This window comes from Pinus tabuliformis, chromosome 4_2 (assembly GCF_031772625.1).
Source record: "Pinus tabuliformis cultivar Carrire ecotype Pingquan chromosome 4_2, CPIR1, whole genome shotgun sequence".
NCBI lineage: Eukaryota > Viridiplantae > Streptophyta > Pinopsida > Pinales > Pinaceae > Pinus > Pinus tabuliformis.
Window position 1 is genome coordinate 905,410,873 of NC_142304.1, and position 144,179 is coordinate 905,555,051.

The following is a 144,179-nucleotide window of genomic DNA, read 5'->3' on the forward strand; positions in this document are numbered from 1 at the left end:
GTCACTCCATAAACAACTTAAATTCATAATCTTATGAAAAATTATCTCCACCTGATTCCTAAGTAAAAATACAAAACTACTACCAATTAAACTGACTCCTTTGAAAAATCTATATATTGGAAGTTCAAGATTCAGCAGACCTACCACGAAAGTCTTAATAATTCAGAGGTAAGCTTTCACTATAAGCCCAACAGTCCTTTAACAGTTAGAGTACTGCAAATCAAGAGGTTTCATGTCTATTATCATCGCTTCTTCAAGGCTTTGAAGAATCGAAGTCTTTACGGGCATTCGGTGAGAATTTTTAGAGTCGACTTCACATGTCAGCGAAGCTTAGGATAGCTGAGATCAGATATAAGCTCATTCTTTCGACCTAAAATTCAGTAAGATAAATACCATCCTTGTGAATAAGTTCATTCTCAATTTTACCCGGACGCAATGATTAGAAATAAATTCAGTCTTTGGAGCCCGGAAATACTTATTTGAAGCTTAAATTGATACTCCCTTGCGACAAAATATTGAATTTCCTAAAGTCGTCGAGTTTTCGTATTTCATGTTAAATTTCTATGATTGGAACAAAGCATTTTGTTATGGCATTAAATCTTTTGCTTGCAGGTAACTTTGTCTAAACTTAAGTATTCTTTAAGCAATTGATAAGAGCTCGAGTTTGATTGGATGAAGGCTAAATTTCCTATATGGCAGCAGGCTTTCCGTATTACGAAAAAATATTGAGGGCGTTTTCACAATGGATTTTGGAAAAATTATGTGGACATGCTACCTTCTTCTGTTGGTGGCTCTGCAGACCTATACAACCTACACAGAAGCAGCCCCTCCAAATGCACGAATCACATCTGTCCCTGGCTACAACGGTAGCCTTCCTTCAGATCATTATGCAGGGTAGGGATAATCTTCATCTATATTTATTATGATTCTCAGCTAGTTTGAAGTCCATTGAAGTTAAAATTCCCTGACGGATTTGCCTTTCTGTACAATTATTGTATTGTGTTTACAATGATGTTATTTATTTATTTATATTTGTTCTGTGCAGCTATATAAAGATAGATGAGACTAGTGGAAAGTACCTCTATTACTATTTTGTTACATCAGAAAGAAATGCAACGACAGATCCTGTTGTTCTTTGGCTGAACGGCGGTCCTGGTGCCTCAAGTTTTGATGGCTTCATATACGAACATGGTTAGTTAAGATTCAACTCTCGAGTTTCGCTGGTTTCGTATACGAACATGGTTAGTTAAGGTTGGGCATTACTAAGTCTATTTCAGATTGTCTGAATATTTGGGAATCAGATCGATATGGGCGCGGTTAATTTTTTGACTGGGTCGAATCGATTTAAGTTTAGGGATTAAAGTTCAACTTTCTAAATTGACAATTTGTTTATAATTTTGCATGTGTAAACTATCTAAGTTAAGGATTTAAATTTCCTACATACTCGATAAATCTACGAGTAGATCTAAGGATTTATTTGGATTATTTTTCTCTGAAAAAAAAGGATTTATTCAGATTATTACCGTGAATGTAAACTATGTAAATTCAGATAAATTATATTGAAATAAAAAATTAAAATTTCCTACATACTAGATAAATCTACGAGTAGATCTAAGGATTTTTTTGGATTTTTTTTCTCTTAAAAAAAAAGGATTTATTCAGATTATTACCGTGAATGTAAACTATGTAAATTCAGATAAATTATATTGAAATAAAAAATTAAAATTATTCAAATAATTAGAAAGTAGACTTTGTATCCCTTTCGAGGAAAATGATTGTTATCTACTTACAGGAACATGCGACTAACATAAAGATAAGAAATATCATATAATAACTACATGCTTATACATTTTTTTCTTTTCCCACCCAAATGGTTCATAGATCACCCAAATGATTCAGAATGCCTCATTAACAGTAATATCCTGCACGTGCAGGTCCTTTTAACTTTGAAGCCGGAGAGAATGGAAGTTTGCCGAGACTAAAACTGAATCGATACTCTTGGTCAAAGGTATTTTCAGTGATGTTTTTATATGGATGAGGTTATTATCTGTACGGATATTTTTTTTTCTAGTGACTTTTTTTAGTTGATTCATTCATTTAAAAAAATTGATCGATGTCTACGGGTCGAGGAGGTAAGTCCCATGAGGTTACCTCGATCGTGGATAGCTTTGATAATGAAGAGTTAAGTCCCCAGAAGTTTATGGCTCAACTTCAGCGTTCAGTTAAAAAAAATAAAAATGTAGAAATATAGTTTAATAATTAAAGAAGAGAATATTGTTGGAAGAATCATCGAAATTTTATGGAATCCATAATTTCTATCATGGGGATCTTAATTACTGGTTTGGAAAGTTTATTAGCATCTGCAAGTTTTGGTGTAACAGCAAACTTCCACATGGTATCATAGCCTGGACCCAGGTTCAATTTCCAGAGTTGTTTAAGGGAGGTGTTGAAAGAATCACCACACTTCTATAGAATCCGTAATTTCCACCCTTTAGATCATAGTTACTCATTTGGAAAGTTTACCAACACCAAGAATTTTGGTGTAATGAAAACCTCTTCAGGGTATCAGAGGCTCGACCCAGGGTCCATTCGCTGGGTTTGAGAGGGGGTCCACTCTTTGAGTGCCAGGTAGTGTTCAACGACCAAGAGTTGTGGAACTTATGTAACAAGGAAATGGCTAAATTTTCTGTTCAATCGAATTACAAGTCAAATTCTAACGATTACATTATTCTTTTATAATCCCAGGTATCAAATATTATCTATCTGGATTCGCCATGTGGAGTTGGTTATTCATATTCTGAAAACGCGAGTGATTATATTACTGGTGATGTGCAGACAGCTTCAGATACTCATCATTTTCTTTTGAAGGTCTTCATATTTTCCTTGAAAATCAATTATATTACTATTTTCAGATTCACCGGTGTTCGAGTTTTTTGATTGAAGTATATTTCGTAATTCTGCAGACACCATGTAGTTTTGTACATATGTAGATATCTTATTGCTCATTTCATTTCATTTATGTTCAAGCAGTGGTTTGAAGAATATCAAGAGTTCAGTTCAAATCAGTTCTACATTACGGGAGAATCATATGCAGGAATCTATGTTCCAACTCTAGCGTCAGAAGTGGTTAAGGGTACGGCAACATGGTTTTGTTTCAAAAGACATTAGATACAGGTTTATAATAGATGAAACCTTCACTCACGTTTTGTGCCTTCTATGATTTTGTTAATTTACAGGAATTCAAGCTGGGATAAAACCGGTTTTGAATTTTAAGGTAAATTGGTTTGGATTATTTAGCATTGAAATTGCTAACAATCTTTTAGTCTATGTATGTTCTATAAAAGTTAGGCTAATTTGTTTTTACTGGATGCTGAGTTTTCAGGGTTATGCAATAGGAAATGGGTTGGTTGGAGAGCCAAGATTTGATGACAATGTGCGTGTACCTTTTGCTCATGGAATGGGGCTTATATCGGAAGATCAATATCAAGTAATTTCTCTCCTAATTTTTTTATTTTCTTTTTAAGTAACATTTTATTAAATATTTTATTTTATTTTTGTTTTTTTTCATAATTTTTAAAATATTAAATCATTTAAAAATTAATACTTAATGTTTAAACATTAATACTTAGTTTTATATTTTTATAAATTATTTTGAATAACATTGTGTAAATTAGTGAATATTTTTTATTCCATAATTAGTGCAAGTTGTCTCTACCAATATTGAATATCTAATTACATCAACCGCAATAATTCAAAAAAAATAAGAAGACCATTTTTATTGGTTATTTTTCAAAGAAATTGGATTTCAGAAATTTCCATTCACACAAATTGCTTAACGTAATTAATGTAGGGTTAGATTATGAAGAAATTTAATAAACAAGTAATAAAGCACTCAGAAAATAAATAGCAGAAATATGTCCAAACTACACATGGCGGAAAAGGAATGAGATACTTTCCTGTAGTCTCACATTCTCATGAATTTTCTCATATTAAATAATGTTTATGATACATATAAATACATGAGCAAGTTGTCTCAAGATAGTGCGTCTATATTGAACGAACTTGGTTGAGATACATTCTCAACAAAACACTAATCTACCAGAACTAGTTGGAGAGAATATCTCATCCTAACTAAACTCCCTAGTTTCAGGAACTAACTCCTAATTCTCAATATTTGATTTATTTAATTCTAATTTTGGCTTTATAATTATTTTATTATGAGAGCTAGTCTAGCATTCCACCCCTCAATGGTCAATCCAAAATAAGAACAAGGAACTCTCTTTCAAGTTCTCAAGTTTCCTCAAAAAAAATTTGCGTGATGAAACCGCCAAAGTTAGACGCTGAAGAAACTGCAATATGAAGAGACCATGAGTGAGCTGCATGTCTCATTCATCTCTGAATGTCGTTTGACAACTCTATTACGTGCTAAGCTACAAAAGGATCCAACTGTCCTTTGCTTGAAATGAGCATCGTGTGTCCACTCAAAGAATTTGATGAATGCCCACTCGCATATTTGTTTGTCCACTCACAAAATTTGATGAACGCCCATTGGCGAATCTGCTAATGTTGATCTCCCACTTGCAGGTGACTATTACTTTTGCTGTGTTTGAAAAATGCGCACTGCTGAATTTGTTGTCGATCACTTACATGCGAATTTGTTGATGCTCACTTTCTCATGAAAATACCCACTCGCTCCTTTGTTGATGTTGTCAAGTCTTTCACTCTCACAACCACTCTCAATTTCATTGACATTTTCCCCCCTTTATCGGTTGAAAGGAGAGACAATTATTTTCACTTGATTTCTAAACTCCCCCCCTTTAGGTGTAGGAGAGCTTTAGTGGTGTACTCCCCCGTTCAACTGCACGAGAGTACCATTTTCATTTTTACCGTTGGCTGCAATATGTGTGAGAAAATGCGATTGTAAAACTTATACAATCTTCTGACCGTGGATGACCATTCCGAGGGATGAATCCATGAATAATTTATCTTCAATCTTGTTGATTGTTGTTTTCTGTTGCATTGTGCTCATGAATGATTTGACTTGCCACAATGGTGATAAGGATGGAGATCAAAAAACACATCTTCGAGATGACTGGTTCTTTAACAATGAAGACAATTTGGTTTGACTGCAACTTCATTGTGCGTGCATGTCTGTTTGTCTGCAACTTCAGTTTGTGTGTATTTCTGTTTGTCTTCAACTTTCTCAGAACTAGCCATTGTGATTTGTGCAAGAATCCTTGCACTGTCAAATTGAATGGGCCTTGAATAATCTGGGATATGCAAGTTGGCATCATCTTTGACATATCCTAAGCCTCGTCAATTTCTGTTACTTTGGATTTCTTCTCATGGCTTGATGATTTGTTTGGAAGAAAGTTGAACTCGATCACATACCACTTCAACACTTGAAGTTGGTTGGATCAGTGACTTGGAATCATCAGCTATATTTGTATTGTTCATAGACTTGGAAGCATCACACTTCTCTAGCAACTTAGTTCTTTGTAGTTGCGATTCTAGTTGAAGGAACTCAATCATTTCATGTTCATGTTGAAGATGCACTTGAATATCAACAAGAGTTGTTTTGCTGATATTCACCATGTCGCGAGCTCATGATAAAATCAAATTGTTAAGAATTTGGGACAGTTGAATGTGTGTCATCATGTTAGCTTGCTCACTTTGAATTCAGGCTCGCTTGTACTGTTGCTTATGGTTGATGATTTAAACACTTGCTAGAGTTTTATAACATGGTTGCTTGAAATCTTGATTTCATGCTTGCTTGATGACGATCGCTTTTCTTGAATGCTTCACGGACACTTTGCGAATGCTTCAATCAACTTCACATTGGCTCGTTTGTTGTAGATGTCACGCTTTGAACTTTTGCACTTGATTTTGACACGCTCGCTTGCTTGGAACACACGTTAGCTTGCTTTGTTGTTTGAATGACACGCTCCCTTGATTTATTTCTTATTGCACTTGCGTTAAACACTGGCTTGATTTGATGCTCACTTAAAGAATAGAATACTAGAATTCACACTTTTTTTATGATGATTGCTTGCTAGATGGCTTGCTTGAACTTGCTTGATTGATTACTAACACTTTGTGCTTTCTTGAATGTACTCACTGAATGTGCTAAGCTTTTAAAAAAGGAAGGGTGTCGAACACTGTCGAAAATTCACTCAAGAGACAAATGACAAGTTCAATCTTGATGACCCAGTTGAAGACTTACTTGACTTAATGTATTCACCTTAACAATTCAAATTCTGGTGTGAGTTACAACAGAGAATGCACCCATACAATTCAGTTAAAAAATGTTTATCTACAAGTGATACAAAAAGTGTTGATGATGTTGATGTCGTCTTAGCTTGAAATGCTTGATTTTATAGCATCCTTAACTTGATTCCTCTGATTACATGATGTGAAATGTGCTTTCTTGGAAGATCATCTTATCAAGTTGATGATATGACACTTTGTGCTTGTGCACTTAAACTTGATTACAAGAGCTTGATTAAGCGTTCTTATACTTAAGCTTGCTTATGTGCATGTAGTTGTTTAAGCATAATACAAGGATGACATTTTGGTAATCTGAACACAAGCCATCCACACGCATTCATTACACACGTGTACCTAAGATCCCATTATTCAATTTCAGGTGGATCTAGGACACAAGCACCACAAAAATTATGATTTTATTAATTACTTGAATACATCATTCTTCAATGCCACAACTTTGTCATGGAAACTTCTCAATGAGAATGTCACACTTGCAAAATTTGGAAGAAAATTGTCTTCAAAAGTTGCCTCCACTGACTCAATCGCTTTCTTCAACAAAATATTAAAATGAATTCCGTAACAAATACACCTTATCACTCCATTACAAGGAAATAAGTCCTTACTTTATAAAATTCCCACTTGTCACTCCACACTAAAAAAAATGCACACTTATCTCTCCACTTTTAAAAATTTCACCTTTCCTTAAAATTCACTTATCACTCCAAATACAAAAAATCACTTCTGACTTCATTATTATAAGTGAAACTTTCCATTATGTTTCCACTAAAGCCACACCCCTCACAATTTATATAAAATGTATGCAGGTCACTTTAAAAAGTGAGTGGTTGTGACTTGTTGAAAAGTCACTTCCATTAAAATAATGTTTATGAATGCACTTTAAAAAAAATGAATTGAAGTTTCAATTTTAAAACTTTATGCATCAAAAATCAAATTTAGAGCCATACTTATAAACATACAGGTTCAACGTTCTCACTTGCACATTCCACATGGAGGGCAACGGAAATGGGTTTCATGTAGGCTATACTTGGCTCAACGATATTTCGGCAATGCTTTAATCCAGTCCTCCTCCACGCAGGTTTCAGAAGGTGCAGAAGCTACAAATGCCAGGCTCATTTAGAAGCTAAAGGCATTTCTTTCTTTAGCTACTCCTCGCAATTGCTAAGTACTCCAGTTCTTTTCTGCTTCACAGTTGGGCAAGACAGTGCCTTCTACTACGTTCTAGCTAATGCTACTTAGCTCAATATATTTTTCTTCCTCCCTCATTGCATGCTTGTTGTCCACTGTAGCCTTTTCTCACAATGTTGCCTTCTCGCTAAGGCAGCCTCCAAGGTTCACAGTGCCCATGGCTCACACTGCCTTTATCACAGAATTCTATGTGATTTTTGGTGCCTTCAATGGCTTATAAACTAACAAAAGGAGGCTTACAATACAAAAGTCAAGATTTCAATCCTATGGATTTTGTCACACCACCGCATTGCATAGTATTAGAAATCTGAGCATAGGGAAACAGGTTCTACCAAGGGCTTAAACCGAATGAGAAATATCCAGTAGTTACCCAATTTATGAATGAAGCATAGTTTAACTTAATGGTCACACCATAAATATATTTCCCAACCTTAAGACATAATTAAAACCTTAACAAATACATTGGCGCAAGATTCTCAAACAAATACTCAGAGTTTCTTGGCCTGTTCAAGTGATCGGGCATGCCCAAAGTGAAAGAAATCATAAATTCCATCCGCATAGACCCTGATGGGTTTCTCAGTCCACTCGCCCTTTGGGATCTAGAGATGGGTGCGATTTGAATCTCACTAGCGGATAGTAGACGACCCAATGTATGTAGGGCTATGAAGTCTTTTGTGCAATCAGGCCCAAAAGGAGCCGACGGTGGTACTGTCGACCTCGTGACTTACGTAAAGGGTGGCTCCATGAATGCCTTACACCAAGAATGGCTTGAGGGTTTCAATATGAAATCGAAGTGCTAGCCATGGGCTCATGTGAAAGAGGCATACACCTGGATGTATGAGACCAAGTGTTTTAAGTGGAAGAGCTAGCAAGTGGAGATATTCCCATGGAGTGACCCAATGAATGTTATCAAAATTTATTGAGTAACTATGCCATACATCGGCCTGGTATCTTGTGTGAAGACTGCAGTGCCTAGCCGAAAAGAATGACGTGCAGGAAGAGTTGGACTCAACAAAAAATCCCCAGAATTGTTTATGAAGTGTACTAAATACAGTGAGTGATAGAAAGAACCGAGGGTTCCAGGATGGTGGATGAACAAGTCAAAGTTGAGGCTTTGCAGATGCTGAACATATGCCAAATCCTCCCTAGTTTGATCATCTTCGATCTCGACTACACTCTTTTTCACTGCATAACTAAACATGTAGAGCACAAGTTCTTCTCATCAATGGCAGCTCTGTGCAAGGATATTTATAGTGACACCAAGCCAACAAACATATAATTAACACAACTGATTGGGAGGAGAATTCTGTGGATCTTTTTGTTGGCTTTCACAAGAAAATATCGATGCAATTTCTCTATCAACGACTTGTGAGTCGGTCGATTGGATTTCATGCACAATTCTCCAAATGGTCTCTAGACTATGTCTTGGTCAATCTTCCATTCTTCCACATCCAATTCACGATGACTTTGATTGCCAGATTAGTCTCTGCATACACATTCTAACATGCCCTTGTGATTTATTCAAGAAAGTATGGCTACAGTATTTTCGGGGGAGATTTATGAATATTTTTTATGACAAACAGATCCAAGAAACAGAAGAGAGCAAAGCCAAAGCTCAAGTCTTGCACCCATATCTTGATGACTTGATCGATTTTTGTGGGCTTCACTGATCTGGTATATGAAAAAGCATATGTTACAGGTGACAATAATAAACTGCACAAAGAATATGCTGCAAAATCTTTGCCTAGAATTGGCGGGCGATGTTAAACCAAAAAAATGTTAGGATTCAACAACAAGGTTAAATGTACAAAACTACAAAATTATTTAGGAGCATGATCATTTTTTTATAGCCAAAAGTCAAGACAACACACATCCTTCCACGGATGTGACTTGGATCAACCATAAAGCTTCCATTCACCTCAAACTATATCTATCGACCATGTTGATTTCACTTGTCCGGACGAATAGGCCACGTTTGTTTATATGAATTCCAAAATGAGACTTTTGGGTGACAATCAAAGGTGGAAGATGGATGAGACTCCCAGTGTGTGAAGATTTGAACTTTGACCCATTGTAGATTCGCTGACCCGTTACAGATTCCACATGACTAACTAGGCCGCATTGCATCAACTCAATGCTACACAGTCAACTTTGGATTCTTTTCACTCTTCCTAGTTAGCTCTCGTCTTTACCACAAGTCCTTGACTATACGCGGGTCCAACAACACTAGTATCTCCAACTACCAAAACACTCCACAGACTTCATGATTCACAACGAGTGCTTAAAAACTTTGCAATAATACTAATATAAGATAACACAACTCAGTACATAGAGGCTTACTTAGTTCCATGCACTAATGAGATATTTTAACCTTTCTCTGATACCAATTGAATAAATTTAATAAACAAGTAATAAAGCAATCCAAAAATAAATAGAAGAAATATACCCAAACTAGACATGGCAGAAAAGGCATGAGAGACTTTCCTCTAGTCTCACATTCTCATGAATTTCCTCATATTAAATCATTTTTATGATTCATATAAATACATGAGTAAGTTGTCTGAAGATAGTGCGCCTATCTTGAACAAAATTGGTTGAGATACATTCTCAACAAAACACTAATCTAGGAGAACTAGCTGGAAAGAATCTCTCATCCTAACAAAACTCCCTAGTTTGACGAACTAACTCCTAATTCTCATGATTTGATTTACTTAATTATAATTTTGGATTTATAATTGTTTTATTATGAGAGTGGGGCTAACACATTCATTACTTGCATTGGAGCATGTTATTTGTTGTCCATCATAACCTAAGGGTTCATCGTGCTCATTGTGGTGTTATGAACTAGAATGGCATGAAATTGCTTGAAATTACCTAGCTAGAGAGTTTACATCAAGTGTATATAGAATGTGTTTTCCACCTTGTACTTCTTTTTCATCTTCATCATAATGTACACGAGATAATGCACCTCCCTCTGCAATAGATTTATCTACTTTTCCAACCAAAGCTTTTTCTTTCTAGTACTAAACATCCCTACTAAAGATATACTTCTTGGATGGAATTATAGAGTCAATATGCATTAGACTTCTCACTATATCAAATAAAGATACAGTTCTCACTTTTGTGATCTAACTTATTTCTCAACTATTTAGGAAAATGTACATAAGAAGCACACCAAAGAATTGTTACCACTCCAAGCTTTTTCAGGAACTCCATCTCTCTTTAGTGAGTCTTATGTTAAGAATATAAAAAACAAAAGTAACTCCTTTTCCCAATATTCGTCTCGTAGATGTTTTCTTGAAAATATAATTACTACTTGTCTCATTTGTGATCATTTTGATGTAAAGGACTTTGTTACTATTCTCTAGGAGTTGTTTAGATCTAGTCAATTCGTAGATTGGTGTGTCGTTGAGATATTATGTGTGAAAGACAATTTCCCTATATTGAGACAACACTTCATCTATATATGTAATATTATTTGACCAATGTAATTTAGTGTGCATTATTGAATTTTAAGTTGGTACAAGAGTGAGTCTCATATAAATAATAAAGATTTATTTTATTTTTTGACATCATTTTGAGGGCATTGATGTTTCCACTATTACGAGGCTATATTTGTTGTTGGAACTTATGCGTAGGCCAAGTTTGCTGACTCGAAATTCCTACTAGAAATTTCTGCTTGCGTATGTCAAATCTACTTCACTACATAATCGATATGGTTTGTGTAAATTGATAGACAATGCTTTGATATGACCAACTCACAATTGAGAGATTGTGTATGTAAATATGTGTTTGGCATTGTTCTATGTGACGAGAGCCCAAGGATAGGTTTGTGAAAGATAGGAATCGACCGTGTTATGTTGCTGAAAAGGTGAGGCATGTTGGATACTTTTATAGTGAGATCGTGGATCTATTTGTTGTAAGTTATGTGCTCTAGAGAAGAGCTAATAGTGAGTGATTGGTGTGGCTATTGATTGTTGATCCAATATGTGCGTTATTGCGTGCTCTGGAGAAGAGCCTATAGTGACTCATTGGTGTGGCTGCCGATTGGTGAGCCGACTTGTGCTTGGAGTAGACTGAGTGTTGGTAAGGTTTTTGGAAAACTACTCTAAAAAGCAACGTTAAATAAGATGACAACACGTATACTTGTGGTACACAAGTAAATCAAGCAAGTAGACTTTTTTTACAGGTTGTGGATTTTGTCTATAGGCTGAAGGACATGGGTTAAATGAAGTTTTCAGTGGGAGTACAAATCAGACCATTCCGCAACACATAAGATAATTAAAGCACTTAATGAAGGGTTGGTGAATAATTATGGTCAAACATTTATTCTGCAATTATTACTTACACTCCTCAACATCTGCAAGTTCAAAAAATCATTTATTCCGTACAATCGCCCATAATGTCTTAATACTCTGACTTTCTCATAAATTATTATGTTGAAATGTATTTTTTAATATACACATGAAGAATTATTTAGTTTAGTCGAGGGTGTGAGGTCAAGAGGAGAAAACCGTAGAGAAAATTTTGGTGGGTGCATGAAAACAAACAGTCACTACTCCACAACCCCTAGTGAAGTGTAAATAGTCATAAGAACTTTAGCGGAACCTCCATGTGAATGTACTTCATGCATTAGGAATTATATTCCAAAATTTTGTTTTTTTGCTCCAAACTTTTACTCTGTTCTACTATGCATCAGTTTTTTTGTGTTTTAAGCTCCTATCTAGTTGTGATTTGATCTCAACAACTCAACTATTGAGGGAGAGACTCCTCTACTATGCTCCTAATATTTCACATCGTATTAGAGTAGGTGACACTATGTTAGTTTAAAAATAAGTGCATTTAGTGGGAGTTAAAAATTGTTTTGAAGGGACATCTTTTTGAAGCCTATTTAGCAATGGAGAGGGTTTTTTTACTCTCAGAAATGGAAGCATCAAGAAAAAGCTTGTTTAATCCTCAAATACCTCATTTTAATGGGAAACATTATGATTATTGGGCTATTACAATGAAGGCTCTCTTTTCTTCCCAAGATATTTGGGATTTGGTAGAGAATGGTTTCCAAGAACCAGGAGACGCAACATCATATAATGCTTTAACGTAAGCATAAAGGTATTTGTTGAGGGATAACAGGAAGAATGATGAAAAATCAATCTTTTACATATTTCAAGTAATTCTTTAAAGTATTTTCCTAAGGATTACAATGTCAAGAGAGTCGAAGCAACCACGAGACACCCTTTTAGATAGCCTACCAAGGCATCGTAAAAGTGAAGACAACAAAGCTACAAATGCTAAGCAGAGATTTTGAGACAATTTGTATGAAAGAGTCTGAGGATGTAGACTCATCTTCTATGCATGTAATTGTACTAGTTACTCAAATAAAGTCTCTTGGTGAGACATTTGATGAAAGGAGAATAATTCAGAACGTTTTGAGAAGTCTGCAGGTAAGGTTTCATGCCACTTTGTTATAGCGGCTACAACCACCCTCCAAAATTTTTCCTTAGATTCATTTTGGTGCCTCCTGACCAACTTTTCACAACACCTAGTCTTGGTTCATCGAGTACACAAGCTTCAGTGTTTTTCTTACATCAAGGCAGCCTGTCGATGAAATCTTGACACATTTCCCTCACAAGTTGTTCATTTAGACTTGGTCCAACTGCAGGTTGAGCAGGTCCCCCATGAAATTGTGCAATTCTAGAGGGCAACCAACCTTCCCTCTAGCATTGTGCAATTCTTTCTAGTAGCTCGTTGGGCTGTAGAACTATGTAATCCCACTAATGGGGCATCACCCAGAAAATTGTGCTATCCTTCATAGCAGGGTTGTTCAGCCAGGAATTGTGCAATCCTAGGCAGCAGTCAGTTAACCTGCCCATAAATTGCACAAATCTCCTGGGCAACCAGCCCAACTCTCATCCAAAAATGCACATTTCCTCCCAGCAGTTGAGCAGCCTCATGCATGAGTAGTTGGGTTGACCAGTTCCACCCAAGACCAGGGAAACTTGACTTGCATGCATGGTTTTCTTTTGCTGGAATAGAAAAAGGCAACATGCAAAAATAATCCCTTGATTGAGTGAGCTATGTTTAGCAGCTGGAGGTTACATGCAAAGTTAGTTAGAAGCTTTCCTCCAAGTGTCACTTTTTCCTAGATTTGTGTCACACGTGTCATGAGATCAAAATTATTTATTCGACGCATTAGAGCTCATTCTTTCACATCGATCTTGGAGCTTTGACATCCCACAGCACATCGAAGACTCTTTGACACATCTAACTCACCTATTCACGGGGTAGGTGGCCTCAACTTGTCTTTTTCAACATTTTTGTCGCTTTTTTGTGTTTTCGCTTGTGTGGGTGTTGTTTGATTTATTTCTTTGAATGCTTGCTATATTTTACATGCATACTAGCTTGTACTAGCACCATTTCAGTATTCATTGCTATCTCATTACTGTCACATGCATGAAACTAATTTGCACGAATGGTCATCAATTCGACGACTCGCTTCACCCACATGCATGCTGATCTGTTAACTAAATCTTTCATTCAATTTTTGCATGCACGATCAATCACTTCTGCTTTCAGTTAGCATCGCAACACATTCAATTTCACATTTTCTTTTAGTTTCCCATCGGCGAGTCTTGCTAACCTTGGCCCGGACTCTGTCTTCACCTAGAAAACATTGCGTAATCCGAAGATGAAAGGCCCTATATTCCTCTCCAGAAATGCACATTTCTACCCAGGAAATGTCCTCCAAGTTTGTTTTTCACATTTCTGAGGGACAATGACTGTTGGCCGAGAAAATTGCACAATGTAGTCCCAGAGCCTGCAGTCATTCCCAACTGGAATTGCGCATTGCACAATCCCAGCAGTCACTAGTCAGCCTTGATTGCACATTGTGAACATCCAGTAGCCAGCCAGCCTCCTGAGATAGTCCAAATTTATTTTTTCGCAATTATGCCAACCAGTCTCCCAGCCTCCCAGAAGAAATTGCGCAATCTTGCCTATCAATTCCCAGGTATGTGTTATGTCATTCCCCGAATTTTCTTTGGTTTTTACTGACAGATTTCTTGGCATGCATGTTGCTTTGTCTCCATATCTTTCAGGTGTTCATCTACCTCTTAGAAGTACATGATCAGTGGCCCCCAAGAGAGTGGGATCAAAGGATAGTGATGGAAGTGCAACTGGAGCAGTAGTTGAACAGGTGTCCGCATGTCTACTGATCTAGGAAGATACCAAGTTGCTTCTAGACAAGGACATCAAGCTGAAATGGAAAGACTTAAATGAAGCATTTAGAGGCTCTTTTGAGGAATACCTCAAAGATCGGCAGGTGCATGTGAACATTCACAAGTTCGGCTTGTACCAGAATGCATGCAGATACCCCACAGTCCCATGCACAGACATGATACACTGGAGCATCTCTCACACTAATCCCGAGACGATGACTTTGAGTAGTGTCAATGAGACAAATCTTGCAACCTTCTGGGCACAATATTATGATGACATGTATCGGATGTCAAAGCTCATGACTATCATGGAGACTCCCTTTAGCTTACCCAGCAGTAGTGATAACTCCAGAGACATTCTGAAGAACTCGGTAAAGGAGTCGTCTAGATTCAGGATGACAGCCAACTAGATCTAAAAGACAAATATATTGCAAAATTCGTAGCAATACTTGGTCTTATTTCCATGTCAATTGTATGGCCAAGAAAGCAAGGAAACCTTCCGACAGAGTAGGGTGATCGCGCTGGACCAACTGGCCAGAGAAGGAAAACCATGTAACTTGTCCAACATGTTGGCTCATCAGCTGAAGGAACAGGTAAGAAAGGCTCAACTATCACCTGGAGGTATGCAAATAGAGATCTACATGTCCTTCTACATCCTAGATTCAATCTGTGTCCGACAAGAGTTCCCGGGCTTGGAGTGGACATGGTCACTGATGAAGACTGTTGTGAATGCATATTGTAAGTTGTTGTCCGAATGGAGCTATAGAGGAGTTATCACACGACTCTCCGATCATTTTGTCACCCCAGTTTACAAGATGATATTCGAACAGGATCCACCATGCATGTCGAAGGAAGAAATGGAGGCACTGTTAGACATTACTGATTGGTATGCCTCAAGGTTTGACACCTTTAGATGAATGTTCAGCACGAAGAAGCCTCCGCAGTTTCTATTGATGTTTTCCTTGGATATACTTGTCATGTACGAAGTAGCATATCACATCTCGATAGGATCGATAGCTAGACAACACCGGAAGAAGAAGGCACCTTGACCCGCTCTTTTGTTGTGGATTGGGTTGTATGAGATCCAGAGTTTCAAGAAAGTATATGCCGAAGAAAAATAGATGAAGAAGTACCCATTCAACCTCCAAAGTTACAATCTGTATCACCCACATTGCATTATGAAATATCACTACATGAGAGTACAGTTCAACTGGATCCACAAGGCATTTCATTGGGTCGAGGAGGATCCATGGAGGTATTGCTACAGTTTCTCCAGACCCAATGAACAATTCAGCTTCGTTATGGAGCGGTTAGCGAAGCAACATGAAGCAACATCCCAGAGAATGCCAGCACCAACACCTGTAGTAGAAGAGGAAAACATACTAGTGTGTAACAAGGACAAGAGGAAGATAGGCGATCGCATGGAGGAAGAGGAAAGCTGCAAGTTTTGAAGAGATCCATTGGTTGAGAAAGAAGCTATGGCTATAGAGGTGAAGAGGCAACAACGCGACAGGTGAATTTCACAAAGGCAAAGGGAGAAGAGAATAATGGAGGAAACATAGAAGGAGTTGCATGAGTTGAAGATGCAACTCCAAAAGGAGAAAGAGTTGTGCAAACAGGAGAGGGAAGTGCAGTAGCAACAGGTACAACATGGTGGGAAACATATGAAAATAGATGAAATAGTTCCTGTACAGGTAGTGGATTCATCAAAAGAGCTAGCATTAGGTAGATAGGGTGAACCGTCACAGGAGCATGACTTCGCTCATGAGATAGAGCAAGCATTTCAACGGTTGGATATGAACATGGAGCACAATGATTTGGAAAAGGAAACCGACCTCATGCCTGACCACCAAGAGGTCGACTTAGCAGCTTTATGGCATCCAGATTATGAGTAAGTCTCAAGTGACAAAGGAGGCTCTTAGATCCTTGGAGATCAGCCAGAAGGGGAGATGCACAACATTTCATTCGATGAGTCTCAACATAGAGTTGTGCAGTCTCGCAAAGTGTCAACTCCAGAGGATCATACATCTCCTGTGCAAGTTGAGGAATGAGTGATCATGTCTAACATGTGCAAACATCTAGTAGCCTTGGCTGATGAAACCATAGTGTATGCCAAAACGACTAGCTCAAGTGTTCACTGTTTGATAACTGAGAACGAGTGAAGGGCTAAGGAACTTCAGACGACCAAGCAAGGAGGAGAGTTAGTGATAGGGTCCACCTGGACTGAATTGAAGAAGTCAATACTAGATGAAGTATTGTACCTTGATACAGTTATGTGAGCGTTGTACTCCAAGTTTGGCACTGTGCATAATGCAGTCATCCATCTCAACGTATGGCAGCAACGATGTGATAGAAGAACACATATCTTGACAAACTTGCATGCTGATATCAGTCTTTCAGGTTAATCACATCACTAGGATTTGGTCGATGTTTCAAACCATCTAATGTGGTTCATCCTTAGGACAAGGTGAGATACAAGGTAATACCGATTCACTTGCCTAATATGGTGAAGGCTAGTGTAGTCGAGTTGAAGGCACGTATCTGGAGTGAGATCTGGAGCTATGAAGAGCTCTCGCAGCTCATCACTCGTATGCAAACTTCCCATGCACGTGTATTCAAGAGTATGGATTTTGTGGTGCGCACACATCCGATCCCATCTATTGGGACTCTCACCTAGGCAAAGACAAAGGCAGGGTCTGAGTATAGCTTGAATCGTACTTCGACGAGTTGATGTGCATTACCACCAACCTAGACTTTCCCATCAGTGCAGACATCATGCCCAAGTATGTTGCTGGTCTGGCCGCATTGAAGACAATCATGCACATGCTTACATATGAGTTGGATAGGGGAGCCCGAGTAGTGTAGCCGGATTCTATGGAGGCAAGAGTTAAGTTCCAGAAAGATCTCACCTTGGAGCACACAGACACCATCAAGGACTACCAATCTTGGCATTAGTATGTTACTGTTGATTAGCACAAGGATGTTGAGGAATTGGTCTTCCATGGTTGTCTAAGTCATAGTGATGTCTAGCATGGCTTGCTCAAGCCATTTCTCTGACATGGGTACATGTGCATTGTAATGTAATGTCTTGTCAAGTGTAAGTCAAGTGTCGATAGTTGGATGTAACAGTCATAGAGTAGATGAAGAGTCATGAGGGTAGATGAACTGTCACAAAGGGAAATATGAAGGGCCACACCAAACTTTGCTATAAATAGTCCCTCATAACTCATTGTATGGCCTTTTGGTCAGCCAAGCTTCTGATAACACTATCTTGGATAGATCTTGGACAGTATTGTAATGAGCCTTGGCTTCTCCACTGTGTAGATCCAGTACATCTCTTTAGAGGAGCAAGTAGTTGTGGTTATACTGTTCTGCTATCCGAACTAGTGGTTGGACATGGATGTATTGTATGACTGGATCTTACACTTCTTAATATAACAAGATCTAGCATGTTTCATGCATATGTTGTATTGTATTGTATTCTATCTGGTTTACTCTAAATGATATATGTATTTGTTTGCTTACACATGCATGTTTAGACTATTTTGTATAAGTATGTATGAATCTTTCCAAAATGTGCTATTGGTTTAACCATCACTTTCGATTGCTTGCTAACTTGCCTTCCATGTTGTGATGCATATTCACTCGGGTGTTCCTTTCTTAACTGCATGCTATCATGGTTTCCAAGGGGCACACATATCTCAACCCCTGTGTGTTATAACCTCTCATGCACCTTCCTTGGCTCACTACAACTGTCACACATTTGCTACCAACAAAGTTATCTTACCTGCCTCTGTCCGACATCGCGGTCAAAGCATTACCTTACGACACACTACTGGTACTCCTAAACCAAATGGTTTACGGTCTAATTAGGACTTCTTACCGGGGAGATCCCCTGACATGTTGGTGGGTCGAGCACTGTCAACATCTCTAGTGCTAGAAGGGGACCAGATGACAAGCTGTATCCTCTCATCCTATTTTGAACCTTTGCATATTTATCATGGATTCTTGTACTCTTCTCCCTGCATGAGGTTTTTCGAATCATGAATATGTCACCATCATGAGGGAGTTTTTCGATCACTTGTCCACTTACACGTATGATGGTGAAGGCGAAGTGGCCTAGCCTGAGTTCCTACATGACTTTCTTTCCATGCTTCATGAGGAAGATGGGTGTTCTGGTGAACATGCCAACTTTCCTGTTGTATACACACTTTGCGAATCTCCACTTCGGTGGCTGTGTAGCCTATCGGCTGAGAGCATGCACTCACTTGAGCACTTCTGTGATATCATTAAAGACACTTTCTGTTGGAGAGGTAAATCCCCTCTACGGATAGAGGTGATCCCTACTAGCCCAGAACGGGTCTAGCAACAATCAGTCAATGCTACTATGCAAGTTCCTAATTGCAAGTAAAAGGTAGGCAATGGACACCTACTTGGATTCCAACGCTATTGTTTGATGAAGAGATGCCGCTCTCGCTCCTTCGCTCTGGCCGGTCACGATCCTCCACGATCTCCGCGGATAGACACCTGCACACACGAAGAGAAAGACAAACACAAGCGTGAAATCTAATAAAAGCAATTATACATCAGTCAGAAAGGACGTAATTCACATTAACCATTACAAAGACAAATGAGAATGGAACCATAATAGTAGTCATCTATTATTAATCAATAACAGAGAAGAGTACAACCAAATGTTCTGACGTCGAATCCTTCTCAAGAGGGTCCAGCCAGCAAGTCTCTTAAGCATTCACCCTTAGAGATAGATCTCCCAAGACAAGAACTCTCTCTCACACAAGCAACACTTCACAACCTTCCTTAAGCTATCTAGCAATTCCACACTTATCACACCAACTACCTACTAGTAGCAGCAATCTGAGCACTATAAACTCCACACAATCCAAACTAGCTGCTCATGGCAATGGTAGAGGTTTAAATAGGAGAAGGAGTCTCCATGAATGGTGGGAGGATGAGCTTATCTTCAAGGAAGGTGGTTTCAAATGACGAACAGACATGCCATAGAAGGGAGGGCGATACTCACAAGGCCAACAACCAGGTCTGGAGTTATCTGGAAGGCTGGCTGTTAGAACAAATTCGCCCAAACTGGATCAGCGCGGGTGTATAACTGGACTGGAGCGCTGACAGCGCATCTTAATAACGGAGCAGGCTGTGTCAGCGCGGCTTAATACAAGCATGTGGTGCGCTGGCTCATGAAATTCGACCAGCGCGGAAAACCCGTGTGCTTCCGCGCTGGCAGCGCATCAGTTGCACTATCATCCGCCAGTCAGCGCGGTTATTTTAAAAACAGTCGCGCTGATCAAATAAACTTTGGCAAAGTGGGTCATTTGGCCAGATTAGGGAGCAGGAGCATGATTAATTGGAATTCATGGCACAGTAGGGAGACTGACAGGGAGACAGTGACAAATTACTGTGTAACAGATGCCCCCTAAAGCATGAAGCCCGAGAGAGTGGGAGGGGTGAAATGCTTTACCAACTCGCTAAACTGGAACACCACCAGGAAGGACCTGCATGTACAACTGATATCTCAATTACATGTAGTCTAGGCATGGGCGCAGCCATCCAAAAGACATATGAAGAAGGTCTATGGTATGGACGCAGCCACCCAGCTGAAGAGACCATGATGATAATAAGGTATGGTCGCAGCCATCCTAAAAGACTCAGGTATGGGCGCAGCCATCCATCAATGAGTCATGTAATAATAATCCACAAAATCGCAACCTGGTTTGCAACAGACAAAAACCAGGGTCTTGCGCTCCATCCCGATCCGAACAAAGTACAAGTTCAAGCATGTGAATACATGAGCTGAAGTCGAACATGCATGAACATCGTCTGATTACCAGTCAGTGATGAAAATTGTTAACAGACGCGAGAGGTACCACCAATAATGACAATGGTCCTCAAGGTACTTATAGGTACAATCCGCGGCGTGTGAATCAATGAGCTAGTGTCGAACACCCGCAGAATCATTCGATCGGAGGCCAATGATGAAAACCTCGCGTCGAACACGAAGAACCTGCCATTGAGGCATGCAGGCTCTAAGGCACCTGAAGGGAGTCTCTAGGTCACTTTCCTGGATAATGAGCTGAAGTCGACAGGAAGTAACCTTGATCGAAGGTGGGCCATAATGTTTCCCACATCATCGACACGAGACAGAGGAAAACATTTTGTGTGAGACATCAGAGGGAGGTTGTAGGCTTGCAGGGGTCAACTTCTCTTGAACATATCGGCGGCACGACAACGGATTTGGCAGTATTTGACATCAAATGAGCAGAGGTCATGGTGACAAGGCAACGAGCAGATGAGAGGTCAAAACAGGATAACCCAAACCCACGGAGGCTAGTGTGAAGCAAGATGAGAAATCCCCACCCAAACACGAATGCAGACGGGTGCCATGTTCAAGAGCGACATACTGCCGACACGACTATTATTGCAGTTCCATTTTCCCCACCATTTCTGGCAGGTACCCCGATTATCTTTGGATGACAAGCTTGACGGGGATAACATATGCTTGGAAAGCATCATTTTGACGGTGTCCGATGTCATGAGATTTCAACGAGCCTGACAAAGGAGGAGCTTGGCGTCTTTTCCTGTTTAGAGATTCTGAAAAGACAGCGAAAAAGAAAACTCCAGGGGGGTCCTTTTTCGTAAAGTTGTGTCTCGCAAGCCCGAAAAAGTATAAAACAATGCCCGAAAGAACCGCCCGACCAAGATGATCGAGGAGTACTTTTCGAAAGTAGTGACTTCGACCCGAAAAAGTAGAAAAGTGGTCAGAAGTACGTCGCTTTGGAGCCAATAACGAGTGTAAAACGACAAACACCCGACAATCTTTTTAACTTAAACGGTCGAAAATAGAGCTTTAAAGCGACCGCCTCTCGTTCCTTTTAACGATTCAAGAGGGAACCCGGCAATCTTTTCTTAGTTTACGTCGGAAAAGAGCTTGAAGACGACGTTTCTTTGGGACCAAGTGCATATAGAACTGTCACACTTCTTCCGGTTACGAGGACCTGCACAAGAAAACCACCCACGTAAACCTGTTCGACATGTTAAAAAACATAGTAAAACACATAGCAAAGCGACATTGGCATAAAATACATGGCAAACATAACCACATTTATGAAAAATTATAATGAATTATGAATTTTTTTACCATAAATAGGGGGGTAAAAGAAATTTTTTACCATTGTTACCATTTTGAGCCGTGGAGAACGTTGTGGAGTTGTGAGGTTGACGGAGCGAATTCCATCCCGTGCGGACACCATTCATCTGGCAGCTTGTTCCAGGTAGGTTCTCCTCCCCTTGTACTTCATTTTGAGTCATTTTTGGAGCAATTCCACGGTGGGAAGTGGCCATTTGGGCAAGTTTTTTGAGCTCTAATGCGCTCTCGGTCAGCCCGGATTTCCTCATCGGGTCCGCGCTGATCGATTAATTTTACACACACCACCACCCGGGTTAGCGTGGAAAACACGTGTGCTTCCGTGCCGACCCAAGGAAAAAAAAACTGGGGTGCCATTATCAGCGTGACTGTTTTAAAAACAGTCGCGCTGATGACGTGAAATCTGATTTTTAAAAAATTGAACGTACAAACTTCAACGGTCAGGGTCCTAATATTTTTCTATGGTCTTGCAGGACACAATGGCATTTGTTTGGCAAGAGAGAGCTCACGATAACGAAGATATAGCTACTTATGCCAATGTGGAGTGCCGAAATGAAATGCGGGCATGCGGGTTTCTTAAATTTTTCCTCACTCCGTGCCTGAGAGCGCAACCTGATCTCCTTGAGCTCTTAATCAGAGCTTGGAACCCAGTTGACTGAAAATTCACAATCCGTGGCCAAGACATCAAGTTTGATTCCACGGATATTTATTTTTTGACTGGATTGTCACGCCGGGGCGAGATGCCCATCCTAGAGGGGCAACGGCCCAGTGGCGAGACCCTTGACATGCTCATGGCTCGAGTGTGCCCACGGGCACATAAAACATGGAGTGGGAAGGTGGGTATTCCGACGGTGGATGACATCGTCCTTCACACCATACTCTTCATGGTGACTCGGGCAGCGGGCTCTTTGGCCAATCATGAGGCTTCAAAGACCCATCTACTACTGGCTCTCGAGTGTTTACAGCCTACCATTTTTAACTGGGCAGCAGCAGTAACGACCAGGATGAAGAGGCAACTGTCGACGCGGAGAGTCGAAGCAGTTTTCTTATGGGTCGCTCTTACTTCCGCTCATGCTGGAGCGGGTGCCAGCCCTACAGCTACAGGACATGGTTGTGGATCCACCCAGAGGTCCCCGGGAGACGAGGGCCAGTCGATGGGGCCATGTCATGCCGCGCGGAGGTGGCGGCCGCCCAGTGGCTTGGGGTGTGTATTTTCGAGAGTGGCTGGATCGGCAGGTCATTTTCGTAGAGGACTGGCCATATGCCGGTATGGACTTCCGCGGTGATCCCGACATGCCACTGCCCACGGGAGAGCATTGGGACGATGGAGGTATGACACTTGATCTCTTTTTAATGTTTTTTAATGTTTTTGATTTTTCATGTACATGTCTTGATAAATGTTATGGTGTGCAGATGTGGGACCCGTGAGACCCATTGGTCTAGCCCCAGAGGCACGGAGAGAGGGGCAAGGTGCTGGAGTCCTGGCCCTGGCTCCTCCGGGAGTCGATACGACGGAGACTGTGGCACACAACCTCGAGGGTTTACTGGCAGGGGTGCCAGATTACCAGGGGATCGAGGAGGTCCCCATAGCTTCTCAGATCCACACAGTGGGGGTGGAACCCAGGATGCACCGCCTTTTGAGGCGGGTGGCACGGGCAGCTGTATGCTACAGAGAGCATAACCCAGCTCAGTAGTCATCTAGGTTTTATTTCCACTGATGTTTTTGAGAGACATATGTCTCAGATGTACTGAGGACACCGGCTTTACTTTAGACATATACACTTATTTTTTGAGTGCCTTGGTGCGCCGCGATATATATATATATATATATATATATATATACTGTTTTTGGATGGATCTTTTCACATGTGATGATGTTTTTTATATGCTATGCAAATGTCTAATACAAATGTAATCTAATGTATCAGTTGCACAACAGACGACCCATGTATTTTAATTTTTTATGCAAGCTTAAAAGCACACATGCAGACACACATGCAAACTATGCTTGGAAATTTTTTTCATTTATATACATATGCTTATTCTATGGTCTTATTATGCTTTCTATGTCTTCTTGTATGATGTTCATCTGTTTCGCAAATCCCTGTCTAACACATGATTCGCCAATGCATCAGTTAACGTGTGTAATCGTCTCGGAATATGTTGATATGTGATGTAATCAAAATTCCTTTCTAACAATCTTACACGTAGATACAACCTTAGAATGCATTGGTCCCTGACGGAATATCGCCCGTTGAGTTGATGGACGACAAGCTGAGAGTCCAGGTTCACCACCATTGCATGAATGCCGAGATCAACTGCTTCGGCCAGTAACTCAATTACAACGCTGTATTCGGCAACATTGTTAGTGGTATGACCCAAGCACACGCCTTGAAGGTCTAGCAACTCTCCGTGAGGATCATAGATCACCCACGCCGCCGAAGACAAATTGCAAGTACTACGGCAGGTGCCATCAGCGAAACCAACATAAGGTGCACTAGACATCTGCACAAGAAGCAGAAAACACAATAAGAGGCAAACACGCCTTCACACCAAAGCAAAACGTGAAATCATGCACACATAACACACTAAAACACGCGTATGTACAAGCTAGGTGCACGAAATCATGCATAGTATTTTTTCAAATAAAGCCTGTTGCGGGGCTTGTCGAGAGGGTTTCCTTCGTAATCAATCAACTCATATGTGCCCTTCTGCTAAACTCTCTTCACGATATAGGGGCCTAGCCACATGGATTCGAGTTTGCCTGCCCCTAGCTTATCCTTAGCCTGATCATAGAGCAGTACTAGATCTCCCTCAACAAAGGAACGAGGTTGAATGGTATTGTCGAAATGAGCCTTAACCCTTTTCTTCTGCGCTTCAATAGCTAGAGAAGCTAAGCGACGGGTCTCGTCTAGCCGCTCTAGATAAAGAAGCCGTTCCTCCATCGGAGTGGTGTTGGGAAGCAACTCGATAGCTAACTTTAACGAAGGAATCTCACATTCAATAGGAAGGGTGGCCTCCAGTCCATAAACTAGCTGAAAAGGAGTGAAACCGGTGGCGTCCTTCACAGAGGTCCGGTAGGCCCACAAGGCAGGGAACAACATCAGATGCCAATTAGACTTGTGTGCACCAATGGTACGTTGGAGCATTGTGATCAAAACTTTGTTCACAGCTTCAACTTGACCGTTGGATTGAGGGTAGTACGGCGTCGAACTATCTTGACGCAAGCCTAGTTGGGTCGTTAGTTCCGTCATCATGTGATTACGGAAATGTTTTCCGTGATCCGTGACGATAGCCTAAGGGACTCTGAATCGAGTAATGACATGATTAAACAAAAACTGCGCCGTTGTGTAACCGTCTTCGTTCAATGTAGGCATCGCTTTGGCCCATTTGGTGAAATAATCCACGGCAACGATGATATACCCATGCCCCCCGGCCGAACGAGGGTTACAGGACGTATAATCGATGCCCCATTTGGCAAATGGACCTACGGTAACAATAGGGTGTAGTGGTGTAGGAGTTGCACGCATTTTCCGGTGGTAAACCTGGCATTCATGGCATGCACTGATAGCAAGGATGCAATCCTTGAAGATAGAAGGCCAGAAATAACCAGCACGGAGAATTTTCTGGGCGGTAGCATATCCGGACATGTGGCCGCCACAAGCACCAGAGTGGCAGTCATTCAACACCCGCTCAGCCTCCTCGAGAGTCAAACATCGGTGGAGAACAGAATCAGCGCCGAGGCGGTACAGGGTATCGCCAAGAATGCGATAGGGTTGAGATTGGTGACGAATCCACCGTCGAGCGTCTTTCGATACATTGGGACGGAAGGAAGACGTCTGCAAATATACTATGATGTCCCCATACCATGGGTCGAGGGTGCTGATGAGAAACAATGTTTCATCCGGAATATGCTCCTCCGAACGAGATGGTGCAGAATGAGATGGCAAGGAACAGAGCAATTCAGCAAAGACCAGAGACTTCTTAGACTTGGCCGCAGTAAATTCCAAGTCGAACTCTTGCAGGATTACGATCCATTTCGAGTATTTGCCCCCCAGTAGTTGACGCGACAATATGTAGGTCATTGGGTTGCAGTTAGAAATCACAGTCGTTGTGCGCAACAGGATATAGTGCCGGAAACGTTGGATGGCGCAAACAGCGGCCAATGCCAACTTTTCAACATACGCGTAGCGAGTTTCTGTATCCAAAAGGTTGCGACTAAGGTAATAGATAATGTGCTCATTGCCGTCATCATCATCCTGCACGAGAACCATGCCGATGGTGGTGTTAGCGATAGCTAAATAGAGAGTATAATCACGGTGCTAGTTCGGGGGTCTTAAGAGTGGAGCCGAGACAAGGAGGTCCTTGAGTCGCTCGAAAGACTCCTGGGCGATAGCATCTCAACGAAAGGGTGTGTCTCACTTTAATAACCGTGTGAAACCCTTAGCCACCTCGGCATAATTCGGAATGAATCGTCTAACGAAATTAGCTTTGCCCTGCAAGCTCTGCAATTGCTGCAACGAGACAGGGGGAGGAAGATTCAGGATGGCCTCGACTTTGAGGGGATCCAGATAGATGCCTTCTCGGGAGACGATGAACCCGAGCAGTCAGCCTGATTCTACGCAGAAGACACACTTATGCGGATTGAGTCGAATACGGTAGTGTCGACAGTGGAGAAAAAATTCGCGAAGATGAGTGGGATGGTCCTGACGCTTGACTGAATGAGCTGGGAGGTCATCCAGGTATGGTTGTACAATGTGACGAATATCATGAAAGGCATAAGACATTGCACGTTGGAAAGTGGCGCCGACATTCTTGAGACCGAAAGGGAGCTTCTTATAAGCGAAGGTGCCCCAAGGACAGATAAAAGCCGTCTTATGCTGGTCCGCGGGTGCAATGTTGATCTGGTTATAGCCAGAGAAGTCGTCCATAAACGAGTAAATTTCACTTCCTGCGCATTCATCAATAAGCTGATCGATGAAGGGCGCAGGGAAGTTATCCTTCGGACAGGCACGATTGATATCGTGGTAGTCAACACAGACCCGGATAGTACCCTGCCTTTTATTCACAGGGACTATATTAGACACCCAATCCATAAGGGGAATGGGGTAAATGAAACCGGCTTTAAGAAGCTTTTTGACTTCGGCCTTGATGGCAGCAGCCTTTCGAGGGTGCACTGGGCGTAAGCGTTGACGCACAGGCTTAGCCCCTAGGTACGTCGGTATTTCATGCACAACGATACTGGGGTTGATGCTGGGCATTTCCTCATAGGACCACGCGAAGACATCACGGAATTTGCGAAATAGAGCAGTGTAAAGTTGAACCTCCTTAGGAGTACAGGTGACTCCTATGTAAATGTATTCAACAATCCCTGGTTTGACAGAGATGTCGATAGGTTGGGTTTGCATGATGTTACCGATATTGCCCTCAGAAGACACTTGATACAGTTGAATAGGTGTTTGGAGGGGCGGGGATGGGACACACGAAGCAAACCGCTCGAGACATGCGACCATTTCCGGATGGGGAGGGAGAAACGAAGAGCGATGGTGGTGATCTGACCAAGGGAGCTCTTCGAGAGATATAGTCTCTATGATGGCTTCATCAGAAGGAAATATTTCCTTCAATGGATCCGAAGTAGCCTCGTCTCCTAGCCAAGGGAAATGATCATATGAATTGGGAACCCTGCTCGGGTGAGCAGGTTCAACAGGGGGAGCCGATGCAGCGACAATCTTGACGTATTTGAGCTCGGGAGGACTCAACGGCATCATATCACCCCAAGAGTCTTCCTGATTAGCGAGAGGAAGAACCCACGGATTAGAACGTACTGAGATCATGTTGATAGGGGTGAGATTCAGAGGCGGGAGGGGAAAGACTCCCATTAAGGCGGGATCTTTGAAAATTCCAGCACCCACGCTCTCTAATGACTTAGAGTTATGCTCCACCAATGGCACATTACCTTCAGAAGAAGCGAAAAAGGAGAGCTGGTCCACCGTGACAATCTTCCCCTGGTGAGGGAAACGAATGACATGGAACAGGGAGGAAGCAACGGCTTGCATGGCGTATGTCCAGCTATTTCCAAGGAGGACATTGTAGGTGAGATTGGTGTCAACAACTTTGACCTCCACTTCTACCGTCTTCCCTTCTAAAGAGATGGGCAAGCGTTGGAGGATACCGTAAGGATGAGATTCTCTTCCATCGAAGGCTTCTAACGTCGTAGGAGACTGACTCAAAGTAGGAGAACCGATAGCCTTCCAGCAAGCAACAGACATGATGCAGGTTGAGGCACCTTCATCAATAACTGTACGATGAATCATTTTGCTATTGATGATGACCTGTATAAGGAAAGCGACTTGGTGAGGCAGTCTCTGTGTAAAACCCTTGAGATCAAAAGAAATCAAATCTGAATCTGCCGGGTCGATGCCACCAATAGCTGATAGTAAGGACTTCCTCTGGGAGGGGCAGCTCTGGAGGAATTCTAACGCGGACATAGCAGACGAAGCCTGAGCTAAGTCCTCAACAATGCTATAATGCTGGGCAGCACGAGCATTAGGGTTGTAAGACGACTTCCTGAGTACACCTTTTGGAGGGGGTCGGGGGATCATCTCAGTGCTGGTCTGTTCGATGTGGAGAGGACTAGAACTGGAGGGAGGAGCGCTAGAGGGAACCTCCGGCTCTTTCCCGGCATGAGATGAATAGTCTTTTGCTCGAGTTGAAACATGGATGGGAATCGTTCCAGCCATGAACACTTGAGAACTGAACGAGGAAGAGGGTTGAGACGGGTCTGCCACCATTTGAGTCTGCTGGGAAGGGAAAGGCTCTTTAAGCACAGCGGGAGATCCAGGAGCACCTTTCAAAAGTTGACTAACTTCGGACCGCCTCAAGCAGTCCTTAGTTTAGTGATCCTCATCACAGATGAGACAAGGATACTTAGGTTTTCGTTTAGCTCCTTCCTCCGAGGGAGGCTTAGGGGGATCCTGCTTGGGCTGTCTAGATTTATCTTTAGCTTTCCCTTTCTTTTTCCCTTTTGAGGATTTATCCGCCGCGGTGGACTGAACGGCGTTTACCTCGGAGGTACTCCCAGAATTAGATTGACCCTGAGAAGCATTTCCATTAGAAACGTTCTGTTTTTGCTTCCCAGGGTTCACGGTCGATTTCTTCGATGACGAGTTTACAGAGCTAATGACTCCATCAACAGATGGTTTTGGCGGAGCCTTGGACTGTCCAGTCCTCGGGGCGTCTGGCAAATAATCATATAAAGTACCCGACCGAGAGTACACTAAGTCGAGGTACTGAGCACGTGCGATCGCTTGCTCTTCAGTTACACAAGCTCCCATGGCGATGTCCCGCGCAATTGCAGGGACAAAGGAAGTCATGAACCAATCGGTCAGGAGTTGATCAGGAATCCAGAATTTGATCAAGCGACGACACCTTCTCCATTCATGTATATGATCAGATATGTGCGTAGCCGTATCCTATTTGAGAGACGTGAGGAGATGTGTCCCTGTCTCGTACCGAATGGGTAACTGAAAATGAGTTAAGAACGCCATAGCCAGCGAGTTGAAATCTTGAAAGGTGCCGCGATTCAGCTCAATATATCACTTAGCAGCTGAACCGGTGAGAGTTCTCTGAAAGAGGCGGAGCCGGATAGAGTCATCAAGCCATGAGTTCGATGAACACCAGAGGTGATAGGTCATGACGTGGGCTTGAGGATCTTCACCAGCTTTGCCATCAAATTTTGGGCAATCACCGGGTATTTTAGTTGGAACTGGTGGCCAATATGGATTATGCAGAATGGGATCATTTGTCAACTTGGACACATCCGGAAGTTCCAACGTCGCTAAGAAAGGCAACTAAGGGTTAAAGGAAATTTGTGGCTGCAGATTCGAGGCAGTACTAGGGTTCCAACCAGGTGGTGGTTGCCCCCATGGACTCTGTCCAGATGGACCCGGACCAAAAGGGCCTGGCCCATAGGGACCTTGCCCGTAGGGGTTCTATCCATACAGATTTTGGCCATATGCGGACAATTGTCCCTGGGTCTACCCCCCAGCACCCCATGTATTAGCAATTTGACCTGCAGGTGCAGCATACTGATAATTTTGGTAAGGAGTGACCTTCATCTGTTGATAATTTTGATAAGGGGTAAACTGAGTTTGCCCCTGGGGTTGCTGGTAGCCATACATTTGCTGAGCTCCATACTGAGCCTGATAAGAAGGCTGCACTTGGTAAGAAGGTTGGGGTCGTGGCCTGCCTTGCATTTGATAACCTATTTGAGTCTGGGGCCTAGGATAATGTCCTTAAACTGGTTGGGCTTGGATCATCTGGCTGGAAGGTTGGCCTGGTTGGGTTTGGGATGGGCCTGTTTGCCCAAAAGGACGTACTTGTTGGGTGCCAGGTTGTCCGTGAACCACCAAGGATTGCCCTTGCGGAGTAGATGGCCGAGCAGGCTGGACGGCTGGTTGACTTTGAGGTTGGCTAGCTTGTCCAGATGGATGATTAGGGTAGACAGTGGGTTGGCCTTGCTGCATAGAAGGCTGGCCCACTTGCCTGGAAGGGTGCACTGGCTGAGCAGTGGGTTGGCCCTGCTGTATGTAGGGTTGCCCCCCTTGCCCAGGAGGATGCATGGATTGAGGAGTGGGTTGGCCCTGTTGTACGTAGGGTTGCCCCCCTTGCCCAGAAGGATGACCAGACTGAGCAGTAGGTTGGCTCTGCTGTACGTAGGGCTGCCCCCCTTGCCCAAGAGGATACCCCTGTTGGACTGCTGGTTGACCTTGAAGATTATAAGCTTGCCCAGCTTGTCCAGAGGGGTAACTCTGCTGGAGACCAGGTTGGCCTTGTTGGATGTAAGGCTGTCCTGGTTGTCCAAACGGGTAACCTTGCTGGGTGCCAGGTTGCCCTGGATAGCCAGAAGGTTGACTTTGATAAGAAAACGACGGACCACCAACGGCCGAAGGTTGTCCCGGATAGGGTTGTCCTTGCGGGCCCCCAGATTGTCCTGGGTAAGACTGGCCATAAAGTGGTTTCCCTTGGGGGGCTTGCACATAAGGTGGATGGCCTTGATTAGGTGGTCCTTGAGGCTGCCCAGGGATTACTTGGCCCCCATGAAAAGAATGAGTACTAGCGTCCCAAGTAATTGATAACAGTACTGAGACTTCAACAAAATGTTGAAGAGGCGCGGATTGTGCGAACTGAAGGTACTGACCCGTAGAATCATAATAAAAGAGTGGACCTTGGAAATTTGGGTCCACAATGGGTTGCCCTTGGGCATCATACGGCCCCCCTCCTGGAATAGGACCAGAATAGGGTTGAGCACTTTGTGCAGGGTCGACGGCTCCAGATGAAAGTTTCGGCTGGCCATTACTCACTTGACTGTGAGAAGGATCAGCACCATTGTTCGTAGATGAAGATGCTGTCACGGCACTGACGACCAGAGTCGAGTATGCTACACAAACAGTTGGATTCGTGGGAACCGAGGTAACAGGTGTAGTATGGGGTTGTGAAACAAAGGGTTCCGTGGTGGCAATGACATGAGGATCCCATATAGTCGTAGCAGGATTCCTGGCAGCTATTCTATCCCTCATCGACTGATATCGTGGGGGGAGTGGAGAAGTAGCTGGAATGGGGGTGTCAATATTCGACACCACAGGTGTCTCACCTGCGCTGGGAGTTGTCTCATCCATGTGGGAAGTAGACATCGGAGATGACATACCAGGAGGGGTGACAGGAATATCGTCCTCGTCAGGCTCCCAGATAGGGTTCCAATCTTCTTCGTAATCCTTGTCGCCCGGGGCTCGTACATTGATAGGCTGGATACTCGGGATAACATGAAGAGTATTGCTTACAACTGGTACCTCAGGAGCAACAAAATATGGAGAACCTTGATCACTTGGACTGGGAGTTGACGGGTCAGCCAGGATGACAAAACCCCACACAAAACCTAAAGGAAAACTAACGATAAAGACCCTACTCAAGCTAACGCACACAAGATCTAACCAGGTAGTGTTATCATGGCCGAATAAATTTTTAAGACACAGGAACTAAACTTGACCTTTTCATGTTTCAAGAGTCGAGAAAAGGACGAAAAGATGACTCTAGTCTCCTTCGAATGTTTAATGAGCACGAAGTGACAAGACGCTCACTGGCACCTTTTCTTTTAGGGAGTCCGAAAAGGATCAAAAGTGACTGCTCTGGAGACTCTAGGCAAAGGGTTTACCAAGTAATCCGTAAAACTGCTTATACACCTTGGCAATCGTATGAGAACCAAGGACTTTCCGTACTGCAGTCAATCTTCCCGAATGCTGTGTTCGGTGCGTTACGGTTCACAAGGCGGCAGACTCGGCTTCCTATGGATCAAGGATAAAAGCCTAGTGGGGTCTCCCTATATACGCGACGGTACGTGGGAGCACAATCCGTGTTAGACCACTATCGAGTCACAGAAGGAGGAATCACCCAACCGTAATGTGAAACAATAGTGACTATGTTTAAAGACGCCGGAACACGTCTCTAACCTAGACCTCTAGATGTTTGCATTAAGTTCCAATGCGTTTTTAGGTTTATTCAGTTTATTTTATGGTTGATCTTGAATTTAAGTTTCAGTTTCAGGCCTTATCGTGTGATCTCTCACAATTACCTAGATGCAAACTATATGCCAAAGAACACCATTTCGTTCGATGAATTCTAACTATGAAAGGGTTAAGAGTTTTCAATCAAACAAAATGAACTCAAACAATCAAACAATCTAATGCAGCTAATGGCAAAGAAATGAGACTTTTCTTTTGAGAACACAAATCAATGAAATGCTCTTTTTCCCATTTAACTATTGAATGCAAAAGATATTAGTTTGATTTCTTTTTCAATGGCACAATGCATTTAAAATGAATTTTGAGAGACAGCAACACCGAGTAAAGAGAAACAAAATCACTCAATGAAAAACACAACAAGCGTGAAAAGAGCCAGTTGAACCCAAGCAATTGTAATCCGTGTCTGGGTAGCGAAAAGTAATCGAAACAATCCAAAGACCGGTTCGATGACAATCACCTAAACAACCAAGCAAAGAAAGCAAAAGAGGAAGGTTTTCGCAAAAGCAAAGGCAAGTAGCAACGAATCTTTGTGAACGAGTGATAAAACAAAATCAATCCAGCGAAAACGGGACGATAACACTAGGTCATCGGACACAAAACAGGATTCGCCCGACAAGACTTCGCAAGCGAATGCTTTATAGTTCAAACAATGAAAACCAAGTCATAAACCAGGTGGAAAAAGTAGGGGACAGTCAAACCAACAGGCTCAGGAAGCAAATTTGAAACAAATTGAATTCTACAGGATCAGCGCGGGTAACACTCAGCAACAATGCGCTGACCAGAAGTCACGCGTAGCAACAAAGCGCTGTCAGCAACAACATGGCTTAGTCGCACTGGTTCATTTTTCAGAATCGTCGCGACTGTTAAGTGTACAAGCACGATGACCACGGAGTCAAAGAAACAGCTATGCGCTGTCAGCGCGACTGTTTTGATATAAACCGCGCTGAGGCTAAAAAACAAGCACAAACAAGCCAAAAGCTCCCAAACCAAGGCAATAACTCTTTAAACAATTAAGTCACCTCCCAGATTGAACCAGGAAGGTTAAAAGCAGAGGACTAACCCCTGATCTTTGAAAAGAGAGGAACAATCAAACTCAAAACAAGAATGAACAAAAAGAGACAAAGGCCAGCTCCCCAGCGGAGTCGCCAAATTGTTGGAGAGGTAAATCCCCTCTACGGATAGAGGCGATCCCTACTAGCCCAGAACGGGTCTAGCAACAATCAGTCAATGCTACTATGCAAGTTCCTAATTGCAAGTAAAAGGTAGGCAATGGACACCTACTTGGATTCCAACGCTATTGTTTGATGAAGAGATGTCGCTCTCGCTCCTTCGCTCTGGCCGGTCACGATCCTCCACGATCTCCGCGGATAGACACCTGCACACACGAAGAGAAAGACAAACACAAGCGTGAAATCTAATAAAAGCAATTATACATCAGTCAGAAAGGACGTAATTCACATTAACCATTACAAAGACAAATGAGAATGGAACCATAATAGTAGTCATCTATTATTAATCAATAACAGAGAAGAGTACAACCAAATGTTCTGACGTCGAATCCTTCTCAAGAGGGTCCAGCCAGCAAGTCTCTTAAGCATTCAGCCTTAGAGATAGATCTCCTAAGACAAGAACTCTCTCTCACACAAGAAACACTTCACAACCTTCCTTAAGCTATCTAGCAATTCCACACTTATCACACCAACTACCTACTAGTAGCAGCAATCTGAGCACTATAAACTCCACACAATCCAAACTAGCTGCTCATGGTAATGGTAGAGGTTTAAATAGGAGAAGGAGTCTCCATGAATGGTGGGAGGATGAGCTTATCTTCAAGGAAGGTGGTTTCAAATGACGAACAGACATGCCATAGAAGGGAGGGCGATACTCACAAGGCCAACAACCAGGTCTGGAGTTATCTGGAAGGCTGGCTGTTAGAACAAATTCGCCCAAACTGGATCAGCGCGGGTGTATAACTGGACTGGAGTGCTGACAGCGCATCTTAATAACGGAGCAGGCTATGTCAGCGCGGCTTAATACAAGCATGTGGTGCGTTGTCTCATGAAATTTGACCAGCACGGAAAACCCGTGTGCTTCCGCGCTGGCAGTGCATCAGTTGCACTATCATCCGCCAGTCAGTGCGGTTATTTTAAAAACAGTCGTGCTGATCAAATAAACTTTGGCAAAGTGGGTCATTTGGCCAGATTAGGGAGCAGGAGCATGATTAATTGGAATTCGTGGCACAGTAGGGAGACTGACAGGGAGACAGTGACAAATTATTGTGTAACACTTTCTATCATTTTGATATAGACCATCTTGACCAAAAATTGTTACAAGAATGGAAGACTCCACATGAATCAATTATGGATTTTTGGTAGCGCTTCTATTGTTTCTTAGAAAACTAGTATCTTTTCAATTGACTAGCCCTCTAGGTTTGGAAGCTACCCTAGAAACAATAGTTTAAAGCAATTTGTCATTTCTTCTATGTATAATAGACAAGAGAAAAACAAAGGAACCAACTTGGATCTTCCGCTTAACTCCTTGCTTGATCTCTCTCCCCCTTGACAGAGCTTGCAACTCCTCTCTGTACTTGTCCCACTTGGAGAGTACTTGTAGAAACACAGTAACAAAGAACCGTCAAAGTATCTTGATCTATTATATCATAAGAATTACAGAATCAGAAATGTAATGAACATACAATGGCATTCATAAACAATAACATTCACAATTGCACAGTTATATGGAAGAAAACTCAAAGAACTTTATTAAATAGAAGGGAGAATTACAACCCAATTGTCTGATCCAGCATCATCCTCCCAGCATCAAAGCCCTCTTCACCTCATGAAAAGCAAGATCACACCAATAATACAATGCTCTTTCTCAAATACAAACTATCAGCACTTCCTTGCAAATTACAAAATTCCAGCCTCCAGATCTCTCAGATGAGGGATCCATTTATAGATGTGTGCAAGGTTGTGAGTCATCTCTAGGGTTTTGATTAGTGTCATTCCACTTGTTGTATTTGGTTCCACTTGGAGATTTCTTGGATCTCTTACTCATCCCTGGGCGAATTCAGAGAGGCAAGTGAAATGGGAGAAGTTTCTAGAAGATTCCATGAGCATCCACTTAACAAACTGTCTTGGAAATTTGTCCATCCTCGCACATTTCACCCTACAGAAGGCCTCATCAGTACACATCACACCTGGCTAGTGTAGAAGTCATTATGCATCGCACCCTCATAGAAGAGCAGTCAGTATGGTCCAGTTTAGGCCAATTCTGGATGGTTTTTCAGGTGGAAATTTTGGGGAATGATGTAATCAGTTGACCATGATCTTTTAGTGTATGAAACAACTCTTTTAGGGGTTAAAGAGCCCTAGTTTACTGACATATAAGATTGGGGTTGAAGTGCCCAAATATGTCTATAATAGTTGCCCCCTAAAGCATGAAGTCGTAAGTCTTTGATGTTGGATGAAATGCTTTATCATGAGGATCTGAGGTTTCGAAACTGGAAGGTGACCTATATAAGATACAATACAATACATCATCATAATATAATTTTCATGATCTAGTTTAGGCGAGCATTCCCATGCTCAACTTTATAAATTCATTTCATGCAAATAGAAAAGATAGTCGTCTGCATATGCAAACTAGTGATTCTTCAAATGTAGATTCATCATCCCTGGCTCAGATGACCCTCTGTGCAGCTTCTGTGTACATTTTATGTCTTTATATCTCTGAATATATCATAGCCCGGATGGATGAAACTAGATCGAGGGTCTTAAAAGTCATTCAATCTTCACCCGATGTACAATTCAATCCATGTGAAGATGTGTTCTGAAGTCGAACATGGAAATACATCGCCTGATTAGCAACCAATAATGTGAGTTGTTAACAAACATGAGAGGAATCACCGATAATGATAATGACCCTCAAGGTACTACAGTACAATTCACGTGGTGTGAATATATGATCCGATGTCAGACACCATGCAAAAAATTTCGGTTGAAGGCCATTTATGTTAACCTGTTGCCGGAAGTGAGAAACTTGCCACTGAGGCATGCAAGCTTCAAAGTACTGAAAGGGGTGTTTCTAAGTCAACTTCTTGGATAATGAGCTGATGTCGACAAGAAGTGGCCCATCATAGGAGGGCCTTAATGTATCCCACATCTACGACATGAAACGAAGCAAATTATTTTCTGGAAGTGAAAATGATCTAACGACACAAGGTTCAGGAATGGCAGTCATGAAAAATGGAGGGTGAAGGTATTGCAGTGGATGAGGCATTAACTGGATGGTGGTTTTTCAACTAAATGACTTCTCTTGAACATATCGGCGACACTGAGATGGATTAGTAGCATTAACCCCAACAGATGGATGGTGTGGAATACCAATGGTGAAATGACTGGTGAACAGAATAACCCAACCCGACTCAATCAAGGCGATGGAGTGAAAGTGTCATGTTCAAGAGTGACCCGCTACCATAAAATTCTTCAAGTTTTCTTCCCATTTTCCCCAGTCATTTCTAACCAGTACCTCCTTATTTTTGTCAAGCTTGAGGAGGATAACATATGTTTGTTCTATAATTTTCCCTTCGAGCAAACTTGTCACTATTTTTTAACGAGTCTAAAGACAGTGAAACTTGATCTTGTTTAGGTGGACAAGTTTGTCGCTATTTGTTTGAACGAGTTTAATGACAAAGACAAATCGGTCCTTTTCATGTTTAGAGAGTTTGAAAAGGGACAAAAAGGGAACTCTGTCTCGCCTTGGGTGGACGAGTTTGTCGTTATTGTTTTAATGAGTTTAACAACAAGGATAACTCGGTCCTTTTCATGTTTAGAGAGTTTGAAAAGGAACAAAAAGGAAACTCCAGTAGTGCTTTTTCCTAGGATAATCCCTTAAGTCTGAAAAAGGATAAAATAATACAAAAGGGATTACTTTTCGATCACTTTATCGAGCTGAAAAAGACAAGCACTCAAATTGTTTTGTGAGATAATCCCTTAGGTCCGAAAAAAGATAAAAATGTACAGGAGGGATGGCTTCTCGATTACTTTAACAAGCCGGAAAGGCCAACTTCTCAACAATATTTTCATATTTAACGAGTCTGAAAAGAGTGTAGAGGAGATTCATTTTTGAGGAACGAGTGGTGTCTAGGGTAGCAACTAGTTCCGGGTAAGCTTGGAACTTCTCAAAACATGGTGATGTGAAGAGGTTGGCTAACAAAACCACTCATTGCAGTTGTTCCTAAAAAAGGGGTAAACAATCAAGTGGAAGCGTATGATCGGAAAAAAGAATGGAGGTGATGGTAGGAACACAACCAAGGCTCAAAAGGCTGATAGCATGGAAATCACAAAGGTTATTTACCAAAGGTGGGTTAAATTTTTAACAAGCTTGAACCGTGGGGAACTATGCTCAGTGGTAGGATTAATTTTCAACAATCTTGAACCATGCAATAACATATGCTCAGTTTTTTAGTTTTCTTTTTATACAAGTTAAATTTACAAAACTAAAAAAACTAGGAAAGACAAAACTAAAAAGCTGGCAAAACTAAAAAACTAAGGAACTACTGAGGTTAGGTAGGATGGTTTCGTCTGCAGAATAGACAAAACACTTCCTTTGCTTCATCCGCAGGATAGACGAAGGTGAATGGTGTGTTAAACCAATCACCTAACCTAAGAAGCTAAAAAGCTAAAAAGCTAAAAAGATAAAAAAGATAAAAAATGAAATTGAAAAAGATTTGCATGCCCCCAGCATGATGAAAAGGAGAGTCTCCTGTAACCATTTGGAAACTTCTGTGGTTACGTAGGATTGTTTCGTCCACGAAGTAGACAAAACACTTCCTTGGCTTCATCCACCAAATAGACAAAGGTGAATGGTGTGTCAGACCAATCACATAACCAACAGGGAAACTCATATGGTAGGATGGTTTCATCCACAGAATAGACAAAACACTTCCTTGGCCTCATCCAGAGAATGGACAAAGGTGAATGGTGTTTCAGACAACTCACATAACCTACAAAGAAACTTATCTTTTCATTTGGGTTCGTCCGCAAAATAGACAAGGTGCATGCCCCCTAAGCTTTGTTACATCCACCAAACTACTTGCGGTAATTAGGTGGATTAAAAGAAGGTTCGAGTGACACTATTGATATACAAGGACCTCTTAGGGATGATGATCGACTTGGAGCTATGCTTGAACCGAGAAATGAAAGCTGGTCAACAATGAAAATTTTTCCTTCATGCGGGAAACACATCATTCAGAAGAGTGTTGAAATGATAGCCTCCATGTTATAAACATAGTCACATCCAAGGAGTAAATTGTAATCTAACTGTCTTGGTACTACCATCACGTTCAGGTGAACAGTTTTCCGTCCCAAAGTTATTGGTAACTTAGGAAGGATCCCTAATAATCGACTGGTTCCTCTGTTAAAGCCTGAAAAATTTTGTGTAACAGGCATAAGCGATGGAAAACCAAGCGCTTTCCAAGCAGTTGAGGAAAGGATACTCACTGATGCACCTTCATCTATGATAGTGCCTGACATGATCATTTTGTAAACTTGTACTATGATCTGGAAAGGTACATTAGAAGGAAGGCAAGATCTTGCTAGTCGATTCCAATCAAAGGAAGTGACTAGACTACTTGGAGGGGGTACCAAATAAATGTGAGAAATAATCTCTTGAGTCGCGAGAACTGGGGAATTCTCTTCTTGTTGTGAAGGAATGAATGGATTGCCCCCAAGTTCATCGGACTCTGAAGTAACAAAAAGAATTTGAACAGTATCGTTCTTACTCTCTTCGGGAAGGGTATGATCTTCTGAACGTAAAACTGGGTAAACTGTCACCTTGACCTGTTGACTTTCGTTGGGTATAGACTCAGAAGGTTCACTTTCAGTAATAGGTGTTTCAACCGACGGTTGATTTATGTCAGTTGGATTTTCAACTAGTAAAGGACTTGGGGAGAGTTTCCTGTATCCCGATGGAATTTGTTGCGGTGAGGTAGGACGGTTATGCAAGACTCTTTTGGCTTCATCCAAAAAAGGACAAAAAGGGTATGGTCCCCTTCACATAATCTACATGGAATATTGACCTTTTCTTTCTGTCCATGAAGTTCACTATTACTAGTTGATGGTGTGCTGTCAACATGATCACCAGAGGTTGATGACACTTGATGGTGCGAACGGGGAGACACAAGGACAATCTCGATGAAAATGGTCTCCTTTACAAATTACGCAAGGAAATTTGGGTTTAGGAGATTTAATGTGTGGATTTTCACTAGATGATTCATGGTTTCCCCCTTGCTGAATCGGCTTCTTTTTCTTCTTCTCCTTCCATTTCTTCTTCTTCTCAGCCACCTGGTTACTAGCATCGCTATTTTCACCAAGCAAAGAGGAAGAAGGGGAAGGAGAAACAAATGAAGAAGAAGGTGAAGGGTCAACTTCAGTATCAACTAGATGTTGATTCGATTGCGGAGGAATCATGGTATTTTGAACCACAGAGATTAAGAAAAGCCATACTGGTAGGCCAATTGTAATTCCCGGAAGGGACAATGTGGCCATATATGGAGCACCAACATTTCCCCAAGAAGAAAATGGACTAGGATTCCCCTCAAAAGGAATTCCTTGATTGATGGACTCCATTATCTCAACCTAAGATCAAAGAAGGAACAGGGCCCTTTATACCATAAAAATTGATCTGGTTTTAGTTATGAAGATGCAATACATACCTTTTGTAATAGTGGTACACCATGTAGATCAAAATATTGCTCCATCTAAAGTATCCAATTTACCGGATCCTTGCCATCAAACTTCCTCATCTCGCTTTTTCTTGATTTTAGGAGCTCGATCTTCAAACAACTGTAACTTTGTACTTTCGGATCTTTAAGTTTTGAAATTACGACCTGCAGTAGCCCTCTACGTCCTATTTCCAATGCCACCAGTCTAATTGAATTTAGATTCTCCAAGAAAGAGTTATCCACAATCTCCCAAGATGACCTGATTATATACCTTTTCAGATGAGCGAACTTGTATGAAATGCCACATTTCACTGTTTTGACCTTAAGATCTGAAAAATATACACAGGAAACTACAGTCCATCATATTTCTGTAACTTCTTACAAAATTTCAATCTAACGCTCAAAATAAAAGTTATGACTATTTTCCCCAGGTGATCTGTTTGGAATGTAATTCAGGAGTCTGCAAAAATATTGACTTCCTCAGATAATATCTCCGCAAATATTGTGCAAAAAGCTCTGAAACTCGGACCTGAGGTTCAGTGCGATTTCATCTCACTGGGTTTTTTTTTGTAGCATCTATGATATCACAAAAAAAAATTATAGCACAAATGCCACGATGACCTGTTTGGAGCAGCAAAACCCTAGAATCCAAAGCTCTAATACCAAATGTTATGAAACCAGCTCACAAAAAGATAGAAAAGATAGATCAATGCCTTAGAAATAAGCCTCTTCGAGGGGGAAAACTCCTTTACATTACACAAATGAATAATTATTGGACGATACAAATGAAAATACCTCCTTTCTATATATAGGAGTCTAAGGGGTCATAATGTAATCAGAGCCCACATAACATTTATAATGTAACGACACAATAATAACAATAGTGGGCTTCTATGGGGCACAATAGTAACAATATGGGGACTACATGGGTACAACAATATAATAATGGGGTTGTAGTAATAAGAATAAGGGGTTACACTAGTAGTATAGGGGCCTAACAACCAAGAAAGGACGATAGTTGGTGACAGTGTCCGCTCGAGCTGAAGTAAAGAAGGCAATACTAGATGAAGTAATATCCCTTAAAAAGTTATGTGACTGTTGTACTCCATGTTTGGAACCATGCATAAGGTAGTCATCCATCTCAACAGAAAGTAGTGGCAATGTGCTAGAAGAGCACATATCTCGATGAAATTTCATGATGATGTTGATTAAATGCAAACATGGACAATGAGATACAAGGGAGCCCCGCTTCACTTACCTAAGATGATGAAGGGCAGTGCGGTTGAGTTGAAGGCATGTATGTGGAGTCAAATCTGGAACTATGAAGAGTTGCTACCTCTCAACAATGGTATACAAGGTTCGCATGCAAGTGTATTCAAGAGTATGCATGTTATGGTGCACACACATGTGATCTCATCTATTGGGACTCTCACCCAGGTGAAGACAAAGGCATAGGTCCGACTAGAGCTTGACTCATACTTCGACGAGTTGATGCGCATTGCCACCAGCCCAGACTTGCCCATGAGTGCAGACATCATTTAGATGTATGTTGTTTCTCCAACTGCGTTGAATACAATGATGCACATGCTTATAGACAAGTTGTATAGAGGAACCTTAGCAGTGTACCCAGATGCTATGGAGGCAAGATTCAGGTCCCATAAATATGTCACCTTGGAGCACACATACACCATCAAGGACTATGTATATTGGCATCAGTATGTTATTGTTGATCAACGCAAGGGTGTTGAGGAGTTTGTCTTCCATGGTTGTCTAAGTCATAGTGATGTCTAGCATGGATTGCTCAAGCCATTTCTCTCACATGGGTACATGTGCATTGTAATGTAATGTCTTTTCAAGTGTAATTCAAGTGTCGATAGTTGGATGTAATAGTCATAGAGTAGATGAAGAGTCATGAGTGTATATGAATTGTCATAAAGACGAATGTCAAGGGCCACCCCACCCTTTTCTATAAATAGTCCCTCATAACTCATTATATGGGGTTTTGGTGAGTGCAGCTTCCGATAATACAATCTTGGAGAGAGCTTGGACAGTATTGTAATGAGCCTTGGCTTCTCCACTGTGTAGAGTTAGTACCTGTCTTTGGAGGAGCAGGCAGTTGTGACTATAACGTTACGCTATCGAAACTAGTGGTTGGACATGGATGTATTGTATGATTGGAACTTACACTTCTAAATATAAGAAGAGACAACATATTTCATGCATATGTTGTATTATATTCTATGCTATCTAGTTTACTCTAAATGACATATGTATTTGTTTGCTTATGCATGCATCTATAGACTATTTTGTATATGTATGAATTTTTTCAAAATGTGTTTTTGGTTTAACCATCACTTTGGATTGCTTGTTAACTTGACTTCCATGTTGTGATGCATCTTCGCTCGTGTGTTCCCTTCTTAACTGTGTGCTATCATAGGTTCCCAAGGGGCAAATTTATCTCAACCACCGTGTGTTAGAACCTCTCATGCACCTTCCTTGGCTCACTGCATTTGTCATGCCCTTGCTACCAACAGAGTTATCTGACTTGCCCCTATGTGAAATTGTCATCAAGGCATTACCGTACGACCCATTGTTGGGAGTCCTACACCAAATGGTCTGAGGTCTAATTGGGACTTCTTACCGGGGAGATCCCCTGACATGTTGGCAGATCCACCACCGTCAACACACTATTGTGGCCATAGAAGAGACAAAGGACCTCTCACAATTTTCAGTGGATGAGCTTCATGTATCATTGATTTCTCATGAACATAGACTAAATAGATTAACAAACTCCTCATTAGAGCATGCCTTCAAGACACAAGTTTTATTTGGTCAAGGTAGAGGCAAAGGAAGATCAAATGCTATAGGAAGAGGAAGAACCCCACATAGATGTGGAAGAGGCAACCCTTCAAACTCAAGTGGAAGGGGAAACAATCAAAATTCAATTCAACGCCCAAGCCAAAACCGAGCACAAGGTCAGAGGTATGATAAATCTCAAGTTCAATGTCATTATTGTAAGAAGTATGGTCATTATGCAAATGAATGTGGAAAGAAGAAACATGACATAAGTAACAAACCAAGTGAAATTTTCAAAAAGGAAAATCAAAACCAAGATAGCACATTTTTAGCTTGTAATGTAACACAAGAAAAGCAAAGTGATGTACAGTTTCTAGATTCAGGGTGCAAGAACGACATGACATGGAACATAGAAATGTTTTCCATTCTTGGTGAAAGTATGAAATCTGAAGTGAGATTAGGGACTGACAGCAAATTCTTTGTCACAATAAAAGGAAGAATCAATGTTCTAATCAAGAAGGGAAAGAAGTAGTATATTTCAGATGCTCATTTTGTCCTTGGTTTGAAGCATAACCTCATAAGCATTGGACAACTCATGCAAAAGGGCTACAATGTCTATTTTTTAAATGATGAGTGCACACTTTTGTATAAGTCTCCAAGTAGACAACTAATTGCAAAAGTTCAGATGACGAGCAATAAAATGTTTCCCTTAAACATAAAATTAGAATCGAAGGAAGAAAGTGCTCTAGCACAACTATCAATATATTCACAAAAGGATGAAAGAAAAGTTGCAGTTGTCACACAAGTAAAATTTTAGGTAGAGATTAAATATGAAAATTGGTTATGGAATTTGGGATTTGGTCATCTCAACTTTGGATTTTTGAATTTCCTGCATATGAAAGGCATGGTGAGGGAATCACCACTCACAGAAAAATGACACATAATTTGTGAAGGGTGCATCTTGGGAGAGACATTTCCATTAGGTAATTCAAAAAGGGCGAAATAAACCTTCAAAATTGTGCATTTATACTTATGTGAACCATTGCAGATAGCATCAATGCGGGCTAACTGTTATTTCTTGACTTTCATAAATGATTACAGAAGGAAGACAAATTCCTACTTCCTCAAAAATAAAAGTGAAGTGTTTGAGCGCTTCCTCCTGTACAAAGATATTGTTCAGAAGAAAAATGGACAGTACATCAAAGTATTAAGGAGTGACAAAGGTGGTGAATACATATTAAATGATTTTGTTCGATTTTGAAGGGAGAATGGAATTGACAAGAAATTTACGACAGGGTATACACCTTAACAAAATGGTGTCATGGAAAGGAAGAATAGGGCTATTATGGAAATGACAAAGTGTATTCTGAAGGAAAATCATTTGAAAAGTTATTATTGGGTTTAATTTTTCACTTGTGCAACATATATCATTAATACATATCCAACCAAAAGGGTCAATAATGTGGTTCCTAAAGAGACATGGAGTGGAAGAAAGCATATTTCCACTCAGATGAGAGTTTTTGGATGTGTGGCATATGCATGTGTCCCAAATGAGTTGGGGAAGAACATGGACAACAAGGGGGAGAAATGCTTATTTGTTGGATATAGTGATGAATCCAAGACATACAAGCCCTACAATCCATCAACAAAGAAGGTTAGAATCAATAGAGATAGACAGTTCATAGAAGAGGAAGCATGGGATGGGAGTTTAGAGAAGTTGACCAATGTGACAATTGATAGGCCTATAAATTAGACATAAATTAAGGCCCATGCCTCTAAATTAAAACATATATTAAGGCCTAGGACAATCCTTAAGCACATTAAATCTCTCTTTTTGCATTAGATAATTTATTTTTAATTTTAATATATTCATTAGGAAGGTTTAAGAATAATTCAATATTTGTGCCTAATATTATTTATTTTTGAGGATTATTATGAGAATATTGGGCAGATTATGAAGAGTTGGAGGAGGTGATAATTTAGGGTCTTGTTACCTACTACTGGAGGATCAATAATAAATAATAATTCAACAAGATATTACGGAATTATGGCACAAATTGTAGAACTCCAATGATTGAGCAAATCTAGGAATGTGTTCCACTAATAAAGGGGGGAGATCAACTGATCAAGGGATTTCGGTGGGGAAAGCTTCCTCCATTCATGGGGGATTATTCTTAATCATTTTGTATAAGTACCAAGTCGAATTTGGCTCTAGGGAATTATTGATAAAATCTAGGAATGTGTTCCCTTCCATTTAATGCAAATTCCTAGTATTGGGAACTAGATCCACTAATAAAGGGATTTTGGTGGGGAAGATTCCTCCATTCATGGGGAATGATTCCTAATCACTTTTTATAAGTACCAAGTCAAATTTTCCTCTAGGGGGATATTTTCATGAGTGTTATGGTGGAGAGAGCTTGTATTTTTGCATCTCCATTGTATTTCCTTGCAGAGATGTAATTCTATTGATGAAAATAATAAACATTGGTATCATGTTCAGCTTCTAAATCTTGTTCTCCTCCATAGATCTCTGAGTTTCCTTGGGCTTGGCCATCCTAGGAGCTTTAGAGCCCTTCCATATCATTTTCTTTCCTTCTTTTCATTGCTTATTCACATGCATCTGTTTTTTTTTTCTCTTTCTATTTCTGCATTTAGAATTAATGATTTCTTGTTGTAGGATTGAGTTAAATGGTTGATGTAAGTTCTTTGGCAGGATCAAAAGCATTATTTCATCCTTGGAGAAGCCTTGGAAGTTCACAGGAATCATTGAGTATCTTGGATGAGTCTTCTTATTCCTAAATCTAGATTGCTGGACCTCATTTTTGGAAAAGAACAGTAAATTTCTGCTATTTTTTAGAGCATGCTAACGAGATTCAATCGACTTGATTCCAATTTCATTAGATCAAAAAAATATTGTAGTTTGTAAAAAAAATGATCCCATTGCATTTTTACTTAATTTGGTTCGGTATTTCTTAGATTTATTAGCTCACTAGTTCTCGAATTTCTAGATTTTCGACTAGTAATGTTTTTCATTTTTTAGAATGGATTAACATAGGAATTTTTGAGTTATTCAACTTGGAACAAGGACCTAAGACATTCTAGTTAACAAAAAAAATTGTCCCATCCAATTTGGATTTGATTTGCTTGGTCATTAAACCCTCACCAATTTCATCATTTCACAAGCACTTTGAGCGAATCCATCCATCTCCCGACTTTGGTTTTGAGTTTTGAGTGATCTTAGGAATTTTCCCACACCATTCCACCCATCACACACCTTTCCTAGGCAGCTCATCACCTCCAACACCTCAAATTTTTCTCTCGGCTGTATCGTGTAGGTTTCGTGTAATTCCTCCATGATCATCGTGTAGGTTTCGTGTACATCGTGTAGGTTTTCCTGAAATGGCATGTTTTGAGGCCGAATTGACAGAAAACCTCTAGTAAGTCAACAAAATCCTCCTAGGGGTCCTCCACACCATCCAACCATCTCATAGCCCTTTCTTCCATCCTCAAACATCTTTAGTTCACTTGCCACATCCACAAAAGAAATTAGTTGCCTACTTTATTTTCCATAAAAAAGACAAAAAGAGAAAAAACCTATTTAGTTCAGTCTCTTTACTTTCACATTAGTGTTGTTTGATGCTTCTTACTCCTAAAACTTAGATAGTAGCATTTTTTTCATGTCGATTTAGCATTTCTACCTAGCATAGCTTCTTAAATGGTTAATTAGGGAACCGTGTGATTTAGAATTGAATTTCCGTCTCTTTCCTTGTACTTTCTTGCAATAGGTTAAGGTTCCATTTCAAATATTTCATTTTCTGCAATTAGTTTAGGATTTGACTTCAGTACATGCACTTCATTACATCATGAAAGCAAAGGAAGGACACATTGTATGTTGCACATATAGTGCCAACACCTCTTAAGTTTGAACCTTGGGTTGATAATTAAAGTCAGTAGCCTCGGGAATTGGAGCAGTCTTGTTGCAATACCGAGGCTCATCAACAACATGTATACCACAAGAAGACAAAGAGGAATTAACATCAACAAGTAATTCATCATTGGTGACTCCTCCTACTCCTATTCAAGCTCAAAAAAACAGCCAACAAGCGGCATTGTCAACAAATAATAGGAAAGCATCGCACAGTCAAGAAAGTGCCTCTCCAAGCACACCGCAAAGACCCATAATGCCATCTACTTTAGGTGCAACATCAAGTGATATGTCAAGCCCATCTTCCAAAAGTATAAGAAGACAAAGATGATAAATTTAAGAGAGATTTATGAGCAAGATGAAGTTGATAGTAGCGCTCGTATAAATTCCTTATTTGCATTGTTTTTTTGTGTAGATGACCCAATCCATTTTGAGGATGCAATAAAAGAAGAAAAATGGCTTCCGAAAATGGATGAAGAAATAGAAGCAATAGAAAAGAATGGCACATGGGACTTAGTGCACGTTCCACAAGGAAAATATTTCATTGGAGTGAAGTGGGTCTATAAGAGCAAGAGAAATAATGAAGGAATGATTGAAAGGGATAAAGAAAGGCTAGTTTTCAAAGGGTACAAGAAACACCATGGAAGATATTATGTAGATACATTTATACCAATCGCGAGCATGGAGACAATACGTACACTGGTGTCAATTTTCGTGCAACATAAATGGAAAGTGTATCAAATGGATGTAAAATTAGCATTCTTAAATGGTCCGCTAAAAGAGGAAGTATATGTTCAGCAACCACCTAGTTATGAGGTAGAAGGCCAAGAAGAAAATGTGTATAGGTTGAGAAAATATCTTTATGGGCTGAAGAAAGTACCACGTGCATGGTATAACATGATAGGTTCTTACTTATTGTACAATGGCTTTGAAAAATGTGATGGTGAGCCTATTGTCTACATCAAAGAGAGTGATGGTAAGATTCTTATTATCATCCTATATGTAGATGATCTGTTTTTTACAACCACCTAGTTATGAGGTAGAAGGCCAAGAAGACAATGTCTATAGGTTGAGAAGAACTCTTTATAGGCTAAAGAAATTACCACGTGCATGGTATAGCATGATAGGTGCTTACTTATTGGACAATGGCTTCGAAAAATGTGATGGTGAGCCTACTGTCTACATCAAAGAGAGTGATGGTAAGCTTCTTATTATCGTCCTATATGTAGATGATCTAGTTTTTATAGGCAATGATCACTTCCTCGTCTTTGATTCCAGAGAAGTCATGAAAGGTGAGTGTGAAATAACTAACTTAGGGTTGTTAAGGTATTTTTGGGCATAGAAGTGAAGCAAACAAAAAATGGTATTTTATTTCTCAAGAAAAATATGTAGTAGACATTTTGGAGATGTGTAATATGCAAAAAAAACAAACCTGCACCAACTCCAACTGTCACGGGGTTGAAGTTGAGCAAAGAAGATTGCAACAACAATGTCAATCTCACATTATACAAAAGTATCGTGGGAAGTTTGATGTATTTGAAAACACCTAGGCTTGATATAATGTATGTAATGATTTTAGTGTGAAGGTTCATGGAGACACCAAAGGAGACACATTGGAAAGCCACTAAAAGGATTCTAAGGTATGTCAATGGGACAGAACAACATGGTATTTTGTACACTGGAATAAATGATTTTAGGCTGGTTGGTTACACTTATAGTGGCTGGGCATGAAGTGTCGATGATAGAAAGAGCATGCGAGGATATATTTTTCATTTAAGTTCACGATCCATTTCACCATCCTCCAAGAAGCAGCCCATAGTATCATTCTCAATAGAATAAGTTGGATATGTCACAGCAACATAAGCAACATGTCAAGAGTTTGGATGAAAAGAATGTTGGGGATTTATGCCATGACCAAGAGGGAACAAAAACTATTTTTTGCGACAATAATTCTACAATTTCTTTATCAAATAATTATGTTTCTCACAAGAGGACCAAGGATATTGATGTTGAATATAATTTTAATAGAGAGTTGATTAACAATGTTGAAATTGTGTTGCAATACTCCACGTCATAGGAACAATTTGTTGACGTTTTCACAAAGCCATTGGCACGTGAAAATTTTGTTTATCTGAAAGACTATTTTGGAATTCTCAATGGCGACGGTTGTGTTAAGAGGGAGTGATGGAAAATAATCTCAACCACCGCGTTAAATAAACTAACAATAGCCATACTTGTGGTGAACAAGTAGATCAAGCAAGTAGACTTTGTTTGCAAGTTGCAGATATTATTTGCATGCTGAATGACATGGGTTAAATAAAGTTCTGAGAAGGAGTATATATCATACCATTTAATGAATGGTTGGTGAAAAAGTATGTTATGAAAAAAAAGATAGAAAAGAGAGATCCACGCCTTAGAATTCAGCCTCTTCGAGGGGGCAACCTCCTTTACATTACATAAATGAACAATTCTTGGATGATACAAATGAAAAGACCTCCTTTCTATATATAGGAGTCTAAGGGGTCATAACATAATCAGAGCCTACATAACAATAATAATGTGAGGGCACAATAATAACAATAGTGGGCTTCTCTGGGGTACAATAGTAACAATATGGGCACTACATGGGTACATCAATATAATAAGTGGGTTATACTAATAACAATAAGGGGTTACACTAGTAGTATAGGGGCCTAACATGCTGCTCTCCTTCGAAAAGCATTGTCCTCAATGCTTGAGTAGTTCTTGATGCTTCTGTATAAAATTCTTGTCCTCCCATGTGGAATCTTTAGCGGGTAAGTTCTTCCACTTGATGAGATACTCTGAAATTAATTGATTTTGTAGCTGTCAGGTTCTTGTTTCTGTGACTGCTCCAGGTTCCAATATGATTTTTCCTTCCTCTTCAATTTCTGGCAATATTGTTTTAATTGAGATCTTTTGCAACTTTTGAATAAGTGGCCATACTTCTTTGTCCTTCTTCCATTCATCCCTTGCTTCGTTTATCCAATCTGGTTGGATAATATAAATAGCACAAAACAATGCTTCCACATCCTCATCCTTGAAGAGTCTTCCCATTCTGTAAGGTCACCATTTTTTAAGTGCATGTAGTATTGCCAACATTTCCTTCTCATAAGTAGCTTGCTTGAGATGTAGCAGTAAAAATACCAAATCACCTACATCAAAACTTTTTTCACTACGATGTTTATCTACCTGTTGTTTCATTTGATTTTGCACTGAAGTGGCGTTATCCTTTAAAAGTTGGAGAACTTGTTGTTGATGCTCGATGTGATCTTTCACTACTTGAACCTTTTTCTTCTTGATATGTCCTTCTGTTTTTAGAGCTTGAGGAGTGGTAATTTCTTCCAATCCTTTACAAGATATGGTCGGATTCATTTCTTGATGCTCGATGTGATCTTTCACTTCTTTAACATTTTTCTTCTTGATATGTCCTTCTATCTTAATAGTTTGAGGAGTGGTAATTTCGAACAATGAATTACAAGATATGGTTGGATTCATTTCTTCCTTCTCGATGTGATCTTTCACTTCTTGCACATTTTTCTTCTTGATATGTCCTTCTATCTTGAGAGTTGGAGGAGTGGTAATTCTTGCCAATGCTTTACAAGATATGGTCTGATTCATTTCTTCTTTCTCTGGGGTGGGGTCCTGGTGTATATCTTCTTCTTTTGATGTTTCTTGATCCTTTTCTTCCTCCTCTTCATATTCTATGTAAAATAATTTTCTCTCAGCACACTTATGACCTTTAGTGCATTTGCTATCACAATTATAACAAAGTCCTTTTTCTCTTTTTTCTTCCAATTGTTGTGGTGTAACCCTTGCAGGTTGTGGAAGGCTAGGAGAAACAACACTTCCATCTTTATAGTTGTGAGGGGTACGCTTCCTGGTTTCCATAATTTTTCTTTCCACTATGTCACAAAGCCCTTTTACTCTTTCCAATTGTTGTGGTGTTGCTCTAAAGAAGGTGTTGCTCTTTGTATCCTCATAATGTGCTATCATTTCCTCGGTGAAAATTGACCATGTAATAAGTTGTTTACGAGAACAAAGCCCTTTGTACCATAAAAATTGATCTGGTTCTAAATATGAAGATGCAATACATACCTTTTGTAACAGTTGTACACCATGTAGATCAAAATATTGCTCCATCTGAAATATCCAATTTACCGGATCCTTGCCATCAAACTTCCTCATCTCGTTTTTTCTTGATTTTAGGAGCTCGACCTTGAAGCGACTGTAACTCTGTACTTTCAGATCTTTAAGTTCTGAAATTGAGATCTATAGTAGCCCTCTGTGTCCTCTTTCCAATGCCACCAGTCTGATCCAAATTGGATTCTCTAAGAAAGAGTTATGCACAGTCTCCCAAGATGACCTGATTATAGACCTTTCCAGATGAGCGAACTTGTATGAAGTGCCACGTGTCACTGGTTTGACCTTTGGATCTGAAAACGATATACAAAAAACTACAGTCCGTTCTCTTTCTGTACCTTCTTACGAAATTTCAATCCGATCCCCAGAGAGAAAGTTATGATGATTTTCCCAAGGTCACCTGTTTTGAATGTAATTCAAGAGTCTGCAAAAAGACCAACTTCCTCAGATCATATCTCCGCAAATATCGTGCGAAAAGCTCTGAAATTCGGATCCAAGGTTCAACGCAATTTCTTCTCAAATGGGTTTTTTTTGCGACTTCTGAAACGTCACAGAAACAAAGTTATAGCGAAAATTCCACGATGACCTGTTTGGAGCAGCGAAACCCTAGAATCCAAAGCTGTGATACCAAATGTTATGAAACCAGCTCACAAAAAGATAGAAAAGAGAGATCCACGCCTTAGAATTCAGCCTCTTCGAGGGGGCAACCTCCTTTACATTACATAAATGAACAATTCTTGGATGATACAAATGAAAAGACCTCCTTTCTATAGATAGGAGTCTAAGGGGTCATAACATAATTAGAGCCTACATAACAATAATAATGTGAGGGCACAATAATAACAATAGTGGGCTTCTATGGGGTACAATAGTAACAATATGGGCACTACATGGGTACATCAATATAATAAGTGGGTTATACTAATAACAATAAGGGGTTACACTAGTAGTATAGGGGCCTAACAAAGTATTCTCAAAAATTTATTCCAAAACAATTACTTACACTCTGCAGCATCTACAGGTTCAAAAAATCATTTATTTTGTACAATCACTCATACTATGTTTTAATACTTTGACTTTAACATAAATTATTTTGTTGAAATTTATTTTGGGATATACATGTGAATAAGTATTTAGTTTAGTCGAGGGTGTGATGTCAAGAGGAGAAAACCATGGAGCAAATTTAGGTGTGCTTGTGAAAAACAAACAGTTACTCAGTTTTATACTATGTTACTCCACAACCCCTAGTGAAGTGTGAAACACCATAAGAAATTTTACTTACTTGGTAAAGGACCTGCACCCTCCATGTGAATGTATTTCATGCATTAAGCATTATAATACAAAGCTTTATTTTGTTTCTCCAAATTTTTACTTGATTTTACTCTTTTCTACTGTGATTAATTTTTTCCGTGTTTTAAGCATCTGTCTAGTTGTGATTTGATGTCCGCAACTAAAGTGTTGAGGGAAATACTCCTCTCCTCTACTCCTCCAAATCTAAACACGTGGTATCAAAGCAGGTGAAGCTTTGTGTGAGCGTTTCTTGAACATTTCCTGTGTTCAGCCTTTGTTTAGCCAGTGTGGGTATCTGTTTGAGATTTGTTGGCATTATTGAAGATCCAACACCTATTTGAGATTTTGACCTGGTGAATGAGCTGAATCTTGGTGAACTCGGCTATTGGTGAATGCGAGTAAAATATTCACTAGAGCTGATTTTGTGATAGCTACCATTATTGATTACCGATTCCATATGTGAGATTCTTCCGTGTGTGTGGAATCTCATCCTTACATGTATTTGTTCTAGCATTTGAGCGAGTTCCCATAAAGTAGCATTTTCATGACCTATTTCCTCGTAGAGAAAGTGTGAAGGTGTAAGTGTGAACGGGTGCATGGCCCCAAGACAATGTTTTGAAAATAGAATTGCAATTGAGGAGATCTGTCGATGGAGTTTTGTTTGAGCATGGGTTGAGGAGATCCATTGTTCTATTTTGAGAGCTAGTGTGAGTGAGCCACTCATGCATCCTTTTCACTCTCGATATAGTGTGAGTGAGCCACTCTTGTAACCTCTATACTCTGTTGCATAACATTAGAGATTTTAGGTAAGGATTCATCTGGTTTCGAACCACAGATTGGGTCATGCTAAAAATAGCCTCGTGCTGCAAAATTGTGGAATAGATTTGTGACAACGTTGTGGGGATTTTATTCTTATAGAGTCCTTGGATGAACAAGACTCTGTAGTGGGTGATTGAGCTCGTTTACTGTGATGTTGAAAGTAATTTTCTCATAGCGACGACATGAGGAAATTCTATGTTGGTGGTGATTAGAGTACAATTCTATCAAATCGAGGGGGTGATTTCTATGACTGGTCACTATGGTGTGCGACTGGGGATTTTGTTACGGTGAAGCTGGCCTATCATAGATTGAGTGCATGGAGACTCTTAATGCCTCAAAATTCCCTAGATAATCGAGTGTCTCTAGTGGGTGATTCAGAGTGGTTTGTTTCCTAGAGTTTATTTCTGCATCGCAGAGTCATTTGTGTGTGTTTGGATGGTAGACAAGGCTGCTTGGAGAATGTCTTGAGGAACATGTTGTGGAGTGTCATTCCTATCTATCATAGGTGGTACAATAGAGGGGGCTTAGGTGGATATTGAGCTCGAGTTAGATATTGGATATTGAGGATAATTCACACACTGGTGTCGCTAAAAAGCCGAGACCTGTTGAATGCCTTGACTGTGAGAGCGTAGATCTTCCTAGTGTAAGCTATATGCTCGTTATTGGTGTGTTTATCAATTGCTGAGCTGACCTATGCGTTGCTGCATGCTTTGGAGAAGATCATACAGTGAGTTCTTGGTGTGGTTGTCGATTGGTGAGCTGACCTATGTGTGGAGCCGACTGAGTGTGGGCAATGTTGTTGGAAAATTAATATCAAACACCAAGTTAAATAAAGTGACAACAGGCATATTTGTGGTACACAAGTAAATCAAGCAAGTAGACTTTGTTTGCAAGTTGCGGATTTTGTTTGCAGGCTGAAGGACATGGGTTAAATGAGGTTCTGAGTAGTACACATCAGACCATTCCACAACACATAAGATAATTAAAGAACTTAATGAAGGGTTGGTGAAAAATTATGGTCAAACATTTATTCCACGACTATTACTTACACTCTGCAACATCTACAAGTTCAAAAAATCATTTATTCTGTACAATCCCCCATAATATGTCTTAATACTTTGACTTTCTCATAAATTATTGTGTTGAAATGCATCTTTTAATATACATGTGAAGAATTCTTTAGTTCAGTCGAGGGTGTGAGGTCAAGAGGAGAAAATTGTAGAGAAAAGTTTGGTGGGCATGTGAAAACAAAACAATTATTTGGTTTAAAGTATGTTACTCCGCAACCGTTGGTGAAATGTAAATCGCCATAAGAAATTTTATTTACTTGGTGAAGGAGCTGCAACCTCCATGTGAATGTATTTCATGCATTAAGAATTATAATCCAAAATTTTATTTTTTTTCTCCAAATTTTTACTCTGTTCTAATTTGCATCAAATTTTTGTGTTTTATGCTCCTATCTAGTTACGATTTTATCTCAGCATCTGAAATGTTGAGGGAAATAATCCTCTCCTATGCTCCTCCTAATCATTCACGTGGTATGAGAGAAGGTGACACTATGTTAGTTTAAGAACAAGCGTTTTTACTGGGAGTTAAAAATTGTTTTGAAGGAAAATGTTTTTGAAGAGTATTTACTAGCAGGGAGAGTTCTTTCTTAGACACTTAGAAATGGCAACATCAAGGAAAATATTGACCAATCCTTAAAAACCTCAGTTTAATGAGAAAAATTATTATTATTGGGCTATTACAATGAAGGATCTATTTTTTTCCCAAGATATTTTGGATTTGATAGAGAATGTTTTCAATAACCAAGAGATGCAACAACATATAATGCTTTAACACAAGAAGAAAAGGATTTGTTGAGGGGAAACAAGAAGAAGGATGCAAAATCCCTCTTTTACATCTTTCAAGTAGTTCACTAAAGTATTTTCCCAAGGATTGAAGCAGGAACAAAGTCCAAGCAAGCATGGGAAACCCTCTAGAGAGCCCACCAAGGCATGGAAAAGTGAAGACAACAAAGATACAAATGCTAAGGAGAGATTATGAGACAATTTATATGAAAGAGTCTGAGGATGTAGAGTCATCTTTTATGCATGTAATTGTACCAATTACTCAGATAATGTCTCATGGTGAGACACTTGAGGAAAGGAGAATAGTTGAGAAATTTTTGACAAGTCTGCCACCAAGGTTTGATGACATTGTTGTAGCCATCTAACAGATAAAGGATCTCTCACAATTTTCAGTGGACGAGCTTCATGCATCATTGATTTCTCATGAACATAGACTGAATAGAGAAAAAAAAAATTCATTGGAGCATGCCTTCAAGACACACGTTTCATTTGGTCAAGGTAGAGTCAAAGGAATATCAAATGCGACAGGAAGAGGATGAAGTCCACACAGATGTGGAAGGTGAAACCCTTCAAACTCATGTGGAAGCAAAATAAATCAAAATGAAATTCAAGGCCCAAGCTAGAATCAAGCACAAGGTCAAAGTTATGATAAATCTCAAGTTCAATGTCATTATTGTAAGAAGTATGGTCATTATGAAAATGAATGTAGAAAGAAGCAACTTGACATATGTAACAAACCAAGTGAAAATTTCACAAAGGAAAATCAAAACCAAGATAGCATGTTTTTCGCTTGTAATATATCACAAGAAAAGCAAAGTGATTTATGGTTTCTAGATTCAAGGTGCAACAACCACACGACATCGAAGATATAAATCTTTTCCAATCTAGGTGAAACTGTGAAATTTGAAGTTACATTAGTGACTGACAGCATAGTCTTTGTCATGGGAAAAGGAAGAATCAATATTATAATAAGGAAGGGGGAGAAGAAGTATATTTCAGATGCTTATTTTGTACTTGTTTTGAAGTATAACCTCATAAGCATTAGACAACTCATGCAAACGGGCTACAATGTCCTTTTTATAAATATTAGTGCACAATTTTGGATAACTCTCCAAGAAAACAATTGATTGGAAAAGTTCAGATGATAAGGTATACAATGTTTCCCTTAAAGATAAAATCAGATTCGAAAGGAAGAAAGTGCTCAATCACAATTATCAATGGATTCACAGGATGATGAAATAAAATTTGCAGCTATCACACAAGTAAATTTTCAGGTAGATGTCAAATAAAAAAATTGGTTGTGGCATTTGAGATTTCTTCATCTCAACCTTCGAGGTTTGAATTTCTTGCATAGGAAAGGCATGGTGAAGGGATTGCCACACATCGAAAAAACACACATCATATGTGAAGGATGCATCTCGGGCAAACAAAATAGAGAGACATTTCCAGTAGGAAATTTAATAAGGGTAAAAGCACTCTTGGATATTTTCCCTTCAGTGCAAACACCATCAGTTGGGGGAAACTAGTATTTCTTGACATTCATATATGATTATACAAGGAAGACACAAGTCCACTTCCTAAACAAGAAAATTGAAGTGTTTGAGTGCTTCCGCCAGTACAGGGCTCTTGTTAGGAACCAAAGTGGACACTATGTCAAATTCTTGAGGACTGAAAAAGGGCGAATATATCTTGAATGATTTCTTTCAATTTTTCAAGGACCATGGAATTCACAATAAATTTATGACAAGGTATACACCTTTGCAAAATTGTGTTGTAGAAAGGAAGAAGAGAATTATTATGGAAATGAAAAAGAGTGTGTTGAAGGCAAAGCATTTGAAAAATTATTATTGGGTTGAATTTGTCACTTATGAAACATATATCATTAATAGGTGTCCAACCAAAAGTGTCTAGAATGTGGTTCCTGAAGAGGCATGGAGTGGAAGAAAGAATATTGTCACTAACATGAGAGTGTTTGGATATGTGGCATATGCACATTTCCCGATTGATTTGAGGAAGAATATGGTGGACAATAAGGGGGGGAAATGCATATTTTTTCGATATAGTGATGAATCCAAGGCATACAAGCTCTACAATGCATCAACCAAGAAGGTCATAATCAGCAGAGATGTGTAGTTCATAAAATACAAAGCATGGGATGGATGGTTAGAGAAGTCAATCAATGTGACAACATGCATAACACAAGAAGACAAAGTTGAATTAACATCAACAAGTAATTCCTCAATAGTGACTCCTCCTACTCTTGTTCAAGCTCAACAAAGCAACCAACAAGAGACATTATCAACAAATAATAGGAAAGCGTCACCCAATCAAGCAAGTGCTTCTCCCAACACACCATAAAGACCCACAACATCATCTACTACAAGTGCAACATCCAGTGATATGTAAATCCCATCTTCCACAAGCATAAGAAGACAAAGATTCATAAATTTAAGTGAAATTTATGAGCATGATGAGGTTGATAGTAGTGTTGGTATAAATTCCTTATTTGCATTGTTTTGTCGTGTAGATGACCCAATCTATTTTTAGGATGTAGTAAAAGAGGAAAAATGGGTTGCAGAAATGGATGAGGAAATAGAGGCAATAGAAAATAAATACACATGGGAGCTAGTGGACCTTCCACAAGGAAAATATGTCATTGGAGTGAAGTGGATCTATACGACCAAGCGAAATTTTGAAAGAAATGTTGAAAGGAATAAAGAAAGGCTAGTTTTCAAGGGATACAAGCAACTGCATGGAAACGATTGTGTGGAGAAATTTGTGCCAGTCACGAGGATGGAGACAATGTGTACAATGGTGTCGATTGTTATGCAACATAAATGGAAAGTGTATCAAATGGACCTAAAATCAATGTTCTTGAATGGAGTGTTGAAAGAGGAAGTATATGTTGTGCAGACACCTGGTTATGAGGTAGAAGGTCAAGAAGACAAGGTATACAGGTTGAGAAAATCTCTTTATGGGTTGAAGCAAGCACCGCGTGCATAATATAGCAAGATATATGCTTACTTGTTGGGGAATGGCTTCAAAAAATGTGACGGTGAGCCTACTCTCTACATCAAAGAGAGTGATGGTAAGATTATTATTGTTGTCCTATATGTAGATGATTTGTTTTTTATAGGAAATGATGATTTCCTCATATTTTATTTCAAAGAAGTCATGGAAATTGAGTTTGAAATGACTAACTTGGAGTTGTTAAGGTATTTTTTGGGCACAAAAATGAAGAAAATAGAAAATGGTATTTCTATTTATTAAGTAAAATATGTAGTAGACATTTTGGAGATGTTTAACATGGAGACACACCAACTCCAACTGCCATGGGGTTGAAGTTGAGAAAAGAAGATTGCAACAGCAATGCCAATCTAACATTATACAAAAGTATGGTGAGAAGTTCGATGTATTTGACAACAACTACGCCTGATATAATGTATGCAGTGAGTTTAGCATCAAGGTTCATGGAGACACCCAAGGAGACACATTCACAAGCCCATGAAAGGATTCTAAGGTATGTCAATGGGAAAAAACAATATGGTATTTTGTACATCGCAACAAATGATTTTAGGCTGGTTGGTTACACTGACAGTGAATGGGCAGGAAGTGTCGATGACCAAAAGAGCGTGTTAGGTTATGTTTTTCATTTAGCTTTGTGAGCCATTTCATGGGCCTCTAAGAAGCAACTGATATTTTCATTGTCAATATCAGAAGTTGAATATGTCGTCCCAATAGCAGCAACATGTCAAGAAGTTTGGATGAGAAGAATGGTGACAGATTTATGCCATGACCAAGAGGGAACAAAAACTATTTTTTGTGATAATAATTTTGCAATTGCATTATCAAAGAATCTTATTTTTCACAACAAGACCAAGCATATTGATGTTAAATATCATTTTATTAGAGAGTTGATTGACAATGCTGAAATTATGTTGCAACACTCCAGGTCACAGGAACAATTTGCTGAAATTTTCAAAAAGCCATTAGCACATTAAAATTTTGTTTATTTGAGAGACTATTTTGGAATTCTCAATGGAGATAGTTGTGATTAAGATGGAGTGTTGGAAAATTAATCTCAATCATTGCGTTAAATAAACTGGCAGCAACCATACTTGTGGTTACACACAAGTAAATCAATCAAGTAGACTTTGTTTGCACGTTGCTGATTTTATTTGCAAGATGAAGGACACGGGTTAAATGAAATTCTGAGTAGGATTACACTTAATGAACAGTTGGTGAAAAAGTATGGTCAAACATTTATTCCATAATTATTACTTACCCTACGCAACATCTGCAAGTTCAAAAAATCATTTATTTTGTACAACCGCCCATACTGTGTCTTAATACTTTGACTTTGTCATAAATTATTGTGCTGAAATGTATTTTTTAATATACATCTGAATAAGTGTTTAGTTTAGTTGAGGGAGTGAGGACAAGTGTAGAAAATCATGGAGAAAATTTTGTTGGGCGTGCGAAAACAAACAGTTACTCGTTTTTATAGTATGTTACTCCACAACCCCTAGTGAAGTGTAAATTACCCTAAGAGATTTTATTTAATTGCTGAAGGAGCCACAACCTCCATGTGAATGTATTTCATGCATTAAGAATTATAATCCAAATATTTTTTTTTTCTCCAAATTTTTAATCTTTTACTGTTTTCTATTGTGTGTCATTTTTTTTTGTTTTAAGTGCCTATCTAGTTGTGATTTGATCTCCGCAACTAAAGTGTTGAGGGATATGCTCCTCTCCTCTGCTCATCCAAATCTTACACGTGGTATCAGAGTAGGTGAAACTCTGTGTGAGAATTGCCTCACTGTTTCATGTGTTCAACCTTTGTTTACCTAGTGTGGAGATCTGTTTCAGATCTGTCGGCGTTATTGAAGATTCAAAACCTATTGGATATTTGGACCCAGTGAATGAGGTGAATCTTGGTGAACCCGAGTCTTGGTGAACACGAGTAAATATACTTGAAGGAGATGATGTTGTGTAAGCCATCATTATTTATTACGGTGACAGAGCCGAGAGCGTTCCACATCTAAGAGCCTTCCTTGTGTGTGGAATCTCTTACTTACACATCTGTGTTGTGGATTTTCAACGAGTTTCCATAAATTGGAATTTTCATGACCCCTTTGCTGGAAGAGCAAGTGTGAAGGCGTAAGTGTGAGCAAGTGCATATCCCCATGATAATGTTGTGAAAATAGAATTGGATCTGAGGAGATTTTCCCATGGAGCTGTGTTTAAGCCTGGATTGAGGAGATCCACTCTTTATTTCAACAGTGAGCATGAGTGAGCCACTCCTGCAACCTTTGTACTCTCCATAGCCAGTGTTAGTGAGCCACTCCTGTAGCATATATACTCTCTTGCACAACATTAGAGCTCTGAGGTAAGGATTTATGTGGTTTGGAACCACAGACCAGGCTATGCTAAGAGTAGCCTCGTGTTGCAAATGCGTGGAATTGATTTGTGACAACACTATGGGGATTTGATGCTTAGAGAGTGCCTCGCTGATCGAGCATCTATAGTGGGTGATTGAGCTCATTTACTACAATGTTGAAAGTTATTTTTTGGTAGTGACGACATGAGGAAATTTTATGTTGGTGGTGATTAGAGTACAAGTCTATCAAGTCGAGGGCGTGATTTCTATGATTAGTCACTCTGGTGTATGACTCGAGATTTTGTTACAGTCAAGTTGGCCTATCACAGATTGAGTCTGTGGAGGCTATTTATGCCTTGAGAGTCCCCATATGAGCAATAATATCTAGTGGGTGACTGAGAGTGGTTTATTTCCTAGCATTTGTTTCCACATCGCAGAGTCGTTCCTCTATGTTTGGATGTAGACAAGGCTACTTGGAGAATGTGTTGAGGAACTTGTTGTGGATATTCGTTCATATGTGTTCTAGTCGGTGCAACGTAGGGGGATCAAGTGGATATTGAGCTGAGGTTAGATATTGGATATTGATGCAAATTCGCACACTGGTGTTGCTGAAAAGTCAATACCTGTTGGATGCTTTGACTGTGATATCGTTGATATGTTATGTAACTAGCTCACAAAATAGAAGAAAAGATAGAGCAACGACTTCAAAATCCTCTTGTTCGAGGGGGAAACCACCATTATATTACAAAAATGAAAAATTCTTGGATGATACAAATGACAAGACGTCCTTTCTATATATACGCGTCTCAGGGGTCACAATATAGTCAAAGCCGACATAACAATAATAATTTGAGGGCATAAAAATAACAATAGTGGGCTTCTATGGGGCACAATAATAACAATATACAAAAAATATGGGAACAACAATAACAATAAGGGGCTACAATGACAATAATAATAAGGGAATACACTAGTATTATAGGGACCTAACATGCCCCTCTCCTTTAGAAAAGTGTTATCCTCAACACTTGAGTAGTTCTCGGTGCTTCTGTATAAAATTCTCATCCTCCCATGTGGAATGTTCATCGGGTAAGTTCTCCCATTTGATGAGACTCTCTTAAATTGATCGATTTCGTAGCTGTCAATTTCTTGTTTCTGTGATTGCTTTAGGTTCTAATATGATTTTTCCTTCCTCCTAAAGTTCTAGAAATATTGTTTGAACTAGGAGCTTGTCACCTATAATCTTCTTTAAGAATGAAACATGGAAAACTAGGTGCACTCGGGAAGATGTACGAAGCTTCAATTTGTATGCCATAGTACCAATCTTTTGCAACACCTTTTACAGACCATAATACTTTGGTGATAATTTATTATCCTTCATAGCTTGCTTGAGGGACATTTGTTTGTATGGTTGTATCAGTAGAAATACCTAGTCACCTACATTGAAACTTCTTTCACTGCGATGTTGAGCTGCCTATTGTTTCATTCTATTCTATGCCAAAGTGAGGTTATCATTTAAGAGTTGGAGAACTTCTTGTTGATGCTTGATGTGATCTTCCACTACTTGAACCTTAGAATTTTCTCTTAAATATGATGTGACCAATGATGCATGATATCCATAAAGTGCCATAAGTGGGGTATTTTTTGTTGTAGTATGGAAGGAAGTGTTATACCACCATTCAGCCAGAGGCAACCATTTGACCCATTGTGTCTGTTTATCGGATACAAAGCAACAAAGTTATCCTTCCAAAAAAAAATTCACTATTTGATACCAATTGTTATGTAAGCAACTCACAAGATAGAAGAAAATATAGAGCAATGACTTCAAAATTAGCCTCTTCGAGGGGAAACCTCCTTTACATTATACAAATGAACAATTCTTGGATGATACAAATGGCAAGACATCGTTTCTATATATTGAATTCTAAGGGGTCACAATATAGTCAAAGACGACATAACAATAATAATGTAAGGGCACAACAATAATAGTAGCTTGCTTCTATGGGGCACAATAATAACAATATGGCGAAAACATGTGTACAACAATGATAATAAGGGGCTACAATGAAAATAACAATAAGGGAATACACTAGTATTATAGGGACCCAACAAGATCTGTTTACTATAATTTGTGTGCTCTAGAGAAGAGCGAATAATGACTGATTGGTGTGGCTATCGATTGCTGAGCTGACCTCTGTTTTGTTGCATGCTATGTAGAAGAGCCTACAGTGAGTGATTGGTGTGGCTGTCGATTTCTGAGCTGACCTATGCATGGAGAAGACTCAGTGTGGGTAGCGTTGTTGGAAAATTAATCCAACCACCACATAAAATAATGTGACAGAAGGCATACTTGTGGTACACAAGTAAATAAAGCATGTAGACTTTGTTTGTAGGTTGCGGATTTTGTTTGCAGGCTAAAAGAAATGGGTTAAATGAAGTTCTGAGTAATACACATCAGACCATTCTGTAACACATAAGATAATTAAACCACTTAATGAAGGGTTGGTGAAAAAGTAATGTCAAACATTTATTCCGCAACTATTTCTTACACTCTACAACATCTGCAAGTTGAGAAAATCATTTATTCTCTACAATCATCCATAATGTCTTAATAGTTTTATTTCCTCATAAATTATTGTGTTGGAATATATTTTTTAATAAACATGTGAAGAATTATTTATTTTACTCGACGGTGTGAGGTCAAGAGGAGAAAATCATAGAGAAAATTTTGGTGGGGGGGTGAAAACAAATAGTTACTTCTTTTACAGTATGTTACTCTGCAACCCCTTGTGAAGTCTAAATCATCATAAGAACTTTCATTTACTTGGTGATGAAGCCGCAACCTTCATGTGAATGTATTTCATGCATTAAGAATTATAATCAAAATTTATTTATTTTTGCTCCAAATTTTTACTCTGTTTTACTTTGTCCTAGTGTGCATAATTTTATTTTATTTTGTTTTAAGATATTGTCTAGTTGAGATTTGGTCTCAGAAACTGAAGTGTTGAGGGAAAGACTCCTCTCCTTTTCTCCTCCTAATATTTCACGTGGTATTAGATCACGTGACACTATCTTAGTTTAAAAACAAACATTTTTAGTGGGAGTTAAAAATTGTTTTGAAGGAAATCCTTTTGAAGCATATTTACGAGCAGGGAGAGTTTTGTTTTATAGTCAGAAATGGCAGCATCAAGAAAAATCTTGACTAATCCTCAAATACCTCAATTTAATGAGAAAAATTATGATTATTGGGCTATTACAATGAAGGATCTATTTTCTTCCCAAGATATTTGGGATTTGGTGGAGAATGGCTTTCAAGAACAAGCAGATCCAACAACATATAATGCCTTAACATAAGAAGAAATGGATTTATTGAGGGACAATAGGAAGAAGGATGAAAAAGCCCTATTTTACATATTTTAAGGAGTTCATTAAAGTATTTTCCCAAGGATTGTAGTAGTAACAACGTCTAAGCAATCATGGGACAACCTCTGCAGGGCCTACCAAGGCACGGAAAAAGTGAAGACAACAAAGCTACAAATGCTAGGGAGATATTCTGAGACAATTTGTATTTAAGAGTATGAGGATGTAGACTCATTTTTTATGCATGTAATTCTAATAGTTACTCAAATAAAGTCTCGTGCAGAGACAGTTGAAGAATGGAGAATCGTTGAGAAAGTTTTGAGAAGTTTTCCAACAAGGTTTGATGTCATTGTTGTGGCCATAGAATAGACAAAGGATCTATCACAATTTCCACTGGATGAGCTTCATGCATCACAAATTTCTCATGAACATAGACTTAATAGAGCCACAAACTCATCCTTGGAGCATTCTTGGAAGATGTAAGTTCCATTTGGTCAAGGTTGAGGCAGAGGAAGATTAAATGCTTGAGGAAGAGGAAGAATCCCACACAGATGTGGAAGAGGCAACCCTTCAAACTCAAATGGAAGGGGAGGAAATCAAAATTCAATTCAAGGCCCAATCCAGAATCAAGCATAAGGTTATCATAAATATCAAGTTCAATGTCATTATTGTAAGAAGTATGGTCATTATGAAAATCAATGTAGAAAGAAGCAACATGACATAAGTAACAAACCAAGTGAAAATTTCACAAAGGAAAATCAAAACCAAGATAGCATGTTTTTAGCTTGTAATGTAACACAGGAAAAGAAAAGTGATGAATGATTTCTAGATTCAAGGTGCAACAAACACACAACAGTGAACATAGAAATGTTTTCCAATCTAAGTGAAAGTGTGAAATCTGAAGTGACATTAGGGAATGACAACAAAGTCTGTCATGGGAAAAGTAAGAATGGATATTCTAACAAGGAAGGGGGAGAAGAGGTATATTTTAGATGCTTATTTTGTCCTTGTTTTGAAGCATAACCTCATAAGCATTGGACAACCCATGCAAAAGGGCTACAATGTCTTTTTTTTAACATGATGAGTGCACAATTTTGGATAAGTCTCTAAGTAGACAACTCATTGCAAAAGATCAGATGATAGGAAATAGAATGTTTCCACTAAAGATAAAATTAGATTGAAAGGAAGAAATTTCTCAAGCACAACTATCAATGAATTGACAAGAGGATGAAAGAAAAGTTGTAGTTGTCACACAAGTAAACTTTCAGGCAAAGGTCAAATATGAAAATTGGTTATGGAATTTGAGATTTGGTCATCCCAACATTGGAGGTTTGAATTTCCTACAATAGAAAGGCATGGTGAAGGTATTTCTAATCATAGAAAAACCACACGTCATATGTGAAGCATGCATCTTAGGAAACCAACATAGAGAGACATTTCCAACAAGAAATTCAATAAGGGAAAAAGGACTCATGGAGAATGTCCATTCGGACTTATGTGACCCAATGCAAACACCATCAATTCAGGGCAACTATTATTTCTTGAGTTTCATAGATGATTATACAAGGAAGACACAACTCTACTTCCTAAAAATTAAAATTGAAGTGTTTCGGCACTTCTGCGAGTACAAAGCTCTTGTTGAGAAGAAAAGTGGACACTACATCAAAGTCTTGAGGACTGGAAAAGGTGCTGAATACATCTCAAATGATTTCCTTCGATTTTGCATGGAGCATGGAATTCACAAGAAATTTACAACAAGGTATACACCTCAGAAAAGTGGTGTCAGAGTAAGGAACAATCAGACTATTATATAAATGGCAAAGCTTATGTCGGAGACAAAGCATTTGAAAAGTTATTTTTGGGTTGAATTTGTTGCTTGTGCAACATATATCATTAATAGGTGTCCAACCAAAGGGGTCAAGAATGTGGTTCCTGAAGAGGCATGGAGTGGAAGAAAGCATATTGGCACTCACATGAGAGTGTTTGGATGTGTGGTGTATGCATATGTCCAGAATGAGTCGGGGAAGAATATGGAAAACAAGGGGGAGAATTGCATATTTGTTGGATATAGTGATGAATCCAAGGAATAAATGTTCTACAATCCATCAACCAAGAAGCTCATAATCAACAGATATGTGCAGTTCATAGAAGAGGATGCATGGGATGGAAGTTTATAGAATTCCATCAATGTGACAACATGTATACCACAAGAAGACAAAGAGGAATTAACATCAACAATTAATTCCTCAATGGCGACTCCTACTCTTATTCAAGCTCAATAAAGCAACCAACAAGCAACATTATCAACAAATAATAGGAAATTGTCCTGCAATCAAGAAAGTGCTTCTCCAAGCACGTTGTAAACACCCACAACGTCATCTACTTCAAGTGCAACATAAAGTGACATGTCAAGCCCATCTTCCACAAGCATAAGAAGACAAAGATTCATAAATTTAAGTGAAATTTATGAGCAAGATGAAGTTAATAGTAATGCTTGTCTAAATTACTTATTTGCATTATTTTTTCATGTAGATGACCCAATCCATTTTCAAGATGCATTAAAAGAAAAAAAATGGGTTGTGGAAATGGATGAATAAATAGGAGCAATAGAAAATAATGACACATGGGAGTTAGTGGACCTTCTGAAAGGAAAATATGTCATTGGAGTGAAGTGGGTCTATAAGACCAACATTCATGTTGAAGGAAAGATTGAAAGGCATAAAGAAAGGCATATTTTCAAAGGATACAAGAAGAAACCTAGAAGAGATTATGCAAAGACATTTTCTCGAGTCGCAAGAATGGAGATAGTGCATACAGTGGTGTCGATTGTCATGCAACATAAATGGAAAGTGTATCAAATGGATGTAAAATCAGCGTTCTTGAATGGAGTACTGGAAGAGGAAGTATATGTTGTGCAACCACTTGTTTATGAGGTAGAAGGCTAAGAAGACAAGGTGTATAGGTTGAGAAAATCTCTTTATGGGCTGAAGCAAGCACCACATGCATGGTATAGGAGGATAGATGCTTACATGTTGGACAATGGCTTTGAAAAATGTGACAGTGACCCTACACTCTACATCAAAGAGAGTGATGGTAAGCTTCTTATTGTTGTCCTATATGTAGATGACTTGATTTTTAGAGGCAATGATGATTTCCTCATATTTCATTTCGAAGAAGTCATGAAAAGTGAGTTTGAAATGAATGACTTGGGGTTGTTAAGTTGTCTTTTGGGCATAGAAGTGAATCAAATAGAAAACGGTATTTTTATTTCTGAAGAAAAATATGTAGCAGACATTTTGGAGATGTTTAATATGTATAACAACAAGCCTGAACCAACTCCAACTCTCATGGGATTGAAGTTGAGCAAAGAATATTGCAGCAGCAATGTCAATCTGACATTATACGAAAGTATGGTGGGAAGCTTGATGTATTTGACAACAACTAGGCCTAATATAATGTATGGAGTGATTCTGGTGTCAAGGTCCATGGAGACACCCAAGGAGACACATTGGCAAGCACCCAAAAGGATTCTAATGTATGTGAATGGAAAAGAGGAGTATGGTATTTTGTACACCACAACAAATGATTTTAGGTTGGTTGGTTACACTCAGAGTGACTTTAGGAAGTGTCGATGATAGAAAGAGCTCGCGAGGATATGTTTTTCATTTAAGTTAGGGAGCCATTTCATGGGCCTCCAAAAATTAGCCAATAGTGTCAGTCTCAACAACAGAGGTTGAATATGTCGTGGCAAAAATAGGAACATGTAAAGCATTCTAGATGAGAAGAAAGATAACGGATTTATGCCACAACCAAGAGGGAACAACAAGTATTTTCTGTGACAATAATTATGCAATTGCACTATCAAAGAATATGTTTTTCACAAGAGGACCAAGCATGTTGATGCTAAATATCATTTATTTAGAGAGTTAGATTAAAAATGGTGGAATTGTGTTGCAACACTCCAAGTCACAGGAACAATTTTCTTACATTTTCACAAAGTCATTGGCACGTGAAAATTTTATTTATCTTAGAGATTATTTGGGAATTGTGAATGGCCACATTTGTTCTTAAGAGGGAGTGTTGGAAAATTAATCTCAACCACCACGTTAAATTACTTGACAACAACCATACTTGTGGTACAAAGGTAAATCAATCAAGTAGACTTTGTTTGGAGGTTGCAGATTTTATTTACATGATCAGGACACACGTTAAATGAGGTTCTAAGCAGGAGTACACATCACACCATTCCAAAACACATCATATAATTAAAGAACTTAATGAAGGGTTTTTGAAAAAGTATAGTCAAACATTTATTCCATAACTATTACTTACACTCTGCAACATATGCAAGTTCACAAAGTCATTTATTTTGTACAACCACCCATACTATGTCTTAATACTTTGACTTTGTCATAAATTATTGTGTTGAAATGTATTCTTGAATATACATGTGAATAAGTCTTTAGTTTAATCGGGGGTGATAGGTGAAGAGGAGAAAATCATGGAGAAAATATTGGTGGGCTTATGAAAAAAAACAAACAGTTGTTTGGTTTTATACTATGTTACTTCACAACCCCTCATCAAACTGTAAATCAACCTAAGAACTTTTATTTACTTGGTGAAGGAGCCACAACCTCCACATGAATGCATTTCATGCCTTAATAATTATAATCCAAATATTTATTTTGTTTCTACAAATTTTTACTATCTTTTACCGTTTTCTACCGTGCGTCAATTTTTTGTGTGTTAAGCGCCTATCTAGTTGTGATTTGTTCTCAGCAAGTGAAGTGTTGAGGGAAATTGTCCTCTCCTCTGCTCCTCCAAATCTTATAGATGGTACAAAAGAAGGTTAAACGCTCTGTGAGCATTGCCTCACCATTTGTTGTGTTCAACCATTGTTTAGCCATTGTGGAGATCTGTTTGAGATCTGTTCACATCATTGAAGATCCAACACCTATTGGAGTTTTGGACTTGGTGAATGAGCCAACTCTTGGTTAAGCCAAGCCTTGGTGAAAATGAGTAAATATCTTCGATGGAGATGATGTTGTGCTAGCTGTTACTATTGATTACTGTGATAAAGCCAAGAACGTTCCATATCTGAGAGCCTTTTGTGTGTGTGGAATCTCTTCCTTACACATCTATCTTCTGGCATTTCAGGGAGTTCCCATAAAATGTAATTTTCATGACCTCTTTGTTGGCAGAGCAAGTGTGAAGGCATAAGTGTGATCGAGTGCATATCCCCAAGACAATGTTGTGAAAGTAGAATTGTAGTTGAGGAGATCTACCCATGGTGTTGTGTTTGAGCATGGGTTGAGGAGATCCACTCTTCAATTTCGACAGCCAGTGTGAGTGAGCCACTCCTGGAACCTCTGTACTCTGTTTCACAACATCAGAGACCGAGGTAAGGATTCGTGTCGTTTGGAACTATAGATCGGGCTATGTTAAGAGTAGCCTCATGCTGTGAAATTGTGGAATTTGTGACCACACTGTGGGGATTTGATGCTTGGAGTGTCCCTAACTGATCAAGCGTCTATAGTGGGTGATTGCGATCATTTACTGTGATGTTGAAAGTAAAATTTTGGTAGTGAAAACATGAAGAAATGTTATGCTGGTGGTGATTAGAGTACAATTCTATTAAGTTGAGGGTGTGATTTCTATGACCAGTCACTCTAGTGTGCCACTGGTGATTTTTTTATGGTGAATATGGATTAGAAATTGAGTTTGTAGTGATTTTTGATGCCTCGAGAGTCCTTAGATGATCGAGTGTCTATAGTGGGTGATCTAGAGTGGTTTGTTTCCTAGCATTTGATTCTGCATCGTAGAGTTGTTCCTGTGTGTTTGGGTGGTATACAAGGTCGCTTGGAGAATGTGTTGACGAACATGTTGTGGAGAGTAACTCCCATGTGTTCTAGTCAATGCAACGAAGGGGGCTCAAGTGGTTATTAAGCTTGGGTAAGATATTGGATATTAAGGAAAATTTTCACACTGGTGTTTTACTACCCGTTCTCTAATTGCATCCTCATGCTTTTTCACTAGTGATCTCCAAGAGACGAGGTTCAAGGTTTTTCATCTACATTGTTTTCATCAACCTTGTTGACACCTAATTAGAGGGATTTGGTGTATAGATATAACTAATGTAAATAAATAATATAGAAGATAGAGAGTCATCGGGAGATGAATCGAACATTCACTCCCTCTTGTATATAATAATGAACAACTTGAATGAATAATATGACTTTTGATTTGGGGAGTTACCTCCTTGTCTAACATGGTATCAGAGTAGGCACCATTTTTTGGCTTCCTTTTAATTTTTAACTCCTATTCTGTTTTGCCTTTGTTTTGCATCTTTTGCAAGATACCATTTCTATCAAATCCCTACGAAATCTCATTTATTGTTTAATACATTCATTGAAGTGTGTTGCATTGGAGCTAGCTGTTGAAGCCAAAGGTGTTGTAATGACTTGGATTTCCTCCTACTCTGAGTATGGTATATATACCCTTTTGCATTGAAGAAACATATATCATTTTTCGTGTTCCCTTGAGACAGATCTCAGGTATTATAAACCCATATATATAAATATCATCAGGTCTGCCTTTTAATTTCATATCGAAAATCTCTTGCCCCAGTCAATAACGCTGCATGTTTGCAATGCGATCATACGGTTCATTAAAACTGCTTAGACATAGTTCCCAAGGTTTCACTTTATCTAGCTCATTCTCCACCATTGATCTCAACCTCCAGATCTGGAGGTTGACATTGATTTTGGGGGGGATCACTTGCATAGCAAATACCCGCCTGAAAAGTGCCCTTTAATCTCCACTTTCAAATCCGACTGTTTATAGCGATTTTAGGTGCATTAGTTGCATGAGAGTTACCCACCCAATATGAGCAGTTTTTCTCTCTCCCCTAGTCGCTACATGTCAATCGCTTAGTGGAATCGGGCGCTCCCCTCTCAATACCACTTACTTTTTTATCCGCCAGAAATATTGGTTGTAACATGAAATCCACCTTTAGCCGTGGTTATCGCCCTGACTTGTTTTTCTTGCAATAACCATTGATCACTTACCATCGATGACGTTCCTCCATTCATCTCCTCCAATCATCTCTGTCATTCATCTCTGCCATACAGAGAAACAAAAGAAATACAGCTACAGTCAGACTCTGATATTCAAGTAAACGTTGAATGTTGTTAAGTTGAACATTGTTGGTATAACAATCATTTTACGAGTAAAATTTTGCAGCAGCAATATTTTTCTCCACTGTACATAAATTTTACAATGCATTCAATTATATCTATTGTGGGAGTAGTTCTCAATGGAAAGGAGAATTATCCTGAATGGTTACGGAAAATCCAACACACTCTCATTTTTAATGAGCTATGGAAAGGAGTGTGTGTTGGAGAAGGAGACAAAGCGCTAGTCTAGCCTACCTCAGACAAGGAGCTTGCCAATTGGGAAAATAAGAACAACAAAGCCTATGCATTGATTGTAGCATCAGTAAGTGAAGGGGTGAGTCGACACATTTTTCCATTTTCAAATGCATTCGAAGCCTTACAAAAGCTGAAAGAACTCTATGAATCACACTCTGGACTTGAAGTTGTTTAACTCATGATTAAAATCTGCACCTTTGAATTAGAAAATAATGACCCTCTTGCTCGTGCATTCAATGTAAAATATATAATGCATGATATCAAAGTCACTAAGGTTGAATTGGATATTCCTCTGATCGCTTTTCTCAAGGCACTTTATCCTACTTACTCCAATTATCTTGAGTCATTGCAAGAAAATGGAAATCTCAAAGATATTACCTTTGAATCCCTTGTGAAAAAATTTGTTGAAAGAGAGAAAGCTTTTGGAAAGAAGACAACCCCTGAATCTTGTGAAGAGGCAGTGTGCCTTTCTCATAAAGAAAAGAATCTTGGCCAAGATTCTTCTAGAGGAAGAGGTGGTCGAAGAGGAAGAGGAAGATATTTCAGAGGCAGGGTTCAGACACTCTCAAGGAGAAAAGTCAGATTTGCACTGCATACACTTCAAAAGAAATGGATCACATGATGCCTCTAGATGCAAGTTACCATGGGACAAAATTGAGCAACAAAGAAACCAACCCAAAGGTAAAAATAATGACATAGAAAAAGGTAAAGCACCTGAATCTCTCATTATGTTGTGGCACAATGTAATATTGGAGTAAATGAAGACTTATTTAATGCCTCACTTGCTTCTTCGAAAAATGATTGGTTGCTTGATTCAGGAGCAACTTGCCACATGAATTTTAGAAGAGATTTTTTTGAAGAATTTAATGACAATGTTGATGGAGCAGTATACTTTACAAATAAACCAAAACTCAAGCCATCAAGGATTGGCACAATCAGGCTTAAATTGCCTGGTCTTCCAGACTTTCTTCTGCATCATGTTCTATATCTCCCACAGTTGAGAAGAAACTTGTTGTCCTTGCTCCACGTCCACAAGCAAGGTCGCTCCATTCATATGTTTTATGGCGATATTGAGGTGAGAAAAGCATCTGACCACTCACTTGTCATGATGGGGATAGAAGAAGAAAGGGTTCTCAAGCTGCAAGCTACCTCTGCTCGTGCACAACATTTCTCATACAATTGTCATTATGAAGAAGGTACATTTCCATCAGGTTTATTATGGCATGTTAGATTTGGACACTTGAACTATGCCAAACTTTGCTTGTTGAAGAAAAATGGTGTTACTGGTTTGCCTACATTTCCTAGGAAGCTCAAGCAATGTGATGCTTGGATTCTAGGAAAGCATAGCAAATAGTCCTTTCAGGATTCACACTCCAAAGCACATAGAAAACTTTAACTCATTCATTCAGATTTATGTGGTCCAATGCCTATTCATTCTGCAAATGGAAATAAATATATGATGACATTTATTGATGACTACACTAGAATGTGTTGGGTTTATTTATTGAAGAACAAATCTGATCCTTTTCAAACATTCAAGAAATTTCATACATGGATTGAAAATGATGCACAATCTCATATTGGCTCTATTCGCACTGATAATGGAAAAGAATACACTTCGAATGAATTTGAAAACTATCTTCACCAACATGGGATCAAACATTAAACAACTGTGCCTTATAATCCCCAACAGAACGGAGTAGCTGAAAGAATGAATAGGACAATCTTAAATATGGTATGCTCCATGCTGTTCTTCAAAAATGTAAAAACAATGTTTTGGGCTGATGCAGTTCTATGTGCTATATATATAAAGAATAGATGTCCATCTAATGCTATTAGAAACAAGACTTCTTATGAAATGTGGTATGGGCACATTCCTTCGATAAAGCATCTCAGGTTCTTTGGCTCCACCTGTTATGCCTTGATACCAAAGGTACATAGAAACAATATTGGTGCAAGAAGTCTTAACTGTATCTTCCTGAGGTATTCAAACACCTCCAAAGCATACCATCTCTACGATGAAGCCAACAAAAATTTTGTTGTATCTAGAGATGTAATATTTATGTAATCATCCAAAACTGACAATGTTGTTGAAAGGCAACTTGATCGCTTGGATAGGTTCACAAATGCAAAATCATTTCAAGAATTTGATAATCAGATTCCACATCTTGAAGGGGGGATTCCTATACTAGATCAACCTATGGAATCTTCTTCTAAAGCACTCTCTCCCCTACATGAAACTCCAACAACGAATGATCGTCTGAGTGATGTGATTGACAGAATTGGGAGACTCAATCTTGATTCAGTCCCAACTCAATAAACAGAGTAGCCTGGACCATGTGAGAAAGGTCCCCCAAAGTGGCTGACAAAGATACTTGAAAGTGTTCATCCTGATGAGGTTGGAAAGACAGGAACTAGAAATTCAAACTGGAAAAATGGAGGTAATGTAGATGAGTCTGAGTCACCTATTGATATGGACGTTCCTTATGATTGTGAATTCAATTTGTCAACATATTTTGAACCAACTTCCTTCAAAGAAGCTGCTTCTCATGATGAATGGGGACAAGCAATGCAAAACGAGTATGATTCCCTAATAAAGAATGGCACTTGGAAGATCGTTGATCCTCCATTGGGAACTAAACCAATTGGCTGCAAGTGGGTCTACAAGAACAAGTATAAAGCTGATGGATCGCTTGACAAGCACAAAGCTGGGCTTGTGGCAAAAGGTTTTGCACCATAGGAAGGGGTCGATTATGCGGAAACTTTTGCCCCCATAGTGAAATGGGCTACCATACGGACACTCTTTTCCCTATCAACTCAGAATGGTTGGGAAGTCCATCAAATGGATGTAACAATTTCTTTCTTGAATGGAGATCTAAAAAAAATGTTTTTATGTCCCAACCTGAAGGATTTGCTATGAAAGGAAATGAACATAAAGTATGCAAACTTGTGAAATCCTTGTATGGCCTCAAACAAGCACCACGAGCCTGGTATGAAAAACTAACTGAGCATCTTCTGAAACTCAATATCAAACATATTGATGATGCTACTTTGCTTGTCAAGAAAGTTGGCAAAACAGTTGTATATCTTGTGGTATATGTAGACGATCTTTTGATGACAGGGAACAATGAAAGCTACATTGCATCCATAAAGAAGGAATTGAAAGAAGGTTTTGAAATGACTAATTTGGGCTATGTTCATTACTATCTTGGTATTGAATTAACCCAACATCCGAAGTCCATATTCCTTTCTCAAAAGAAGTACATCGAAGATCTGTTGAACAAGTTTGGCATGACTGAATGCAATCCTCTAACTACTCCATTGGAACAAAACTTAAAGCTCACATCCATTGAAGGAAAAGAATTTGAGGATGCAACAAAGTATAGAAAGCTTGTAGGAAGCCTCAACTACCTAACTACTACCAGACCAAACATTTCATTTGTTGCTGGAATCCTCTCCAGATTTATGCAAAATCCTTGTGAGGGACATTGGTCTATTGCAAAAAGAGTTATAAAGTACTTGAAGGGAACTCAAGACTTTGGAATCAAGTATACACAGGTGGGCGACTTCAACTTGATTGGATACTCTGATTCAGACTTCGATGGAGACAAATAAACTAGGGTATCTACTTCAGGTTATGCTATGAGTCTTGGATCAAGAGCTGTCTCCTAGAGATCACGCAAACAATCAGTTCCAGCAAATTCCACAATAGAGGCAGAATATGTGGCAGCCGCTGAGGCAACAAAAGAAATTGTGTGGCTCAAGAAAATTCTTGAAGATTTGCATGTAAAATAAGTACAATTGACCCCACCCATGATTGACAATACCTCTGTAATAAAGTTGGCCAAGAACCCAAAGTTCCATGATCGAACAAAGCACATTAATACTAAATGTCATCTGATTCGACATCATGTTGAGGCCAAAACAATCCATCTCCACCATTTTTCCACTAATGAGTAAATTGCAGACATCTTCACCAAAGCACATGGAAGAGAAAAGCTTGAAAGATTCAGAATGATGCTTGGACTCACCAATATCCCTTCAGATTAAGGGGGGGGAATGTTGGCACCTAATCAGAGGGATTGGGTGTACAACTGTAATCAAAGTAAATAAATAATAGAGAAGATAGAGAGTCATCAGGAGATGAACTGAACAGTCACTCCCTCTTGTATATAATAATGAACAACCTGAATGAATAATATGAGTTTTTATTTGACGAGTTACCTCCTAGTCTGGCAAACCCGAAAGCCTTTAGAGAGAAATATTTCACTACTGCAGTTCTATTTTCCTTGAGATTACTGTTATACACTTGGAGAGTACTAAAATGTGGACATTTCCACCTTTGTTACAGATCTAGGGTTCTTACAGGGAAATCATCTCTTATTCTTAACTGTAGGAGGGTGTTTTCTTTTGTTAATAACTTGTAGTTGTCTGTCAGAATCTCTTCTATATAAATGAGTTCCATAGAAGCTCCTCCTCCAAGGTTTGAAGCTCGGGGCCAATATTTTTTGCCTACTATGTCTATCCAATACCTACAGGGGACGTCACGACCAAAAGCTTCTCAAGATTCAAAGAATTGAATGTCTTAGTGACTCAAATATGAAACAATTCTTTGAATTTTTATTTTATTGAAGAATTATTTTTGGCGTTCAATTCTTAATGAAGAATGATTATTTAGATAAGAAAATGAGCTTAAAGATCATTTATTTGTTTGGTGTAATGGTGAAAATTTGTGTGGAGGCTTAAAGATCTAATTTTTTCTAGATTTAGTCATGGAGAAATAGGTTTATTCGACTATATTATCCATGGGAAGAGGTGAAGAATATTATGGCACACAGAACCATATGATCAAGCCCTTTGGCAAGAAAATATGCCCCCTTCAGATGGAGATAGAGCTATTTTGATATCAGAGCTCTTTGCTCTAGAAAATTGTGGGTTGTCTGTCCTTCTCGAATCGACTGGTGTAGCCTGAAAAAAAGGTGTTTTTGAAGTTGCTCCATACCGATAGCAGTGAATGGTGTGGCCGTGTGTGGAACATTTGCAAGCCAGTTGTTTTTTATCTAGCTCGGTGAAAAACTTGGGAGAAAGAAATTGTATGCGATCACACTGATCACCATGTTAATCACCACCATAGTGAGTGGAGTGTTCAGTATAGTGGTGTCCATGGTTGAGGACAATGTTTAATTTTTTATTATTATATAAAATAATGGTCATCAGTTGTGGTTATATTGTTATTGCGCTTATATTGTTATTTGTTTTTTTGGTACAAGTAAAGGTGCATAAGTCTTCGAAGTTTGCATATTCAAATTCGCGACCTCAATATGAAGTCATTTGGTCATAATTCACAACTCTAACTTATGACAGTTAAAGCATGGAGATCGAAGACCAATCTGCCAAAGTTAAAAATGAAGATGCCAAAGACTCAAGATAACAAAGCCTATCATGGAAATATTCAAGTGTGAACACAGTGGTTTGCTCTAGCATATGAATAGTGTGGTGCATCCAAGATGAGTGGAAAATGATCCAAAGGGTAGCATAGTGAAATTTTGTTTGACTATGTAGAATAGACTCATGACCATGATAAAGTATGAGTCACATATTGTAATTATAGCAAATCTACATGTAGTATATTGTTTTGTAATGGTTAGTTGTGGTCCTTGAAATGTTTTATGTACCTCCTGTAAGACCTAGAGAGGCATGCATACGCCTTTGTTATGTGTTCCCACTATTACAGGGTTTTTAACACCCTCGAAGAGTCTGTCATGCAGGATCGGTACACTTGGGTAGACCATTTTGGTTGTAGACTCCATGAGGTGAAATTGTATTTAGGGGAAATTTATCTAGAGGTTGGATGAACCATGTATGTGAAGAACTTCTGAGTAGACTAGTGGTTGCAGTGGTTTGGCACCCATGCGTTTCACTAGATGTTTGTTCCTTTATATGGACATTCACAATTTGATGATGTTTGTATGAACATGGTACAAGTTATAATTAGTAGATTGGACCATATGTAGATCTTTGTTGATTCAGATCGAGACAAGTAGTCATTAAGGGGGTGACTTGAAAATAGAATTCCTACTTGTCTGAGTTGTGATTCTTTCTATGTAAAGGAGTTTGTTCCTATTCTATAGGAGTTGTTTAGATCTAGTTGATTCCTAGATTATTGTGCGGTTGAGATATTCTCTCAATTAAATGATTATGTGTCCAAGAAAGTTGCCCTATATTGAGATGACACTTCATGTTTATATGTAATATTATTTGATCAATGTAACTCAGTCTGCATTATTCCATTTTAATTATTTTTCCTTCATCATGCTTGGAGTCATATTCATAATGGTTTGATTTTCCCTTTCAATGACTCCATTTTAGAATATAGCCTATAGTAAATTGTTTATTGATTCCATGAGACTAACAAAACTCAATGAAATAATTTAGCATATATTCACCACCATCTTAGAATTTTAATATATTTTCCACTTTTCATTTCAAGCATAGCTTTAAAATTCTTAAATATAGTAAGAAATTCAAACTTTTGTTTGACAAGTTTTTAGTGTAGTGATCAATAAAAGTTAAAAGGTAAAAATTACCACCCAATGAGGGTATTTGAGTCCATTCACGAAAATTTGTGTGTAAAATATCTACTCGAGATTTCTGTTTATATGAAAATCTAGATTCAATTTTCTCTCTATGATACTTTGCACATACACAGCTCCCACATGTGCTTATTGATTGTTGAATACTCGTAATCCTTTCATGATTCACCATCTATTTGTTTTAGAGGAAATATTAACCACAGAAAATAAAAATCACTATATCTTAAATTTTATAACCAAGATTAATCCAAACTCTCAGTTTTATAACCATTCAATGAGGGAGATAGCTCATTTCTCATTATAAACAGAAGCATCCTATTGCTGGTCATCTCCACCATTGCAAATTCTTGCTTGGATATTTATCAATGATTATACATACTTTATTCTTGAAGGGCACTCTATACTCTTTCTCTATTAGTTTTCAAATGCTCAACAAATTACATTTTAGATAATATACATAATACACATCATATGTTATTATTCTTTCACCATTTTAAGTATAAACAAAAATCACTCATATACCTTTAACGCATACCTTACTATCATTTCCCTATTTGACCATTCTCTAAATAATATTGCTTATGGTCACAAACAAATCTATATTTTAAATTATGTGATAGCTTCAACCACTATCCAAAAACCAAATACCATTTGAAAATTATTGAGGTAAAAAACAATTTATTTCATTATCTTGAGACTCTTCTATCATATGGACATGCTACTTATGAGTGTCTACATGCTTCTTCGAACACTTGTTAGCAAAATGACCATATTTTTTTCAATAATAATGTTGTACCTTAGACTTATGGTACCTCTCATTTCCTTGCTACCATGTTTTGCTATTACTCCCCCTAAAATTAGAATTGTGGTTCTAAGATTTGTCCTCATGCTTAGAATTATCTCACGTACATATTTATATCAACTAATTTTCCACCTCTTCCTCTATTACTAGACATCCCATTGCCTCTTCCTTTATTAAATTGTAGTTGAGTTTTGAAGGTGGTCTCTAATTTGCTATTATATAGTCATCCTTGATTAATGTGCTAGTGTAAACTAGTCAAATCATCAATTTTCATTTGACTTGTGTCTTTAGACACTTCTATTGATACAACCACCGGGTCAAATTTATTTGGCAAGCTATGGAGGATTTTCTCAATCACTCTATTGTTTGAGTGGCCATATCCATACTCTCTCCATTCATTAACAATACTCATGGCCTAATTCATAAAACTATCCATGATTTCACTATCTTTCATTTTCAAATTCTCAAAATAGATTATGTAACTTGACATTTTTCATTTTGGATGCATCCTATTAACAACATACAAGAGTTTCGTAGGCCTTCTTTTACATTTGAAACTTTTGGAAATATCACATCATCTAAGGCTTGTTGAATAAGGCCAAAAGTTTTTCAATCCTTTCTTTTGTTGTCCCTCAACTAATTTTCCACCTCTTCCTCTATTACTAGACCTCCCATTGCCTCTTCCTTTATTAAATTGTAGTTGATTTTTGAAAGTGGTCTCTAATTTGTTATTATATAGTCATCGTCAATTAATGTGCTATCATCGTCAATTAATGTGCTATTGGAAACTAGTCAAATCATCAATTTTCATTTGACTCGTGTCTTTAGACTCTTCTATGGATACAACCATGAAGTCAAATTTATTTGGAAAGCTATGGAGGACATTCTCAATCACTCTATTGTTTGAGTGGCCATATCCACACTCTCTCCATTGATTAATAGTACTCATGGCCTAATTCATAAAACTATCCATGATTTCACTATCCTTCATTTTCAAATTCTCAAAATAGATTATGTAACTTGACATTTTTCATTTTGGATGCATCCTATTAACAACATTGAAGATTTTTGTAGGCCTTCTTTTACATTTGAAACTTTTGGAAATATCACATCATCTAAGGCTTCTTGAATAAGGCCAAAAAATTTTCAATCCTTTCTTTTGTTGTCCCTCAACAATGTCTCTTGAACATTTGTTCGACGTATCTTTTTTTCTTGATCAACTTGCTTTCTATACCTTATCCCCAAAACTCGTGAGAATGCAACAATGGTATCATTCTAATAGGTCAAGATTCATAATTTCCTTGGTCAAAAAGTTCCTAGAGACTATTGAAATCCTCCAAATCCTCCAATTCATAGCTACTCTATGTAGCAACTATGGCTATGCCTCAGTGATCATTCCAAATATATATAACCAAAAAAATACTCTGATAGGTTGTAGTATAGAATCATAATCAACATTAGGACAAAATGATTTTGAAGTTATAGCTCATCTTGGCCATCTAAAGAGCAATTTTCCTAGCATATCATGGATACCATGGAGAATATGCACACGTGTACCGAATAATATAATCTTTGTCTCGAGCTTATTCATTTGTTTGCCGATAACGGGAATGCAATATTCTCTTCACTATCATCAACAAATAGTGTCAATGGTGATCAATTCACTAAGTATGGAAATTTGTACACATGTTGGGAGATGGTGGGAGACTAATAAGATAATTAGAGACTACTACTCAGAGTGACCAATAATGAGATTAATATGCAGTAGGTATATATTCCTAGCTATTGATCCACTACTAATCCACTAGACTCACTTGATTTTAAATAAGTGTGAAATGTCAAAACTAATAGAAGATAAAGATAATGCTAACACATGATCACATTAAATTAGAGAGATGTTCAGAGTGCAGCGAAAACTATAAGAATACTCCTCTACTATTGTGGCAAGCTATACAACCATAGCTTCCTTACAACCCTCACTCACATCGATCCTTCTATGTCATTTATCCATTAATACAAATTTTAAGGCACTTAATTTCCCCTTCACTTTTCCACAAGTTGTGGAAGTGTTTATCCCTTTGGAAAGAGTTGGTGGAGGTGGTTTCCCCTTAGGATCTTGACCAGTTGATTTAGTGATGTCATTGAAGGGATAAAGAGTGTGGAGGTGACGCAACCATTAAATAATTATCTCTAACAAGTGAGTTATTAAAAAGTTAGCCATTTGAGTGGCTCCCAAATGAGTTTAGGGAATTAATGAAAAGTTAGTGATATGATTTCGTTTACGGCTTAGACCTCTTGTAGTTTAGACCTAGAATTTTAATGTGCTAATGTTTAATACGACAATCAAGCTTTTATATGGTTGATAAACCTTGAAGATTTTGTTTGCATTTAAAATCCATGACTATCAGCTAGAAAGTTAATATCTTTAATTCCATATTCAATGTATGTTCCGTCCACCAACGAACCAAAATCTTCTGCCGCATATCATAAAACATAAGGGAATTATTCCTTTACATTAATATTTGAATGAATGGGATCGCATTAGAAAGGTTTCCATTTACAAAAATCTATCAAAAGCAATAGAGAAGAGATAGACATCCATCCATGTAGAAGTTTTATTTTTCATACCTAAAATAAACTCTAAGCAGCTACCAAAATCTTCTGCCGCATATCATAAAACATAAGGGAATTATTCCTTTACATTAATATTTGAATGAATGGGATCGCATTAGAAAGGTTTCCATTTACAAAAATCTATCAAAAGCAATAGAGAAGAGATAGACATCCATCCATGTAGAAGTTTTATTTTTCATACCTAAAATAAACTCTAAGCAGCTCCATTGCATCTCAAGTGGCTTCTTCGTACCCTATCCAAGAACAGGTTGTGGCTTCCTTGCTGAGTTGCCCATGCTTACATATTTCCGTCAACCAACCACCAGTATGTGTTCAGTTCATAATCTCGGACTTTAACAAATAAGTCAATAATTTCTTTTAAGCTTGGTTGACAAATCAGCCGCCAACTTGATCTCCTTCCTCTCTAAGGTAATGAAATTATTTTCGAATATCCATACTTTTGTCATGAGAATTTGATTTAACCCATTCCAATGCTAATGATTGTCAAACTAGGGATCTAGACTAAAAAGGAACCCTGCACCGTGCTAATGAAAAGAAACATGGCCATCCAAGCATGGATATCCAAAGCAAGCATAACAGAACGTCAAATTCCATTAGTCCTCATGTAGAGTGTAGCAGCAATGAGGCTTCTCATAGGTGGGTAGCCTTTAGTCTGAAGCGTTGGATGCAGTTAATAGGAAATCAATGTATTACTCTGTGGTTAGGTCGATTATATGTTTGGACAAATTATGGCCAAATTATAGATAACACTCTTTCTTTCCTTCCGACATCCCTTGAAGCCTGACATATACTCTGCACTTTCGTTGTTCACTCTTTCCTTCGAGTTGGCTATTTTGCATGTATTGTAACCGAGACCTTCGGATCCCTGGATTTGACGATTTGCAAATTTGTCCCTAGAGTAGATCTTTGTCATCGCAGTCCTCACTTATCTCTACCATATCTCAATTACTACATGTGTTGGTACTTCCAACATGGTAAAACCTACTCAACTACTAATTTCAATTAGTCTTGTAAAATTTACTTTCAAGGTGCAGGCACTAATAATGTGTAGTTAAATTGATATTTGAGTTTCAATGATGTCTATGTTGTTATCTACTGTACTGCTGATCAATTGTCTAAACATTGTAGGAAGCGTTCAATGCTTGTAAGGGAAATTATTATGACAATGAAGATGTTGTATGTCAAAGCAAAGTAGCTGTAATAGAGGAGGTAACCCCTTTTGCTTTGTTTCGATTTTTTTAATGCCTAAGTTGTGTTGTGAGAATTTTTTCATGCCTTGCATACATGCTAAAAGCCTCTAATTTTGTCATTGAATGTGCAGATGGTTTCAAGACTTAACGTTTATGACATTCTTGAGCCATGCTACATCAACGCCACTGAAGATCTAATCCCGTGTACGGTAAGGGTATAGGATTAATATTCCCAAAATATTTCATAATTCGCATGCACTAAATATTATCTCCGCAAAAACAATTAAGGGATTGCACATTCAAGAAATAAACAAAGATATAGACTAGATTAAGCAATAATAAGTTCACAAAAGTAAGTCAAAAAAACCAACACAACTGAAACCTATAAAAAAATAATAAAGGAGCATTTGGCTTAATAGGGTGTCTCCACCAAATGCCATAGATCATTGCTACGTGACAATACGCAATAATACCCATTCAAGGGAATTACAATGCATTTCTTCATCAATTTTGATATGTTTATTCTGTAAACGTAGTAGTGGCTTTTGTGGCATCCTCATGTCATGCATTGAAGTGGTGAAATTCCAAGATGGTAGAACATGATGATTATTTGAAGTTTTAATGATGTAGCATGTTTATGGTTTTATATTTCCAAACATTTATTGTAATTGCACAACTGATACTATGAATCATCTATTAGCTATCAAATTGTAGAATTTTCTTCATACTTATATCTGGTGTACTATTCAAACATTCTTTTCCCATTGGTATTTATAACTTTCTGCAACTTAGTAATTCATGTTTGAGTTCTCTAAAGCAACTCTCTTTACTTTGTTAAATCAGGATCTGAGCATTGCTCATACTTGGTGTAATGACAAATCTGTGAGAAAAGCTATTCATGCTCAAACGGTATGCTCTTTTAACTAAAAAAGGTTTTTTTTTCACATTTTTAGCACACTCATGTCCTTGTTTGTATGCCTTGATTTGGGTATTTATACTTCTTACTTACAAAGGCAACTAGTTAAATTTCATGTGTATGCCGGGAGGGGAACATCGATTTTGTTAAGAAACGATAGTAGAAAATATAAAGTTTTCCAATAAATGAAATAAAATATAAAGTGATTGAGAACCACAACACCAAAAAATTGTTGGAAAACCAAATAGTGTATAGGAAAAGACACTTGGGAAAGATTTGCAACTCTTTTATTACTATAATAATAATTAAAATCATCTTATCCTTTGAGCTCAACTCTCAATTTCTCAATGCTAAGAACTAATTGAAATCAATCCAATTTATAGAAGAATTCTTGGTTATATTCTATAAGAATCCTTCATTATAATTGAGAAGTTTCCATTATATTCTAGAAGTCTTAGTTATACTCAAGTAGAAATAAAATTAAAATTATTTACACTCTCACTCAACCATATTTGAACTCACACTTAAATATTTGCATTCATTCGTAACTATATCTACATTAAAAGTTAACAATCTCCCAATAAAACTCTTCCTTATCTCTTGGAAATACTTTTGTTAACATGTAGGCTCTCTGTGTATTTTATCCAATAATATTAGCCCATCATCTAGTGGGTGGTGAGTCCAATGATATCTAGCATCAACATGCTTTGTTTTAGAATGATATGCTTCTTTTTTGGTAAGTGAATAGGGCTCTCACTATCATAATGTAAGACATATTTTTCTTTCTTTAATCCCAAGTATTGTAGAAATAATTGCATCCATAGCATATCTTTAAAAGCTTCTATTGCAGTGATATATTCTTAATCTTTTGCAAAGAGAGTTGCTACCTTCTGAAATTTGGACACATAAGAAATTATTGCACCAACAAAAGTATATAAATAATGATTGGTGGACTTTCTACTGCTCAAATCTCTAGCCACATTTGCATTTTCATAATATTTAAGTTTGGTATTATTGTTACCTAAAAATAGACAATAATTACTAGTACCTTTGAGAAATATGAAAAATGGCTTTACTGCTTGTCAATGTTGTTTTCCTAGATTTGCAAGAAACCTACTTGCAACTTTGATTGAAGTGGCAAGATTTCGATGGGTACTCACCATGGCATACATTATACCGCCAACTGTTAAAGCATAAGGAGACCTTCTCATTTCCTCTTTCTCCTTATCCTCACACTCGCATAAGTCAACACAGATTTTGGTGTTAGGTGCAAGGGGTGTACCTAGTGGTGTGACAGTCCTTCATATTGAACATGTCTAACACCTTTTCAATATATTTTTCTTATGAGAGCCACAAATTTTTATTCCTAAGGTCATGTATAATTCTCCTCCCTATTATTTGTTGTACTAGACCCAAGTATTGCATTGCAAGTATGTTGTCCAAATCCTTCTTCAAAGTGTTGATCACATTCTTATCATGTCCAACAATTAACATATGATCCACATATAGCAATAATATAATGTACCTTTCTTCATATCTCTTGATGTAAAGAAAATGATCATCCTCTAATATTTTAAAACCATCTTCCAACACAAATGAATAAAAAATGCTTATACCGCTAACATGGTTACTATTTTGGCCCATAGAGGCTTCTTTTCAATTTGAAAACTAAATTCTGAATAAACCATTTTTTTAAATGGATCTCGTTGGTCCATATAAATATCCTCCTTCAAATAGCCATGAAGGAATGTTTCTTTGACATCTAGTTGTTGAGATTTGAAGTTGAAAGGAACAATAAGATAAAGAATAACTATTATGGATCGAATCTTAACAATGGGCCAAAACATTTTGTAAAATCAATACGTTTTTGTGCAAACCATTTTACCACTAGACTTGCATTATACCTTTCTTTCTTCCATCCACCCTCATATTTAATCATGTATACGGTTTTTTTTGTAATATGTTTCTTCCTTTTGTAAGCTTTACTAATTCCCAAATTTTTTTTTCAAGAGAAATTCCATTTCTTCCTTCATGGCTTTCTTCCACTCTTTCTTAGTTTCCACTTTACAAGCTTCCTAGAAGAATTTAGGTTCAATTTCAATGGTTAGAAAAATATAATCCAAGGGTGGATACCTTTTTGAAGGTTTATGAGCTCTAGTAGACCTATGAACCAGTTTCGGTCTTGTGTTCTCTGGTGATATGTCCAAGCCTTCCTAAAAACTCACATTTTATTCTCATGTGATATGTCCAAACCTTCCTAGACACATCATATATGAATGTGACAAAATATGAGGTTCATTGAAAATTTTACACCCTAATATTTATAGGTGGGCTAATTTTCCAAGATTAAAAAAAAAAAGATTCGCTAGTTTACATTTTTTATAAAAATGATTTGCTAGAATTTTATAATATAAAATTATTTTGCCTTAAAAATAGCCAACATTATATAGAGAGTATATATAAAATAATTATAAATTTGAATAATTTTAGAAATACATCAATAAACATTTTATAATTTGAGTATTAGGGACTACTGTGATTGGCCAATGTTTTTAAACTTGAAGATAATTTTCCATCCTTAAAATGTTCCCGAAGACTCCTCCTAAAGATTTAATATTGATTGGCACACACACATTAGAATATACCAATTGTAGTAGATGTATCTTCCTTTCATAAATTAAAATCTTATTTGTGTACCATATATGGAATGTTCACAAATATTAAGTTCATGTGATTTCAAACATGGAGGGAGATTTTTTTTCAACAAGTATTTTGACGCATCTTTCACTCATGTGACCAAAATGCTTACGCCATACACCTGTTGAGTTTCCTTCCTTTGCAAAAACAACCACATTCAATATTTTTGTGTTTGCCTTCAATGTATACAAAGGTGGTACCTTGAGTCCTTTAGCCACTACCAATGCTCCTTTAATAACTTTGCATCTTCCTTTGCCAAACACTATATGCTATTCTTCATCATGTAACTCACTAGTGGAAACCATATTTATTCCAAGTTCTAGCACATGCTTTACCTATTTTGTGGAATCATCTTTTGGATTTACTATAACATCTCCTTCTTCTTCAATATCAAAAAGATTTTTATTTCCTAATTGAATCTTAACCAAATTACCATATTTATAAGAAATAAAATTTCATGTACTTGGACTGGCATCATAGGAAACTCTCAAATCTAAAATCTATTCATTAACATGATTAGAAGGATAAAGGCATGCATTATCACAATAAACAATGATTAATACTTCACCTTCTCATGTAACAACAATTTTTTCTTCATTGTTGTTGGTAGTCACATTTTTCTCCTTTTTCTCCTTCTACTTTCTTTTCCATATCCAACATTCCCTTTCATGTGACCACATTTTATGCAATGATGGAAAATTATGCTTCCATTCCTAGGCTTTCATTTACCTCTAGATTTTGAACTCCCTCATCCATCATGTTCAAATTTCCTTCCATAAATATATAAGGCTAGATCTTATCCTCCCTAGCTTTATGAAATTGATTTGTAGATCCTTGTTCATTAAATTGTTGCTAACATTATACACTCAAGGGTCCTTGCAAATGTTGAACCTCTAATATCTACTATCTAATTCTCATAACTATCTCGCATGGAGTATATGATTAGGATGGCTCTATTCTCATCACTTAGAGTGACTTTCCTAGATGCAAGTTGCTTAATGATTATATTAAATTCATTTAATTTATTTACAACTTAAGCAACTTATTTCATGATGATATTATATAATTTCTTCATCAAGAACACTTTTTTTCCTATTGTGTTCTTATGGTAGAGGTAATGCAACATTTTCCATAGAGTTCATGTGTTGTTCTTATTAGCCAAATTTATGTACACATTATTTTCCAACTACTACTAAATTGTAGGGATGAATTTCATGTCCATCTTCCTCCATTATTCATCTACCACCATTGATGGTTTCATTTCTACTTCAGAAATCGAAAAGAATTTATCCTTGAAGATCAATATATCCTTGATCTAAGATTTCCACACCAAAAAATTAACCCCATTAAGCTTCTCCACATATTTCATTACAATCCCCATATAGCTTAATAGACCTAATAACAAAAAATATCTAGTACGAGTTGTTAAGAGAAGAACAACAAATATGACGATTCCTTACAAATAATATAAAGTAAACAATGATTGAGAACCACACCACCAAAAATTTATCTGGAAAACTAGGTAGTGTACTAGGAAAAAATACGGGGAAAGATTAACAACTCTTTTATTGGTAGAAATAATAATTACAAGGACCTTATCTTATGAGCAAAACTCTCAATTTCTCAATGCTAAATACTGAATGAACTAAATCTTATTTATAGAATAATTCTCTACTATATTTAAGGAGAATCCTTCATCACAATTGAGGATAAGTTTCCATTACACTTTAAAAGTCTTCATTACATTCGAAAATAATATTTGAGAGAAAAATACAATTTAAAATATTTGCGCTCTCACTTAACCATATTTGAAATCACACTTAAATATTTCCTCTCACATTTAAATACTTACATTCACTCATAACTATACCTGCAATCAGAATTAACCATCTCCTACTCTCACTTAAATTTGTGCATTCATTATTAACTATATTTTTCCTCACACTTTGGAGTTGTATCATGTTCATTTATTCATTCTATGTTTGAATCTAACTATATATCTAGAACTTGGAATATAATAGACATTCAAATGGCTTTAATTTTACTTTTCCAAAACAAAAAATTGCACTTTTTCTATTTCAATAGAAATCAAAAAGTACAATCCCATGGTTGCTAACTTGAACACTTCTTAAACTGTCCATACATTTAGGTTAGAATCATTACTTACATCAAAACTTAGATAAAACTTTATATATTCTCAAAGGATTGTTAGATAGAAAATATTAAAGGAAAATTTAGAAACTAAAACATCACTATGAAATTCTACATAAGAACAAGCTCCATCATCAATCAGCATAGCTAGTTTTGAGAGCATATTTTCTACAACATTGTTCCTCCTCTAAGCATGAAATATTTGAATGCCTCAAACTATTTCTACAGTTGATGAATATTCCTCTACCATGACTGTAAATATAATACTCTAAGCTCAATCCTCCCACTGAACCAATCTACTAAGAGCTTCGAATCCTCTTCCAACTTGAATGCCTTTACCTATTTCGAAACTTCTAAGAAAAAAAATCCACATCGCCATTAATTGAACAACAAAGATTCTTCATTGATGTATTCCGAGCTTGCAATTGACTATCACATCCTCATAAAGGAAAAAAAAATCTACTTATCCACACCTTCCCCTTTTATTGGATCCATCAAAAGAAAGCCACACTGCTTCTTTAGACATTTACAACTCCCTCACATCCCTTCTCTTTTTTCCTTTCATCACCACATCCCTTCTCTTTTTTTCTTTCATCACAGATTCAAGTTAAGAAACCTTTATGTTATGAGATATCAAATTAGACAAGGAAATCAAAATCAAAGGGACCTCTCTTCCTCCCTAATAAAATTCTCTTCCTCCCTAATAAAATTCCCGAAAAAACAAATGTGGGAAGAAACTTTAGATATGGACACTTGAATCTCTCAACCCTGACTCAAACACACTCTTCCATAGAATACCCAATTCACCGAATACTTAAAGTCGTGTCTAAAATCACATTATTAAAAAATAAACGTCACATTTATTGCTCTTATTTATGAAAATATTTTGAATTGTTATCTCCTTCTACAACACATGTGTCTTTGCTCATTAGCTTCTAGTGAATCTCTTACTCTCTCATAATCCCATCTTTTCTACTCTCGACAAGATTCAAATGGGATTGGTCAAACTGAGTCAAAATCACATGTGCTCTGATGGCTAGATTTCATATCTTAATTTCAGTATGATCGAAGAGTCCAATAGACTCTCCCCTTCTCTAGTTTAACCAATTGCATGCTATATATTTCAATTTCTTCGAGTTTATGGAGAATTGTTCCATTCGAGAAAATCTACTAAATTTGTCTATATGATACTAAATTCCTCAAACTTTCATCTAAAATCCATTTCTATTAATAAAAAGCGATAATGATTATTTTCAACCTCTCCCAATTCCAAAAAACTCGTCTTATGATAAAAAGATAGACTCACAACTAATCAAAGAATAAAACAAACTCAAAATATTTGAATTAAGGCTTCCTTCATTAGAAACTAATCCAATCTCTTCTTGATAGATTGATCTACTTTTTTATTGTTTGTCCATGCAAAGATTGAAGTCCAGGGATACATATCCAAAAACCTTACTAGTTATATGCCGTCTCTAAAAAATTCTACATGCAAATTGTTCCTTCCACTAACTCCCCAAATTTCCCTACGGGTCAAAATTAAATTCAAATTTCTTATAATTGTTAAATTGTATATTTAGATAGATTCATGCAAAGTATATTTTAAGCTATTTTTTGTTTCATATGTGACATAATTAGCCTTCAATGTTCAACTAATGTTTTTTTTTAAGGAAAACATTTTGCGAATGGTGTTGAGTTACCCATAAATTTTCTATTTGTATTAATAATAGTTTCTCAAAATTTCATCTTTTCGTTATGAGAAACCATGGAAACAAAGTGAACCTCATTGTTTCTAGATATATTTAGACTGAAGAACAAGCCAAGATTTGACTTCACTTATGGTCTCTCACAACTCCAACTACCCAATTAGGGATGCTAAAACAGTTAACAACAGGAGAAAGTACACATATTGTTTCTATAACAAATTTGTAGTAGGAACATCACCAACCCAAATAGTCTTGTATAGGAACAAAAGTTTGGATTGGGAAAAATAACTTAAAAGAGGCCAATTGTTAGAGAGATAAAAAATTTTACCATCAAAGGAGTAGCATCACCTCACCACCTCAATCCATTTGACTTCAAAAAAGAAGCACCACCTCAACTCGATGAATTCCGAAGTGATAGCCACATCACAACTTGAGGAAATATGATGGGAAAACATGATTTTTTTTTTAATCCGTTTAAGTGAATTGATTACTTAGATAAATATGGACGATCGAAAGAATGTATAGATATAGTGGCATCATAGAGTAGCTTCACATAGGTTTTTCCATTTTTAATTATTAGTTTAACAACACCTCACTACCTCAACCCATTAGAATTCAGAAAGGAAGCACTAAAAATATAAAGCAGAAAGAAATGATTTTTAATGCGAGGAAATGCCTTGAAATTTCATATAAATATGAATGGTAGAAAGCATGCACTCAGAAATTAGCATCATAGATTTTTCTAGTTGTATTGGTTAATTATAGCGATGAAGTTATAGATGTTCTTTGTTGATACTACATTGCGACAACTTCCCTATTCTATTGCTATAACATCCCATGTTTCCATGCTATCGTGGTGGAAACTTATGTATAGCTTATTGCTAAAATAGATTTTTTTTGGTTTGAAATCTATGTTTTACATAAAGCAATTTTATTATTTCTCTATAATTATTGATATTTATAAGTTGGAAGATGTAGTTTTATATTTCAGCATGCCCTCCTTCTTTCACTTTGGTAATAGAGCTAGAGGATTGGAAGAGCTCAAACTTTTCTTTGGCATAAGAATATAGCCATTGTGATATTGCAACATCAACAAAAAAAAAAAGAAGAAGCAATATTTGCTTCGAGTACTAATGAGAAAGTCGTGATTCTTTAGAGATATAACAATGTCTAGAATAATCATTGAGGCATGTCCTTTTCCATTATGGAAATTTGAGGAAGAGTCAATGTGTATTGGATGAATTGACCATATCAAAGTGTGAAAATTTTCTTACTCTCCATTTAGTGATTTCATTTGTGATAAGAGATAGCATTGAGTACCATCATTGCCAAGTCTCAATTTCCTATATTAATTTAGAAAAAAATATGATATGTGGTCTATTAGAATTGAAAAATGTTAAGTTATCATGATCTTTGGGGATATGTTATTGATCGATATCGAGAGCCTATTAATTAGGCAATAAAGATGGCTCTAACAAGTGCTGAGAAAATGTTGTTAAGGGAGAACATAAATAAGGATAGTATATATGTTGGCCATATTTAACAAGGATTAAAAAATTTGATATTCTTAAAGGTGTTAAGTGTAGAGTCTTCAAAGAAGGTGTGAGACACTCTTGAATCCTTCACCAAGGTGTATCCAAAGTGAAGAATGCTAAGTTACAAAATTTGAGAAGATATTTTAAGAATATATAAATGAAAGATAGTGAAACCATGGATACTTTTATGACTCATGTCATGAATATCATTATTCAACTCATAAAATATTGAGAAGACCTCTCGAATAAGAGAGTGATTAAGAATTCCTCCATAGATTTCCGAGGAAATTTGAAATTGTGGTTGTATTAATAGAAGAGTTTAACAATATAAGTCAAATACAAATTGATAAGTTGACTACTTCTTTGATTGTACATGAATAAAAAATGACTAGATATGATAATAGAACATTGGAGTATGACGTCAAAACTCAACTACAATTTACTAAAGGAAGAGGCATAGGAAGGCCAATTAATAGTGGAAGAGGAGGTAGAGTAATTGATCAAAGATTAATTCAAAATTATTTTAAGCATGAGGATGAATCTCAACAATGTCCTTCTAATTTAAGGGGGAGTAACAATAGAAAATGAAAGTAAGGAAATCAAAGGCACACTCAGTCTAACGTACCATCCTATTATCGAAAAAAGTAAGGTCATTTTGCTAATAAGTACTCGAGGAATTAGACATATGTTTGTAAGTAGTGTTGGTATCAATGATTACATAGAATCAGAGTGAAACAGTAATTCACAATTTTTAATTTCTATTTAAGAAACCATACTATCAATTGAAGGCAACGATAAAAAATCAAGTTAACTACATTCATATAACACTTGTACATAGTGATTTTAACATGCAAACCTTTCCTAGAGAAAAACCACAAAAGCTTGTTTGTATTATGATGTAAATCAATACCACTTATTCACATTACATCAATGTTTATGAGAAGCCACTCACATGAGCGCCCAACCCCTTTATATAATTAAGAACCAACTTTCTTAGATGAAACAACCTTTGATGAGTGTAGGAACCCACTTACTACAACCAAGATTTCTATAATTTTATGTTTTTTTTAAATCTAGGATAATAGCAGGGAACTTATGCCTCAACAAGCGCTGAGACGTTCGCTATGGGTCACCTACTCTTCTAGCCAAGACACAACAGGTCATATATATACCCAATGAGATTTGAACCCTCATCTCGTGGGTTTCACACAGCGAAACTTACCGTTAAACCCCATATCACTGTATGATTTCTATAATTTTATGTTATTTTCAAACTATAAACCATTTTTTACCTCTGAAGGTCAAAAATGAATAAGATCGAAACTATGTCCTCTATAGCCTCCTCTTACTCAACGATATTTGTCAACTTTAGATAGCACAAACTCGACTTCCCTAAATCCATTTCTCATCACCTATCAATCAATTTCAATCTGGCTCACTACTACTTTCACTCAATATGCACTTTTCTCTAAGTTTATAGCAATAACTCACACAAAAACAACTCCACACAATTCTCTTCTCCCAACACACACATGACTACATCATCGAATAAAAAGTTTCTCCATACAGCTAGAAAATTTCGCCAATCCTCACATAGTTCGAGAAACTACAACAATGAATTTCGCTTAGCTCAATATGGAGCTATAGTATGTTTACAAGGCTCAAAGAAATACTTTAGTATGGCTTACATTGCTTGGCATTGAATTGTTTTACATTCAGAAAGTTGAAGAAGGTGTGCATTACCAACCTACATATCCTACGGGGTGTACCAATTAATTCCTTCATGAATCAAGATGGAATGTTAGTATGCTCATAGGGCTCAAGAATGGTCTCTGTTGTCACTCAGAATTTTCTCCAGAAGTTTTTAGAAGAAAGAAAATGACCAAGGTAACCACAAACCAACTTTTGGGCGTAGGCTCTAGCCAACCTACGCTCAGAGAGGGCTCTCTCTATGTGATTTAGCTTTGTTTGTTGGGATTTCAGGCTAGTTATGAAGGTTCATGGGGGTTTTTTTATTTGTATTGAAGATTGGATGGTGAAATCCTTGAAATAGATGGATAGAATGATGTCCTCAGACCATTGGGCTATAGAGTCAACAAAAGGGCAGCAGAACTGGATCAACTCACTAAAGGGAATGTTCAAAGGGCAAGCTAGAGGATGAAGGTGCATTCCTTTGGAACAAGAGGATGAAATGGTTTTAATCAAGGTGAGAGAGAAATTAAGAATTCTAAGACTGAGATTCAAATGAGGAATAGAGGGTAATCAAAACAAAGGGAAATTAAGAAGAATCCTTTGATATGGATTAGTAAGAAACAAACTAAACTAAGGAGCAATAAAGAATTCCTTAACTTAGATATTAGTTGAAGACATTCATTTGCCTAGCTATTAAAACAGAGTGTAATTAAACAAATTCTGAGATATTATTCTAGTTATAGCATTCAAATTCAGAAATACATTAAAGGTTGTCGAAAAACTTTAAGAAAGATAACAACAAGATGAGAAAATACTTGTATGCACTTTTCTCAAAACATGAATCCTATGAAATATCTTGTCTTTATTCATCAATACAGCTTGCTGGCTCATCGAGTGATACAATAGCTTTATAGCATTTTGATCAAGAAGTCTACAAAAATGTCTAAGAATCCACACTACATACTTTGAATTGTGAAGTATTTATACAAAAGTTTTATTAGAAAATATGTCAAACTAACTTGAGATTTCATCTAGGAAATACAAATATCTTCTTGCAAGAAGATAGAGACAACTATTGAACTGCTTTCATGCTGTCCCATTTATTGTGGTGTTGTTGGCCTTTATGGTTTGGTTTTAGCCCTTAATGCTCTTTGTTGTTTGAACTTTCACACTGGAGGCTTTAGTCACTTTAGGATTTTATCTGATACACTTTGACACTAATACTCTTTGACCCTACTGACATGTTTTGATCCTTTCACCTGGTTGTTTTGCTTTTACCTTTTTACTGCATTTTTCTTACAGTGAATAAGTCAATTTTTCCCACCATTCAGCATTAGGTAATTTGATTTTCAACATCCTTCTATATATTTCATCTACCTCGGTGTACTTAGAAAAAGTAGGCTTAGTGATGAATAAGTGTTTTACCTCATGTTGGAGGAAAAACAAGTTTCAAACATTTGGTAAAGCCCCTTGCATGTTGGCAATCCCTTTATTGATGATGTACTCGCTTGTTCTTTAACTAGCTCTCTAATTTTGTTGTCGTAATCCTGCTGTGTCATGAACCTGTCATTTATGACCAAGGGACTTGCTAATCCTTTTCCTCCCAAAATTTGACACTTGGCCATAAATCTATCAACTACTACCTGCATATTTTGACACTTGTCCTCCAAGTTTAACATTAAGTTTCTCTTGGAAAGGACCTTTCTCACCTCCAAAATGGTTTTGTTCTTGTCTTCTATTTCCAATTCCTGAAGTTCATACTTGTTTTTACTGTTGAGGAAGTGGATAAGTCTCGTTGCATCATCGGGCATGTCTCCTCATTCTTCCTTGACTCTTTGGATAGCTTTTGTAGCTATCTTTATTGGATCTATCTCTTCAAAAATTACTTGAATGGATGGCCAAATATCATTGAGAGAGTCAATGATATTGGCCCATAATAGTTCCTTGGCTTGCCCAAGTGGTTCCTTTAGTGTCAGATCTTTCTCCATAGCCTTTAACCTTTCATTCATTCTAGCTAGTTTCTACACTTCTTCCTTGTGCATGATCTTGGCAAGCTTGCAATATGTTTCCAAGCTTGTCACCTTTTCCTTCAGCTTATTCATCTCTGTAGCCTGTATGGACATTTCCTCAATGGCTCTAACCAACTTTGTTGCTTCTTCATCTCGTGCACCTGCTGCTAATGTAGACTCTATTAAAACAAGTTATGCTCTAGGCATAGGAGCTATGGGAGCCAATGAGGCTGCCAATGCCGAAGGGACTACTTTTGAGACCATTGGGATGAGATTTGCAGATGTAGCAGAAATATCACTTTGCTTAAATTGAATTAAAATGTCTAATTCTTTCTTTGTGTCCCTTAATTGATCATTCAATTTCAGGACTAGGTCCATCAATTCCTCATGTCTAGTTTGGTATCCAAAACTTCCAGTGTTTGGGGATGCTTGAGCTGAGGTATCTTCAATTGCATTTTCAGTGCTGCAATGTCATCTTTCTTTTTCTTAATTAGTTGCTCATTGGCTTTAATGTCTTTGGGATCATGTCCTAATTCAATTACTAAGTCTTCCTAAGACTTAACTCTAGTGTCTCTGGCCTGTGAGGAGGCCTTCCCTAACTGATATTGAGCTAAGATGTTGGTCAATGAATTCTGCAGTTGATGGGCAGTTATGGCTTTACCTATAAGGGTGGAGTAAATAATGTCTCAAGCCTGTTTATGAAACTCAATTTGGTCTATGGAATGAATATCCTTTGCTAACACTTCAAAATCAATTATCTTGTAATCTGCTGATGTCCTTGGTTGTTGTGGAGTTGGTTTTATGAAGGACATCTGTAGTTTTCCCTCTTTGATGTCAAAAGCTGACATTAGTCTGGTCTGATTGGTAGGTGTGAGTTTGAGATATTGAACATAAGTTTGGGCCTTCAGTATCTCATTCCTCATCTTGATCTCTTTATACCTATCTTTTATATCCTTATCCTTATCAACAGGCACACTGAATGAGGATACTTCTACGCTTATCTTCCTTTCCAAAATTTGGGTCTGTGATGTAGATGGTCCTTGTGTTTCCCCAAATGGAGTTGTGCCTTTACTTTTGTCCAGCTCAGTATCAGTTATTTCTACTGAGCCTTCTATGTCTTCCTACTCTGAAACATGATTTATCCTAGGCCTTTTTCTCTGACTGATTTCATGATGTACATTGGATGTTTCCATGCATGAAGTGGAGGCTCCCTCTCTGTTTCTCTTGGGATTTATTTCCTCATTCTGAGGAGTCTGCATGATAGGAGGGGTGCTCATGGTTCTTTCTAGCTATTAAGGTACCTGCAGAAATGATCTCCCATCCAGTTGTATTTCTAAGTCACATAAGGTATTCTCTACATGTACCTTTGTATTGTCTCTGTCTACAAGAGTGTTTTCTACCCACTCTGATTGATTCACATATTTTTCTATCTCTGATGGGGTGTTGAATATAAGGTCCCAACTTGACCTTCTTTCTTAATCTTGTCCTAAATTCTTGAGGGTCATACCTCCACATGAAACTCTTTTGGAACTTCATTTGTTGCAAAATTTGGTCCGCCTCCTCCCCAGCCTCTCTAGAATTGCAAATGAAGGGGCCTACCTAGTTTTTTACTTTAAATTGTGATCTTTTCTTGGCCAATACAAAATTTATCTCATCAGAGTTCATTATTTATCTATAGTACTCTAGAGCAAATAACCTCAGGGGAGGTATTTGGGCAGTTTATATCGTGCAAGCTCGGAATGATAGATTCTTATCTCTGTGTGATTTTGGTAAAGGTACTAATATCCCACCTTTCTTTGTTTAGACATCTAAAGGACATTTTTGGTCTCTGGACTTATTAAGGGTGGAGGTCTTCCTTTCAGCATGGTCATGACTGGATGAACAAAATAAGCAATGAAAACTGAATAGTTATATGGTGATTGAAATTTGTGGAATAGTGGGCTCCAAAAAATGACAGACCTAGGCTAGCCTTTAGTATTGAGCTTCTGAAGCACAAAAGGAAATCTGTTTGGTTGATAGTATAGGGATGTATGGTAGAGGACAAATGAGTATTGAAACACTCTCTCATTGTACATCCTGGTGAACTATTCATGCATCTCTCAGCGATTGAATCAGCATAATTGTACAAAAGAGTAGGACGTTTTAATGGGGTATAAATTGACATGAAGGCCAACAAAAGTTCATCAGAAATTCATTAGTGGTGCAACCAAGAACACATGATATCATAGTAATAATATGTTTTCCCCTATCAGAGAAAAAGGTAAAAACATATGGAGGAGGATCTTTGGGAATATGCTGCTCTTCTACTATGAATGTTTGGAATATTTGGGCTAACCTATACAGACTCAATTTGGAGTACTCGTCTAACAAATCCCCAAAGGAGAGTGGGGTTAGGTTTCGACTTGGTTGGATTTGCGACATTTCATTAATGGAATCAACTGTAATAGTTAACATAACCTTTTGATCATGGGACATTATGGCTCTTTTGTTTGGAATATAATAGTTATGTCAAAGGTGGACAATTTCTGGGAAGATATGTACCTCTCGGAACTGTATTTGGGAAAATTTGACTCCCAAAGGCCAATATCATCAGCATGGTTGAGGTATTTGTCCCTACTTAAACAATGGATTTTAAGCAGGAGGGTATGGGTAGTGGTATCTTCAATTTGGAAATCCCTGTCATCCAGGTGAAGGTGGTCCATGTCTAAATGTGGAGTTGTTATAGGTCTGACATCCATGGCAACAAGGCAGCCATAATTCAGTTCTTGTGGATTTGAATTTAGCTTTCAATGGTTTATTCAGGGGTTTTGAATGGAAATTGGAAACTTTCAAAGAGTTTATTCTCAAGTCTTTAAATTTAAAGTATTTTTCAATTAATTTTACTTAATTAAAATAACTCACAGGCTGAACATTTCCAAATTTGAAAGGGTGTTTGGTAATTTGTGGTCAGATACCTAGAATTGCGTGAATTATATGCAAATTTTGAGTTCACGGCAGTTTCATAGGTTCGAATGGATCTGGTACAGACTGAGAGATGGACTGGGGTCTTTGCAACTTTCTTCAAGAGTGAATTGAGAGTTCAAATGGTGAATTTGTCGTTTTCTTGAATCACATTGGTTTGTAGAGGTTCTTAAAGAAAATGAGCGAAAAAAAGTGGAAAATGGCTTCATGGGCTTTTTATGGAGCAACGGTCATTTTTGGCGGGTAATTTTATGAATGAATAGTAGGTTGGTTCTCTGGGTTGTGTGGGGAGGTAGTTTCCCAGGCCATCGCACCGCTTTTGGCGATGAGGCAGTATTAAGGAGGGTTCACCCGATCTACTCTAGAGCGCGACACATAGTAGTCGGGGGGCCGGGGAAAGCCGCTTTATCAGGAAGGTAATAGTCGACCAGCGGGCTTGGCCAATATGATTGTGGACCGTCGGATGAGGGGGATGGTGATCGGGTAGCAGTCGGGCGAGGGAAGCGCGCGTGTGATAAGAGCATGGGTTTTGGGGGGACCCAGTGCTTTAAACTTTGGCGGTTTAATGATGGAGTTATTTTATGTTTATCGTGTACGGGTGTATTAAGAGGGTTTTGTCAGGATATGGGGTGAATTGTATAGTTTTTATTAAAACTAAGGGTTGGGATATTACATAGGGGATTTAATTAATATTGGGGAAAAGGTATAAAGGGTTTTAAATTATAAAGCTAAAAATTAATATGAAATGTGATGAGTGGAGTTGGTATATCCTTAAGTATAAATGTAAATGTGGTATTTGTGTGCTTTATTTACATATACTCAATGCTTAGGATAAGATGTTTTTGTGGGTTTTTGAATAAAATATGATTTACAAGGGGGTTTTCATTTTTCCTAGGTAAATGAAGTTTATCCTTAGGAAAAGGGGTTTATTAGGGTAATGAGGGGGAAATGAATTTCATGAAGGCGATTCTAACACTTGATGTCCTTAACTCATTAAGTCAAGTGTCCAGTCCCACCAAAAGTGAGAGAAATTCTCGAAGCCTCTTTGACTTGAAGAATTTAAAGTGTTTAGAATATACTTGTGGATAGGAAATTAGTGAGTAAGGGGAAAAATGAATGAGGGGGAGTTAATCATATTTAACTTGCAAACTTTTGTTTTTCCTTCCATAGTTGATCATACATATAGAAATATGCGTCTAACCATGATGCATGTGTTTTGATCCAATCAACTTTACACTTTAGCAACCTTTCTTCGACTTACCCATTTACTTACCCTACCATCTTTTCTTCATTTTATTGGGGTGCATTTAGGCTAGCAAACCCTTATCAACCATTTTTCTTTTTGGAAAGTAATCTATATAATTCTAACCATATATCATCTAAGGGCTCAGATTAAACTAGTCAGCTCCTTTTATTTTCTCTACCTATCTAATGATCTGCCAAGATTAAATTGTTGTGGTCAGATTTTATTCTCTAACTATAAACATAAAATTCAAGGCATGAAATAACCAAGTTTAAACAGTTTGATTACCATGGACCGTGGCATGAATAACAAGTTGTACACAATCATTATTATGCATAAAAGTAGATATTAGTGGAGTTTAGACTTACACACTTTCATGGTCTCTTTTTACTTTTTTGGGGTTCATATATTTTCATTTTTTGACCTTCTCTTTTTCTTTTTGTCCTTTGATATTTCTTTTAGGACATACCCTCTTTACATTTTTTTAATTTTTAAATAATATGGAAAACATTTGCAGAAATAAAAGATATGTACAATATTACAAGACTTAACCTTAGTAATTCAAAATTATGACTCCTATTGGTATAGGAACCTAACAGTGGCTCCACCTGGGGATGGCATCTTCTAAAAAGATGTCAAGAACTAGTGAAGATCAATAGCCTTAGAATTGTTGCTAATGTTACCTTGCAAAGTGTCGTTCTGTGAATCTACATTATTGATACTTATGACATTAAATATTTTAAAGTTTAGGGCCTTCTCTTTGGGCTTCAACTTCACAGGTTACCATCCAATCCAAACTAGAATTTGTAAATAAAGTACGTGTAAAATGGCAAAGAAAATTAGTAACTTGGTTCAAATTAATGTCTTAGCATTCGACCATTCACTGGTCCACCTTCTATATTGGTACTATCAATTTCTCTCAAGAAAAAGGCATTATTTCCGGTGTAAGCATAAATGACATAGGGACCTTTCCATAGGAAATCAAATTTCCCATGCTTGCCTTTGTCTTCCCTCCTTGAATCCCACTTGAGCACCTTGTCACCAATGTACAAATCTTGAGCCTTGGTTCATCTATCAAAAATATTTTTAATCTTTTCCTACACAAATTGAGACCTGGCATAGACCTCTTCTATAGTTTCTTGTAGATGAATAGTTTGGCTGATTCTTCTTTGGATACTATTTGGTTCAACCTGTAATTCTTGAAGTATCTTCATTACTGGTACTCCAAAAGAGGATGGAAAGACAACTTCCATCCCATAAACTCGTTGATAGGGAGAAGTACCAGTTGATTTCTTAGTAGCCAATCTGTCTGCCCATAAGGCATTAACTAGCTTTTTATTCCAAGTTTTCTTATTATCCTCTAGTAACTTCTTGATGATGTCTAATAGGACTTTGTTTGAGGATTCTGTGAGTCCATTACCTTGAAGGTAATAGGTTGTGGAATGGTCAAGGGTGATATGGTATTTTTTACATAAATCTATCATTCTTTTAGATTTAAAGGTTATTGAATTATCCGTAATTAGATTAGTTGGACATCCAAATATTGATAGAATATTGGTCTCAAGGAAGGTTATGGTAAGAGTGTTTGTGGCTTGCCTTGAAGGTGTGGCCTCCATCCATTTTGTGCAGTAGTCTGTGGCTGTGAGCATCCATTTCTGATGGGGAGAGGAGGGTGGATGAATTTAACTAATGAAGTCTAAACCCCGTTGCTGAAAAGGTATTCCTACAGAGATTGGATTGAGGGATAAAGGTAAGATATTTTTCTTTCCCTCAAAAATTTGGCATTTGTGACAGTAGGTCACATATGTTTTGACATCAGCAAACAAGGTAGGCTAGTAGAAACTAGCTCTAAGGATTTTATTTCAAGTTGTCTTCTAGTAAAGGTGTCCTCCACAGTCACGTAGATGAAACTCTTGAAAAACATTGTCAGATTCTTCTTTTAATAAGAAATTGAGAAGAGTTCCTTCATGATCTCTCCAAAACAAAGCATTGTCTAATATACAAAATTTTAAGGATTTCATCTTCAAAAACCTACTTTTAGTTCTAGATAATTCAAGAGGAGCTTGTAAATTTAGTAAAACATAAATAATATTATCATACCAAGGTGATTCAATAAAGGTTTGGCTGATTAGTGGAGTCACCATCTCTTCTTCATTATCTATTTCTACAATAAAGTTTATATCCAAGGTTTAGCCATGAGTTTGGCTAAACCTTGGCCCTTGATTGACTTAGTAGGTTTGATTTCTATATCATACTCTAAAATAGTATGAATCCACTTTCCCCTCTTTCCATCAGGACCATCTTGAGTTAGGATGTCTTTAGCTGCTGAATTAGGAATGTAGGCTACTATATGAGAATATAAGATGTATAACCTAAAGTCCTTAATGGATTTGACTAAAGCCAATGCTTGTTTTTCCATTATATTATATTTCAATGGGGCATCTCTCAGGGCTTTTTTGAAGAAAGCAATGGGTTGTTCATAGCCCTGGTCATTTTTTTGCAATAGAACTATAGCAACTATGTGCTCAAAAGCTAAGGAAAACAAGATGAAATCTCTGTCAAATTTACGACTGATTAACATGGGTGTTTTAGTCAATGCTAGTTTTATGTCTTCGAAGGATTTTTTAGCCTTAATAGTCCATTTTATGGTGGAGTCCTTTTTCAACATGTTTCGTAGTGATCTAATTAATTCTCCTAGATTGGATATAGATCTTCTAAGAAAATTAATTTTTCCTAAAAAAGGTTGTAACTCTTTAATGTTCCTAGGGTGTCTTATTTGTAGGACGACTTCTATTCTAGTAGGTTCTATTCTTAAACTATCTTTTGAAATTATGTGACATAACAAATTTCCTTCTTCTAACCCAAACAAGGACTTTTGGGGGTTCAAGGAGAATCCAAATTTCTTGTAGTTAATAAAATCTTGTCTTCGATGATCAAAATGTTGATTGTCAGATTTTCAGAATATGGTAATATCATCTAGATATATCACAAGGAAATCATGAATTTCTTTCGCAAAGGCTATATCAATAGCCCTTGAGAAAGTGGCTCCTGCATTCATTAGCCCAAAAGGAATTTTCGCATACATAAATGTGCCCCAAGGAGTAGTAAAGGTAGTTTTGGGTTGGTCATTAGGATGAACCAATATTTGATTGTAACTAGAAAACCCATCCAACAACCAGATTCTGGTTGATCTAACTACTATCTATAAATGTGGTCCATTTTGGGGAGAGGGTAATTTTTTTTTAGTCACACTTTATTAAGGTTTCTGAGATCCACACAGAGTCTAATCTCACCAGTTTTTTATCTAGTTAGCGCCAAGTTTGAGACCCGGTCAAAAAATATGATTGGTGCAATTATTTTGGCATCATACATCGTCTGAATTTATTTTTCAATTGCAGGTAATAGGACAGGATTAATCCTTCTAAGATTTTTCTTGAAAGGCTTTTGATTTTATTTAATAGGAATTGTGTGCTAGATGATGTTGGCGTCATAGGATTTGATGTCGTCATAACTCCAAGGAAAGACATCCCGAAATTCCTTCAACAACTCAATGTATTTCACTTTTTCAGTTGGGGGTAGTGATTTTGAAAGTTTGATCAGTTTAGGATTTTCATCGTTGCCTATAATACATTCCTCTATATCAGATCTTGAAGGTTCCATTTTAGGTTTCCTAAGAACATCATTTGAATCAAATAAATCTTCCAGATGGGTTAATCCCTTTGGTAAGAAGTTAACTTTAAGATTAATTACTTCAGTTTCTTCATTGATTATTTCATCAATCTCAATTTTCTCTAAGCTATATACATCTAATTTGGTAAATTTATTTGGTTTGAGTCTATGCATTTCATCACCTTCTATCTCATTTGTTTCTATCTCACCCTTACTGTGAGGATATATTGATGTATCAATATCTATATTGTTATTTACAAAATCTTCTTCTGAAAGTAAATAGTTATTTATCTGTTTATCATTAGAAAATATTTGCCAATTCTTCAAATTATCTTGAATTGCAGGTCTACACCTAACTTCAGTAGTGTACTGATGGTTAGGTTGGAAGGGTAATTTGCAGGTGCTAGCAAACATTTCTAAACTATGGGCTTGCATGTTGTGTTTTCTAGGGCTTACTGCAAGCTTTGTTTCTAGGAAAGTGTTAAGTATTTCTATGATAATTCCCCTATAACAACTTAACCTAGGGTCTTTTGTCATATATATAACATCAATCTGTTTTATAATTAGTTTAGTGTCTCCCATGACAGAAACTCTTTTAGCTCCTAGATTCCTAACTAACCTAAGACCTAAAATTAATGCTTGATACTCAGCCATATTATTGGTACGTTTAAAATTTAATCTATATGCATGGCCTTTTCAGTAATTATTTTCCAAATTATATATCCACACTCTTTCTCCTGCTCCTAACCTATTGACTGACCCATCAAATTCTAAATGCCAGAATATCTCATGATCGTAATTTTCACTATTTGGTGCAACAAACTTTTCATCATTCACAACAATTTGATCATCTTGTTCATTGAACAGTTTTGTAGTCTGGTTAGTTTCATTTTGTGTAGAAACTGAAATTTCTTTTGGTTTTGCATTAGTACTGTATAAAACTTTTTCTTGTGTTTTATCAACATTATACAAGATAAAACAATTGATATCTGAGTGTATGGAGTAGACGGGAAAGTTTAGAGGCAGATCCTAGCTACTTACCATATATTTCTTTAAGGTTTCTCGGTATAGTTTCTTAGGTCATCCAAAAAAAAATGTTGCATATGTCATATCTAGTTGTAAGGATCCTTGAAGTTTGGCTCCCTAGGATTTGGATAACAACATGTCATACTTTGGTGGGATGTCAGCAACTACAATATCCATAAGGATGCTTTTGGAAGGATATTGGACTAAAGTGGCACACAAGTCTTTGATCAATCCTAGACACTGTACCTGACTTGAGTCAAATGAGAATAAGTCTTTGTAAGGCCTTGTAATGTCTATGTTTAATTTCTCCGTCACTGATTTGGGCATTAAGTTGTGAGAGGCCCCAAAATCCAACATTGCATTGTGTAGAATTTTGTCATGGATATTAAGGGTGATGTAAAAAGGTGGGACTCCTCCTTCTAATGGTTTTCTATTAACATCTCGACCAAATATGAGTTTTGGTTGGTCATCAAACAAAATGACTGTATCCTCATTTTCAGCAATGTTTAAGGTCCGGTTTATCTGTGATATGTAAGATTCATTCTTGATTAGTTCTATTAAAGGAATTTAAATCTTTAGCTGTTCTATCTCTGGTCCCAAATTGAATGGTAAAGAGACTTTTTTTGTTTGAAGGTTTTCAACTTTTGGAGCAGGGATTTGAGTAGGCTTGTCTTCTTTTCCATTATTGGGGATCTCCTTATGTGGATTTTCAAATCTGATGTTTTGAGCTTTGTCCATTGATTCCTTATGTGGAATTGAAGTGGATGGTGGATCAATAGAAGGTTGATCAAAGGTTATATCTACAATTGTGGGACTAGAAGGTTTTGGGTTTTCCCTAGGGATAGTTTGGAGGATTTTTGAAACAAGGGCTTCCTTTATTTTCTTGGGTTGATTTTGTACCATTTTCTTGGTTTGGTCAGGGACATCAATATTCCTTTTTCTTCTTAGATTATACTTCTTATGCACTTCAAAGATGGCAAAATCATATCCTTGTTTGTAATCAAATGATTCCCCAGACTGTATTTGTAATTATTGCAGCATATACAATTGTTGCTCATCTTGGGTGAGAAAAACAGTGTCCTCATCATTTACTCCCATTAGGTTCATTTGTGTTTCTTGTTCTGGATCTTCTGGCTGGGATCTCTCTGCATCATTTTCTTGAAATGGAGGCCTAATGTTCGTATCCCGTCCATTTTTCCCAATGTTTTGGTTTTTTCTAAAATTGGGGTTTCTAACTGGAGGTGCTTGTTGGTTATCCCATTGAGGTTTCCTTTCTATGTTCTCTATTCTATCCATTAGTCTTTCCATACCTTTGGCTAAACTATCTATTTTAATGTCAGATGGTGAAGTTTCATCCTTAGCAATTCCTCTCCTTTGATTTCTAACTCTAGCTCTTTTAGCTAACAAATTACCTTCTACACTAACAGTTACACTTTGCATTTCTTCTAATGTTGGGGGGTTTCTTTCCCTAAGCTGGTATGCCATATCTGTGTTGAAGCCATCAGGGAACTTTATTAATGCTAAGTTAGGTGGGGGTCTAAGGTTAACTGGAATTTCATTATATATATTATTGAATATAGTGCAGTAACATTGAACAGTTTCATTAGGTCTTCTTCTAATATTCTGATATTCTGAAAGGATTTGTAAGGGATATTTTTTCTTTTCTCACCTATCAATAAATAACCTTTGGAAATTTGCTAGATCTATAATGTGGTTGGCAGGAAAGGCTTTAAACCACTTCTTGACATCACTAATGAAAGTTTACGCAAAGAGTTTCATCTAGACATCTGCTTCATCTATTTCATGCAGTTCAAAAAAGTCAGAGATCCTGTTTACATGTTGTTGGGCAGTGTAATGACCAGTAGCATCAAACAGGAAAATCTTACTATGATAATCTATAGGAATAACATGAAGTTGGGCTAGTAAAACGAGAGGAGCATATCTGTTGGCCATTGTTGTAAGCTGGGAGGGGCTGAGATGTGGGGTTGAGGTATTGGGAGATGATGCAGCAGTAGATGAATAACTAGGACTGGTAGATGGTGAATGAGTAATGATAGGTTGGTGAGGGAGTAAAGGTATAAATAGTGGTGAGGAATGGACTTCAGAAGATATTATTTTTGAAGTTGAAGGGAAAAATGTTGAACTTAAAGTAATGGACAACTGTTCTGAAAGCTCAGTGGTCCAGGTAGTATTAATGAGTGAATGTGGAGATCTCAGAATGTATTCATCAATTGATTTGTTGGCCTGTTGAACTTCAAGGTCTGCAATAAAATTAGGATCTAGAATAATTTCACTGATTTCGTTTTTGGATTTTGTTCTGAATAATGAATGTTCAAATCGCACATCAAAGAGAAGTTCTTATAAAAATAACCACTCATCAAGACATGAACTAGCTTTAACTAATGGTATCTGGCTAACTTAACTTTCTTCTTTTTTAGATTTCCTGAAATTAGGCTAGGATTATCAACTACTGGGGCATGGTTTGGATCTAGATTAGCCCTAGTAAAATGAGTCTTCCTAGGAGCCAGAATTTCAATTTTTTTTAATTTTTTTGTGAGTTTTTTCAAAGTAACTTCTAAAAAATGACTTTAAGAGGCTCAAAATGTAGATTTAGGTATTTCTTAAAGCTTTATTAGGATTGAGCATTCGCTTTCCCAAGTATGGTCGCCACTATGTTATCTTGGGGAAATTGTTCTTTAAAATTATCCCCAATATCGTCGCCACTAGGTTATCACTCAGAACTTTCTCTAGAAGTTATTAGAAGAAATAAAATTAACAAGGTAACCAAAAACAAAATTTCGGGCATAGGATCTAGGTAACCTATGCTCAGAGAGGGCTCCCTCTATGTGATTTAGCTTTGTTTGTTGGGATTTCAGGCTAGTTATGAAGGTTCAGAGGGGGTTTTTTGATTTGTATTGAAGATTGGATGGTGGAATCCTTCAAATAGATGGATAGAATGATGTATCCAGACCATTGGGCTATGGATTCAATAGAAGGGCAACAAAACTAGATCAACTCACTAAATGGAATGTTCAAAGGGAAAGCTAGTAGATTAAGGTGCAGGCCTTTGTAACAGGAGGATGAAATGGTTTTTATCAGGGTGAGAGAGCAATTAAGAAGTCTAAGAATGAGATTCCAATGAAGAATAGAGAGTAATCGAAACAAAGGGCAACTAAGAATCCTTTAATATGGATTAGTAAGAAACAACCTAAACTAAGGAGCAATTAAGAATTCCTTAACTTAGATATCAGTTGACAACATTCATTTGCCTAACTATTAAAATAGAGTGTAATTAAAAAAATTCTGAGATATTATTCGAGTTAGAGCATTCAGATTCAGAAATACATTAAAGATTGTGGAAAAACTTTAAGAAATATAACAACAACATGACAAAATACTTGTTTGCACTAATGTAAGTTGATAGTTAAATAAAATAAAAAATAAAAATAAGCAATTAAATAAATAATAATAATAAATATTCGTTAGTAGATAAATAGATAGATTAAAGAAATAATAAAAACATAAATAAAAATGAAAATAATATATATTCGTTAATATATAAATTGTAAAATAACACTATATAAAAGTTAGTTACGAAAAACTAGATAGTAATAGCAATAATAATATAATTAAATAAATTAAAATATAAAATAATATAAATTAGTTACGAAAGAAATAGTAAAATATATATTCGTTAATAACTATATAAAATAATAACAATATATCAAGGCTAGTTTAAAAAAAAAAAAAATAATAAAATAAAATAAAATAAAATAAAAAATAAATAAAATAAAATAAAAAATAAATAAAATAAAATAAAAAATAAAAAATATATATTATAAAATAATAATAATAATAATAATAATAATAATAATATGTATTCGTTAATAGATAAATAAAAAAAATATATATAAATACTAATAATAAAACTAAGTAAATATATATTTGTTAATAATATAAGTACCAATATCAAACAGGGAAAAAGGGGGGGACGACTCAAAAAATAATAAGCAAATAATTAACAGTTTTTTATTTTCTCATTATTATTTTTATTTTTATCTATTTTATATGATTTTTATGTATTTATCTATTAACGAAAATATATTAATTATTTGCTTATTATTTTTTGAGTCGTCCCCCCCTTTTTCCCTGTTTGATATTGGTACTTATATTATTAACAAATATATATTTACTTAGTTTTATTATATATATATATATATATATATATATATCTATATATATATATATATATATATATCTATATATATATATATATATATATATATATATATATATTATTTATCTATTAATGAATACATATTATTATTATTATTATTATTTTTATAATATATATTTTTTATTTTATTTTATTTATTTATTTATTTATTTTTAATTTAATTTAATTTAATTTATTTATTTATTTTTAAACTAGCCTTGATATATTGTTATTATTTTATATAGTTATTAACGAATATATATTTTACTTCAGAGATCTGTGGCTTGAATCTTTTGAATCATTGACCGGAGAATCCACAGTTTTAACATTTTTGTACCAATGTTTCAAATCCCAAATGGGATCCATCATCAGGAAATGAGAATGATGATGACAGAAGAGCAACAAAGAAGTAATAAATAGTGAAATTTTTAGAACAACATACTGTCGGCTGTAATAATCATTAATTAATTTAATTAATTTTATATAATTTAATATTAATTTGTTTTAATAAATTACTATTATTTCGAAACGCGTCGATTGTTACAACTTGTCCTGATGATGAACCACACTGGTTGTTTCGAAACGCGTCGACAAAAGATTGGTTATGTGATTTTGCCACAACTTGTCCTGACGATGAACCACACTGGTTGGTTCGAAACGCGTCGACAAAAGATTGGTTATGTGATTTTGCCAAAGATTATCTAAACAATGCTATTATTTTATTATTTTAAATTTTTGGAAAAGTTCATAAATTAATACCAAACCTAAAGATTAAATAGGGACTAAACTAAGACTAAAGAAAGCCTAATAAATTAAAAAGAAGAAATAATTTCAATATAAAATTAAAATAATGTATTAACCTAATTTATATTAACAATTATAAATAATAAGTATTTATAATTGATTAATATAATAATTAATATATTAATTAATTGTTATATAGAAATTATTTTATTTTAAGGAAAATAATGCTAACTAATAAATTTTTAAGGGCTATAACTAAAAAAAAAAAAAAAAAGGTTGAAGAAACTAAAAATCACTAAATACTAGGGAAATATTAATTCTTATATAATTTAATTAAAATATTAATCAAATTATATTAACCATTATAAATAATTAATATTTATAATTAATTAATATAATGATTAATATATTACTTAATAGCAATATAGGAATTAATATATCCTAGTATTTAATGGAAATTTTATACCTAGATCTAAATGAAAACATAGACTAATGACACGAGAAGGGAGAGGGATAACTTACCTGCTGAGGCCTTCACCAGGGGATGTGCTTGCGCTTTTTATTTCCCTGATCAAGGGAAGCCAACTCCCACTAATCTCCACACCATTATCCCTGTTCATATTATGAGGATGTTTGATGATTTCAAGCGCTTCTCTGATCTTTCGTCTCTGATGTTGCTCTTCCCTTGCGATAATTGATGTGCTTTCCAGACAGATATGGTGCTTAGTCTTTAAGGAGTGCTCTGCCTGGGCTGAAGTACGAGATCTTCCGTTCTTAATATCATCACCATGTTCCTTGAGTCTTGTCTGGAGGGAGCGACCTGTTTCACCAATGTAGCTTTTTCCGCAGGAACACTCTATTTTATATACTCCTTTAAGCTAATGATTGTCGATATCATCTTTAACAGACTTCAAACTTTGTCTGATAGTACCTGGAGCTGAGAAATGTGTGATAATGTTTTTCTTTTTTAGGATTTTAGCGATTTTGTCTGTAATTCCATGGATATACGGTACAAAAACAATACCACATTTAGGCTGGTCTTGAGCCTTAGGCTCATGAGACAACATATTTCTTTCAGCTTTCTCAATGGCCTTTTTAATTTCCTTCTCCTTGTAGCCTATACTTTTAAAAGTTAAAATTAGATGCTTCTTCTCTTCGTCCAGGTGCTCTAAGTCATAAATTCGAAGGGCTCTGATGGCCAGCGTGTTTAGAACACCAAACTTCTGGGCTGGGTGATGGTGGGAATCAGCATGGAGGTAACTTTCTGTGTGGGTTGATTTCCTGAAAACCTTATGGCCCAAAGAGCCATCCTCTTTTCTGATGATTAGGACGTCTAAAAAAGGAATGCTCTTGTTTTCTTCAAGTTCCATTGTAAACTTTATATCTGGAGAGATCAAATTTAAGTGAGTGAAAAACTTTTCGAGTTCTGCTTTACCATGAGTCCATTTTATATTGGTGTCATCGACAAATCACTTCCACCAGGCTGGTTTCAAAGGATATGAATTCAGGGCCTTCTTTTCAAAGTATTCCATGTATAGGTTGGCCACGATTGGTGAAAGGGGGGACCCCATTGCCGCACCGGATGTTTGTTTGTAAAATACTCCTTGGAAGGTGAACACAGTCGACCTTAGGCAAATCTCAGCCAGCTTTGCAGTCCCCGGATCAGCAACTTCTTTTATAACCTGAATGGCTTCATCAAGAGGGATCTTAGTGAATAAGGATACCACGTCGAAGCTTACAAGGATATCATCATGTTCCAACTTCTCATTTCTAATAAGATTCACAAAGTCCTGGGAGTCCTTGATGAAGGAATCAGTATTTCCGACAAGGGGCTTAAGAATTTTTGCAACATATTTCGCAAGCTCATAGGTTGGGGAACCAATAGTATTAACTATTGGTCTAAGGGGGACCCCTTCCTTATGGATTTTGGGTAATCCATAGATTCTGGGGACAGTTTCACAGGAGGGGATCAACTTCTTCTTTAACTTTTCGTCGAGGTTTGAATTAGAGATAATCTTCTTTACATCCTTCACGATTTTGGGGATGGGATTGCTGCTTAGCTTCTTATAACTGCCACAATTTAGGTGATCATTCATCTTACAAACATAATCTTCTTTGTCCAGTATGACCGTAGCTCCTCCTTTGTCTGCTTTAAGAACCACAACCTTGTCATTGCTTCGCAAGGAATTGAAGGCTTTTTGTTCCTCTTTACTTAGGTTGCTTTTGGGAATTTTGGTTTTCCTCATGATGAGAGAGCATTCTTGCCTCAATGTTTCTTTATCCTCCACAGTAAGGTTACTGATCCCATCCTCTATGCTACAAATCATCTTTTCAAAGGGAAGGTTTTTAGGAGTCACTGCAAACCCTAAACCTTTGCTGAGAATATTAATGACTACAGGATCCAATTCCAGAGAGGACAGGTTAACCACTTTTCTTTTTGATTTATCATTATGCTTTCCACTGCCCATCTTCATTGTTATGTCCTTGCTCTGTGAGTTGGCAAAGTTATCTGATTTCTGAGGAAACATTGGAGTCACTAATGTCGATAACCCCTTGCCATCTGTGATGTGATTGTCCTTTGCATGGGAATTCAACGAATTGGCTTCATCATTCTGCTCCCCAACCATAATGTTTTCATCATCAAAACCACTGATTATCCCCAAATTTGGATTTTCTTTCTTTGAATTCTTATCCCATCTGCTATGATTACTGCTGCTACTCAACTTATCATGATTAATATTAATAATCATGTGGTTTTCTCCAGCGCTATTCCTATCACCTGCGCAATTAATACTTCCAGCGCTGTCCACCTTTGAATCACAGCAACTGATGTTTGAATTTTCTTGATTCATCACGGTATCTGCGCAGTCTACACTCATACCTACGCAGCTACTTCTTGTGTCGACATCACATGCTGCGCAGTCTTTGTTTAACTTGCTGTAGCAGGTGCTGAAATTATTTGAATATTCTCCATCGTTAATACTAATACCTGCGTAATTAATACCTCCTGCGTTGATCATCATGGTTTCTGCGCAGTCCCTTTTTAATTTGCTGTAATCGAAGTTATCTCTGCTGTCACACATAGTCTTAATATTATTAATACCTGCGCAGTCTTCGTTCTTGCTGTAACAGGTGCTGTTAGGAATAGGTTTAGTACCCGAGTCTGTGCGATTACCTTCAGTGCTGACAACAATTGAACAGGCATTGGTTTCTGCGCAGCTGCCTCCACTACGTTTAATCGAATCTACGCAGTTAACTTCCCATGAATTATGGAAGCTGATCCCTGTGCAATTGCTGTCTTCTTTTTGGGTTGAGCCTTCGATTTGGGAATGGACTGCGCAGTTGTTATCCTTGCCACCTACGCTGTGGGAGCAGCAGGTATTTAATGAATCTTCTTTGGAGTTCAGCGCCCTATCCAATGGGTTAACTTCGAAGTCTATCATACCATTATCATTATCTTTCATGCTAACATTCTGCGCAACTCTAGTGGCGTGGTTCAGGGATCCATTTTCCTCATGAGAATTATTTAATAGTCTGGACAATTTCTTTTGCTGCCTTGCCAGAGCAATCTGTCCTTCATTATCAGCTTTGAGAGTAGTCCTGGCATCAATAATAGCCCAGAGATTCTTACTGATGTTGTTAGCAAGCTTAAGGTGGGATGAGAGAGCTAAACGACCCAGGTTTTCTAGAGCAGCTCTAACCCTTCTGATTTCTGACTGAACTAGAGAGAAGCTTAGTTGAAAAAACGCTTTATTATTATATCTGTTCTGAAGTTTATGCTTAACTTGTGCGAATGGAGGAATGATCTTATTGTCCCGACAGTTTTTGAGAAAATGTAAATCTGCTGCTCTTCTTGCTATCCTCACTCTCGACTTTTCGAGTAAAAGGATATCACTCCAAGTATCCCCTCCGTACTGGGACAAGATTTTGGATTTCAGAGATCTGTGGCTTGAATCTTTTGAATCATTGACCAGAGAATCCACAGTTTTAACATTTTTGTACCAACGTTTCAAATCCCAAATGGGATCCATCATCAGGATATGAGAATGATGATAACAGAAGAGCAACAAAGAAGTAATAAATAGTGAAATTTTTAGAACAACATACTGTCGGCTGTAATAATCATTAATTAATTTAATTAATTTTATATAATTTAATATTAATTTGTTTTAATAAATTACTATTATTTTATTATTTTAAATTTTTGGAAAAGTTCATAAATTAATACCAAACCTAAAGATTAAATAGGGACTAAACTAAGACTAAAGAAAGCCTAATAAATTAAAAAGAAGAAATAATTTCAATATAAAATTAAAATAATGTATTAACCTAATTTATATTAACAATTATAAATAATAAGTATTTATAATTGATTAATATAATAATTAATATATTAATTAATTGTTATATAGAAATTATTTTATTTTAAGGAAAATAATTCTAACTAATAAATTTTTAAGGGCTATAACTAAAAAAAAAAAAAAAGGTTGAAGAAACTAAAAATCACTAAATACTAGGGAAATATTAATTCTTATATAATTTAATTAAAATATAATTAAAAGATTAATCAAATTATATTAACCATTATAAATAATTAATATTTATAATTAATTAATATAATGATTAATATATTACTTAATAGCAATATAGGAATTAATATATCCTAGTATTTAATGGAAATTTTATACCTAGATCTAAATGAAAACATAGACTAATGACACGAGAAGGGAGAGGGATAACTTACCTGCTGAGGCCTTTACCAGGGGATGTGCTTGCGCTTTTTATTTCCCTGATCAAGGGAAGCCAGCTCCCACTAATCTCCACACCATTATCCCTGTTCAGATTATGAGGATGTTTGATGATTTCAAGCGCTTCTCTGATCTTTCGTCTCTGATGTTGCTCTTCCCTTGCGATAATTGATGCGCTTTCCAGACAGATATGGTGCTTAGTCTTTAAGGAGTGCTCTGCCAGGGCTGAAGTACGAGATCTTCCGTTCTTAATATCAGCGCCATGTTCCTTGAGTCTTGTCTGGAGGGAGCGACCTGTTTCACCAATGTAGCTTTTTCCACAGGAACACTCTATTTTATATACTCCTTTAAGCTGATGATTGTCGATATCATCTTTAACAGACTTCAAACTTTGTCTGATAGTACCTGGAGCTGAGAAATGTGTGATAATGTTTTTCTTTTTTAGGATTTTAGCGATTTTGTCTGTAATTCCATGGATATACGATAGAAAAACAATACCACATTTAGGTTGGTCTTGAGCCTTAGGCTCATGAGACAACATCTTTCTTTCAGCTTTCTCAATGGCATTTTTAATTTCCTGCTCCTTGTATCCTATACTTTTAAAAGTTAAAATTAGATGCTTCTTCTCTTCATCCAGGTGCTCTGAGTCGGAAATTCGAAGGGCTCTGATGGCCAGCGTGTTTAGAACACCAAACTTCTGGGCTGGGCGATGGTGGGAATCAACATGGAGGTAACTTTCTGTGTGCGTTGATTTCCTGAAAACCTTATGGCCCAAAGAGCCATCCTCTTTTCTGATGATTAGGACGTCTAAAAAAGGAATGCTCTTGTTTTCTTCAAGTTCCATTGTAAACTTTATATCTGGAGAGATCGAATTTAAGTGAGTGAAAAACTTTTCGAGTTCTGCTTTACCATGAGTCCATTTTATATTGGTGTCATCGACAAATCGCTTCCACCCGGCTGGTTTCAAAGGATATGAATTCAGGGCCTTCTTTTCAAAGTATTCCATGTATAGGTTGGCCACGATTGGCGAAAGGGGGGACCCCATTGCCACACCAGATGTTTGTTCATAAAATACTCCTTGGATGGTGAACACAGTCGACCTTAGGCAGATCTCAGCCAGCTTTGCAGTCCCCGGATCAACAACTTCTTTTATAACCTGAATGGCTTCATCAAGAGGGATCTTAGTGAATAAGGATACCACGTCGAAGCTTACAAGGATATCATCATGTTTCAACTTCTCATTTCTAATAAGATTCACAAAGTCCTGGGAGTCCTTGATGAAGGAATCAGTATTTCCGACAAGGGGCTTAAGAATTTTTGCAACATATTTCGCAAGCTCATAGGTTGGGGAACCTATGAGCTCATTGGTTCCCCAACCTATGAGCTTGCGAAATATGTTGCAAAAATTCTTAAGCCCCTTGTCGGAAATACTGATTCCTTCATCAAGGACTCCCAGGACTTTGTGAATCTTATTAGAAATGAGAAGTTGGAACATGATGATATCCTTGTAAGCTTCGACGTGGTATCCTTATTCACTAAGATCCCTCTTGATGAAGCCATTCAGGTTATAAAAGAAGTTGCTGATCCGGGGACTGCAAAGCTGGCTGAGATCTGCCTAAGGTCGACTGTGTTCACCTTCCAAGGAGTATTTTATGAACAAACATCCGGTGTGGCAATGGGGTCCCCCCTTTCGCCAATCGTGGCCAACCTATACATGGAATACTTTGAAAAGAAGGCCCTGAATTCATATCCTTTGAAACCAGCCTGGTGGAAGCGATTTGTCGATGACACCAATATAAAATGGACTCATGGTAAAGCAGAACTCGAAAAGTTTTTCACTCACTTAAATTCGATCTCTCCAGATATAAAGTTTACAATGGAACTTGAAGAAAACAAGAGCATTCCTTTTTTAGACGTCCTAATCATCAGAAAAGAGGATGGCTCTTTGGGCCATAAGGTTTTCAGGAAATCAACCCACACAGAAAGTTACCTCCATGCTGATTCCCACCATCACCCAGCCCAGAAGTTTGGTGTTCTAAACACGCTGGCCATCAGAGCCCTTCGAATTTCCGACTCAGAGCACCTGGACGAAGAGAAGAAGCATCTAATTTTAACTTTTAAAAGTATAGGCTACAAGGAGCAGGAAATTAAAAAGGCCATTGAGAAAGCTGAAAGAAAGATGTTGTCTCATGAGCCTAAGGCTCAAGACCAGCCTAAATGTGGTATTGTTTTTCTACCGTATATCCATGGAATTACAGACAAAATCGCTAAAATCCTAAAAAAGAAAAACATTATCACACATTTCTCAGCTCCAGGTACTATCAGACAAAGTTTGAAGTCTGTTAAAGATGATATCGACAATCATCAGCTTAAAGGAGTATATAAAATAGAGTGTTCCTGCGGAAAAAGCTACATTGGTGAAACAGGTCGCTCCCTCCAGACAAGACTCAAGGAACATGGCGCTGATATTAAGAACGGAAGATCTCGTACTTCAGCCCTAGCAGAGCACTCCTTAAAGACTAAGCACCATATCTGTCTGGTAAGCGCATCAATTATCGCAAGGGAAGAGCAACATCAGAGACGAAAGATCAGAGAAGCGCTTGAAATCATCAAACATCCTCATAATCTGAACAGGGATAATGGTGTGGAGATTAGTGGGGGCTGGCTTCCCTTGATCAGGGAAATAAAAAGCGCAAGCACATCCACTGGTAAAGGCCTCAGCAGGTAAGTTATCCCTCTCCCTTCTCGTGTCATTAGTCTATGTTTTCATTTAGATTTAGGTATAAAATTTCCATTAAATTCTAGGATATATTAATTCCTATATATTGCTATTAAGTAATATATTAATCATTATATTAATTAATTATAAATATTAATTATTTATAATGGTTAATATAATTTGATTAATATTTTAATTATATTTTAATTAAATTATATAAGAATTAATATTTCCCTAGTATTTAGTGATTTTTAGTTTCTTCAACTTTTTTTTTTTTTTTGTTTTAGTTATAGCCCTTAAAAATTTATTAGTTAGCATTATTTTCCTTAAAATAAAATAATTTCTATATAACAATTAATTAATATATTAATTATTATATTAATCAATTATAAATACTTATTATTTATAATTGTTAATATAAATTAGGTTAATACATTATTTTAATTTTATATTGAAATTATTTCTTCTTTTTAATTTATTAGGCTTTCTTTAGTCTTAGTTTAGTCCCTATTTAATCTTTAGGTTTGGTATTAATTTATGAACTTTTCCAAAAATTTAAAATAATAAAATAATAGTAATTTATTAAAACAAATTAATAGTAAATTATATAAAATTAATTAAATTAATTAATGATTATCACAGCCGACAGTATGTTGTTCTAAAAATTTCACTATTTATTACTTCTTTGTTGCTCTTCTGTTATCATCATTCTCATATCCTGATGATGGATCCCATTTGGGATTTGAAACGTTGGTACAAAAATGTTAAAACTGTGGATTCTTCGGTCAATGATTCAAAATATATTTTACTATTTCTTTCATAACTAATTTATATTATTTTATATTTTAATTTATTTAATTATATTATTATTGTTATTACTATCTAGTTTTTCGTAACTAACTTTTATATAGTGTTATTTTACAATTTATATATTAATGAATATATATTATTTTCATTTTCATTTATGTTTTTATTATTTGTTTAATCTATTTATTTATCTACTAACAAATATTTATTATTATTATTTATTTAATTGCTTATTTTTATTTTTTATTTTATTTAACTATCAGCTTACATTTACCTTAGGTATATAAATGTTAGGTCTCCATTATAAGTATTTCCCATTTAATAAAAAATTTTATTTATTAAATTAATAATGTAACCCCCTTCTAATATCATTTCTTCTATTTATAGGTATGGTCATTAACTATCTTCCTCTAAATAATCAATTTGACTTTTTGACTGTCCCTTGGTCAAATCTAGCCGTTGATCTAGATAGCTGTTGGAGGCCCTGCTCAGACTATTTAACTTGCAAAGCTGGATCTGTTTCTTCAACTTGTCCTGACGATGAGCCACACTTGCTGGCTCGAAACTCGTCGACAAAGATCTCTTTCTATATGTGATTTACGCCGAAGCTCTTCTTACAACAAATATCTTCTTGCAAGAAGATAGAGAGAGTTATTAAACTACTTTCATGCTGTCCCATTTATTGTAGTGTTGTTGGCCTTTATGGTTTGTTTTTAGCCCTTAATGTTCTTTGTTGTTTGAACTTTCACGTTGGAGGCTTTAGTCACTTTAGGATTTTATCTGATACATTTTCTCACTGATACTCTTTCACCCTGCTGACCTGTCTTGATCCCTTGACCTGGCTGTATTTCTTTTACCTTTTTACTGCAATTTTCTTACAGTAAATCAGTCAATCTTTCCCACTATTCAGCATCAGGTAATTTGATCTTCAACATCTTTCTATATATTTCATCTGCCTCAATGTACTTAGCAAAATTATGCTTAGTTGTGAACAAGTGTTTTACCTCATCTTCGAGGAAAAGCAAGTTTTCAAATGTTTGGTAAAGAACCTTCCTTGTTGGCAATGCCTTTATTGATGATGTACTCGCCTATTCTTTAGCTAGCTCTTTGATTTTATTGTTGTCATCCTGTTGTGTCATGAGCTTGTCATTTATGACCAAGGGACTGCGTAACCCTTGCTCTCCCAAAATTTGAAAATTGGCCATAAATCTATTAACTACTACCTGCATATTTTGATACTTGTCCTCTAAGTTTAACATTAAGTTTCTCTTGGAAAGGACCTTTCTCACCTCCAAAATGGTTTCGGTCTTGTCTTCTATTTCCAATTCCTGAAGTTCATACTTTTTTTTACTGTTGAGGATGTCGATATGTTTGGTTTCATCTTCGGGAATGTCTCCTAATTCTTCCTTGACACTTTAGATAGTTTCTGTAGCTATCTTTATTAGACCTATCTGTTCAAAAATTACTTGAATGGATGGCCAAATATTATTGACAGAGTCAATGATATTGGCCCATAATAGTTCCTTGGCTTGTCCAAGGGGTTCCTTTACTGTTAAATCTTTCTCCATGGCCTTTAACCTTTCATTCATTTTGGCTTCTTTCTTCACTTCTTCCTTGTGCATGATCTTGGAAAGCTTGCAATCTATTTCCAAGCTTGTCACCTTCTCCTTCAGCTTATTCATCTCTGTAGCCTGTATGGACATTCCTCCATGGCTCTGACCAGTTTTGTTGCTTCTTCACTTGGTGCACCTGTTGCTGATGTAGACTCTATTGCAACTAGTTGTGTTGTAGTCATAGGAGCTCTGGGAGCCAATGAGGTTACCAATTTGGAATGGACTATTGTTGAGACTGTTGGGATGACATTTGCAGTTGTAGTGGCAATATCACTTTGTTTCAATTGAATTAAAGTGTGTAATTCTTTCTCTGTCTCCCTTAATTGATCATACAATTTCAAGACTAGGTCCATTAATTCTTCATGTCTAGTGTCGTTCTGTTAGATGATCCAAAAATAACAGTGAGACAACTATGTCTCCCACAGATCTCAGCCTACATTTGGAGACGAGAATTCCTATACGCGGCAGAACTTATGTTGTTGCGTTAGTGGACAATCAAGCTCCCACTATAGGCCTGAGAAGGGCCGTTATACCGCCCGGAAAGGGCTTCAGATCTACTGTGGGGATCTCAGAAAGCGTTGTGGGGATCTCAGAAAACGCCCTGAGAACATCCAGCTGCATAAGAAGGTTTTTTCGGCGCTTTCCATGTGTGAACCAAACAACTTCTGCTTACAGATGCTGTTGGAATCATTAGTGAAGATTCCCTACGTGGACAAACAAAAGACAGTCGACCAGAAAGATATACACAAGATCACGGTGAATGCCATTTTTTGCTTTTTTCCGTTTTAAAGGATTTCATGTGCTCTTTTACGATGAATATGTACAACCGACCGTCCACTCAACCATGGTCCCATGAGGTTTAAATTGGCTGAAACAACGAAGTATGCAAAAAATTTGTAAACGTTCTCTCAATCTACAATGAAATTGGCTGTCTCGTCACAACGGTGATGGATGTCACAACGGAACCGTCAACGGAATTTTTTATTTTGACGCCGATGGGGAGAAGTCTGCCTTATTCATTCGTTTGCATTCGTTGAGCAAGGGTGTTACCTTTCTGGAGGCCCTGTTTAGCCGATACAGAGGACATACTACCAAGGAAGAACAAGAACTCGAGGAGTTGGACGTTAGAGGGAATTTACTGCCAGACTGGAAGGTTGTGGGTCTTATTTGTGAAGAACTTCTAGCCCTTAAATTTTTTGATCTAAGTAACAGTCGTATCAGGATCCGGTCAGATTCTTTTCCCATCTTTTACAATCTTCGCACGTTGGTTCTTAATAACTGTGCCATAACTTGGAAGCATACACTAAATTTAAGTTGTTGCTGCTCGTGGAAATCCTCCCTGAGAATGAGTGATCTCTTCATATCTACAAACACATAGTTTATGAAATCGTATGTGGATTGCAGATTCCCTTGGGCATACACTAAATTTAGTAGTTGCCTCTAGTCAGCTATGCCAGATATAGAGAATCTGCAGTTCAATTGAATTCATGTGATGATGTGAAAATAAAATGAACATGAATATGCTGAAGCTGAATTAAATTTGTAATATTGTATTGTGCAAAAATATGGTGTTTTTTTAATTTATGGTTGATGGAGCAATAAGGTGATTGTATTTTTTTGGGGCAATAAGGAGTTTTTTTTTGTAATTTTTTGAAGGAGATAAATGTAACTCAAAGTAATTTTACTTTGAGGGGGGGTAAATTTTTTACCAGATTGTGCAAAAGCACCATTGTAAAAAGTCAAATTTTGAAAGTTGCCCTATAAAAATTTGAGAAATTGACTAGAGCCAAGTGCAAAGCTCAGTCAATATTCTCCTGTTTTGACGACTATTCGAGGGTCAAGTCGAAGCCCCGATAGATCATTTGCATGGTGTGTTGTGTTGACTATCTTGTCCTCTCTGTTATGCTTCTTGGTGCGTCTCTTCAACGCTAAAAATGTCTAAGTTGATTAATTTATTTTCTGATTCTGACAAACTTGAAGTCACCAAATCTTATAAAACGTGGCATCGTCTCATCAAAAGCACACTCATTTACAATGAATTATGGTAGGGAATATGTGATGGAGATGTTAAGCCGAATAAACCCACAGATGCAGATGCACTCGCAAAATGGGAAATCAAGAATGCTAAAGACCTAGCTCTTATTAAATCGTCTGTGAATGATGAAATGTATGTCCACATAGAAAATGCTTTAGATGCATGGACTGCCTTGAAAACTTTTAAAGAGCTCTTTGATACTCAGCCTGAATCAAAGAAGGTTGACCTACAGTTAAAATTGTTGCAACAAAAATTAACTGAAGATGGTGGTATTCTTGAATATCTCTCCAGACTTAAGAATATTAGACAGGAAATTATCAATGTTGGATTTCCCGCAATTGATGATAGCTTTATGGTCACAATTGTAATTGTTGGGCTTCCTTCTTCCTATACGCATTTTTTAGAGACTTTACAAGTAACTGGGAAATTAGAAAAACTAAAGTTTGTTGAACTTTGTGAAATGTTAAGTCAACATGATAAAACTTTTGGGAAGAAGAAGAAAGTTGGTGAAGATGTTTTTCTCACAGAGGCCAGCACTAGTAAGTCGTCAGTAGATAGTTCTTGAGGAAGAGGCAGATGGAATCAGAATCAAGCAGCACATAATCAAGGTCGAAGCCAAAGCAGAGGAAGAGGACAATCTTCAGGATGAGGAAGAGACTTAAGTCAAATTGTATGTCGAATATGTAACAAAGTTGGACATTATGCTGAAGATTGTCGAACATCACTTAATAAAATTCCCAAGTTTCAGCAGCATTCAACACAATTTGCAAATGATCAAGATGAAGATAACTCAGAATATGTTTTTACTTCCTCACCAGCATCACAAATTTCATCCCATCTTAGAAGTGACTATGAAGATGCCTGGATCTTGGATTCCGGGGCAACTCAGCACATGACTTGTCGACGTGATTTTTTCTGGAATTTTCAAGAATGCCAACTTAATTCCATTTTTCTTTCTGATGATACAAAACATACTCCTTATGGAAAAGGAGTGGTAAAAGTTTTTCTCCCTGACATTGGAGAAAAAATGATTTCCAATGTATGGTATGTACCCAGTTTCAAGAAAAATTTGCTCTCTTTAGTCATGATTGGACAAGCAAAACATCAGGTGATTATGGAAGATGGTTTAGTGAAGATTAATTCAGTGAAACAGAACTTGAAAACAATCATGATAGGTTATGAAGATGGAAAACTGTTACGGATGAAAGGGACAGTTACTCCAAGGCATTCTGATTTTGCAGGGGCAGTGACTACAGGTATTTCACCTATAAGACTATGGCATGTAAGATATGGACATTTGAATTTTGAGAGTCTTTCTCAATTGCAGAAACAAGGAATGGTTAAAGGACTTCCCACATTCAAAAGGGAAAATGCAAAATGTGAAGCTTGCATTTATGGCAAACAAAATCGAGAAAGTTTTCCAACAAGTTCATGGCATGCAAACAGGCGGCTACAACTAGTTCACAGTGATGTTTGTGGTCCACTACAAACTTCATTTGGTGGTTGCAAATATTTCTTACTATTCATTGATGATTTCAGCAGAATGACTTGGGTTTACTTCTTGAAGAACAAGTCAGAAGCATTTGATAAGTTTAAACGTTTTCGCCAACTTGTTGAAAATGAAGTCAAAGAAAAGATAGGTACTCTCAGGACGGATAATGGGGGAGAATTCACTTCAAATGAATTCAAAACTTATTCCAGTGAAAATGGCATAAGACGACATCTCACAAATGTTTACACTCCACAGCAAAATGGAGTAGTCGAAAGAATGAATCGCACTTTGTTAGGAATGGCGAGATCCATGTTAACATTTAAGAGGTTAAGTCCAACATATTGGGCGGAAGCAATCCATACAGCTGTCTACTTAAGAAACAGATCTTGAACTGCTTCTTTAGATGGAATCACACCTTATGAAGCTTGGTTTGGTTTCAAACCTCGAGTTAAACATCTTAGAGTTTTTGGGTCAGTGTGTTATGCCTTAGTTCCGAAAGAAAAACGAACTAAGCTTGACTCAAGAAGTTTAAAATGCATAATGATTGGCTATTCTAATGAGAATAAAGGGTATCGTCTTTTGACCAATGGAAAATTCAATGTGAGCAGGGATGTCATTTTTGATGAAACAGAGAGTAAGAGTGCTGAAGAAATTCAAAATGTTCTTCACAAGTTAGAAACCCAAAGAAGTAAAAGAAATGGAAAAATGCAAAGTCAACCAACTTCACCAAATTGGTATGAACTTGATTTTCCTTCCTCTGAAGATGAGTCATCCAGTCCATCTACATCAACAACATCATCTGGGTCTTCTAGCAGTTCATCCGCATCTCCAAGCAGCAGTAGTTCTTCTGACAGTGATTCTCCACATTCTTCACCTGAACGACGAACATCAGTTTATATTAATCCTCTTTACAATGATGGGGACTTTACAGAAGCACAAACAAGTGAGCACCAACTTCCGAAATGGGCAGTTCAACTTTTGAAAGATGTAAAGCCTGATGAATAGAATAAAACTGGCACCAGAAGGACACATAGAAGTGAAGGCAATTCTGCCTTGATCGCAAATGATTTTACTGAACCTTCCACATAGAAAGAGGGAGTAAAACATAAAGAATGGCAACAGGCTATGGTTGAAGAATATCAAGCAGTAATTGATAACAACACTTGGAAACTTGTTGATTGTCCAGCAAATGTTAAACCCATAGGGTGCAAATGGGTTTACAGAATTAAGTATAATCAGAAGGGTGAACTTGATAAGTATAAAGCACGACTTGTCGCAAATGGTTTTACGCAACAGGAAGGCATTGATTATGAAGAAAATTTTGCTCCAACAGCTAAATGGAACACCATTCGATTAACACTTGCATTGGCCGCTCAAAAAGGATGGAAAGTTCATCAAATGGATGTAAAAAGTGCTTTTCTCAACGGGGATTTACAGGAGGAAGTGTATATGACCCAACCACCAGGTTTTGAAGTTGAAGGACAAGAACATAAAGTCTGCAAATTGATCAAGGCTTTATATGGGTTAAAACAAGCTCCCCGAGCTTGGTATGCAAAGATGGATGAATACCTTAAGAAAGTTGGTTTTCAACGAAGTGAATCTGATGATACTTTGTATGTGCGACAACAGGGAAAAATTTTGGTAATTCTTGTTATGTATGTAGATGATTTGATCATCACTGGCAATCATGATGATCATATTGCACAGGTCAAAAAGGAGTTACATGCAGGTTTTAAGATGACAGATTTGGGATTACTTCACTACTATCTTGGAGTTGAAGTCTTCCAACGTCCACATCATATTTTCATTTCTCAAAGTAAGTATGCCGCAGAGGTTCTTCAACGATTTGGCATGCAAGATTGCAAGCTCGTTCTCGCCCCCATGGAGCAAAACTTGAAACTTTCAAAATTTGAAGGGGGGAAAAGGTAGACAGTACAACTTACAGACAGTTGATTGGCAGCTTGATTTATTTGACAAATACTCGTCCTAATCTATCTTATGCAGTCAGTATTCTTTCACGTTTTATGCAGGAACCACGAGACAGCCACTGGAATGCAGCCAAAAGAGTTCTTCGATATATCCAAGGAACAAAAGATTTTGGTCTTCTTTACACAAAGACTAAAAATTTTGTACTTGGTGGATATTCTGATGCCGACTTTGCTGGGAGTATTAATGATCGAGCATCAACATCGGGTTATTTAATGAATATGGGGTCAACAGTAGTATCTTGGAGTTGTAAAAAACAAGCTACAGTGGCCACTTCTTCAGCAGAAGCAGAGTACATTTCAGCATGGGAAGCAGCATGTGAAATTGTTTGGTTGCGCCAAATTTTGCAGGACTTGGGCATTTCTCAGGTAGAAGCTACATCATTGTTCATTGACAGCCAGTCAGCCATCAAACTTGCCAAGAACCCAGTTTTTCATTCAAAGACAAAGCATGTGGACACCAAGTATCATCATATCAGGTCTCTCATTGCCAAAGATGTCCTCAAACTAGTTTATTGTCCTTCCGAAGATCAGATCTCCGGCATTTTCACAAAACCGCTTGGCAGAATAAAATTTACTAAGTTCAGGGATGAACTTGGTATCTGTAGTAATGTATCTTTGGATCATAGAGGGAATGTTAGATGATCCAAAAATACAAATTTTACCATAGGTTATAAAATTAGAATAAAATAATTATTAATTTAAGATATTAAATTAATAATTATTATTCTAGAATGTTTAATTATTTAATGGAGACTTTTAGAATTAGCATATTGTTGTAACTAGATATGACTCTCCAAATGTGTCGTATCTTAGGCTCTATTATAGGAGATTAGTTAGCTAGTTGGTTTGAATAGCATTTATTGTAAATGGACACTTGTTATTTAATAAGTGATCCATAATTAGAAGTAGTTAGGACATGGAGCTTATAAATAGCTCATTGCAAGAGTGTTTGGTTGTTCGGGTGTAAACTCTTGCAAAATCAATTATGTAATTGTTTTTTTCTGATTAATAAAATTACGTGTCTGAGGACACTTCTGCCATTACGTTCTCCAAAACTTCCAGTGTTTGGGGATGCTGCAGTTTAGGTATCTTCAATTTCTTTTTTAGTGCTGCAATGTCATTGTTCCTTTTCTTAATCAGCTGCTTAGTGGCTTTAATTTCTTTGGGATCACATCCCAATTCAATCACAAAGTATTCCAAAGACTTAATTATGGTATCTTTGGACTATGAGGAGGCCTTCTCTAACTGATATTGAGTTGAGATGTTGGTCAATGAATTTTGTAGTTGATGGGCAGTTATGGCTTTACCTGTAATGGTGGAGTAAATCATTTCTCCAGCCTGTTTATGAAACTCAATTTGGCCTATGGGATGAATATCCTTTGCCAACACTTCAAAATAAATTCTCTTGTAATCTGTTGATGTCATTGGTTGTTGTGCAATTGGTTTTATCAAGGACATCTATGGTTTTCCCTCTTTGTTGTCGAAATCTAACATCAATCTTTCCTGATCCGTAGGTGTGAGTTTGAGATAATGAGCATAAGTTTGGGCCTTCAGTTTCTCGTTTCTCATCTTGATCTCTTTATATCTATCTTTTATATCCTTATCCTTATTAGCAAGCCTACTGAATGAGGATACTTCTACACTTAGCTGCCTTTCCAAAATTTGGGTCTGTGATGTGGATGGTCCTTATGTTTCCCTACATAAAGTTGTGCCTTTACTTCTGTCCAAATGAGTATCAGTTATTTCTACTGAGCCTTCAATGCCTTCCTGCTCTGAAATAGGATTTAGCCTAGGCCCTTTGCTCTGATTGGTTTCATGTTGCACATTGGATGTTTCCGTGCCTGAAGTAGAGGCTCCCTCTCTTTTTCTCTTGGGATTTCTTTCCTCATTCCGAGGAGTCTTCATGATAGTATGGGTTCTCATGTTTCTTTCTAGCTATTTAGGTACCTGCAAAACGAGCTCTCATTAAGTTGTCTTTCTAAGTCACATAAGGTGTTCTCTACATCTACCTTTGTGATGTCTCTATCCACAAGAGTGTTTTCCACCCACTCTGATTGATTGGCATATTTTTATATCTCTGGTGTGGGGTGGTGAATATAAGGTCCCAACTTGACCTTATTTCTTAATTTGGTCATAAATTCTTGAGGGTCATACCTCCACATGAAACTCTTTTGGAACTTCATTTGCTTCAAAATTTGGTCTGCCTCCTCCCCTCCCTCTCTAGAATTACAAATGAAGGGGCCTAACTAGTTTTTTACTTTAAATTGTGATCTTTTCTTGGCCAAAACAAAATTTATCTCATCAGAGTTCATTATTTGTGTATAGTACTCTAGAGAAAATAACCTCATGGGGAGGTATTTTGGCAATTTATATGGTGTGAGATAGCAACCATAGATTCTTATCTCTGTGTGGTTTTGGTAAAGGTACCAATATTGCACTTTTCTTTGTTTAGACCATTGAACGACCCTTTTTGATCTCTGGACTTATTTTGGGTGGAGGGCTTCCTGTCAACATGGTCATGACTAGATGAACAAAAGAATCAAAGAAATGTGAATAGGTATATGGTGATTGAAATTTGTGGAACAGTGCGGTCCAAAAAATGACAGACCTGGTCTGGCCTTTAGTATCTAGCTTCTAAAGGGAAAAAGAAAATCTACCTGGTTGACAGTATAGGGACGTATGGTAGAGGACAAATGAGTATTTAAACACTCTCTCATTGTGCATCCTGGTGAACTATTCATGCATTATCTCAGCTATGAACTCAATATAGTTGTACAAAAGAGCAGGAGGTTGTCCTCGGGTATAAATTGACATGAAGGCCAAGACAAGTTCATCAAAAAATTCATCAGTGGTGCAGCCAAGAACAGATGATATCATAGTAATAATATGTTTTCCCCTATCAGAGAAAAAGGCAGAAACATATGGAGGAGGATCTTTAGGAATATGCTTCTCTTCTACTATGAATGTTTGGAATATTTGGGCTAACCTAGACAGACTCAATTTGGAGTACTCATCTAGCAAATCCCCAATGGAGAGTGGGGTTAGGCTTTGACTTGGTTGGATTTGTGACATTTCATTAATGGAATCAACTATAATAGTGAATAGAACCTTTTGATCAGGGGACATTATGGCTCTCTCTTTGGGAATGTAACAGTTATGGCACTGGTGGACAATTTCTGGGAAGATATGTACCTCTGGGAGCTAGTATATGCACAAATTCGACTCCTAAAGGCCAATATCATCAGCATGGTTGAGGTATCTATCCCTAATTAAATAATGGATTTTAAGAAGGAGCGAATGGGTAGTGCTATCTTCAATTTGGAAATCCCTATCAGCCAGGGGAAGGTGTTCTAGGTCTAAATGTGGAGTTGCTATAGGTCTGACATCCATGGCAACAAGGGAAAACATAATTCAGTTCTTGTGGATTTGAATTTGGATTTTAAAGTTTTATTCAGGGGTTCCAAACGGAAACTGGAAACTTTCAGAGAGTTTGTTCGTAGGTTTTTAAATTTAAAGTATTTTTCATTTGATTTTACTTAATTAAAATACTTCATAGGTTGAATGTTTCAAAATTTGAAAGGGTGAGTGGTAATTCGTGGTGAAATACCTAGAATTGGGTGAATGATCTGCAAATTTGGAGTTCATGGTAGCTGAAAAGGTTCGAATGTATCTAGTACAGACTGAGAGATCGACTAGGGTCTCTACAACTTTCTTCAAGAGTGAATTCAGAGTTCAAATGGTGAATTCAACTTTTGTAGGAATCATGTTGGTTCATAGAGGTTGTTAAAGAAAATGAGTGAAAAAAAAGGTGAAAAAGGACTTCCTGGCCTTTTTATGGAGCAACGGTGATTTTTGGGGTGTAATTTTATGAATGAATAGTAGGTGGTTTGGTGGGTTGGGTGGGGAGGCAGTTTCCTAGGCCGTCGCACCTCTTTTGTGGAGGAGGTAGTATTGAGGAGGGTTCACCTGATCTACTCCAAAGCGTGACATGTAATAGTCAGGGGGCCAGGCAAAGCTAATTTGTTGGGTGGTTAATGGTCGGCCATCGAACTCGGCCAATATGATTGTGGACCGTTCGATGAGGGTGATCGTAATGAGGCAACATTCGAGTGAGAGAAGCATGCGGATGATAAGAGCATGGGTTTTGGGGGGTGGGGGCAGTGATTTAAACTTCGATGGTTTATGATTAATTAGGACTTAATCACGAATTAAGTTGATCAGGCGAGGTTTAATGATGGGGTTAGTTTAGGTTTATCATGCAGGGGTCTATTAAGAGGGTTTTGTCAAGATATGGTGCAAATTGTATAGTTTTTATTAAAACTATGGGTTGGGATATTACATAGGGGATTTAATTAATATAGGGGAAAAGGTATATAGGGGTTTAAATAATAAAGCTAAAAATTAATATGAAATGTGATGAGCGGAGTGGGTATATCCTTAAGTATAAATGTAAATGTAATATTTGCGTGCTTTATTTACATATACTCAATACTTAAGATAAGATGTTTTTGTGGGTTTTTGAATGAAATATGATTTAGATGGTGGTTTTCACTTTTCCTAGGTAAATGAAGTTTATCCTTAGGAAAAGGGGTTTATTAGGGTAATGAGGGGGAAATGAATTTCATGAAGGGGATTCTAACACTTGATGTCCTTAAGTCATTAAGCCAAGGTTCCGGTCCCATCAAAATTAGAGAAATGCTCTAAGCCTTTTTGACTTGAATTATTTAAAGTGTTTAGAATATACTTGTGGATAGGAAATTAGTGAGTAAGGGGAAAAATGAATGAGTTGGAGTTAATCACATTTAACTTGCAAACCTTTCTTTTTGCTTCAATAGTTTATCATACATATATAAATATGTGTCTCAACATGATTCATGTGTTTTGATCCAATCAGATTTACACTTTAGAAACCTTTCTTCTACTTACCCATTTACTTACCCTACCACCTTTTCTTCATTTTATTTGGGTGCATTTAGGCTAGCAAAACCTTATCAACCATTTTTCTTTTTGGAAAGTAATCTATATAATTCTAACCTTATATCAAACAAGGGCTCAGATTAAACTGGTGAGCTCCTTTTCTTTTCTCTACCTATCTAACGATTGGCCAAGATTAAATTGTTTGGTTAGATTTTATTCTCTAACTATAAGCATAAAATTCAAAGCATGAAATAACCAAGTTTAAATAGTTTGATTACCATGGACTGTGGCATGAATAAAAAGCTACACACAATCATTATTATGCATAAAAGTAAATAGTAGTGGCATTTAGACTTGCACGCTTTCATGGTGACTTTTTACTTTTTTTGGGTTCATATGTTTTCATTTTTTGACCTTTTCTTTTTCTTTTTGTCCTTTTATATTTCTTTCAGGACATACCCTCTTTACATTTTTTAATTTTTAAATAATATGGAAAACATTTGCAGAAAGCAAAGGTATGTACAATATTACAAGGTTTAACCTTAGTCATTCAAAATTATGACTCCTATTGGTATAGGAACCTAGCAGTCTCCATTACCATCTTGTATATCTAGAGGAGTGTCTCAATTAATTAGTTTATTGTTCAACATGATTCTTCATTTAATTCCTATAATCTCCTTCAACAAAACTCTCTTATTTTTGTGTGGAATAGATGTCCTTAACTATCTTAGTAAATCATGGTCCTCACATCATTCCTTTTATTGTTCTACTTCAATCGACAATGTACCTATATTCTATATTTAGAACGTCAAAATGCCAAACTTGAGGGTGCCCCTAATCACTTTATGTTTTATTCATGTGGCTTGGCATTGTGAATATCGGTTAACTCCGAGAGGTGCCTTACTCCACCATAAGTCTAGATCCCTATGCTCTAATGTTTTCTCATGTCCAACTATTATATGACCAAGGGTTATGTCATTAGTATTATCATGTCCTAAACCCATTTCTTGTTCCTTTCCAACCTAAAATTCTTCGAGGTGTGAATATCCCATTAAATGAATGTGTTGTGAAAATGTTTATGTCATGGCTCTTGCTAATCATGGGATCACACCCAAAACTAAAACGAAACCTTCTAAAAACATGTCACAGCGAGATGAATCAATACTAGTGGACATGCCACATCAAATGTTGATGTCATCACAAAAATGTGGTCATCTCTAAGTGGTTCCACATGTCAGTGCCCAAATTCAATCAACTTGGCCCCACAAAAGGCCCATTTCTACCTACAACATGTCACTTTGTGCGAGTGCCACATCATCAAACCTTCCATGGCACTGCCAATTGTTTACTATATCAATGAAAATCTCATCAACACCAGCTAATAGGAGAGTACATTGTGTCCTGTTTGCCAAATCCTCATGTATAGTGGGGGACCATGGGGAATTTTCTATTGTTATTAATTACCTTGTTAACTAAAGTTTCCATGGGGTTTGATTTTAATGTCAAACCTCACATTCCACATGTTGATTAATTCTTCATTAATTGGACCTTATTACATGTCAGATCTGTCTCATGACCCCCATTCACCACCACACTCCATGGCACCACTCCTACCACAAGGCTTAACAGAAATTGTCTGTGGCGTGAAGTCTATCATTCAATGTCAAATTTCCCAATAACCTCCATTCTATCTAGTGAAAATGTGCCTTTCTTTATTTCCTTCCTACCCTTGTACTAGGTACAACGTCAAACTCATATGTCTATGGGAATGGAAATATTTTCATCTACGTCTTTATTGTGCCAAAATGCTCAAACAATAAATTGCACCTACCTCAAATTGGTTTGATGCATTGTTATGCATTATATGAATCTTGAGCCTCTAGAAGTTTGCCGAAAATTTAAAGTAGCAGAATATTTTTTTCCTTGGTAGTTTGTCTAACTACCCTATACCATTGGGAAAGTCTCTCAGATGGCTATCTAACTATGCACATTACAGGGAAACTTGAATTTATCTTTGACACACTAAATTCCTTCAAAGACTGGCCATTGAGCAATACATCCACTAGTGATAGTCCTACTGTTTTTGTGAATTCATAATTTATCCTACTTCTGTGATGGTTCTCAACTGAATACCTAAACTACCATCCAAATCCCCCTACCCTTGACACTACCTGATGTCAATGAAACATTTTACCCAATAATATCCTCCTTTGGCATTATGGAATCAATCACCACAACATACCACCACACTACTGCTAACAATTATCAGGCTCTTTTTCCTCTAAATATTGCACCTTCTAATTTCTAAGTACTTCCCCTAAGTTTTTTCACTAAATATTAATGATTACAACATTTACTCTCTCCCCTTAACAATGTTTCATACATTTTCCTCATAATGTTTTCTTATACCCCTTTGACATCAATGGAAAAGGGTGTAACCAGATGAAGAATTTATCCCTGTCAAATTCCTGGTGGAACTACCTAATGTAAACCTCCTCCACTTACACATACAATACTGATGACCCAAACTTTAGGCAAACTATCCTTGCCATCATTCTTCTCTTGCAACATACTCTTTAACTTAATCATCAAATTGAGTAGAAAACATCACTCACCGCTGCCAAGTCACTTGGGTGTAGGTGAAACTACTCCTGATTTTTTCCTAGGATATTCAAATAGTTCTCTAGGTAAAGGCTTTCTAACTATTTTTTCAACCTGCTCGTTAGTGGCCACATATTCAAGTTGAAGAATATTAGTATCAATATAATCTCTCAAGCATTGAAATTTACTGGGGACATGCTTAGCCTTTGAATGCATAACAAGGTTTTTTGAGATACTAATGGAACTTTTATTAATACATATAATGGACATTGGATCATAAAACTCAACAATGATATCCTTTAGGTTCTTCTTCATCCAAATTATTTGAGTACAACAAGTAGTTACAACTACATACGCTGTTTCAACTATAGATAAAGAAATTGAATCATATTTCATGCTTACCCAAGGCACTAGATAGTTTTCCAAGAAATTTTTTTCTTCACTGGTACTTTTCCTATCGTCAATTCTTCCGGCCCAATTAGCATCATTATAATATTTTAAATTAAAATCGTTACCTCTTGCATACTAAAGGGAAAATTCTATTATACCCTGTAGGTATGTAAAAATTCTTTTTATTGCATTGACATTACTTTCTTTAGGATTTGCTTGAAATATGGCCACTAATCTCAGTTCCTTCATTATTTTTGTAATTCGAGTAATTAGGTACAAACAATATTCTTATTGTAGACCTATAAGTAGTGTGATTTATGAGAGGGGATTCTTCTTCTTTACATAACTCCTAGCTAGTCACCATGAGTTTCAAAACAAGTTTGCACTCCTCATTTCCAAACTTCTTCAATGTTTCTGTTAATTATTTGGATTGGGAAATGAATAGTTCTTTCCCATATTATGTAGTTTGTAGCCGAAGAAAAAATGATAGCTCTCCTAGCATCGACATTTCTATTATTTTTTGCATTTCCTAACCATCCCATCTACTCCAAATTATTGCCTAAAACAATTCCATCTCCATAAACAACAATGATTAGAAAATTATCTATTTTAGATTTAATATTTAAATCTCTACATTAGAAGAAATTTAAGCCTAAAAGTTCCCATGAAATTTTCATGCAATTTTGATTTCATAATATGTAAGCCAATCAAAACCCTTCAAATTTAAAAAGAGGTACATGTAAACATTTTTTACGGAAAAGAAGAAAAACAATTAATGATATTTTTGGCTTACCACCTTACATGTCTACTCAAATTTCGAGTGTAGACATTCATTGGATGAATAATTAAATTCCATGTCCAATGAGTACCCATTATACATAATTTTGACACACACATTGATAAAAATTGAAGCTACATTAAAAAATTGTGTTCAACACGATTTTTTAATGTATCTTCAATTTTTCATTAATGTGGGTCTTCTAAAAAGTATGCATAATGGGTACTCATTGGATGTGGAATTAAATTACGCATCCAACAATTGTCTACACTCAAAATTTAAGTAAACCTAAAAGGAGATAAGCTAAAAATACAATTAGAAAAATAGTTTTCTTCTTTTCCCTCCAAAATTCAAACTCTTATATTATTATTTTAATTGTTATTTTATTATTTTTCCTTAAGAGACCACTTTTAGGTTGATGTTTCCTCTAATGTTAGTCATCCCACTTTTTAAACCTTGTTGTTGAATGTACTTATCGAGTTTGGCATACCTATCTCCTGGGTTTGTTTTAACCCATAAATATATTTTCTGAACCTGCAACCATAATCTTCATTTTATGAGAGAGAGAATACTTCTAGTTGTTCAAAATATACTTCCTCTTCTAATTCACCATTGGGAAATGCATATTTGTCAGCCATTTCAGAAACTTTAAATCTCTTTAAGCTTGCAAGTGGAAAGAACATTCTAATGGCTTATAATATTACTATTGGTGCAAATGTTTCCTCAAAATAAATACATTCAACTCGATCATATCCTTTGTAGACCATCCTTTCATTGCTTCTTACCATGTGGCCTTCATTTAATTTTCTTTGGAAAACCCATTTTATTCCTATAATATTATTTTCCTTTCGGCTCGCAGCAAGCTCCCAAGTGTTATTCTTTTCAATTTGGTCCAACTCATCATCTATTGCCTTCATCCAGTATTTGTCTTCACTTTCTTGACTAAACTAATTAGGCCCGATTTAACATTGCAAGATAAGATTTTCATCTTTAGGATACTAATGAATTTTTTTCTTTCTTCGACACCAAGCTTTTGATCACCAATTATTTAGATCTCTAGATGTTTTTTTTCATGTACTTAGATGGGGTCTTTTGCCTTTGAGTTATTTGTTTTTCTTCTTCTTATTTAGCTTCTCCTTCCTATTTTTCTACATATTTGAAGGTAAGTTCTTCTTTTTCATTTGATCTCTCATCTTTGTTATTATTTACTTAATGGTGAGCTCTATTCTCTTCTTCTTGTTGTAACATTTGTAGAATTTTATCTTAATCAAATATCCAAGAAAAATGCTACCATTTACTCAAGAGTGACTTGTACACTGCTATGGATATTCCATATGATAGCTCATGATAACATATTTGATAAAATTATACTTTAAAATTCCAAAATATATAGTATTATAGTTTTATGTCTTTAGATTTATAGATATGTATATTAATGTCAATAACATATGCATTTGAATTAAAAATTATGCAAAAATAGAGATAGACAATATAAAATGCCATAAACACATTTAACACATGATAGGACCTTGGAAACCATTTCGAGATAAAATCCCGGTTGGAAGGTGAGGTCGCTCTACTGTCTTTCTCTAAATGCAAACATGGTTGCATGTAGAAAGATGTCTTGTGCCCCATGGGATACTGTAGTGCATAATTCTTCTCTATTTTCTCTATCTCTTCTCCATATTGACTAGTTTTTCTCAGCTATGGAACAAATATAATCAAAACAATGGACCCCCTTTTCCTCCTAGTGGCTCAGTTAAAACACAACTTGATAGACAACTAGTGGTTAGCTTTGACTACTTCAACTCTTAAGTAAAGTTACAATATAGACTCTTATAGACTCTTCTTCATCATAATCATGTGGCTAGCCATTTTTCCATGAATTATGGAGGCCAAGATTGCATCATCTCTAATTATGGTGGTGAAAATAAGAAGGTCAACTTCTGAGTTGCGTAACTTTTTCATACAAACTCTCATTGACATGATTCTTGCAACATTAGAAAGGTCTGTATATGTAGAATATGAACAAAAGAGTATAGAAAAAAACAAGCCAATTTTTACCCCGTACAAAACACCATTTTATGACTAAAAACACTCATAGAAGGATTCAAACCCCAATTTTCCAAACTGGGTCACGCCGGTAAAAGAGGTCATGTTAGCTCATTCATCCACTCTTTGCAATCTGAAAGAATCGATATGGATTAAAAAAAATTATAATAATTCATTATCGACCACACCTCCCCATTTTGGAATAATTTTGGTCCCCAATGAATTCCACTAAATGAGGTGAGAAAATGTTTCCTCCAACTTCCCTCAGGTGTTCCTTATAGCTTTTCCTAGAAGTTGTTGATTCAACCCAATTTACTAAAGGTCATGCAACACTTTTCTTATAGTTTTGTACCTTTTCTATAAAATTGTATTTTCTATAAACTCTTCGTCATTATCTGGTGCCAAATCCTCCAAAGAAGGTAGGACTTCCTCCTCTTCCTAATCTAGCATGGAAGTCTCATAGAGTTTCAGGTTCTTTATGTTTACAACTAATTAAATGTGCTTATAGGGTGGTAAAATAAGTTGATACGTACCTTATGGCACACCTTTTCTACAATCTCGAAGGGACCATACTTGAGAGGCTTTATTTTTTTAATATCACCTTGTAGCCTCTCCTTGTTCAACTATAGTCCACCTTGAACGTGTTATCTCTTCTATGTTGATCATACCTAGCCTTATATGTGAAGAATTTGTTAATGGGAAAATTCGAATTAAATCTATGGATGAAGAAATTGATGCTATAGAAAAAAATAATGGTAAGGTTCTTATATATCTTCCTAAAGGTAAAAATAGTATAGGTGTTAAATGGATTTACAAAACTAAATTGAATGTTAAATGTGAAATTGAAAAACATAAAGAAATAATTGTAGCTTAATGGATTACTCAACAATATGGTATTGATTATAATGAAGCTTTTTCACTTCTACACAGATTTGACACAATATGGATGGTATTAACTATTGCAACACAAAATAAATGGAAAATTTATCGAACGAAATTTAAGTCTTTAATTTTTTTTTTTTTTTGGAAGAATAAGTTTATGTGAAACAACCTCTAGGATATGAAATTGATGGACAAGGTTATGAAGTTTGCAATTTAAAGAAAGCATTTTGGTATAACGAAAAAAAATTGGTAAAATAAATAAGTCGAAGAATGTCGAAGAGACTAAACTTTTCACTACATAAAGAGCAACATCATCTAACTTCAGTCCAGCTCACTTCAAAAAAGAAGGGCTTCCTCAACTCATTGAAATCCTAACAGACTTCCATATCTACAACTTGTGGAAATATCAAGGGGGGGAATTAATTACTAATCCAAGTAACCTACTTAAATTTTTATATAAATATGGATGATCTAAAATATGTATACAAATAATAGCTTCATGGAGTTTTGTTTAGCAGTAGTTGCTATATTCTGTAATTTTGTTGAAACTAAGTTGTAGAAACTCCCATGTTTCATGTTATAGTGGTGGAAACTCTCCTATAAGTTGTGGCAACACACAAGGAGCTTGTTGAATGTTAATTTTTCTTAGGGCTATATTGTTCTTTGCTTTGATAATTACAATTCATTATTTACACATTAAATTCACCCATATAATCATATCATTATACAAATTTACAAAATTATTCAGTAACATATGAAATTATATAGAAATAACAACATTATCATCAACATAACATAACATAAAGGAAGAATAGAAAAAACCATTCACACATAAAGACACCAAAATTGGTCGAAGTCTAGGGAAAAACCAACTATGGGGAAAACCATTTCAAATTCTTATTATTATTATATTATCATTGAATGATTCAAAAAAATAGATTATAGTGATCCATACCTTCAATCATAAACCTATCGACCAAAATCAATTAAACAACATCCATGAGATGAACCCAACAATGCTAATACTGAAAACCCTGATTCAAAATCTTGTAATCAGTTGTTAGTGTCTGTGGTCAACTACTAAACACTATATTCAATTGATGAAAAATTCGGTCAACTAAAATACCAAGCCCTAGGTGAAAATGACATGGATGGTGTGATGTGCGTGCAGTTGAAACACTTCAGCCATTTGGATGAGTCATCGTGCGTGCCTATCAGTGAGACCCAAAAGACCTAGAAAAATATGATCTTTGGACCTTAGAATTTCACCTTCATGTGAACCCATTCCTTGGTAGATCTTTCTAAGACCTATGCAACCCAAAAACAAAAAGGAAAATAGAAGAATGATCCTAGATGACTATTCAAATGAGGTTGAGGTTACTTGTATCTATAGCCTTCCAAGGGTGTCCAATTTGTTTTAGGTCCAACCCAATCAAATATGAACATGTGGAATTTTAATTCAAAAGTACACTTTCCGTTGTCCAATTTGAGTTCTTAAATATTCAAAATTGGTCCTCTCAAAAAGAGGAAGCTTGTCCCATGCTTGGAATTATTCACTAGTCTGTCAAATTAAAACTCGCTTTCAGCTAGGGAGAAATTCCAATTACATCATATATTCATTGTAAGGATACTATCATTAAATCATATCCAATCTCAAGTATCTTGTTATGAAATGACATCACTACTCATTTATGCTCATCTTGTGATTCCTTATTCATTCTTATCTCTTAATTGTCCCTACTCATATGTTGAACATTCTCGAACCTAAAATAATAATAATTTGACATCGGAGGGGAGCTTAACCTACCACCCTCTATTGCATCAGAGAGCACATCTCAATCCAAAAAAATATCAGGAAGAACATCTCAACCTAAAACTAGATCAAGAATCACATATCAACCCAAAATCATTTCTAGCAGGCAACTCGATGGTACCACCTGGGAAACATCAGAGAGCTTATCATTAGGGTGCAATGCTCAACTTGGAACCACATTGGGGATCACATCTCAACCCAAAATATCATGAGTGAGAAAAGCATCTTCAATCCGATATTGAGAAATAAGTGATATAGGGGAGCACATCTAAACCCACATTATTTCATATTGATCTTACCAACAATGATACTCAATATTCATATTGCATCATAATCAGCTTGGGTTGTACGCCACCAGGTAGACTCTCAACTCGTTGGCCATATAAGGAGGGGCACTCCCAACAAGCCCTACTTGTGGGTATGATGCCAATAGGGGTATACTCTTTAAAGACTAAGATAGGGAGAATCATCTCCAATCCTATGGGTAAACGATAGGGGAACAACATCTATGGCCCTATTGTCTAGAGATCCCTCAACTCGGTATCCCTCCATCTCAATTCCTCACAGAAGGAGCTGAGAGAGGGGGGAGCATTGGCTTAGTGTTCTTGATCAGTCCTTCTCTCTATAGATCATAAGCATATCATCATGCTCATATATGGTGTCATCTTAATCATCATGTCACAATAGTAGCAGTCTCATACTTATGCAGGAAAAAATCATATGTTATGTTAGAACAAAAATATAAAACTAAAAAAAAGGATACCTTATTCATCCTCCATCTCATAGAGGCAGAAACCACAATCCTAATATTGTTTCATACTACAACACTGACTGATGATATCTCAGTAAAAACTATATATGATATTCTCTACCAATCAGATCCCATTCATTATTATCACAATGTATCCCTATCATATACAGAACATGCTCAAACAATTCTTCGAAGAGCTTCTTCAACCTGCCCCACAATTAGTCAACATTGTACATAACCTCATCTATGCTTAAAGCTATAGTATTCTCTTCCAAAAACATCAAGGAAGATCTCATACTAAGAAAACACCTAGATGTGCTCATCTTGTTAATAAAAATAAAAACACTAATGCATCCATGCAATCACATATCATAGGAAGACTATCTCAGACCAAAAATTGATGGTCCCATGCAAAATATATCGAAGGGTGATCGAAGACAATCCAATATGTATGAATTGGCTCAAGCATGAATCCGTGTAGAATATATAGATGGGTGTTCACAGAGAACTTCAATGCTTGAATAAACTATCAGTTTCCAAGTTAGGTTCAACAATATCTCTTCATAACTTCTTAAAATCCAATTGGAGTGTCCAAGCTTTCACAATTCTACTTTATTTAATAGGTTTAGCTTCATAACGTAATCCATCATGCCATGATTCTTAATTTTTAAATTCAGAGGCCATCTCCCTCTTACTTTGCTCATCATAGGCTGATTACCTATCAAGAATAGTCCATCAATATATAAAACCAAAATCAAATCCATAACTTGGACCACTTTTTGAAGTAGAGGTTTGGATGGGCACATCTTCTTGGCTCCACAAAATTACTGCTAATGTTGATATACGAGGCTTAGGAATATTCCTTCATAAATTATGTATACAAACATAAGACTTGACCAAGCCAATATGTCGAGCCTCACACAAATCGGTATTGTGCAATCAAAAAAGACTATGTTAGATTATCAAGGCTTAGATGGTAGTATCAAAATCATAAAATATTCAGCTAATACCTCTATCAAAAACTCTTTGAATGAATTATTATGTATATCTCACATTTAAATACTAATTTACAACAACATTTTATTTATAAAACACTATCGAATCAAACTTTATCAAACCATTCTTATGATCATACCATGAATAATTTCTATAACTAAATATCAATGCATACATCAGGGACAAGTGATATAAGTTCCATGCATTTATTGTGATATTATTTCATACTAAATCAAAATTGTTTATACTTCAACCAATGTGCCAAAGATAATGAATCCAATACAAAATTAATGCCAACATTAATCACTAAAATTCACTATGCCCACATAGCATTGTCGTCAAGGAAAATCATCAATTGCCAAATCAAATCATTAATCATCAAGTCCAAACCTGAATTTGTTATCACAATGAATTCAATTAGCCCATAACCCAAAACATACGTTAGCATCAAGTCCAATTTCTAAAGCATCTCTATGAATTATTAAAAATCATGTAAAAACTCCAAATAATTCTTATCTATACCAATCATCTAAATCCTATCAAACCCTTACAATTGTTATCAATTACTAGCTTCAATGATGAAATCAAAATTGTATATTGATATGCATATTATAATCACCTAAAAACACAATTTTATTTAAAAAATTGACATTCTCTTTAGTAATTCAAACATTTAAACTTCCCTCCTCATGGAACTTTATGTTGTCTACTCCAAGTCTGTAGGACTGTCATACTCCTGGTGCATTCCTAAGTTTATGCATAAATCTATAGTTTTTGTGACCTATAGACATAACCACACCCGTAGATTTTCTTCTATGTATTTGGAGGCCTATAACCAAACTAATAAGATTACTTACAAGCAGTTGGGGCTTAGACTAAAGGAAACCTTCTCTTCTCAAACTAGAACTTGTTGTAGACCAACAACATCAGATATTGGTCTATTTATGTGAGAAAAATTAAATAATAAATAATATTCTATACATCTAATGAAATTGAAAATATGTGGAGGGATCTTGTGAAGCATTTCTCCCTCTTAATTATCAACCACTTCAATCATCATCATTCAAGTCATCAACTTGTCTATCATAATACTATCAAGCATCCACATAACTATTACATCATAAAATCCAACTATATAAGATTCTAAAACATATATCCATTATGGTCATAACATGCTAGATACTTGATCATCACATGACATGAAATTTTAATCAAGAGTTAGAATCTTATGATTATGGTAGCTGACAGATCTATCATAAATATCATATTTACTACATCACTTCTTTATTATATTATTTAATCATTAGGACATGGCATCTAGATATATCCAATTCACTAAGCTTATAAAAACCTAATCAAGGTCAACGAGAAGATACTAGATATCAATCTTATTGTTATAGTTCTATCATCATGGCTACCATTCTTGCTACAAACACTATCAGTAGTATCAAGCTACCTTATATAAGAATCAATGTGCTATCCTTCCTTATAATATTATGAAATCCATGATCTAGGTGGATATTGGTGGACACCTACCTATTCCACTTGGATCCCCACCACTATTTCTTTTACTTTTTCAATTCACCTAATTGTACCACAATTCACTATTTTTGGTATTTTTTGGGTGATGAACTTCTGGAGCAGTTTTGAGGCCCTAAACAACGTTTTTTTTGGATAATGTGAAAACATTAGTTGTTGTTAAATGTTTTCTGCCGAAAGTTGTAGTCCTCAGATAGATATATCTAACAGGGTATTGTTCATGTCAAATGAAGAATGCATGCCAAAGTTACAACCCTTGGGAAGTTGATGTACCAATTTATCCAAATGGGGCCCATAGTTTTGGAACTTGATCTCCTAGGGTTAGTTTTTTGGATGTTTATCCTTTGAGCCTCATTGTAACACAATTCAAAGGCATGTAACCACCACATGTCTTCTCAGGGATAGAATAGCATTGCCCAAGCTAGTTTATTTCCATTATGTTTGTAAGCATATTTCAATTCTTTGATACTAATGAAATGAAGTGTTATTTTTGTTGCATCTCTATATTTCTGGTTATATCTGTATTTTGTTGTGTTCTTGTTTAAATTCAAACAAGTGGTATGAGAGCGGTCTTCTTTTTCTCTATTTTTATTTGCATGTCCCCAACGAGGTCGGGGTATAAGGAGTTAGGGCGCGAACTGGCTGAACCCTTACAAGACGAGGCTCACAAACCATGATGGCATCCCATTGCAAAAGAAAAGTAACATGAGGGAGCAAGAGATCCTTTCAAAATATTTCTCGAAGAAGTCCTCGAGCGACAGAGGAATGTGATGATTGACAACTTCGTCGAGATCCTTTGGCAGCTACCCACATGTGACACATCTTCTTCTAGAAACCACTCTTGGAGTGCCACTCCCTTTAAGATACAACATAACTTTGACATCCCCATATTTAAAGGTCATATAGATGTGGATTTCATAGATAAATGGTTAAATTTTCTAGAAGGATATTTATCGGTTAATGAATTTTCCAATAGAGAAAATGTTACTTTTTCACTCCTTAAAGCCGCCCCCCACATCAAGGACTGGTGAGAAACCTACTATGAGAAGAGGGATGAGAGTAAACCCTAACTATTTTTAGTCACATCCACTTGGAATTATTTCTAAGGAACTGTGCTATGTTGTAGTCGCTACAACCACCCTCCAAATGTTTTCCTTCATTTCATTTTCGAGCCTCCCTACTAAAATCTCACCAGCTTTTGTTGCACTACCTATGTACTTGTGCTTTCATTTGAGTTTATCTTTACTTTAAAACTTGTGTTTTCTTAAATTCCTTCCATATTAACCATAACCTAGCCTCCTTTAAATTGGTTAAAATCTGGTACTTGCACTAACTTGGCAATATATGCAGTCCTAGAGGGTAGCCAACAGTGCTCTCAGGAATTGCGTAATGCAGCGCAATAGTGAGCCTTGCTCTCAAGAATTGTGTAGATCATCCCAACAATGAGATTCAGCTCCATAAATGCGTAAACCTAGCTGGTAGATTTTCTTCATCGGGGAAAGTGTCCAGAGCATGAGAGGCATCTAGAGCCACTCAACCCAAGAATTGTGCAAAATCATTTCCTCAGTTGTTGCTTGATGCATGTGTCGGTAGGTTGTCTGGTTCCCTCTACAATTGTGTAATTTCTCCATGACTGCATGGCATCCCTTCCTGAAAAATAAAAAACATCCCTAAGAAATAGGGATCTATGTTTACAAATGGGAGCTACACTTGCGTTAATTTTAGAAAATGCTGCCACTTGTCAGTTTTTTCCTAGTTTTTTGGCCTTCGCGTCATAAAACCTAAATTGATAAAATCTATTTAATGGATTCCTCTAGAGCACATTTTCACATTTGATATTAGAGAATTGTCTTGAGGCATCTAGGAACCTTTGGAAAAGTAGGCACAACATTTCTGGCTAAGTTTTTCTTTTCTTGTTTTTTGCAACTTTTTTTGTCACTTTTGCTTACTTGGCTTGTGTGGTTGTTGTTTTTCCCATTTTATTGAATGACCATTACCATTTTGATTTTTTTTATCTTGTATAAGTGATGTCTTAAGTGTTGAATTACCTTTCATTAGTGTCGCATGCATCACCATTCACTCAAATATGTACCATCCTTCGCTCATGCATTCTAATCTACTCATGTTCAAGTTTCCCTTGGGCAGATCTAGGCTGCCTTGCCCGAGATCTAGCTCTTGCTGACATGCACTACACATTTCTAGATCTCAAGGCTCTACCTTGGCTCTAGTATTTTATCAGAGGCTGAGAGTGACTAAATCTAGCTGCACACAATGAAGTTGCAAGAGACAGTCTCAAAGTCTTGCCACTAGGATTACACAATCCGTTATCCTAGCCAGCATCAAAGCAAGACTGAAATGTGCATTGTGCAGTTCCACTCATCATCAAGCCCACTAGATTTCACATTGCATAGTTCCAGTCATCAACACCTCTCGCTAGTAGCTGGGACTATGCAATGCGTAGATACAAATGACAGTCCCTCATCTCTAAATGTTAGAATTGCATAATATTACCCAACAGTTGCCTAATTTATTGCATGATAACTCCTTGAAGTGATTTTTTATTTTAAGCTGACATTTTCATTCCATGAGTGTCCTCTTTGTCTCCAGGTACAACAATTGTTGAGAACCGTCTCAGTAGTACACGTAGCATGGGTTCCTAGAGAGCTAGATCAAAGGATACTATAGAGAGAAACACTGGAGATGTAGTTGAACATGTGTCAATGACCTTACCAGTATATGCAAAGATATAGTTGTTCATAGAGAAGGACATAAATATTACATGGTTGGAAATTAAGGACATATTTGCAGGTAGCTTCGAGGAAGATCTGGAAAATTGGCAAGTCTATGTCAACATCCACAAGTTAGGATTGTACGGGGTTGCATGCAGGTACCTCTCCTTCACATGTGCGGACATCATCCACTAGATGGTCTCACATACCGATCCTGAGACAATGATTGTCAATGGAACAAAACTTCCTTCCTTCAGAATGGAAAATTATCATCAGATGTATCACTTACAATAACCAGTGAACAACATAGATGCACTCTCCTTTACTCCCAACAATAGTGTGAACGCTAGAGACATCATGAAGTTTTCAG

At 37.0% G+C, this 144,179-nt stretch overlaps 1 protein-coding gene across 1 annotated transcript; it reads left to right on the forward strand.

Moving 5' to 3' along the window:
* The first annotated feature begins 742 nt into the window (after nt 1-742).
* Nucleotides 743-82,615, forward strand: LOC149172614 (serine carboxypeptidase-like 20). The gene is made up of 9 exons (XM_089426398.1): nt 743-894; nt 1,046-1,191; nt 1,935-2,008; nt 2,746-2,868; nt 3,031-3,133; nt 3,237-3,274; nt 3,383-3,487; nt 82,333-82,413; nt 82,526-82,615. Exons 1-9 carry the CDS (start codon nt 743-745, stop codon nt 82,613-82,615), a joined length of 912 nt encoding a protein of 303 aa, XP_089282524.1.
* Nucleotides 82,616-144,179: the final 61,564 nt, after the last annotated feature.

What these genes read in the sequence shown, in the direction of transcription:
- LOC149172614 (XM_089426398.1), top strand. Translation starts at nt 743, where the DNA reads ATGGATTTTGGAAAAATTATGTGGACATGCTACCTTCTTCTGTTGGTG. An exon ending in AGCGTCAGAAGTGGTTAAGG is followed by an intron (nt 3,134 to 3,236) that starts GTACGGCAACAT and finishes GTTAATTTACAG; the next exon opens with GAATTCAAGCTGGGATAAAA. An exon ending in AACCGGTTTTGAATTTTAAG is followed by an intron (nt 3,275 to 3,382) that starts GTAAATTGGTTT and finishes CTGAGTTTTCAG; the next exon opens with GGTTATGCAATAGGAAATGG.